Raw genomic sequence first — 144,179 nt, forward strand, 5'->3', positions numbered from 1 at the left:
GCTTTTGCAAGACACGAACAGCTGCACTTAATCTAACCACTTCATCGTCAAAGCAGGTCTGTGTTGACGATTCACACGAATCTGGCACTGATACATGGTGAGCTGAACCAGCTGCTTCTGTGTCATAGGACTGTTTTACTGCTTTAGATTGACTGTCGAATCTTTGTGGCAGTTTCCTCTTCATCGTCAGCTGAGGTGGCTTATTTGGAATGTCAAACAGGGTGGGTACTGCATTCCACACGAGTTTGTTGTTGTCTGCGTTCATGAACTGGTTTTGTTCGAAATGTAGCGAACAAAACCTAATATTACTATACAGGTACACTGGGTCTTTCTTCATGAGGTCTTCTCGCCTGCTATTAACAAGCCATTTTCTGCTCCTAAAACGAAACATTCATCATTTATACACATATAGTTTGCAAGTGAATCCTGACGATACAGTTTAGTAACATGATGGTTATACCTCTCAGGATCCTTAGGAAACCTAAAAAAAGACAGCTTTGGTGTCTTCTTTCTGTTGTTGGTGCAATTTATTGCGCTACAAACGCTCCCGCCAGTAAAAGCCATTGTAAAAATCAAAATAAACAACCACTATTCTCCTTCACGATCGCGCCGAACTCACAGTGTAACCTACCAGCCGCTTGGGGCGCTGCTGGCGCTGTAGGCAACAAAATCGAGGCGAAGTGTCGCGACTGTTATATTAGACTGTGGCTTTGCTGCGTTCAGTCTGCCAAAGAATTCTGTTGCCGACGGCAGCAAGAACCGACCAAGACTACACAGATCTCAAAATAAGAGATCACCTTAATCCCGTCCCCTACCTCGGATATCTTTTTGAGTCACACGTGCAGAAGCTTCCAGTAAATCATGATGTTAGTATTGCAGGAATAAAAAAACGGTGTATTGATTTTAACGTAAAGTTAGGAGAAGAAATCCAAAAAAGACTTCCAGCCAACTTAAAAAGCTTTAGAAAAAAATGACACTCTTGAGTGAGCAAGAAACTTTGCAACAATCAAAAGACACGTCATTAACTAATCTTGTAAAGGAAATGGGATACCCTGACGGAAAAATTGACAAAATCTTGCAGCAGTGGCAAACTATTCTCTTCGTTGATTGGAATCCGCTAAACGGGGACACTATTAGCTTTTGGGATAAAGTAGCTGAATATAAAAATGCGATTGGAATAAACTCCTTCAAGGATTTAAGTGATTTCGCTGCTGCTGTTCTATCTTTATCACATTCAAACACGGAAGTAGAAAGGGTGTTTAGCTCCATGAATATTATGAAAAATAAGCTTCGGAACAGACTTTCTGAACAAACTGTAAATTCTCTTCTTCTCATCAGAAACTAACTCAAGAGTAAAAACATGAGTTGCTCGACTTATGATCTGCCAGAAGATCTTATTAACCAAGTCGACAAAGGAAGACCAAGAGAAACTGGAGAGGCTTTAACTTCTTCTTCAGTTAACGCAATTGATGATCCTGGAGACTTCTTACATGATTTTGAAATTTAGGTAAAAGCATTCAGCTAATAATCATATTTTCTTTCATGAAAGTGCAGCGTAACATATACATCGTGACATGTTGCACCGAAAGTCGAATCGAAGTTACTCATCATTGCGAACAACTTCAGCCATGGGACCAGCCGTGAAATCGCAAAAAATTAGCTATTCCATATATTTTTTGAGTGGAACGGGTCTTTTTGGGTGAAACAGCCGATTTTTTCCGCGATTTCAGGGTTTGTCTCATAATTAAAGTTGGAGTTATGAGTAGCTACATTATTTGGGCTTTCATTGTAACACGTTTAAAATGTCACAGTGTATGTATTTTATTTTATCAATAATCTCATGTACATAGTTATAACTACAGAATTTTAATAGCTGAAAGCATACTTTTCATTTTGTCTTTTCAGATCCGAAGCTCGAGACACGAATAATTTCAATTGAGTGGAACATTTAATGGCTTCGTTTACAAATTTAATTTTTTTCATATTTTTCTAACTGTGCATATGTTTAGAATAATTTTGTTGTTGAAAATAATAAACTTTCAGTACCATTTATCAATAAATTAATGTGATTTGTAGTGTTTCATACCAAGTTTCTAAAATATCGCTGGAATAAAAGCAAAATAGGACCAGTAAAAATATGTTGTAGGCGTTGTAGTACATTATTGTCTGGCAATACCCAAGAGCCGAAAATAAATATAATAATCCCCCCCACCTCCACCCCCTGCCGACAAATCTTTGCCCTTAAGAAAGTTTAGCGACATCTAGCGGATTTTTATTGACCGTTATTTTACATATCTAGCGGATTTTTTAACTCCAGCTAGCGACTTTACATATTATGCAACGGCAACTCAGGGTCCACACACATGCGCAGAGCTGAGTAGCTTTAACAAGTATCGCCTTATGCCGCTCCTGGCTACTCCAAATCTGGCTGTTGGCTGTATGAGCAATAGCAGCAAGCAGCCAGATTGCACATTTACACATGCGTAGAGCCGTCAAAGTTGTAGTAATGGTAGGAGGGGAAGTCATCAATTGAATTCACTCATGTTTCGCAATTTTGCTGTTCTCTCTTCGTTTACAGCTCTGACGTCTAATGGAAATACAACGGATTTCTGAAGCAGGAAGCTATCAAATGAATTAAAATATATTCACACAATCATGGAAGATTAAAATAAGTCAATCGTTTCGGTTATTTCATTTTACTTCCACGTTATTAAAAATCAAGTATAAATAATCTTGCAGAACAATGACGTTATTTTTGTCGGTTTGCTAAAGAAATTTGACTTACATCAATCTTTTTTGCTGAAGCAGGCAATTTATTGGAAATGAAGCGTTTCATTGGACACTACTGGTTTTTGTTTGCCCAATTTCAAGCACATATTTTCACTTTCTGGTACATATGGCATTATGCCATAATAAGAAACCAATCATGAGATATTACAGCATTCCGAAAGTCACACTGTAAAGCCTAATATCAGGTATTTTAATGTGCATGTGGACATTAAACAGTGTACTTTAAGTTGAATTATGCAGTGCAGTAGGGTTTACGAAATTTCGAGGCTTTAGGAGTATTCTTTGAGGTCCTGTTTCTTTCATGACATAACGTAAGATATCTTAATGCTAAATATGTATAAACATATGCAGATGTTCACTTGAAGCAACTAAATAGGAAATTTGGTCATTGACACTGAATATACACTACTGGCCATTAAGATTGCTACACCACGAAAGTGACGTGCTACAGACGCGAAATTTAACCGACAGGTAGAAGATGCTGTGATATGCAAAGGATTAGCTGTTGAGAGCATTCACACAAGGTTGGCGCCGGTGGTGACACCTACAACGTGCTCACATGAGGAAAGTTTCCAATCGATTTCTCATACACAAACAGCAGTTGACCGGCGTTGCCTGGTGAAACGTTGTTGTGATGCCTCGTGTAAGGAGGAGAAATGCGTACCATCACGTTTCCGACTTTGATAAAGGTCGGATTGTAGCCTATCGCGATTGCGGTTTATCGTATCGCGACATTGCTGCTCGCGTCGGTCGAGATCCAATGACTGTTGGCACAATATGGAATCGGTGGGTTCAGGAGGGTAATACGGAACGCCGTGCTGGATCCCAAAGGCCTCGTATCACTAGCAGTCGAGATGACAGGCATCTTATGCGCACGGCTGTAACGGATCGTGCAGCCACGTCTCGATCACTGAGTCAACAGATGGTGACGTTTGCAAGACAACAACCATCTGCACGAACAGTTCGACGACGTCTGCAGCAGCATGGACTATCAGCTCGGAGACCGTGGCTGCGGTTACCCTTGACGCCGCATCACAGACAGGAGCGCTTGTGATGGTGTACTCGACGACGGACCTGGGTGCACGAATGGCAAAACGTCATTTTTGTCGGATGAATCCAGGTTCTGTTTACAGCATGACGTTCGTCGCATCCGTGTTTGGCGACATTGCGGTGAACGCACATTGGAAGCGTGTATACGTCATCGCCATACTGGCGTATCACCCGGCGTGATGGTATGGGGCGCCATTAGTTACACGTCTCAGTCACCTCTTGTTCGCATTAACGGCACTTTGAACAGTGGACGTTACATTTCAGATGTTACGACCCGTGGCTCTACCCTTCATTCGATCCCTGCGGAACCCTACATTTCAGCAGGATAATGCATGACCGCATGTTGCAGGTCCTGTACGGGCCTTTCTGGATACAGAAAATGTTCGACTGCTGCCCTGGCCAGCACATTCTCCAGATCTCTCACCAACTGAAAACGTCTGGTCAATGGTGGCCAAGCAACTGGCTCGTCACAATATGCTAGTCACTACTCTTGATGAACTGTGGTATCGTGTTGAAGTTGCATGGGCAGCTGTACCTGTACACGCCATCCAAGCTCTGTTTGACTTAATGCCCAGGCTTATCGAGACCGTTATTACGGCCAGAGGTGGTTGTTCTGGGCACTGATTTCTCAGTATCTATGCACCCAAACTGCGCGAAAATGTAATCACATATCAGTTATAGTATAATATATTTGTCCAATGAATACCTGTGTATCATCTGCATTTCTTCTTGGTGTAGCAATTGTAATGGCCAGTAGTGTAATATTTTATTTCAAATGTAGAGGCAGATTTAGCACAATTTTACAGATCTGCCTTCCGTGAAACATTACGTTTCTCGCTCACAAGACATGTTTCAGCAGTTGTCTGGAACCTCCTCTAGGCCTCATCTTGTAGTTCGCATCTAGCACAGTAGTGGCCTTACCACCTAACGTGCAAGTGGGCCCGGGTTCGATCCCCGGCAGGGAATAATTTTCATCACCATTGACACACAAGTCAACTAAGAAGACTTGCAATACGGTGGCCGAAACCCGATACGTCGTCTCTACTAAAGCTATACAAACCAGACTCCAAGGAAGAGCTGGTTGACGTCGGTGGAATACCCTATAAAATGCGCTACCTGAAACAAATAGTACTGGATAGAAGCCACGCCTCACCCACCATAGCAGTTAGAGAAATGAGGACAGCAAGAATAGTGCATTACAAGGTAAACAAAGCAGAAGCAAGATAGAGACGAATCTTCCAGGCCACGATTGGCCACAAGTCTCGGAAAGAGCTATACCACCAGAAGCTAGAGACACATGGTGCAAAGTCATCCACAAGACAATACCAACCAACAAGAGATTGGCACGCATCGGCATGCGGGAGTCGCCGAACTGCGAAGCGTGTAACCAGATAGACTCTCTGTCGGACAAACCAAGAGATATGGCAGACATGCAGAAGAATGAAACATCCTGGCAGATTAAAACTGTGTGCCCGACCGAGACTCGAACTCGGGACCTTTGCCTTTCGCGGGCAAGTGCTCTTCCAACTGAGCTACCGAAGCACGACTCACGCCCGGTACTCACAGCTTTACTTCTGCCAGTACCTCGTCTCCTACCTTCCAAACTTTACAGAAGCTCTCCTGCGAACCGTAATGTTTATCAAGCTTCTCTTTTGTCTCCTGAGGCGTATTGCCTTTCATAAAGTAATGTATAATCACCACACGAAACTCTTTTTCATCCATTTTTTTGACAATCACTCGACTTCCTTGATTCACCCGAGTGCCAAACACAAAGAAATAGACCAATATGGCTGAAACCTGGTGTCCGCACAGAACAACAAGAAAAGAGAAGCCCAATTCCCGTGTTAAAAGAGAGCAACACTGACCGATAGCAGCGCCTCTAGTGAAATGGAGATGAACTAAAAAAAGGATAAACACTGCGGGTTGCATCCCTCCTAGCTTATGTACGCTGTTTTGTTTTGTTTTCTTTTTTCTTTTAATTTTCTTATCTCAGTTTTCTTGGCATGCTATGTAATTATTTTGGCTAGCATCATAATAAAATAATTTAAACACAGTTATAGCACACTGCAATACAGCAGTGACAACCTATTATTCAGGAATATTTGTGGTCCAATTTAGCTGCAACAATTTTATTTAGCTTCAGCTATTTAAGTTATAAGCTTGTTTCGACTTAGTCAGCTTCAAGTGTTGCGTCTAGTTTTTATGACGCACAAAACATCCTGGAGCTCTTATACGTTGATAGAAATCAATGTAAGTGTGTCAGTTTTCAAGTCTATTCTTGACGTTTGCGTCTGACAGTCGCTGCTTCTATGATCTTTTCTTGAGCAGCAACTGTCAGGCGCAAACATCAAGAATAGACTTGCACACTGACACACTTATATTGATTTCTATCGACATATAAGAGCTCCAGGACGTTTTGTGCGTCACAAAAACTAGACGCAACACTTGAAGTTGACAGTAAGTCGAAACAAGCTTGTAGTCTAAATAACTGTCACAAGCTAAATAAAAATTGTTGCATATAAATTGGAGCACAAATATTCCTGAATAATGTCATACTTTGACATCTTATAAGCTGTGGGGTCAATGGAAGAGAAAAACTATTATTAAGAGAATAATCGACAGTTAAAGAGGTTCAATTAAGAAATCTTTGTCACAGTGTTAGTGAACGAAAAACTCTAAAATTTGTTACAACTATGTTTCAGGACTGTAATTTCTGAGTAATTGCCCAGGAAACGTGCACTACTGACCATTAATTTCTTAAAAAAGTTCCTACATCTTACAACTGTAAACGCTTCAACACAAAAAAAGAAGACATCAATATTAAGTACCAAAAATAGGAAAGGTGGATAAAAACAGTGAAATGAAAACAAAACTTACTTTTTATTTGTTAAGCACGAAATAAAAATTTCACTATGAGCAACAGTTTCACCTGATTCACTACTGATATTAACAATTTCACGTGGAACACCTGCCACATGTTTTGGAAACTCACCCCTGCTTAGCCTATGCCTAGTTTTATTCATAAAATCTTCCTAAAAAAAAAGATCTTCACAAACAAAATAAGTAGCACAATTCACACCAGGTCACAGTTTACAAACACTTTTCCGCCTCAGAAGCAATCCTTGAAGTAGTTTTGGAAACCTGTTGAAATGCTTGTTCCTAACTTTCCCCGTTGAACCGACGTAATATCCAGATGAACAGCCAGGGAATTTACAGGAGTATTTCTACGTCAATTTGTTGTGTTGAATATTCTGAAAAACATAAAATTCTGCATCAAATAAAACTACTACTGACATATCAAAGTTATTTAAGTAAGCAAACAGAAATCACACAGCTTCATTCACGACAGAAGAGATTATTTACTGAAAATTAAATGTCTTACCTTAGGATTAATTGCGGACATTTTTTCTGCAGGAAATCTCTTCAGTTCCACAGTGAACTTTATGAAATTTAAAGTAATAAACCTGTTTGTAATGAAGATGAGTAGTATGTAAATATGAAACATATACAAAGACGACTGTAACCGTGGACTTCAGTACACAGCAAGACGATATAATATCAATAACCGCCATTGTACAGTTCTCATTGGTCAATTGCAGCTTCGTTTGACCCATAGCACCTATAGTGGTCTGGAAGGAACTACCTAGCTTGTTGCCTCTTCTCCTATATAGCTATCACCCCCGTGTATACACTGACGCCGTCAGTACAACCGTTTCATGAAGGTCTCTACTAACACCATCTGGCGTGAGAACCCTGCACTACGTCTACGAGTGGCAGCGCCCTCTGAGTCCGGTTTCTTTTGGGTCCCCGCTCGTAAATCAGTCATTATTTTCATTTTCCGACGCAAATTTTGCCGTACTGGCCCACAGATATGGAGTACGTCATTTTTCATGTAGGCGCCATTACAGAGAAAGCCATAATTAAATTGCTTCATGCAATTACAATTAACAAACCAGTGTCCTACTAATAAATAAATATACATACACACGAATCATGAGGTTTCAACCCCTGACAACAAAAGAGATCATGACTGTATGTCATTTGTGCTCAGGTGCGCGATAACGTATCTGCACGATAACATAACTTCAGTAAATTATAATCGATTATCTAGCAAAAGTGTTCGATGTAATAAATTTGTGTTAACATTTTAACAGTTCAAAAGATTGTAAGATCTGGAACAAAAATAATTAACCGTTATCTGTTTGAAAGACAATTACACACAGTACGTTACAGATAGACTACACACAGATTATCCATTCACATTTATACACACACACACACACACACACACACACACACACACAGAATATACAGGGTGTTACAAAAAGGTAAGGCCAAACTTTCAGGAAACATTTCTCACACACAAATAAAGAAAAGCTGTTATATGGACATCTGTCCGGAAACGCTTAATTTCCATGTTAGAGCTCATTTTAGTTTCGTCAGTATGTACGGTACTTCCTCGATTCATGTGTGGGATGACGAGAATCCGCACGCAATTGTGCAATCACGTCATCAACACAGATTTTCTGTGAACGTTTGGGCAGGCATTGTTGGTGATGTCTTTATTGGGCCCCATGTTCTTCCACCTACGCTCAATGGAGCACGTTATCACGATTTCATACGGGATACTCTACCTGTGCTGCTAGAACATGTGCCTTTACGAGTACGACACAACATGTGGTTCATGCACGATGGAGCTCCTGCACATTTCAGTCCAAGTGTTCGTACGCTTCCCAACAACAGATTCGGTGACCGATGGATTGGTAGAGGGGGACCAATTCCGTGGCCTCCACGCTCTCCTGACCTCAACCCTCTTGACTTTCATTTATGGGAGCATTTGAAAGCTCTCGTCTACGCAACCCCGGTACCAAATGTAGAGACTCTTCGCGCTCGTATTGTGGACGGCTGTGATACAATACGCCATTCTCCAGGGCTGCATCAGCGCATCAGGGATTCCGTGCGACGGAGGGTGGATGCACGTATCCTCGCTAACGGAGGACATTTTGAACATTTCCTGTAACAAAGCGTTTGAAGTCACGCTGGTACGTTCTGTTGCTGTGTGTTTCCATTCCATGATTAATGTGATTTGAAGAGAAGTAATAAAATGAGCTCTAACATGGAAAGTAAGCGTTTCCGGACTCATGTCCACATAACCTTTCTGTTTTTCTTTGTGTGTGAGGAAGGTTTCCTGAAAGTTTGGCCGTACCTCTTTGTAACACCCTGTATACCGTATATTTACCCTACACTAGCCAGCCAAGCCAGAAGATTGCGCTGTATTAACCGACCACGAACGACATCTGTGCAAATAATGTCCTCAATGCGTTGCAAGTCTCAACCGCTGGTTAGAACAGTGTTTGTGTAGTTGTGAGTGCGTTACGTCGAGGCGAAGTTGTTTGTGCTTGAATGCTGCGTGTTTCCGTAACCGAAGGTACGAAAGTATTCGGCATTTCAAAGGGGCACCGTATCGAAGAAGGAAAATTGTATTGTGTGTACGTAAAAAACATTATTTAGATCTGATGTTGTGAACTTGATAACTCTACCGGTTTCGTATTTTTTATAACTTGATGTGTGCTTGTAATGTTCGGAATAAAGTTCCTGAATTTACTGCCCTCCAGGAAGCGTGTGGTGCGCAAATTATTCTCGGGACTGAGACCTGGCCGTACCCTGAGATAGGAAGTTCTGAAATATTTAGTGAGGGTTGAAACGTGTGTCGGAAAGACAGATTAGACACCGTAGGAGGTGGTGTCTTCATTGCAGTTGACAAAAATATTGTGTCTACTGAGGTCGAAGTAGAGTGTGATTCTGAAGTTATCTGGACACGTTTAACAGGGCTACGAGAAAGACAACACTAGCGGTACAAGAAAGATCGGGAGAATGAGGACAGGCAATTGTTGGGTATTATTATCGGCCACCAGGTTCCACCGTCATAGTTCTAGAATCATTCATAGGGAGTCTACATTCTGTATCGCGGAAGTACCCGGATCATGCTATATCAGTCGGAGGCGGCTTCAACCTACCTAGTATAGACTGGGATGTCTATGGATTTATTACAGGTGGTACAGACAAACCGTCGTGTAAATTACTTTTGAACACATTATCCGAAAACTGTCTTGAGCATCTAAATCGACAGCCAACGCGTAATGGAAATATTTTAGATCTGGTAGCCACGAACAGACCAGACCTCATCGACGGTGTCAGTGTTGAGACAGGCATTAATGATAACGATTTTGTCATTACGACTATGGTTACGAAAGTTAAAAAGTCGGTCAGGAAGGCTAGGAGAGTATTCTTACTAGAAAGAGCAGATAAGCAGTTGTTAGCACCCCACTTAGTAAATGAACCGACTTCATTTGCTTCCAGTACGATGGACGTGGAAGAATTATGGGCAAATTTTAAGCACATTGTAAATCACGCATTCGACAAGTATGTGTCGAAAAAGTGGGCTACAGACGGAAAAGACCCACCGTGGTTTAACAGCGCGATTCGCAGAATGCTCAGGAAGCAAAGGCAGTTGCACTCGCGGTACAAGAAAGATCGGGAGAATGAGGACAGGAAGAAGTTAGTAGAGATTCGTGTTGCTGTAAAAAGAGAGATGCGCGAAGCATTCAACCACTACCACCGTCATACCTTAGCAAAAGATGTTGCTGAAAACCCGAGCAAATTCTGGTCTAACGTAAAATCGGTAAGCGGGTCGAAGGCTTCCATCCGGTCACTCACTGATCAGTCTGGCCTGGCAACGGAAGACAGCAAAACGAAAGCTGAAATTTTAAATTTAGCATTTGAGAAATCTTTCACGCAGGAGGATCGTACAAACATACCGCCGTCTGAGTCTCGTACAGATTCCCTTGTGGAGGACATAGTGATAGACATCCCTGGGGTTGTGAAGCAGCTGAATGGGTTGAAAATAAATAAATCGCCAGGTCCTGGTGGGATTCCAATTCGGTTTTACAGAGAGTACTCTACTGCACTGGCTCCTTACTTAGCTTGCATTTACCGCGAATCTCTTGCCCAACGTAAAGTCCCGAGCGACTGGAAAAAAGCGCACGTGACGCCTGTATATAAGAAGGGTAGAAGGACGGATCTTCAAAATTACAGACCAATATCCTTAACATCGGTTTGTTGCAGGATTCTCGGACATATTCTCAGTTCAAATAGAATGAATTTCCTTGAGACAGAGAAGTTGCTGTCCATGCATCGCTCTTGCGAAACGCAACTCGCTCTTTTTTCACACGATATCTTGCGAACCGTGGATGAAGGGTATCAGACGGATGCGATATTCCTTGACTTCCGGAAAGCGTTTGACTCGGTGCCCCACTGCAGACTCCTAGCTAAGGTACGAGCATATGGGATTGGTTCCCAAGTATGTGAGTGGCTCGAAGACTTCTTAAGTAATAGAACCCAGTACGTTGTCCTCGATGGTGAGTGTTCATCGGAGGTGAGGGTATCATCTGGAGTGCCCCAGGGAAGTGTGGTAGGTCTGCTGTTGTTTTCTATCTACATAAATGATCTTTTGGATAGGGTGGATAGCAATGTGCGGCTGTTTGCTGATGATGCTGTGGTGTACGGGAAGGTGTCGTCGTTGAGTGATTGTAGGAGGATACGAGATGACTTGGACAGGATTTGTGATTGGTGTAAAGAATGGCAGCTGACTCTAAATATAGATAAATGTAAATTAATGCAGATAAATAGGAAAAAGAATCCTGTAATGTTTGAATAGTCCATTAGTAGTGTACCGCTTGACACAGTCACGTCAATTAAATATTTGGGCGTAACACTGCAGAGCGATATGAAGTGGGACAAGCATGTAATGGCAGTTGTGGGGAAGGCAGATAGTCGTCTTCGGTTGATTGGTAGAACTTTGGGAAGATGTGGTTCATCTGTAAAGGAGACCGCTTATAAAACACTAATACGACCTATTCTTGAGTACTGCTCGAGCATTTGGGATCCCTATCAGGTCGGATTGAGGGAGGACATAGAAGCAATTCAGAGACGGGCTGCTAGATTTGTTACTGGTAGGTTTGATCGTCACGCGAGTGTTACGGAAATGCGTCAGGAACTCGGGTGGGAGTCTCTAGAGGAAAGGAGGCGTTCTTTTCGTGAATCGCTACAGAAGAAATTTAGAGAACCAGCATTTGAGGCTGACTGCAGTACAATTTTACTGCCGCCAACTTACATTTCGCGGAAGGACCACAAAGATAAGATAAGTGAGATTAGGACTCGTATAGAGCCATATAGGCAGTCATTTTTCCCTCGTTCTGTTTGGGAGTGGAACAGGGAGAGAAGACGCCAGTTGTGGTGCGAGGTACCCTCCGCCACGCACCGTATGGTGGATTGCGGAGTATGTATGTAGATGTAGATGTAGTAATACTGAACAATAAGTACCCAAAACGTTTCTATAGAAATTCCCTGTAAATTTACGTGCGTAAAAGAAAATTCTAAACGTTAGGTGATACGCAAATATAACACTGCACTGCAAGAATAAGACTGTCTGCTACCGGCTTAGTCGAGCCATTACAGATGGTAAAACCAGACCTTTGTGTAAATTTTACCTGATAGTTTTGTAACTTTTAACAGCATACAGTTAACGGTTATATTCAATTATTCGTCAGGCCCTCTGAATACATCTACATGTATATCTACATATCTGCAAATCACATTTAAGTGCCTGGCAGAGGATACATCGAACCACCTTCACAATAATTCTCTATTTCTCCAATCTCGTATAGCGCGCGGAAAGAACGAACACCCATATCTTTCGGTGCGAGCTCTGGCTTCCCTTATATTATTGTGGAGATCGTTTCGCCCTATGTAGGTCGGCGTCAACAAAATATTTTCGCATTCGGAAGACAAAAGTTGGCGACTGAAATTTCGTGAGAAGATTCCGCCGCAAAGAAAAAGGGCTTTCTTTTAATTATGTCCACCACCATCCCCACTTCACGTCAGTGACATCTCTCGGCATTTCTCGACAATACAGGGCGTGCGGCTCTGCGTTAAACTTTCTCGATGTAATCCCATGTGGTAAGGATCCCACACCGCGCAGCAGTACTCCAAAACAGGACGGACAAGCGTAATGTAGGCCGTCTCCTTAGTAGACCTATCTCCTAAGTGTTCTGCCAATAAAACGTAGTCTTTGGTTCACGTTCCCCACAGAATTTTCTATGTGTTCTCTTCAGTTTCGTAATTGCAATTCCTAGATATTTACGGCCTTTAGGTTTATGAAGCCTGGAGATACTGACAGGTTTCAGATAGATTATATAATGGTAAGACAGAGATTTAGGAACCAGGTTTTAAATTGTAAGACATTTCTAGGGGCAGATGTGGACTCTGACCACGATCTATTGGTTATGAACTGTAGATTAAAACTGAAGAAACTGCAAAAAGGTGGGAATTTAAGGAGATGAGACCTGGATAAACTGAAAGCACCAGAGGTTGTACAGAGTTTCATGGAGAGCATAAGGGAACAATTGACAAGAATGGGGGAAAGAAATACAGTAGAAGAAGAATGGCTAGCTTTGGGGGATTAAGTAGTGAAGGCAGCAGAGGATCAAGTAGGTAAAGAGACGAGGGCAAGTAGAAATCCTTGGGTGACAGAAGAAATATTGAATTTAATTGATGAAAGGAGAAAATATAAAAAAATGCAGTAAATGAAGCAGGCAAAAAGGAATACAAACGTCTCAAAAATGAGATCGACAGGAACTGCAAAATGGCTAAGCAGGCATGGCTAGAGGACACATGTAAGGATGTAGAGGGTTATCTCACTAGGGGTAAGATAGATAATGCCTACAGGAAAATTAAAGAGACCTTTGGAGAAAAGAGAACCACTTGTATGAATATCAAGTGCTCAGACCGAAACCCAGTTCTAAGTAAAGAAGGGAAAGCAGAAAGATGGAAGGAGTATATAGAGGGTCTATACAAGGGCGATGTACTTCACGGCAATATTATGGAAATGGAAGAGGATATAGATGAAGATGAAATGGGAGATATGATACTGCATGAAGAGTTTGACAGAGCACTGAAAGACCTAAGTCGGAACAAGGCCCCGAGAGTAGACAACATTCCATTAGAACTACTGACAGCCTTGGGAGAGCCAGTCCTGACAAAACTCTACCATCTGGTGAGCAAGATGTATGAGACAGGCGAAATACCCTCAGACTTCAAGAAGAATATAACAATTCCAATCCCAAAGAAAGCAGGTGTTGACAGATGTGAAAATTACCGAACTATCAGTTTAATAAGTCACAGCTGGAAAATGCTAACGCCAGTTCTTTACAGACGAATGGAAAAACTGGTAGAAGCTGACCTCGGGGAAGATCAGTTTGGATTCCGTAGAAATATTGGAACACGTGAGGCAATACTGACCCTACGACTTCTTAGAAGCCAGATTAAGAAAAGGCGAACCTCCGTTTCTAGCATTAGTAGACTTAGAGAAAGCTTTTGACACTTTCTTTCAAATTCTGGAGGTATCTGGGGTAAAATACAAGGAGCGAAAGGCTGTTTCCAATGTGTTCAGGAACCAGATGGCAGTTATAAGAGTCGAGGGGCATGAAAGGGAAGCAGTGCTTGGAAAGGGAGTGAGACAGGGTTGTAGCCTCTCCCCGATGTTATTCAATCTGTATATTGAGCAAGCAGTAAAGGAAACAAAAGAAAAATTCTGAGTAGGTATTAAAATCCGTGGAGAAGAAATAAAAACTTTGAGGTACGCCGATGACATTGTAATTCTGTCAGAGACAGCAAAGGACTTGGAAGAGCAGTTGAACGGAATGGACAGTGTCTTGAAAGGAGGATATAAGATGAACATCAACAAAAGCAAAACGAGGATAATGGAATGTAGCCGGATTAAGTCGGGTGATACTGAGGGAATTAGATTAGGAAATGAGACACTTAAAGTAGTAAAGGAGTTTTGCTATTTGGGGAGTAAAATAACTGACGATGGTCGAAGTAGAGAGGACATAAAATGTAGACTGGCTATGGCAAGGAAAGCGTTTCTGAAGAAGAGAAATTTGTGAACATCGAATATAGATTTAAGCGTCAGGAAGCCGTTCTGAAAGTATTTGTATGGAGTGTAGCCATTTATGGAAGTGAAACATGGACGATAAATAGTTTGGACAAGAAGAGAATAGAAGCTTTCGAAACATGGTGCTACAGAAGAATGTTGAAGATTAGATGGGTAGATCACATAACTAATGAGGAAGTATTGAATAGAATTGGGGACAAGAGAAATTTGTGGCACAATTTGACTAGGAGAAGGGATCGGTTAGTAGGGCATGTTCTGAACCATCGAGGAATCACCAATTTAGTATTGGAAGACAGCGCAGAGGGTAAAAATCGTAGAGGTAAACCAAGAGATGAATACACTAAACAGATACAGAAGGATGTAGGTTGCAGTAGGTACTGGGAGATGAAGAAGCTTGCACAGGATAGGGTAGCATGGAGAGCTGCATCAAACCAGTCTCTGGACTGAAGATCACAACAACAGGTATTTAGTTGAATTTACGGCCTTTGGATTTGATTTATTTATCGTCTAACCTAAGTTTAACAGATTCCTATTAGTAACACTCATGTGAATGACCTCACACATTTCATTATTTCAGCTGCCAATTTTCACACCGTACAGATAGCTTTTCTAAATCTTTTTGCAGTTTGTGTTGATCTTCTGATGACTTTACTAGATGATAAACGACAGCATCATCTTCAAACAGCCTAAGACGCCTGCTCAGTTACTCCCATAAATGGTTTATACAGATAAGGATCAGTAGAGGGCCTGTAACACTACCTTAGGAACCGCTGATGTGTAACTCGATGGCTTTCCAGCAGTTACTACTTTTCTGATCGGAAATCACTAATCTAGTCGCATAGCTGACACGATATTCCATAAACATGCAACTTGACCCGCTTGTGAGGTACAGTGTCAAAAGCCTTCTGGAAATCTGCAAATACAGAATCAATTTGAAATCCCTCGTCAGTAGCACTCAACACCAAGAAACTACTTCGCTTGTAAGGGCTGAATTTGGACCGAATTGTCAACGTAATCAGTTTTTGTGCAACGTTTACAAAATTCGTTTTTCTTTCGTTACGTTTAACTTTAAAATGATTACGAAATCGCCGACTATGCTCATGGTGTAATAGCCCAATCAGTCGACACCAAGAAAAGGTCAAATATCTCGAATAGTTCGTGTAGTCGGAATTTTTGCACAGCGATAGGAGGCAGTGCTACGAACGCCTCCAGCGAAAACGTACCCCAGTACAAAGTGTAACTACGTAAGTTTCATACAGAAAGGTTGTCTTCATTCTTTTCTGTAGGACACATAGCGAGCGAGAGAATACAAGAATGTCGCGCGTCGTTTACGAAGGCCAGCTGTAACATTGCGAGTTGCGTAGAACTACACCGACAGTGGCAGTTGTCTCACCTTGTATAATTGTGCCTAAGCCAATAATTAAGGAGTATTCTGAAAATGAAAATAAATATTCAAAAGGGGGTGTAAAAGTTTTTGGCCGCAGCAAAGTGCTTTCCAAGAAGATGAAACGAATTGGAATTGGAAGAGCATATTATTACATTTGAAGATGCGTTCGGTATATTCATGCCGGAAGTAAGAAAACGTGCGTTCAAAATTGAAGAACGAAACGAACTGCCCAATAATTTCAGTGCAGAAGAAGCTTTTTTATGTGTATCTGTTGTGTATATTCAACTTATGGAAGAACGGTACGAAATTATGCACCAACCCAATGGAAAACAATTCGCTGACTTTTTTTTCCAGCTGTCCCGCATTCGTTTGTCTGCACCTTGTAATATTAGTAATTTTCGCCTCACTAACATTAATATACGCTCAATAGTAAACGCCTGATGGCCTAAAGTTAGCGAACAATTGTAAAGTAAAAGAAATGAACCATCGCATAGCGGCGACAGAATCTATTACTCTTTATCTTTGCCGTTCTTGCGCGGTACCTGTATCGATTAATGATACAAAAAAGAATTCTGTTGTTTCAAAACAAATGAAGCATTGGGCGCCTCACCTTATACTGTTTGTATTCCATGAAAGGTGAACGCGGACTTGCTGCGTAACGCATCGGTATTTTATATTTTATGTGAAAATATTCAGTAATTATGCTAAATGTTATTTTTACAATCAGAAAACATGTAGTTTCTTGTAACTGATTACGAACAGGTAGCACCAAGAGGACATTTTGACTGTTACGTATAAAGTATTTAACCACAATGGTCATCCATTGTAATTTAATATGAAAAGGTGCGTAGCATTAAAAAACGTGTGTTAAAGATAAGTGTGCTTATTTTAGTAAATTTACCTTGATGATTTCCATCTCCTCACTTACTTGAATGTTAATTATTTTGTGTTAGTTCATCACCAGAAATTACGATCACGGTGATGGGCCGAATGCAGCATGAGGCAGAAGGAACATTATCGTTTTCCTATTATTTCTGAATCAGCTTTTATTTTTAATTGTGTAGTGCTACATTTCTTTTAATGTCTATAAATCTTCTGGTCTCTTACAGTTGTTGTTCCGGGTATGACTACATCGCGACTATAAAAATGCACAGAAATGATAATGTTTCTTCCGAACGAGCTCAAATAAATCGATCTGCTGCTCTTGTTCGAAATAATCCAACCAGGTATTTAATGCTCAACATTGTTGTTGTTGTGGTCCAGAGACTGGTTTGATGCAGCTCTCCATGCTACTCTATACTGTGCAAGCTTCTTCACGTCCCAGTACCTGCTGCAACCTACATCCTTCTGAATCTGTTAGTGTATTCATCTCTTGGTCTCCCTCTACGATTTGTACCCTCCACGCTGCCCTCCAGTACTAAATTGGTGTTCCCTTGATGCCTCAGAACATGTCCTACCAACCGATTCCTTCCTCTAGTCAAGTTGTGCCACAAGCTCCTCTTCTCCCCAGTTCTATTCAATACTTCATTAGTTATGTGATCTACCCATCTAATCTTCAGCATTCTTCTGTAGCACCACATGTCGAAAGCTTCTATTCTCTTCTTGTCCAAACTATTTATCATCCACGTTTCACTTCCATACATGGCTACACTCCATGCAGATACTTTCAGAAAACACTTCCTGACATTTAAATCTATACTCGATGTCAACAATTTTTTCTTCAGAGACGCTTTCCATGCCATTGCCAGTCTACATTTTATATCCTCTCTACTTCGACCATCATTAGTTATTTTGCTCCCTAAATAGCAAAACTCATTTACTACTTTAAGTGACTCATTTCCTAATCTAATATCCTCAGCATCACCCGATTTAATTCGACTTCATTCCATTATCCTCGTTTTGCTTTTGTTGATGTTCATCTTATACCCTCCTCTCAAGACACTGTTCATTCCGTTCAACTGCTCTTCCGGGTCCATTGCTGTCTCTGACAGAAATACAATGTCATCGGCGAACCTCAAAGTTTTAATGTCTTCCCCATGGATTTTAATTCCTACTCCGAACTTTTCTTTTGTTTCCTTTACTGCTTGCTCAATATACAGATTGAATAACATCGGAGAGAGGCTACAACCCTGTCTCACTCCCTTCCCAACCACTGCTTCCCTTTCATGTCCCTCGGCTCTTATTACTGCCATCTAGTTTCTGTACAAATTGTAAATAGCTTTTCGCTCCCTGTATTTTACCCCTGCCGCCTTTAGAATTTGAAAGAGAGTATTCCAATCAACATTGTCAAAAGCTTTCTCTAAGTCTACAAATGCTAGAAACGTAGGTTTGCCTTCCCTTAATCTGTTTGCTAAGATAAGTCGTAGGGTCAGTATTGACTCAACGTATGTTATTATAATAGTGTAATCAATCCCTGATTCTGTTGCCAAGTGGCCCACCAAAATATTCACTTTTTCGACATTTTTAAAAAATATAAAAATAACAATTCTTTTGTCCCTTCGCCCCCCCCCCCCCCCCCACCCCCGAGAGCAACCCTACAACTTTGTAGATTTGCCTTTCTTCAGGCTATATTCTAGGATAACTTGCAGATTGAGACACGGTAGTACCCAGTGATGGGCAGGGGGGGGGGGGGGGGAGCGGCTACCCCTCCCTAGAAGATATTCGAACTCGTTCGCGCAGATACGGGAGTAATTTTTTCGTATTCGGCACGTTACTGTCGGCAGGGAAGTTTATAGAAATAATAAATTTAGCGATAAGCAATCTGCTTTGCTATGCGCAGGCATGATATGTCGCCAAGGAACAGCGTATTCACTTGTAGGCAGTAAAGGATCGTGACTATGTGAACTTTCTAACGAACAACATCGTTTCTCCTACCATATTTAAATGTAAAATGCTTTTCTGCTCCTAAACTATTAATTTTTTAGTCACAGCTGACGCTAACTGCAGATTAATAGTAGTTGACGTGCAGGTTATAACAAGCAGTAGATGGCGAGACATTTGGTCCAAGTGACTTGTAAAATAATTTTTAGAACGTTGCACAAAACTGGCCATCGCCGAAAAAACTACCGGGCACTTCAGTAAAAGCCCCATTAGGGCTGCCTGAAACCATTGCTCACTTGCATAATTTAATGAGTCCATTTTCTGGGTTGTTACTAACAAGGGAACATCCCCATCGCACCCCCCTCAGATTTAGTTATAAGTTGGCACAGTGGATAGGCCTTGAAAAACTGAACACAGATCAATCGAGAAAACAGGAAGAAGTTGTGTGGAACTATGAAAAAATAAGCAAAATATACAAACTGGGTCGTCCATGCCTAAGATATGCAATATTAAGGGGAATGTGAGGCGAGGAGCGCCGTGGTCCCGTGGTTAGTGTGAACAGCTGCGGAACGAGTGGTCCTTGGTTCAAATCTGCCCTCAACTGAAAATTTTGCTTTCTTTATTTTCGCAAAGTTATGATCAGTACGTTCGTTCATTGACGTCTCTGTTCACTGTAATAAGTTTAGTGTCTGTGTTTTGCGACCGCACCGCAAAACCGTGTGATTAGTTACGAAAGGACGTGCCTCTCCAATGGGAACCGAAAACATTTGATCGCAAGGTCATAGGTCAACCGATTCCTCGACAGGAAAACACGTCTGATATATTCTATACGACACTGGTGACAGCATGTGCGTCACATGACAGGGATATGTTGTCGACCCACCTAACTTGTACACTTGGCGAATGGGTAAAAAGATTCTTCTACCTCGCCCGATTTAGGTTTTCTTGTGGATGTAATAATCACTCCAAAAAAAGTGATGAAAGCATAAGAGTTTTTCACATAAACTGAAAATAAAAAGTTAAAATTCTCGGTCAAGGGAAGATTTGAACTGAAGACCGCTCGTTCCGCAGCTGTTCACGCTAACCACGGGACCACGGCTCTCCTCGCCTCACATTCCCCTTAATATTGCATATCTTAGGCATGGACGACCCAGTTTGTATATTTTGCTTATTTTTTCATAGTTCCACACAACTTCTTCCTGTTTTCTCGATCGATCTGTGTTCAGTTTTTCAAGGCCTATTCACTGTGCCAACTTATAACTAAATCTGAGGGGGGTGCGATGGGGATGTTCCCTTGTAGGTGGCGAAGAAAGATTATTTGACAAAAAATTATCGGCGGCTAGAGTGCTACTGGAACGCACGTTCGGATTTTTTACGAGCAAGTTGCATATTCTCTCAAAGAAAAAATACTCCTTTAGAACACGAAGACATTGTTATTCAGTGCATCTCCTTCTTTCACATCATATTAATCGACAAAGGTAGACCCAAAATCTCCCTTCAGTTGAGTTTTTACCAGGGCATAATCGAAAACAGCGCTTTGAAGCATGCTTCCAGAAGCAAACAGCGGAGCTTCAAGAAGGATGAGGAGCGGAGGAGAGGTGTTCAAAACCTGTCAACTGCCATTATTGCAAATTTACCTCATGAATCGTTTATTGAATTCTGTAACTACTGGGGCTATCATTTCTTTATTAAAATGATAAAATTTGTACGTAACTCAAATATGATAATATACCAAAGTTTATGCGTTTCTTGTCTGTAGTATTTTTGGTAGTTATTTATTTTAATTTTTTGTACTTACACAGTTCATTCCAAGCTTGGCATACCAGACCTCTGTCGTGGCAGTGTTTGTTTTTCTGATCCCACAACAGGTGATGTTGACGTACATATGGGACTTTCAATGTCCATCGCAAGAAATCGCGTCCAAGGATCGCACGAAACAAAACTCGGAGCTACCGTGCAGCCCTGTTCTGCATCGCTCTGCTCAGCCCACAGTCTAAACAGGCACCTCGCTATGCTACTGTTGAAACCAAGCGTCCCCCCCCCCCCACCCCACCCTCGCTCATTACACGATTTTAGCTTCCATTCCATTGTCATCGCTCGGTTCGGCTCGACATAGCATTGTGTGTCATCGGGGGAGCAGTGTAAATTTAAACTAAGCTACCAATTTTTTTTATTGTTCCATGGAGTTATTGTAACCATCAAATGGACATCAGGAATTTTTTTTTTAAAAAGGTGAGTTTACTTACATTACCTACTTCTTTGCTCTCGTTTTTTAAGAGGCAGGATGTTTAACTAAGTTTTATTTTTTGTGTGGATATTATTTTATTATACTGTAATCTGTGAAGCAATAATAGTGGTTACTAGTATTCCATGTTCTCTATACAAACTGCGATATGGTGCATAAACAAATTCATGCTATTTATGCTGGAACAGCTCTACTGACATGTTCAACTAATAATGTATAATGAAATGTGACTCGAAATATCTTGAGAGTGTTACAGCAGCAAATTACTTTCGTTCCAGACATAAATTGATTGTTGCTTGAATTACAATTCTGTCTGCTTCGTGTTGCATTTCCTGAAAATCGTAGGAGTGTAAATGATGTGTATATATTAACAAGTTCACAAATAACAATAATATCTCATGGCTCACGGCCAGGTGGAAGTAATACCTTGGCAGTTGAAACTTATTGTAGGGGAGAGTTGCCTTAGTTGGACCACATTCGTATTTCGCTATGTGCCGATAACTTAAAACCTTCAAGTTGGTTATACTGGTGAGAAATGCTGTCAAAATCAATTGACCCTACCCAGTGAAACAAGAATATCTGCCATTGTTGTATTCTCTTCGTCTTTACAAAATTGTTAAGGCTTTCGTGGCCACTTGTTGACAAGCTGTCTATTGGCTTCTGTCTCGGGTTCTTCGGCCATCTAATGATTTTTCTGACGTTTCGCCAGCACGAGTGGCTGGCATTGTCAAAGCTTCACCCTCCATTGCCGGTGGTGAACTGGAGCCGAGCTCGCGGCCGCAGACTGTATGTACCTGGCGCGCTAAGGTCCGAGGGCTTCTCTGCGGTCATTTCCGGTGCGGTTCTCCTCTTGCTACCTGCAACGGTCGTTCGCTGCAGTACGGGCAGCCAGGATCCGTTTACCTTAAGGCTTTCCTCTTTCTTGTTCAAACTGTTCGCGTGTTTTTGTATTTCTACAGCTTCTCTGAACAAGCGCGTGTGAGTGCTTCTCTACAGCCAGAACTTCCGTGTCGGCGAATTTTATTACGTGGTCGGTCTCATTCAGTGCGTGCTCTGGCACGGCCGATTTCTCCACCTGCCCCAACCTGCAATGTCGCTTATGCTCTTTGATCCTGGTGTTAATTGATCGTCCAGTCATTCCGACATAAACTTTTCCGCATGTGCACGGTATACGGTATATTCCCGACATTGCAAGTGGGTCTCTTTTCTCCTTCGCCGATCTAAGACACTCTTTGATCTTCCTTGTCGGTTTGAAAATCGTCTTTACGCCGCGTTTGCGCAATATACGACCGATTCTGTCCTTCACTCTGGGAATGTATGGCAGAAAGGCCGTACCCGACATTTCTTTTTCTGGTTCCTTACTTCGCCGAGTGTTTGGCTCTGTTACACTTCTAATGTAATTTGTGGAGTACCCATTGCTCCTCAGGACAGTTTCCAGGTGTTGCATTTCTCGTTTGAGGTGTTGCGGCTGACATATTCGTCCTGCTCTCGTTACGAGCGTACTAATCATGCCTCTTTTCTGGCTCGGGTGGTGGTTTGACAGTTTGTGCAGGTATCGGTCAGTGAGTGTCGGTTTTCGATACACGCTGTGTCCCAGGTTTTCGCCGTCCCTTGTGGGCAGCACATCTAGAAATGGCAGTTTCTTGTCCTTTTCTACTTCCATGGCAAATGTTATGTTGGCATGGAGGCTGTTCAAGTGTCTCAGGAAGTCACCGAGCTGGCTCCACACCACGAAAGTATCATCGACGTACCTGTACCACACCAATTCGAAGCACAGGCACTGGACTCGGCGACTTGCAAACCTAAGGTGTGGTACAGGTACGTCGATGATACCTTCGTGGTGTGCAGCCATGGTGAAGAACAGCTCGGTGAATTCCTGAGACACTTGAACAGCCTCCATGCCAACATAACATTTACCATGGAAGTAGGAAAGGACAACAACCTGCCATTTCTAGATGTGCTGGTCACAATGGACGGCGAAAACCTGGGACACAGCGTGTACCGAAAACCGACACACACGGACCGATACCTGCACAAACTGTCAAACCACCACCCGAGCCAGAAAAGAGGCATGATTAGTACGCTCGTAACGAGAGCAGGACGAATATGTGAGCCGCAACACCTCAAACGAGAAATGCAACGACTGGAAAGTGTTCTGAGGAGCAATGGGTACTCCACAAATTACATTAGAAGTGTAACAGAGCCAAACACTCGGCGAAGTAAGGAACCAGAAAAAGAAATGTCGGGTACGGCCTTTCTGCCATACATTCCCAGAGTGAAGGACAGAATCGGTCGTATATTGCGCAAACGCGGCGTAAAGACGATTTTCAAACCGACAAGGAAGATCAAAGAGTGTCTTAGATCGGCGAAGGAGAAAAGAGACCCACTTGCAATGTCGGGAATATACCGTATACCATGCACATGCGGAAAAGTTTATGTCGGAATGACTGGACGATCAATTAACACCAGGATCAAGGAGCATAAGCGACATTGCAGGTTGGGGCAGGTGGAGAAATCGGCCGTGGCAGAGCACGCACTGAATGAGACCGACCGCGTAATAAAATTCTCCGACACGGAAGTTCTGGCTGTAGAGAAGCACTACCACACGCGCTTATTCAGAGAAGCTGTAGAAATCCAAAAACACGCGAACAGTTTGAACAAGAAAGAGGAAAGCCTTGAGGTAAACGGATCCTGGCTTCCCGTTCTGCAGCGAACGACCGTCGCAGGTAGCAAGAGGAGAACCGCACCGGAAATGACCGCGGAGAAGCCCTCGGACGTCGGCGCGCCAGGTATATATAGTCTGCGGCCACGAGCTCGCTTCCAGTTCACCACCGGCAATGGAGGGTGAAGCTCTGACAATGCCAGCCACTCGTGCTGGCGAAACGTCAGAAAAATCATTAGATGAACGTCGGCCGAAGAACCCGAGACAGAAGCCAATAGGCAGTTTGTCTCTTCGTCTTTGTTATAAGTATTGTGTTACAAATAAAACTTCTGTATAGGCAGTATAGTTCGTAAGTGCCTTTCATTAGCCGATAACTAGACATCGCAAATTAAAATTTAATTTTGTATGTTCCCGTAGCATTACCATGTTCGTTCAAGCGGCTGCCAAAGAGCTACTTTCGAGTGCTAGAAAACGCGTCTGCTCATGCGCAGTTACGATGACGTAAAAACCCGTGCTTGGTGTTTGCTCTGCTCATACGCTTCTTATCCCAGTTCTGTTTGGAATTTCGTTCCTTGGTCACTTGTAGTGCTAGTTGTCAACCCCCAATTTGTTTCTACGGCTTGCTGCATTCCATCGTTCCAAAACTAATATAACGTGCTTGGCAGTTCTATAATATCGCCATACTAAGAAAATGCCACGCTTAAAACCCTGATTCTTCAAAGATCTGTCAAAAGGATGTAATTTTTGGTGTAACTTGCAGTTACAATTGAGAAAGGGGACGGAGGTGTATAACCATGTTACTTTCAATATATCTCTGGTAACAGTACTGAATAAAGCTACCTTTTAAACTTGTACATCATAAATCCTACGATTACATTTATATATTAGTCATAAGATACCTCCAGAAAGCACTTAAAAGTATACTGTTCTAGCCGAACGGAAAATTATTGCCTTATTTGTGTTGTATATTTGAATTCCTTGAGAAAGAAGGCTATTTTTACAGAGGCAAAGGTCCCAATTTTGAGTCTCGCTCCGTCACACAGTTTTAATCTGCCAGGATGTTTCATATCAGCACACACTCCGCTGCAGAGTGAAAATTTCATTCTGGACTACGATAGTAGTGAAAGATAACAGTTGAAAATTTGCGTCTATCTTGGAGCGTGCTAGGGTAGCTCCTGCAGCTGCGCTATCCACCCTGTCCACATGGCTTGATGCTAGTGATTAGAGTTGTGGCGATTTGTGAACGAATCGTTCATTTGAATGAATATAAATAAAGAATCGAATCGTGGTAGGGACGAATCGTCGTTCAAAAGAATCGTAAGAACGATTGCGTATTTCTGTCTCGTGAAGATTCCAAGTTTCAACGATTCATTAGAACGCTATGCATCGATGGCAACTGCCGAATCTTGCCGAATGATTACGAACGCCAGGGAGCAATCAAGAGGAAGACTCGTGTGAACAAACGAAGCGCGGTACGAATATCGTAGGCCGTTGACTAAATACACGAGGCAGAAAACAAAACAGTCTTGTTTTGTTTCCTGTCAGTTCACCACTGGTTGCTGTACCAAAATCCGCCATGAACTGGAAAAAGTTTTTTTAAATACACGACATACTGATAACAGAAACAAACTACAGCGAATACACAGCTGCCAATACACACGATTAAAATCAAGAAATCAAAGTATGATGAATAAATATGTACATCTAATTTATTCCAGATGCAATGCAACACGAACGCACGTTCTTTATACAGTTTACATATATTTAAATGGGTAATTCTTGTACATATCGTACAATATTTCGCATATCTCGGAAACAGCTCTAACGATTTGGATGAAATTTTGTATTTAGACAGGTTTTTGCTTTTTGAGTTCACTTACTTAGCTGTATGTTTCGGAAAAACGCAATTTTACAAAAAAATTATATAAAAACGCGATTTTACATGTTTTTATAACGCCATCTCGTAAATCTGTGTTATGATTGAATGTAGCGAAGATTTTGGTTTTTATGTTTATCTGTATATATGTGTCTTTCCTAAAAGAACGTGATTTTACACAAAAAACATTTTTATATAAAAACGCGAATTTCGTGTATCTCGGAAACGGCTTTAACGTGTGGATTAAATTTTGTATTTAGACACGGATTTTGATTTTTAAGTTTATCTATATAGACGTGTTTCTAACCTCCTTGACATTTTCAGACCTGTTCTGCCATTTATGAGTAAGATGTAGAACGTTTTGGCATTCTGTAATAATCGTGCCACTGCAGGCTTGAAAGAATCGTGAACGAATATTAGGAATCGATACGCATTGTGGGATTGAATTGCTGAAAAAGAATCGTGTTGGCCAACTCTAATGTAAGGAAGGCACTTCGACACTGGTGCCAGAGACAGCACGGTGGCACGGTTGAAAATGAACTAGTGCCGGTGACACAGCTGTAAAAATAAATCTGTGAAACGTTTGCAAGAATAAAAAGGTCTGTGACGTGAACATTGATCTTAAAGGGCAACTCCTTATTTGGCAAGGACAAGAATCAAACAAGCCCGCTTTTCGATGCGTATATCTAATATCATACTAAAAGGTATCAGATAGATTATATAATGGTAAGACAGAGATTTAGGAACCAGGTTTTAAATTGTAAGACATTTCCAGGGGTAGATGTGGACTCTGACCACAATCTATTGGTTATGACCTGTAGATTATAACTGAAGAAACTGCAAAAAGGTGGGAATTTAAGGAGATGGGACCAGGATAAACTGACTAAACTAGAGGTTGTACAGAGTTTCAGGGAGAGCATAAGGGAACAATTGACAAGAATGGGGGAAAGAAATACAGTAGAAGAAGAATGTGTAGCTTTGAGGGATGAAATAGTGAAGGCAGCAGAGGATCAAGTAGGTAAAGTGACGAGGGCTAGTAGAAATCCTTGGGTGACAGAAGAAATATTGAATTTAATTGATGAAAGGAGAAAATATAAAAAATGCAGTAAATGAAGCAGGCAAAAAGGAATACAAACGTCTCAAAAATGATATCGACAGGAAGTGCAAAATGGCTAAGCAGGGATGGCTAGAGTCCACATGTAAGGATGTAGAGGTTTATCTCACTAGGGGTAAGATAGATAATGCCTACAGGAAAATTAAAGAGACCTTTGGAGAAAAGTGAACCACTTGTATGAAAATCAAGAGCTCAGATGGAAACCCAGTTCTAAGCAAAGAAGGGAAAGCAGAAAGGTGGAAGGAATATATAGAGGGTCTATACAAGGGCGATGTGCTTGAGGACAATATTATGGAAATGGAAGAGGATGTAGATGAAGATGAAATGGGAGATACGATACTGCATGAAGAGTCTGACAGAGCACTGAAAGACCTGAGTCGAAACAAGGCCCCCGGAGTAGACAACATTCCATTGGACCTACTGACGGCCTTGGGAGAGCCAGTCCTGACAAAACTCTACCATCTGGTAAGCAAGATGTATGAAACAGGCGAAATACCCTCAGACATCAAGAAGAATATAATAATTCCAATCTCAAAAAACGCAGGTGTTGACAGATGTGAAAATTACCGAACTATCAGTTTAATAAGTCACAGCTGCAAAATACTAACACGAATTCTTTACAGACGAATGGAAAAACTGGTAGAAGCCGACCTCGGGGAAGATCAGTTTGGATTCCATAGAAATATTGGAACACGTGAGGCAATACTGACCTTACGACTTATCTTAGAAGAAAGATTAAGGTAAGGCAAACCTACGTTTCTAGCATTTGTAGACTTAGAGAAAGCTTTGGACATTGTTGACTGGAATACTCTCTTTCAAATTCTAAAGGTGGCAGGGGTAAAATACAGGGTGCGAAAGGCTATTTACAATTTGTACAGAAAGCAGATGGCAGCTGTAAGAGTCGAGGGACTTGAAGGGGAAGCAGTGGTTGGGAAGGGAGTAAGACAGGGTTGTAGCCTCTCCCCGATGTTGTTCAATCTGTATATTGAGCAAGCAGTAAAGGAAACAAAAGAAAAATTCGGAGTAGGTATTAAAATCCATGGAGAAGAAATAAAAACTTTGAGGTTCGCCGATGACATTGTAATTCTGTCAGAGACAGCAAAGGACTTGGAAGAGCAGTTGAATGGAATGGACAGTGTCTTGAAAGGAGGATATAAGATGAATATCAACAAAAGCAAAACGAGGATAATGGAATGTAGTCGAAGTAAGTCGGGTGATGCTGAGGGAATTAGATTAGGAAATGAGACACTTAAAGTAGTAAAGGAGTTTTGCTATTTGGGGAGCAAAATAACTGATGATGGTCGAAGTAGGGAGGATATAAAATGTAGACTGGCAATGGCAAGGAAAGCGTTCTGAAGAAGAGAAATTTGTTAACATCGAGTATAGATTAAAGTGTCAGGAAGTCATTTCTGAAAGTATTTGTATGGAGTGTAGCCATGTATGGAAGTGAAACATGGACGATAAATAGTTTGGACAAGAAGAGAATAGAAGCATTCGAAATGTGGTGCTACAGAAGAATGCTGAAGATTAGATGGGTAGATCACATAACTAATCAGGAAGTATTGAATAGGATTGGGGAGAAGAGAAGTTTGTGGCACAACTTGACCAGAAGACGGGATCGGTTGGTAGGATATGTTCTGAGGCATCAAGGGATCACCAATTTAGTGTTGGAGGGCAGCGTGGAGAGTAAAAATCGTAGAGGGAGACCAAGAGATGAATACATTAAGCAGATTCAGAAGGATGTAGGCTGCAGTAGGTACTGGGAGATGAAGAAGCTTGCACAGGATAGAGTAGCATGGAGAGCTGCATCAAACCAGTCTCAGGACTGAAGACCACAACAACAACAACAACATCTAATAATATCATTTGATGGAAGTGTATAGTTTGTACACTATTGTTCAGTATATTTTGTTTCAATTAAATACAAATTGAGGACTTGGGGTGACGAAATCTAAAGGTGGTCCAATGTAGGCAACCCTCCTCCATTTCCTATAAGTCTTCCCTTTATTTCCCTTAACCCTGTTTTCTTTCTCTGGCTAAGTAGTAGGAAAATAAATTACATTTATTTATTTTGTAGGGACTACCGGTCACGAAAGGAAAAGGAGTCGGAATAGTAGCAGTGGATGCGATGACGATCATAAGAAAAATGAAGTGTCACAATCATCACCTAAAGGTGACGCTGAGCAACAGCCAAATTCATCAGCAGCCCCTGTTCACTATTCTCACTCAACAGCCCAACCAGCTTGTGTGTCCAAAGACGATTCGGAAATTGTAATTAATAGTTACTGAAATGAAAATGATTTGGGTCGGTTTATCTCTACATCTACATCCATACTCCGCAAGCCACCTGACGGTGTGTGGCGGAGGGTACCTTGAGTACCTCTATCGGTTCTCCCTTCTATTCCAGTCTCGTATTGTTCGTGGAAAGAAGGATTGTCGGTATGTCTCTGTGTGGGCTCTAATCTCTCTGATTTTATCCTCACGGTCTCTTCGCGAGATATACGTAGGAGAGAGCAATATACTACTTGACTCTTCGGTGAAGGTATGTTCTCGAAACTTTAACAAAAGCCCGTACCGAGCTACTGAGCGTTCTCTCCTGCAGAGTCTTCCACTGGAGTTTATCTATCATCTCCGTAACTCTTTCGCGATTACTAAATGATCCTGTAACGAAGCGCGCTGCTCTCCGTTAGATCTCCTCTATCTCTTCTATCAACCCTATCTGGTACGGATCCCACACTGCTGAGCAGTATTCGAGCAGTGGGCGAACAAGCGTACTGTAACCTACTTCCTTTGTTTTCGGATTGCATTTCCTTAGGATTCTTCCAATGAATCTCAGTCTGGCATCTGCTTTACCGACGATCAACTTTATATGGTCATTCCATTTTAAATCTCTCCTAATGCGTACTCCCAGATAATTTATGGAATTCACTGCTTCCAGTTCCTGACCTGCTATTTTGTAGCTAAATGATAAGGGATCTATCTTTCTACGTATTCGCAGCACATTACACTTGTCTACATTGAGATTCAATTGCCATTCCCTGCACCATGCGTCAATTCGCTGCAGATCCTCCTGCATTTCAGTACAATTTTCCATTGTTACAACCTCTCGATACGCCACAGCATCATCTGCAAAAAGCCTCAGTGAACTTCCGATGTGATCCACTAAGTCATTTATGTATATTGTGAATAGCAACGGTCCTACGACACTCCCCTGCGGCACACCTGAAATTACTCTTACTTCGGAAGACTTCTCTCCATTAAGAATGACATGCTGCGTACTGTTATCTAGGAACTCTTCAATCCAATCACACAATTGGTCTGATAGTCCATATGCTCTTACTTTGTTCATTAAACGACTGTGGGGAACTGTATCGAACGCCTTGCGGAAGTCAAGAAACACGGCATCTACCTGTGAACCGGTGTCTATGGCCCTCTGAGTCTCGTGGACGAATAACGCGAGCTGGGTTTCACACGATCGTCTTTTTCGAAACCCGTGCTGATTCCTACAGAGTAGATTTCTAGTCTCCAGAAAAGTCATTATACTCGAACGTAATACGTGTTCCAAAATTCTACAACTGATCGACGTTAGAGATATAGGTCTATAGTTCTGCACATCTGTTCGACGTCCCTTCTTGAAAACGGGGATGACCTGTGCCCTTTTCCAATCTTTTGGAACGCTACGCTCTTCTAGACACCTGCGGTACACCGCTGCAAGAAGGGGGGCAAGTTCCTTCGCGTACTCCGTGTAAAATCGAACTGGTATCCCATCAGGTCCAGAGGCCTTTCCTCTTTTGAGCGATTTTAATTGTTTCTCCATCCCTCTGTCGTCTATTTCGATATTACCATTTTGTCATCTGTGCGACAATCTAGAGAAGGAACTGCAGTGCAGTCTTCCTCTGTGATACAGCTTTGGAAAAAGACATTTAGTATTTCGGCCTTTAGTCTGTCATCCTCTGTTTCAGTACCATTTTGGTCACAGAGTGTCTGGACATTTTGTTTTGATCCGTCTATCGCATTGACATAAGACCAAAATTTCTTAGGATTTTCTGCCAAGTCAGTACATAGAACCTTACTTTAGAATTCATTGAACGCCTCTCGCATAGCCCTCCTCACACTACATTTCGCTTCGCGTAATTTTTGTTTGTCTGCAAGGCTTTGGCTATGTTTATGTTTGCTGTGAAGTTCCCTTTGCTTCCGCAGCAGTTTTCTAACTCGGTTGTTGTACCACGGTGGCTCTTTTCCATCACTTACGATCTTGCTTGGCACATACTCATCTAACGCATATTGTACGATGGTTTATTGGGCTAACTACCCAGCTACCAGTGGACAAAAAGAAGGATCTCTTACTGAATCCTTGGATCCCTTCAAACAATTATTATTTTGAAAGTGATACAAGCCATTTGCAAAGAAAATTTAATCATGCATGGTTAGATCAATATGCACCATGGCCAGTATACTCCCAAGTTTGTGAAAGTCGCCCTATGCAAGCACTGTGTTTTGTTCCCTTCTGTCACTGCCACTGTTAGAGGCGTTTTGGGATCATTTATCATTAGGCCATTCACAAAATTCAAGAATATGCATGAAGACTCTCGGAAACATGTTAAAACCCACATTCACCTAACAGCGTCAGCTGCAGCAAAATCTTTTCTTCAAAATGTACCTGTGGACGTCCAATTGCAGAATGTGCACCAAAGAGTTATCGATGAAAACAGACAAATACTGTCATCCATTCTTTCTTGTATAGCGTTTTGCGGCACACATGATATGCCTCTTAGAGGAAAACAGACAGATGAATGTGTTTTATTAGATTTACCGAACTTAAGAATCGATTCTGGCGACGACAAGTTAAGGAGACATCTGGAAAAATGTCGCCGCAATGCTGTTTACACATCGCCAAAAATACAAAATGAATTCATAAATTCGTATGGCGATGTTATTAAGGTGAATACAATCACTGACATTAAAAAAACGACGTTTTATGCAGTCTTGGCTGATGAAACAGCTGACATAGCTGGGAAGGAACAGCTATCAATAGGCGTGCGGTTCTACGACGAAAGAAAAGTGAAAATCTGGGAAGAATTTGTAGGTTTTATAGAACTGAAGTCACAAAATGCCTCTTCAATCGCCGAAGCAATTGACAGTTTCTTGATCAGTAATAATCTTCCAGCAGAAGACTGTGTAGGATTTGGCCTCGATGGCTGTTCTACAATGGCAGGTAGAGAGAGCGGTGTACAAGCCATTTTAACCCCTTACTGCATTATTTTTTTATTTTTCTGAAAAAAATGTTACATGTTATGTTGGATGTTCTGATTTCATAAAAAATGCTTAAAAAATTCTAAATCTTACGTAGGGGCAGTTATTTTAGAATTAAGGGTTTGTGCCATATATGGGACAGCATGCAGTAACCACTAATAGCATGTGATACCAGTTTTGGGATTGATGATGCACAATGTGGAAAATATACAATAAGATACGTACATGAACTAGCAGAACTGTATTTATATAAAACAATTACACTTTCTATTCATTACAATACACATATTTTGAGAAAATGACACAAATTCTGTTTCCATTTCTCTCTGTTCATTTTATGAAACTTGATGAAGCAATTTCTCTCCTTATTCAAGCGCAATGTCGCACTGCACTTCATACACGCTATATAGGATTTTCCCTTGCATTCTGGATACTTGCAACGACCACGCTTTTCCAGCCAGATAGGCATGTGATCTATTCCATCCAGTCGCACCTGACGCTGTGGAAGATCTGCTGTAGGGCCTCTCTTCTTCTTGCAGTCAAGCTGTTTTTGTATTTCATTGCTTGGCCTACCATGTTTCTTGGATAAGGGTTTCCCAGTTTTACAGAGGGCCGCTGCAACTGCGACCTTGATATCAACAAGGGGGCATGTAGTCTGTATTTCTTCTTCTCCATAACAGCCAGCTGTTCACACAAGCCAACTAGATGAAAGAATTATATATGACGGTAGTATCTCTTCCCGAAAGAACAGTTACCGTGGATGACCATGCAGCTTGCTAGAAATGAAATGATAATTAAATAGACACCCTAGCTGCAAACAGGCGTTGGTGTACTTCATTGGGGACATGTTGAAAATGTGTGCCCCGACCGGGACTCGAACCCGGGATCTCCTGCTTACATGGCAGACGCTCTATCCATCTGAGCCACTGAGGACACAGATGAATAGCGCGACTGCAGGGACTTATCCCTTGCACGCTCCCCGTGAGAATCCACATTCCCAACATGTCCACACCACAAACATCTATTAGGCGCACTACGAACGTAGTGGTGTGGACATGTTGGGAATGTGGATCTCACGGGGAGCATGCAAGGGATAAGTCCCTGCAGTGGCACTATTCATCTGTGTCCTCGGTGGCTCAGATGGATAGAGTGTCTGCCATGTAAGCAGGAGATCCCGGGTTCGAGTCCCGGTCGGGGCACACATTTCCAACATGTCCCCAATGAAGTACACCAACGCCTGTTTGCAGCTAGGGTGTCCATTTAATTATCATTTCATTTTAAATGAAAGAATATCTTCAAGTACCATTTCTTTGATCTGATTTGAATTCTGTAATATACTAGCATAGAATCTAATAGATCGACACCCTCCATGTAGTCATTGTAGATCATCACAGAGCGTGGACAAGGTACCGTTTGGTATTCTTTTTCCTTCCTGAAAAGCCTCTTGATCTCGCCTTCTGGTTTGCATCCAACGTAAGTTGACAAAGTGTTGACTATTTTATTATCAAACCAGGAGACTACTGACAGCTGCACACCGTCTACTGTTGCTATCTTTTCCTCCATGCTGCCTCGACCATTCTTCTTCATTGCTGCCTCCTTAGGTAAAATGCAACCACGTACTCGATTCGACCAGACTGTCCCTAGTGATTGTATACCTTCCTTGTGCAAATACACTTCCAAGGGTACACTTGTGAACCAGTTATCAAAAAAAAAAAAAAAAAAAAATTGTGATTCACATGTCGTGGGACTGTTTGTGTAAGACGCACAACAACATTGATGCTAGCTCCTAGATCCATAGCACCAGGTATTATGATATTGCTCTGAGCTCCAGCAAAAATTTCATAATCATAGCTGAATCCTGACACTCCACTGAGGACAAAAGCTTTGAAGTCCCATTTATGTGGTTTACTGGGATTGTATTGCTTTAGTGAAGATCTGCATTTTGTTGGAATAATCTGTTCATCCACAGCTAAGAATTCCTCTTTTGGTACTCGCAACAATCTTTCACGCAGTTGGTCTAGCAGTGGGCGAATTTTGAAACGCTTTTCATGTTTTGGTTCACCAACGGGAACTAGATTACTGTTATCACAGAAGTGTATGAAACGCTTTATTTCTTCCCATCGATTACAACTAATTATGTCACCCACAGCAGGGTGGCCAAGATATTTGCATCAATAATGTCTTGTTGCTGGGAGTTGAATGACTGACACAAACAAGGCAGTACCAATAAATTGTTCAATTTCTCCAGCACTAACATTTACACATTTATTGGGTCGGCACTGTATCGAATACAGATTGGATTGTTCGACTATGTACTGCACTATGTCTTTAGTGAAGAAATACTGGAAATATTCCACTGGAGCGTCGAGTTCCAATACTTCCTCAGGAAGAGCAGTATTTCCGGCGAATTTCGTCTCATCATCTCCTCTAATCAAATGTCCTGGTTTCCAATGTATGGTAGGTTTCCCCACCTTAGTTGAAGGTTTTGAATCTCGTTGCATTGCTGTCATCCTGTCTGCAAGAGGAATGCTTTCAAGGTCACAATCATCAGTAGACCAAATCTCACTGTTGTCTTCTGTTTCTGACTCCGTTTCTGATATCACCATACTTTTATTTTTTGTGTTATAGCTCTTAGGCCTAATATCATCATCACTGTCTGATTCCGAACAGAAAACAAGACGTCCATTTTGCAAGTTTTTTTTTCCATGGACAATGTTTCGTCATCTGACATATCAGGATCCTCACTAACATTTCCGTCCTCTATAACTCTTATTGCGGCCAAAGAGCCATAAAACTCTCTTACGTTCATTGCACTAACAGAGCTGAAAAGAAAGAAAACGAACTGCTATATGTTAGTAGGAAAGGTTAGGTTATGTTCAGTTTTTACTCTACGCTTTCAAGGCTGCATGTTATGCCATATCCGTCACAGACCTATTTTTCAATATTATATGTATTCTAATGAACAAATATATAAACTTACCTCTTTATAACTGTCCACAGATGTCCTTTTCCCTCTGCAAATAATATAACCACTGAAATCAATCATTTACTGTACCTGATGCAACTGTTTGTGTGACCGAACTTGGATGTAAACAGCTAGCAACACAAAGCAAAGATTCATAACACGTAATTCTTTACTCTCCCATTAGATGGCATACACTACTTGCACAGCTGTTCTTGACTGTGTGCCATATCTGTCCCAACATGCAGTTTGGAAATATATTCTCAGATATGAGATTGACAAAGAGAAAAGTGGTATGTGCCATATCTGGCACAGTATGCGGTAAGGGGTTAATAAAGAAATATTATCGAGCATCATACGTTCATTGCTCAAGCCACAAACTCAACCTTGTGGTGAACGATGCAAACGTAGTGCCGGAAATTATGAATACTGTTGCCACAGTGAAAGACACTATAAACTTTTTTAGAGAGTCGAGTACACGTCGGAAATACGCTCCCAATTCAACAAGAATGTGTGAGACGAGATGGTCTGAAAAATATAAATCCATCAGACTATTTTCTCAAAATTTCCCAGAGGTTGTGAGAGCTCTAGAAAAATTGTCTACTGAAGGAAATTATGCAACGCTGAAATCTGCGTGTCAGTTGCATTCAGCCATTAGCAAATCAGTGTTCATCTTATCTTTCCAAACAACAGCCAAATACTCAGCAGTTTTGGAACCAGTAGCTAATGTCCTGCAGTCCAAGTCTGTAGATGTGATCGCGGTCAGGGAACACATCAGAGGAATCCTTGACGTGCTCATAAGGTAACCTCCCCATCGCACCCCTCTCAGATTTAGTTATAAGTTGGCACAGTGGATAGGCCTTGAAAAACTGAACACAGATCAATCGAGAAAACAGGAAGAAGTTGTGTGGAACTATGAAAAAAATAGTAAACTATACAAACTGAGTAATCCATGCGAAGATAGGAAACAACAAGGAGAGGTGGAGTCTAGGTGCGTCGTGGTCCCGTGGTTAGCGAGAGCAGCTACGGATCGAGAGGTCCTAGGTTCAAGTCTTCCTTTGATAGATAAAATTTAATTTTTTATTTTCAGTTTATGTGACGAACTCTTATGTTTTCATCACTATTTTGGGAGTGATTATCACATCTACAAGAAAACCTAAATCGGGCAAGGTAGAAGAATCTTTTTGCCCATTCGCCAAGTGTACAAGTTAGGTGGGACGACAACATATTTCTGTCATGTGACGCACATGCCGTCACCAGTGTCGTATAGAATATATCAGAGGTGTTTTCCCGTGGAGGAATCGGTTGACCTATGACCTTGCGATCAAATGTTTTCGGTTCCCATTGGAGAGGCACGTCCTTTCGTCTACTGATCGCACGGTTTTGCGGTGCGGTCGCTAAACACAGACACTAAACTTATTGCAGTGAACAGAAACGTCAATGAACGAACGGACAGATCATAACTTTACGAAAATAAGGAAAGTAAAATTTTCAGTCGAGGGAGGACTTGAACCCAGAACCTCTCCTACTGGCACTCACGCTAACCACGGGACCACGGCGCTGCTGAGCTCGCATGTCCCTTGATGTTGTTTCTCTTGCACATGGACTACTCAGTTTGTATATTTTACTAATTTTTTTCACGGTTCCACACAACTTCTTCCTGTTTTCTCGATTGATCTGTGTTCAGTTTTTCAAGGCCTATCCACTGTGCCACCTTATAACTAAATCTGAGGGGTGTGCGATGGGGAGCTTCCCTTGTCAGTAATGATCGAAAGGAAGCGGACAGAGTAACTAGCGAATTACTTGCAAAAGCACAAGTTATAGCAGAGGAACTGGAAATATGAATTACTGTTCCACGTTTTGCTTGCAAGATAAAATTCAGAAACAATCCACCATCCCAAAATGACAACGAATACTGGCGACGTTCGCTGGTAATACCATACATCGAATCATTCATGTCATCATTAAATATACGATTTTTACCAGAAAATACACCAGCTTTTGCTCTAAATAAGCTACATCCCTTGAATATGAGCAATTCTAGTGTAGCAGAATTCCTTAAAAGTACAGAATTGTTGAAAACATTTTATGGATTGGATGATATTGCCGGAGAACTGGAACTACGGTACATTTGTGGAGGAAGAAGAATATAACTGAAGCTAAATTAAAGGATGTGGAAGTTGTTGACCTGTTCAACGAGACCAATATTTTTTTTTCCGTAGCATGAAAAAATCACTAAAAATATTGAGCACTATTCCATGCACAACAGCGTCTGTGGAACGACCCTTCAGCACACTTCGAAGAGTGGAGACGTGGCTCAGAAGCACTATGTGAGTAGAAAGGCTCGCAGGATTGTGCCAGATGAGCGTACACTGCAGTTATGTAAAAGAAAACTGCGAGATGTTAGAGAAGAAATTAATTGAGAAATTTGCAGCAAATCGTAGAAGATTATTACTGAATTAAAAAGTTGTATTTTTAAAAAAGTGCATTCTTATATTTAAAATGTTTATTGAAAGCAGTTTTTCACTAGTTTGCTGTTTTATTTAATAAGAAATGCTGCATGTTTCCCCGGATTGTACAAGTGCATTCTTGTATTTAAAATGTTTATTAGAAGCAGATTTTCACTGAAACTTGCTGGCAGATTAAAACTGTGTGCCCGACCGAGACTCGAACTCGGGACCTTTGCCTTTCGCGGGCAAGTGCTCTACCATCTGAGCTACCGAAGTACGACTCACGCCCCGTCCTCATAGCTTTACTTCTGCCAGTATCTCGTCTCCTACCTTCCAAACTTTACAGAAGCTCTCCTGCGAACCTTGCGGAACTAGCACCCCTGAAAGAAAGGATACTGCGGAGACATGGCTTAGGTACCTTGGAAGGTAGGAGACGAGGTACTGGCAGAAGTAAAGCTGTGAGGACGGGGTGTGAGTCGTGCTTCGGTAGCTCAGTTGGTAGAGCACTTGCCCGCGAAAGGCAAAGGTCCCGAGTCTCGGTCGGGCACACAGTTTTAATCTGCCAGGAAGTTTCATATCAGCGCACACTCCGCTGCAGAGTGAAAATCTCATTCTAGATTTTCACTGGTGTATTGCTTTCTTTAATAAGAAGTGCTGTATGTTGTCTCGAGTCCTTGTTTCCTGAGACTAGTATGACCTGCCACCCCCCTAGTTCAGATGCTGGGTACGCCCTTGGATTGAGAGCCGCCTCTAAGTGTCGCGCGTATTCTGTAGCAGGCTGTACGTGTCTGTTTAATAGGCGAGGGGGGGATTGGCACCATTGGCTAACGCCGCAATCGGCGAGCGGTTGAGCAAGGCCTCCAACGACGAACTTCCCGTCACATCGGCCGGGGCTCCCCCTCCCTTCCTCCCACCCCTACTCCTCCTCACTCATCCCTCCCCCCTCCGCCATTCACCTAGCTCCGCGCCCGCCAGAGGGAAAATCCCACCGCCCCGTGGAGCGGCTGGTAGTCGGTCTCACGTTGCAGCAAAAACCCCGCCGGGAGGCCCGCAGCTGAAGCACTCTCCTGCCACACACCGCGGACGCATCAAGGACGCCCCGAGAGCCGGCCAGCCGTCTATCACTCTCTCGCTCACTTCCCCCCCACCCACACGACTCGGTAAGTACCACGGTGGGAAATTTGTGATGAACTAAAAAAAAATTATTGTCAGGAAACACCTGTCTTGTTGGAGATTGCATGAACTCGTTCCCCGCTCCACATTTGACGTTCGACCAGCACTGGACCTCTCATCTAATGTCAAATTGTTCAACGGTACAGATGACATGGTAACTGGGCGAAATTGAGCGAACGTTGGCAATCGTGTGTTAGAGGAAGTACGAGGCGTGTTTTTTAAGTAACAACCGTTTTGAAATTATAAAAAGACCTGCTCAGATATCTCGATAATTTAATTTTTACATGAAAGCCTCTACCTTAATCTACTTTTCTACGTAATTTCTGTCAATACTGATGCACTTGTCGTAAAGTTGTACCAGTTTTTGAATGTTGCTGTTGTGGTCTTCAGTCCTGAGACTGGTTTGATGCTGCTCTCCATGCTACTCTATCCTGTGCAAGCTTCTTCATCTCCCAGTACCTACTGCAACCTACATCCTTCTGAATCTGCTTAGTGTATTCATCTCTTGGTCTCCCTCTACGATTTTTACCCTCCACGCTGCCCTCCAATACTGAATTGGTGATCCCTCGATGCCTCAGAACATGTCCTACCAACCGATCCCTTCTTCTAGCCAAGTTGTGCCACAAATTTCTCTTCTCCCCAATTCTATTGAATACCTCCTCATTAGTTATGTGATCTACCCATCTAATCTTCAGCATTTTTTTGTACCACCACATTTCGAAAGCTTCTATTCTCTTCTTGACCAAATTATTTATCGTGCATTTTTCACTTCCATACATGGCTACACTCCATACAAATACTTTCAGAAACGACTTCCTGATACCTAAATCAATACTCGATGTTAACAAATTTCTCTTCTTCAGAAACGCTTTCCTTGCCATTGCCAGTCTACATTTAATATCATCTCTACTTCGACCATCATCAGTTATTTTGCTCCCCAAATAGCAAAACTCCTTTAATACTTTAAGTGTCTCATTTCCTAATCTAATTCCCTCAGCATCACCTGACTTAATTCGACTACATTCCATTATCCTCATTTTGCATTTGTTGACATTCATCTTAGATCCTCCTTTCAAGACAACTGTACATTCCGTTCAACTGCTCTTCCAAGTCCTTTGCTGTCTCTGACAGAATTACAATGTCATCGGCGAACCTCAAAGTTTTTATTTCTTCTCCATGGATTTTAATTCCTACTCCGAATTTTTCTTTTGTTTCCTTTACTGCTTGCTCAATATACAGATTGAATAACATAGGGTATAGGCTACAACCCTGTCTCACTCCCTTCCCAACCACTGCATCCCTTTCATGCCCCTCGACTCTTATAACTGCCGTCTGGTTTCTGTACAAATTGTAAATAGCCTTTCACTCCCTGTATTTTACCCCTGCCACCTTTAGAATTTGAAAGAGAGTATTCCAGTCAACATGGCCAAAAGCTTTCTCTAAGTCTACAAATGCTAGAAACGTTGGTTTGCCTTTCCTTAATCTATTTTCTAAGATAAGTCGTAGGGTCAGTATTGCCTCATGTTTTCCAACATTTCGACGGAATCCAAACTCATCTTCCCCGAGGTCGGCTTCTACTAGTTTTTCCATTCGTCTGTAAAAAATTCGCGTTAGTATTTTGCAGTTGTGACTTATTAAACTGATTGTTCGGTAATTTTCACATCTGTCAACACCTGCTTTCTTTGGGATTGGAATTATTATATTCTTCTTGAAGTCTGTGGGTATTTCGCCTGTCTCATACATCTTGCTCACCAGATGGTAGAGTTTTGTGAGGACTGGCTCTCCCAAGGCTGTCAGTAATTCTATTGGAATATTTTCTACTCCCGGGGCCTTGTTTCGACTCAGGTCTTTGAATACCCTCCTCATAGAAGTCTGCCGCCTGACTTGTTAACCACTGCATCACCACTGTTTTGACTTCGTCATCGTCTCGAAGACGCTGACCGCCCAGGTGTTTCTTCAAGTGCAGGAACAGACGGTAGTCACTGGGCGCAAGATCGGGGCTGTAAGGAGGATGATCTAGAGTTTCCCATCGAAAAGTTGTGATGAGATCTTTGGTCTGATTGGCCACATGCGGACGGGCATTGTCTTGTAGCGAAAGAATGCCCTTGCTCAACTGCCGTGGACTGTTGCTTTGATTCTGGTGTGGCGTAGGCCACCCATGTTTCATCGCCCGTAACAATTTGGCTTAAGAAATCATCACCGTCGTTGTGGTACCGCTCAAGGAAAGTCAATGCACTGTCTAAACGTTTGGATTTGTGCACATCCGTCAACATTTTCGGTACTCAACGCGCGCACAATTTTCGGTAGTTCAAGTGCTCCGCCACAATGCCATACAAAACACTACGAGAAACATTAGGAAAGTCATCCCGCAAGGAGGAAATCGTAAAGCGTCTGTTTTCTCTCACCTTATTGTCGACTTCCTGCACCAAATTTTCATTAACGACCGAAGGACGCCCATTCCGTCATTCATCGTGCACATTTGTGCGGCCATTTTTAAATGCTCTCACCCACTTTCTTCCATTCCATGACTCATAATGTTTTCTCCGTAAACTGCACAGATCTCACGATGAATATCGATCGCTTTTTGGCCTTTAGCTCTAAGAAATCTTATAAGAGCCCGTACTTCACAGTCGGTGGGACTCACGATTATTGGAGGCATCTTAAACACTCAGTACACAGCGTAAACAAGGAAGAATCAGACAGTAATGGCGTCAGTGCGTAGATTAAGGTACAGGCTTTCATGTGAAAGTAAAATTATTGAGATATCTTAACACGTCTTTTTTTAATTTCAAAATGGTTCAAATGGCTCTGAGCACTATGGGACTCAACTGCTGAGGTTATTAGTCCCCTAGAACTTAGAACTAGTTAAACCTAACTAACCTAAGGACATCACAAACATCCATGCCCGAGGCAGGATTCGAACCTGCGACCGTAGCGGTCTTGCGGTTCCAGACTGCAGCGCCTTTAACCGCACGGCCACTTCGGCCGGCTTTTTAATTTCATAACGGTATTTACTTAAGAACCACGCCTCCTACTATAATTAGGATTTTAAAAAAATACCACCTGGACTTCATTTCTTATTTTGTTCATTTTATTTATTTCTTCGAGTCCTCGGTCTTGTGACTGGTTTGATGTGGCCGCCATGAAATTCGCTTCTGCTCCAACCTCTTCATCTCAGAGAAGCAACTGCACTCTACAAGCTCAGTTATCTGCTGGACGAAATCCCAGTCTCTGTCTTCCTCTACAGTTTTTGCCCTCTACAGCTGTCTCTAGTACGAGAGTGGTTTGAAAAGTTCTCAGAACGTGTAATGTCTCTTGCAGCGGTCTCTCCGCGATATTTACAGAAATTTATTAAATTATATAGCTCAGTACATATTTCGAAATATCTCTTCTTATCTTACCGATTCCTAAACTTTAATATACGATGATTACCAAAGCAAAGTAGTTTCAAGCCCTATTATTCCTTGCGGCGTGCCTTTACTCCATGAACTCTTTTTGTAGGCACTTAAGTGTGACTTGCGCAGTATCCATGTACACTACGTTATCAAAGTATCCTGACACACAAAAAACATATGTTTTTCATATTAGGTGCATTGTCCTGCCATCTAGTGCCAGGTACTCCATATCAGCGACCTCAGTAATCATTAGACGTCGGGAGAGAGCAGAATGGGGCGCTCCGCGGAACCCACGGACTTCGAACGTGGTCAGGTGATTGGGTGTCACTTGTGTCATACGACTGCACGCGATATTTCCACACTCCTAAACATCCCTAGGTTCACTGTTTCCGATGTGATAGTGAAGTGGAAACGTGAAGGGACACGTACAGCACAAAAGCGTACAGGCCGACCTCGTCTGTTGACTGACAGAGACCACCGACAGTTGAAGAGGGTAGTAATGTGTAATAGGCTGACATCTATCCAGACCATGACACAGGAATTGCAGACTGCACCAGGATCCACTACAAGTACTATGACAGATAGGGCGGAGGTGAGAAAACTTGGATTTCGTGGTCGAGTGGCTGTTCATAAGCCACACATCACGCCGGTAAATGGCAAGCGACGCCTCGCTTGGTGTAGGGAGCGCAAACATTGGACACATGAACAGTGGGAAAACGTTGTGTGGAGTGAAGAATCACGGTACACAATGTGGCGATCCGATGGCAGGGTGTGGGTATGGCGAATGCACGGTGAAAGTCATCTGCCAGCGTGTGTAGTGCCAACAGTAAAATTCGGAGGCGGTGGTGTTATGGTGTGGTCGTGTTTTCCATGGAGAGGGCTTGCACCCTTTGTTGTTTTGCGTGGCACTATCACAGCACAAGCCTACATTGATGTTTTAAGCACTTTCTTGCTCCCCACTGTTGAAGAACAATTGGGGGATGGCGATTGCATCTTTGAACACGACCGAACACCTGTTCATAATTCGCGGCCTGTGGCGGAGTGGTTACACGACAGTAACATCCCTGTAATGGACTGGCCTGCACAGAGTCCTGACCTGAATCCTATAGAACACTTCTGGGATGTTTTGGAACGCCGACTTCGTGCCAGGCCTCACCGACCGACATCGATACCTCTCCTCAGTGCAACACTGCGTGAAGAATGGGCTGCCATTCCCCAAGAAACCTTCTAGCACCTGATTGAACTTATGCTTGCGAGAGTGGAAGCTGTCATCAAGGCTAAGGGTGGGCCAACACCATATTGAATTCCAGTAATACCGATGGAGGGTACCACGAACTTGTAAGTCATTTTCAGCCAGGTGTCCGGATACTTTTGACCACATAGCGTAGATGCAGATGTAGAGTGGATTCGTTCGAGACACACCTCTGGTCTTATGGTCTGGGGTGCGATAATCCGGAACTCTCGTTTACCTTTGGTTTTTCTGTAGAGGGCGCAAACGAGCGCTCGCTACGTGCAGAAAGTTGCTGGAGCTGTTCTTTTGCCATCCTTTCAAAACGGAGGTGGTTTGTTGTTCCAAAAGGATAATGCTCAAGCACACACTGCCCAAGAAAGTGAACGTGCTGTGTAGAGATGGGCAAACTCGTTCATCCTTGGGAACTAGTTCACTGCTGGTCGTTCTTTTTTGGGAACCGTTCATTTGCGCTTAGTATATGAAAAACTGAAAACTAGTAGTGTAGGTGACTGAAGGATGGAGGGCACCAAGAGGGTACATTTGCCTCCCCACTGGAGTAGAGAGGTTTTATTCATTACAGAATTCTTACACACTTTAAGAAATAATTTCTGTGATTCTGCAGAACCTCTCGCTTAGCCAACTGTAGCGTTGTGAGGCTGATCGCAGGGAAATAATATAGGGTGGCGCACGGAAAACCGGCCCCGAGTACAGACTGCTCGCCAATTACGGACGATGGGTTGCGCGTTACAAGCAGATACAACAAACAGACAAACATGTAATAATTAGGCAGTGAAGAAATAACAAGCTAATGCAAGCAACAATTGCGAAACAATCGATGATGATGTGTAGAGAGCTGGAGTAGAGAACATGAAAATCTCACGCGACGCGTATGGGTTATAGCTCAAGCAGTCTTGTAACCTGTTGGTGGCTGCTTCCGAACTTAATAGACCACAAGTGTCTTGTATAAAATTCTTCGTTTCCACATCCACTACATAGCTATGCCTCGTTGTAAATAATAATCGTTTAGACCCTATATATACTTCACGTTGTCTCAAAGTTCGTGGGCGAAGTAGAGACTTTATGGAAGCATAAAATAAAATTTGGTTTTCTCATCATACTTGCGTCACATGCTTAGTAAAAATTAGGTTTTTATGTCGCATTATTAAAGTTAATGCAGAAATAATAATAATAATGAAGTTCGCAGTAATAAAGTTTTTGTTTCAAAGCTCCTTCTGAACAAATGTTTTTGAGATAATAAGTCAATATGATTTTATGGCAATCTACGTCTTTTCAATTGGAGAGGCACCACTTTTCCTACTGAGCCAGAATGACCCACAACCCAAGTTCTTTTTTTTTTTTTTCCAAGGAAACCAAACTAGCAGGTAATGCAAATTGGAAACAACCAAACTTAAAAAATAATTAGAGCCTTCCTAAATGTAATGGTTTGTATATCAAAGAGACACGAAAATCGTTTTATATGAATTTTCTTACACTAAATCTAAGGAAATTATTGAAAGATGCTAAATCAAGTCGATGAAACCAAAAAAATTATGAATAACAAAAAAAAAGAAAACTTGCCTTGTTATGTCTTCTGCTGGTCATCGATATAATGAACTGAGTTGATATGCCCTATTGTTACCTGAAAAGACGTACCTATTACATACGACGTACTTTTTATGTAATTTACCTAACTATAAAATACTTTTTGATTACCGGTCGTGGATGCTGAATAGCCAGAACCAAGTGCAAGAACAGTTTGGAGCACATTTAAAATTGGCGAGCGCAGTGAACGAAACGAACTACTGGACACTGAACTAACTGGAAGCAGTCGGCAGTGGAACTGAGACAGGCGGTCATGCGAAGAACGACGAGTGCGGCCGAGGGAGGCCGAGACTGAGACGAGCACGCGACCGAGGCTGGAACGAGAACTGCCCAAGTGACTGCCGCGACAGAAGTGAACTACGAACCGATCGTTCCTCGTCCTTGGAACTATAAGTAGACTGCCGCGACCGAAGTGAACTATGAACCAATTGCTCCTCATTCCCAGGAACTATAAGTAGACCGCTGCGACTGAAGTGAACTATGAACCGATCGTTCCTCGTTCCCCGGGAACTATAACTAGACTGCCACAACCAAAGTGAACTATGAACTGATCGTTCCTCGTTCCCAGGAACTATAAGTAGACCGCCGCGACCAAAGTGAACTATGAACCAATCGTTCCTCGTTCCCGGGAACTATAGGTAGACTGCCGCGACCGAAGTGAACTATGAACCAATCTTTTCTCGTTCCCAGGAACTATAAGTAGACCGCCGCGACCGAAGTGAACTATGAAGTGATCGTTCCTCATTCCCAGGAACTATAAGTAGACTGCCATGACCGAAGTGAACCATGAACTGATCGTTCCTCATTCCCAGGAACTATAAGTAGACCGCCACAACCATAAGGAGACTGCCGCGACCAAAGTGAACTATGAACCAATTGTTTCTCATTCCCAGGAACTATAAGTAGACTGCCGTGACCGAACTATGGACTGATCATTCCTCGTTCCCGGGAACTATAGGTAGACTGCCGCAACCGAAGTGAACTATGAACCGATCATTTCTCGTTCTGGGAACTATAAGTAGACTGCCATGAGTGAAGTGAACTATGAACTGATCGTTCCTCATTCCCAGGAACTATAAGTAGACCGCCACAACCATAAGGAGACTGCCGCGACCGAAGTGAACTATGAACCAATTATTTCTCGTTCCCAGGAACTATAAGTAGACCGCCACGACCGAAGTGAACTATGAATCGATCGTTCCTCGTTCCCAGGAACTATAAGTAGGCTGCCATGACCGAAGTGAACTATGAACTGATCGTTCCTCATTCCCAGGAACTATAAGTAGACCGCCACAACCATCAGGACACAGCCGCGACCGAAGTGAACTATGAATCGATCGTTCCTCGTTCCTGGGAACTATAAGTAGACCGCTGCGACTGAAGTGAACTATGAACCAATCATTTCTCGTTCCCGGGAACTATAACTTGATTGCCGCAACCAAAGTGAACTATGAACTGATCATTCCTCGTTCCCAGGAACTATAAGTAGACCACTGCGACTGAAGTGAACTATGAACCGATCGTTCCTCATTCCCAGGAACTATAAGTAGACTGCCACGACTGAAGTGAACTATTCAACGATCATTCCTCGTTCCCAGGAACTATAAGTAGGCTGCCACTACTGAAGTGAACTATGAACCTATCATTCCTCGTTCCCGGGAGCTGTAAGTAGCCCCTGCGACTGAAGTGAACTATGAACCGATCGTTCCTCATTCCCGGGAACTATAAGTTGACCGTCGCGACCGAAGTGAACTATGAATTGATCGTTCCTCGTTCCTGGGAACTGTAAGTAGACCGCCGCGACCGAAGTCAACTATGAACCGTTCGTTCCTTGGGATTCGTTCCTCGGTCCTTTCGTTCAGTTTGGTGAACCGTTCCTTTGCACCAGTTCGTTCGCGAACTACCCATCTCTAGTGCTGTGCAAGATGCACAGCAGCTTCCCTGGCCAGTACGATCTCTGGACTTGTCACCTGCCAAGCACGTGTGGCATACGATGGGACGAGAAGTGTCTTGTGTCAATCGTCAAGTGACAACTCTTATAGGAGTACGCAAACACGTCGAACATGCGTGGCGTAACGTATCCCAGGACAGTATTCCCCGCCCACACGATCGACATGATGGCAGAGCCTCCATTGCCACCCACGGAGACGATACCCGAAACCTCAGAACCGCTTGTGCTATTGATCTGTAAATGTTATCATTTCACGAAATCCACATGGGCCGGCCGCAGTGACCGAGCGGTTCTAGGCGCTTCAGTCCAGAACCGCGCTGCTGCTACGGTCACATGTTCGAATCCTGCTTCGGGCATTGTTGTGTGTGATCTCCTTAGGTTAGTTAGGTTTAAGTTGTTCTAACAGGGAGCGAAAGGCTATTTACAATTTGTACAGAAACCAGATGGCAGTTATAGGAGTCGAGGGACATGAAAGGAAAGCAGTGGTTGGGAAGGGAGTGAGACAGGGTTGTAGCCTATCCCCAGTGTTATTCAATCTGTATATTGAGCAAGCAATAAAGGAAACAAAAGAAAAATTCGGAGTAGAAATTAAATTCCATGGAGAAGAAATAAAAACTTTGAGGTTCGCTGATGACATTGTAATTCTGTCAGAGACAGCAGAGGACTTGGGAGAGCAGTTGAACGGAATGGACAGTGTCTTGAAAGGAGGCTATAAGATGAACATCACAAAAGCAAAACGAGGGTAATGGAATTAAGTCGAATTAAGTCGGGTGATGCTGAGGGAATTAGATTAGGAAATGAGACACTTAAAGTAGTAAAGGACTGATGATGGTCGAAGTAGAGAGGATATAAAATGTAGACTGGCAATGGCAAAGAAAACTTTTCTGAAATAGAGAAATATGTTAACATCGAGTATTGATTTAAGTGTGAGGAAGACGTTTCTGAAAGTATTTCTATGGAGTGTAGCCATGTATGGAAGTGAAACATGGATGATAAATAGTTTGGACAAGAAGAGAATAGAAGCTTTCGAAATGTGGTGCTATAGAAGAATGCTGAAGATTAGATGGGTAGATCGCATAACTAATGAGGAGGTATTGAATAGAATTGGGGAGAAGAGGAGCTTTTGGCACAACTTGACAAGAAGAAGGGATCGGTTGGTAGGACATGTTCTGAGACATCGAGGGATCACCAGTTTAGTATTGGAGGGCAGCGTGGTGGGTAAAAATCGAAGAGGGAGACCAAGAGAAGAATACACTAAGCAGATTCAGAAGGATGTAGGTTGCAGTAGGTACTGGGAGATGAAGATCTTGTATAGGATAGAGTAGCATGGAGAGCTGCATCAAACCAGTCTCAGGACTGAAGACCACAACAACAACAACAACAAGTCTAGGGGACTGATGACCTCAGATGTTAAGTCCGATAGTGCTCAGAGCCATTTGTAATCCACAAGAACCGTTGCAACAATAAAGCTTAAGTAATCTGGCAGCCTCTAAAAGTGTGTACCAATTATTTATCCGGCAGTGTATTTTCTTTATGTGGTCATTGAACTTCGCGTCGAAACTCCGACGTATTTTACGGAAGTCACTGTTGGCAGTAGTGTAGCCGTTTGAAACGTAGCTCAACTTATTTACACGTGTTTTACTGCAAATACTAGATACGGGTGAACGGATTAGTTAGTTAGACACACACCAGAAAACTCTTAGTTTTATAAAATATCCCATGTGTAAAACAGCTCATACGTCTCATTCCTTTACAAACCTGTTAAATATTTGACGTCAACCACGTACAAAGTCTGTTTAAAAAATCTCGGAACTCTGTCCACAAAATTTTTCTACGCTAGCCTTTTACGAGGGTAAGTCAATTATTATCCGGAAAGCAGTTATAAAATTTTATTCGAATCAAATAGGAAACTTAGAAGAACATCATTTTTCGACATAGTCTCCTTGCGTTTTGACGCAGTTGGTCCATCATTGTACAGGCTTCTTGATGCCCTCATAAAGGAAGGTTCTCGGTTGAGCTGCGAGCCAGGAATGCGCCGCTTCTTTCACTGCTTCGTCCGAGGCAAATCGACGGCCCCTTAATGCCTGTTTGACTGGATCAAAGAAGTGATATTCAGAAGAGGCAAGATCGGGACTACACGGAGGATGATCCAGTACTTCAAATTTGAGTTTCTGGAGCGTTCCAGCAGTGTGGGCAGCAGTATGCGGACGGGCATTGTCGTGCAACAGCACAACTCCTTCTGACAGCAATCCTCGGCGTTTGCTTCGAACTGCAGGCTTCAGCCTGGCAGTAAGCATCTAACTGTAACGTACACTGTTTACTGTTGTGCCCCTTTCCCCATAATGGATATTGTGCGTCCCAAAAAACCGTAAGCATCAGTTTTCCAGCGGACGGTTGGGTCTTAAACTTTTTCTTACACGGCGAATTTGGATGTTTCCAGTCCATACTCTGCCGTTTACTCTCCGGCTCTTAATGATGGATCCTCGTTTCGTCACCAGTAATAACCCTGTCTAAAAAGTTGTCCCCTTCGTTACCACAGCAATCCAATTTTTTTTTTTTTTTTTGCAGATTCCCAGGGCGTTTGTTTATGCAACTGTGTGAGTTGTTTTGGGACCCATCTTGCACAAACTTTATGTAAACCACGTCCGTTGTGGGTGATTTCGTAGGCAGAACCGTGACTAATTTGCAGACGATGTGCCACTATCGCCTGTCTAAGAGAATCATTTCACGTGAACGCTCTATGGTTTCTTCATTTGTGGAGGTAAACGGTCGTGTAGGTTGCAGATTCCTGGGCTTGCGCCAATGGGTGGTTGGGCTTGGGGTTTCGTTGAATAGGTCAGGTGTCCACAATACGCATGAGGCGGCTACACGAGTAGCAGGGGCTGTGTGGCGGGGACTGCGCGGTTTTTTAGGTTAGAGGGTCTCGGGAAAATACAAGAAGGGCTTCAGTCACAAAGGGTGCAGGCTGAACACAGGAAGAACGTAGACGCAGGTACCATTGGGATAACAGTTGTAAATTGTCGTAGCTGTGTTGGGAAAGTAGCAGAGCTCCAAGCACTAATAGAAAGCACTGATGCTCAAATCGTTATGGGCACTGAAAGCTGGCTAAAGCCGGAGATAATTTCAGCCGAAATTTTTGCGAAGAACCTAGCCGTGTTACGAAAGGACAAGCTAAACAAGGTTGGCGGTGGCGTGTTTGTTGCTGTCAGAAGTAGTTTAACTTGTTGCGAAATTGAAGTAGATACTTCCTGTGAGTTAGTATGGGCAGAGACCACTGTTAGCAACCGGAATAGAATAATAATTGGATCCTTTTACCGACCTCTCAATTCAGATGATACAGTTGCTGAAAGGTTCAATGAAAACTTGAGTTTGATTTCAAACACGTACCCGACTCATACGATAATAGTTGGTGGTGTCTTTAATGTACCCTCGATATGTTGGCGAAAATACATATTCAAATCCGGAGGTACGCATAAAACATCATCCGAAATTGTGCTAAACGCATTCTCTGAAAATTATTTCGAGTAGTTAGTTCGTGAACCCACGCGAATAGTAAACGGTTGTGAAAACACACGTAACCTCGTAGCAACAAATAATCCTGAGCTATTAACGAGCATCAAAACCAATTCAGGGATTAGTGAACACAGGACTGTCGTAGCGAGATTCAATATTGCAATCCCCAAATCCTCGAAAAAATAAGCGAAAAATATACCTATTCAAAAAAGCAGATAAAAATTCACTTGACGCCTTCATGAGAGGCAATCTCCACTCATTCCAGATTAATAATATAAGTGTAGACCAGATGTGGCTTAAATTCAAAGAAATTGACAGTAGAGATTCGCGATGGATACTATTGTAGGCTTTTTTCTTTTAAATCGACAAACGTGATCACTAGTTTCTTGTCCCTGACCCTATGAGCCAGCCGGTGTGGGTGAGCGGTTCTAGGCGCTACAGTCTGTAACCGCGCGACCGCTACGGTCGCAGGTGCGAATCCTTCCTCGGGCATGGATGTGTGTGATGTTCTTACGTTAGTTAGGCTTAAGTAGTTCTAAGTCCTAGGGGACTGATGACCTCAGAAGTTAAGTCCAATAGTGCTCAGAGCCATTTGAACCATTTCATAACTGTCTATTGACACACAGTCAACATGGGTTTAGAAAACATCGTTCTTGTGAAATACAACTAGCCCTTTATTCACATGAAGTGTTGAGTGCTATTGACAAGGGATTTCAGATCGATTCCCTATTTCTGGATTTCCGGAAGGCTTTTGACGCTGTATCACACAAGCAGCTTGTTGGGAAATCGCGTGCTTGTGGAATATAGTCTCAGTTATGTGACTGGATTTGTGATTTCCTGTCAGAGAGGTCACAGTTCGTGGTAATTGACGGAAAGTCATCGAGTAAAACACAAGTGACTTCTGGCGTTTCCCAAGGTAGTGTTATAGGTCCTTAGCTGTTCCTTATCTATATAAACGATTTGGGAGACAATCTGAACAGTCGTCTTCGGTTGTTTGCAGATGACGCTGTCGTTTATCGACTAGTGAAGTCATCAGAAGATCAAAACAAACTGCAAAACGATTTAGAAGAAATATCGGAATGGTGCGAAAAGTGGCAGTTGACCTTGAATAACGAAAAGTGTGAGGTCGTCCACATTAGAGTGCTAAAAGGAACTCGTTGAACTTCGGTTACACGATAAATCAGTCTAATCTAAAAGCCTAAGTCAACCGAATACCTAGGTATTACAATTATGAACAATTTAAATTGGAAGGAAGGCATAGAAAATGTTGTGGGGAAGGCTAACCAAAGACTGAGTTTTATTGGCAGGAAACTTAGAAAATGTAACAGACCTACTAAGGAGACTGCCTACACTACACTTGTTCGTCCTCTTTTAGAATACTGCTGCGCGGTGTGGGATCCTCACCAGATAGGACTGACGGAGTACATCGAAAAAGTTCAAAGAAAGGCAGCACGTTTTGTATTATCGCGAAATATGGGAGCGAGTGTCACAGAAATTATACAGAATTTGGGCTGGAAATCATTAAAAGAAAGGCGTTTTTCGTTGCGACGGAATCTTCTCACGAAATTCCAATCACCAACTTTCTCCTCCGAATGGGAAAATATTTTGTTGACACCGACCTACGTAGGGAGAAACGATCAGCATGGTAAAATAAGCGGAATCAGAGCTCGTACGGAAAGATATAGGTGTTCATTCTTTCCGCCCGCTATACGAGATTGGAGTAATAGAGAATTGTGAAGGTGTTCGATGAACCCTCTGCCAGGGACTTTAAAATCTCATTTGCAGAGTATCCATGTAGGTGTAGATGTGGATGTACAGAGTATGGATTCAGAGTAAATCGGAGAAAGACGAAGGTAATGAGAAGTAGTAGAAATGAGAACAGCGAGAAACTTAACATCAGGATTGATGGTCACGAAGTAGATGAAGTTAAGGAATTCTGCTACCTAGGCAGTAAAAAAACCAATGACGGACGGAGCAAGGAGGACATCAAAAGCAGACTAGCGATGGCAAAAAGGGCATTCCTGGCCCAGAGAAGTCTACTAATTTCAAATATCGACCTTAAACTGAGGAAGAAATTTCTGAGAATGTACGTCCTGAATATGGCATTGTATGGTAGTGAAACATGCACTGTGACAAAACTGGAACAGAAGAGAATCGAAGCATTTGAGATGTGGTGCTACAGACGAATGTTGAATATTAGGTGGACTCATAAGGTGAGGAGTGAGGAGGTTCTGCGCAGGATCGGAAAGGAAAGAAATATGTGGAGAACAGTGGTAAAGAGAAGGGACAGGATGATAGCACATCTGATAAGACATGAGGGAATGACTTCCATGGTACTAGAGGGAGCTGTAGAGGGCAAAAACTGTAGAGGAAAACAGAGATTGGAATACGTCAAGCAAATAATTGAGGACGTAGGTTGCAAGTGCTACTCTGAGGTTAAGAGGTTGGCAGAGGAGAGGAATTCGTGGTGGGCCGCATCAAACCAGTCAGAAGACTGATGAAAAAAAAAAATATATCAGCTGAAAGCTATGAGAGAGATAAAAATTTCAGCCTTTCTTTTTTTTTTTAATGGAAGAGTTTCACTTCCTTGAGCAACTCGTTTAATTTAATTGTAGAGGTTTTTCCAAGTAGAAGAACGTCCCGAAAGTCATTGCGGACGGAAGCTCAATGTCTAAGACATTCTGTAAACCAACTGTGAACAAAATCTAAAGGAACTTGCCCCCCTTCTTGCAGCGGTGTACCGTAGGTCTGTAGAAGAGCGTAGCGTTCCAAAGGATTGGAAAAGGGCACAGGTCATGTCCGTTTTCAAGAAGGGACGTCGAACAGATGTGCAGAACTATAGACCCATATCTCTAACGTCGATGAGTCGCAGAATTTTGAAACACGTATTATGTTCTAGTGTAATGACTTTTCTGGAGACTAGAAATCTACTCTGTAGGAATCAGCATGGGTTTCGAAAAAGACGGTCGTGTGAAACCCAGCTCGCGCTATTCGTTCACGAGACTCAGAGGGCCATAGACACCGGTTCACAGGTAGATGCCGTGTTTCTTGACTTCCGCAAGGCGTTCGATACAGTTCCCCACAGTCGTTTAATGAACAAAGTAAAAACATATGGACTATTAGACCAATTGTGTGATTGGATTGAAGAGTTCCTAGGTAACAGAACGCAGCATGTCATTCTCAATGGAGAGAAGTCTTCCGCAGTAAGACTGATTTCAGGTGTGCCGCAGGGGAGTGTCGTAGGATCGTTGCTGTTCACAATATACATAAATGACCTTGTGGATGACATCGGAAGTTCACTGAGACTTTTTGCGGATGATGCTGTGGTGTATCGAGAGGTTGTAACAATGGAAAATTGTACTGAAATGAGGAGGATCTGCAGCGAATTGACGCATGGTGCAGGGAATGGCAATTGAATCTCAATGTAGACAAGTGTAATGTGCTGCGAATACATAGAAAGAAAGGTCCCTTATCATTTAGCTACAATACTGCAGGTCAGCAACTGGAAGCAGTTAATTCCATAAATTATCTGGGAGTACGCATTAGGAGTGATTTAAAATGGAATGATCATATAAAGTTGATCGTCCGTAAAGCAGATGCCAGACTGAGATTCATTGGAAGAATCCTAAGGAAATTCTAACCGAAAACAAAGGAAGTAGGTTACAGTACGCTAGTTCGCCCACTGCTTGAATATTGCTCAGCAGTGTGGGATCCGTACCAGATAGGGTTGATGGAAGAGATAAAGAAGATCCAACAGAGAGAAGCGCGCTTCGTTACAGAATCACTTAGTAATCGCGAAAGCGTTACGGAGATGATAGATAAACTCCAGCGGAAGACTCTGCAAGAGAGACGCTCAGTAGCTCGGTACGGGCTTTTGTTGAATTTTCGAGAACATACCTTCACCGAGGAGTCAAGCAGTATATTGCTTCCTCCTACGTATATCACGCGAAGAGACCATGAGGGTAAAATGAGAGAGATTAGATCCCACACAGAGGCATACCGACAATCCTTCTTTCCACGAACAATACGAGACTGGAATAGAAGGGAGAACCGATAGAGGTACTCAAGGTACCATCCGCCACACACCGTCAGGTGGCTTGCGGAGTATGGATGTAGATGTAGATAATTCGTACAGCAGATAATCTTCGCATGAGATTTCCATTTTTTTTTTCACATCATTGGTGCTTTACACACGCATTGAAAACAAAATATTGGGCCAGCTAATAAGACGACATTGTTATAACAGTAATAAAACTGTCGTGCGTATGTCTATACCGCCATCTTGCGGCATTCTGTAAAGATTTTGAATGGTGCACAAGTATTTCGAATGTGTGGCAGTATTTTAGGTTTTAGGTGCAGAGTTTTCATGGAGGTCACTGTGCTTTTGCCAGGCTGATGGCGAGCGTTTGAATGAAGGATGGACGCAGAAGTGTTTATCTCGCTCTGAGTGAAGGATAGGAGCAGGCGTTTGCGTGGGGTCTGAATGCGGTACAGAAAGAAGGGAGCGCGCTACACGAAAACCACAACACTTCCTCTCAAGTTAACCGACAGAAGGTGATGATGTTCTCGTTAGAGTCTATACTGAATAAGTTACCCCTATTGCAGTACAAGGATCGCTTACTGCAAGAAAGGCAGCTAGTCCTAAATTTGTAAATTTCCATTTTTTGACGATTGAGAATCAAGTAGGTAAAAAGACGAGGGCTAATAGAAATCCTTGGGTAACAGAAGAGAATTTAATTGATGAAAGGAGAAAATATAAAAATGCACTAAATGAAGCAGGATAAAAGGAATACAAACGTCTCAAAAATGAGATCGACAGGAAGTGCAAAATGGCTAAGCAGGGATGGCTAGAGGTCAAATGTAATCATGTAGAGGCTTATCTCACGAGGGGAATGATAGATATTGCCTACAGGAAAATTAAAGAGACCTTTGGAGAAAAGAGAGCCACTTGTATGAATATCAAGAGCTCAGATGGAAACCCAGTTCTAAGCAAAGAAGGGAACGCAGAAAGGTAGAAGGAGTACATAGAGGGTCTATACAAGGGCGATGTACTTGAGGACAATATTATGGAAATGGAAGAGGATGTAGATGAAGACGAAATGGGAGATACGATACTGCGTGAAGAGTTTGACAGAGCACTGAAAGGCCTGAGTCGAAACAAGGCCCCCGGAGTAGACAACATTCCATTGGAACTACTGACGGCCTTGGGAGAGCCAGTCCTGACAAAACTCTACCATCTGGTGAGCAAGATGTATGAGACAGGCCAAATACCCTCAGACTTCAAGAAGAGTATAATAATTCCAATCCCAATGAAACCAGGCGTTGACAGATGTGAAAATTACCGAACTATCAGATTAATATGTCACAGCTGCAAAATACTAACGAGAATTCTTTACAGACGCATGGAAAAACTGGTAGAAGCCGACCTCGGGGAAGATCAGTTTGGATTCCGTAGAAATGTTGGAACACGTGAGGTAATACTAACCCTACGACTTATCTTAGAAAAAAGATTAAGGAAAGGCAAACGTACGTTTCTAGCATTTGTAGACTTAGAGAAAGCTTTTGACAAAGTTGACTAGAATACACTTTTTCAAATTCTGAATGTCGTAGGGGTAAAATACAGGGAGCGAAAGGCTATTTACAATTTGTACAGAAACCAGATGGCAGTTATGAGAGTCGAGGGGCACTAAAGGGAAGTAGTGGTTGGGAAGGGAGTGAGACAGGGTTGTTGCCTTTCTCCGATGTTATTCCATCTGTATATTGAGCAAGCAGTAAAGGACACAAAAGAAAAATTCGGAGTAGATATTAAAATCCATGGAGAAGAAATAAAAATTTTGAGGTTCGCCGATGACATTGTAATTCTGTCAGAGACAGCAAAGGACCTGGAATAGCAGCTGAACGGAATGGACAGGGTCTTGAAGGGAGGATATAAGGTGAACATCAACAAAAGCAAAACGAGGATAATGGAATGTAGTCGAATTAAGTCGGGTGATGCTGAGGGAATTAGTTTAGGAAATGAGACACTAAAAGTAGTAAAGGAGTTTTGCTACTTGGGGAGGAAAATAACTGATGATGGTCGAGGTAGAGAAGATATAAAATGTAGACTGGTAATGGCAAGGAAAGCGTTTCTCTAGAAGAGAAATTTGTTAACATCAAGTATAGATTTAAGTGTCAGGAAGTCGTTTCTGAAAGTATTTGTATGGAGTGTAGCCATGTATGGAAGTGAAACATGGACGATAAATAGTTTGGACAAGAAGAGAATAGAAGCTTTCGAAATGTGGTGCTACAGAAGAATGCTTAAGATTAGATGGGTAGATCACATAACTAATGAGGAGATATTGAATAGAATTGGGGAGAAGAGGAATTAGTGGCACAACTTGACTAGAAGAAGGGACCGGTTGGTAGGACATGTTCTGAGACATCAGGGGATCACAAATTTAGCAATGGAGGGCAGCATCTAGGGTAAAAATCGTAGAGGGTGACGAAGAGATGAATACACTAAGCTGATTCAGAAGGATGTAGGTTGCAGTAGGTACTGCGAGATGAAGAAGCTTGCACAGGATAGAGTAGCGTGGAGAGCTGCATCAAACTGATTTGTGGACTGAGGACCACAACAACAACATGGTTCTGAGTGGATCAATGCATTGTTTATCGCAAAAAGAAAACCTGTTTGCTCACTGACGTGGATCTGCCAACGCCGTTAATATTCTGATGTCAACAACTACCGCCCAATCTCTCTTCTGACTGCCTTATCCAAAAATCTTGAGAAAGTAATGTATTGTAGGGTAGCTTCACACCTTTGTAAAAATAAAGTTTTAACAAAATGTCCGTTTGGTTTCCAGAAGGGATTTCCACGGAAAATGCTATATATACTTTCACTAATGAAATATTAAATGCTCTGAGTAACCGGAAGTCACCTGTTGGGATTTTTTGTGATCTATTAAATGCTTTTGATTGAGTAAGGCATGGAATACTTCTACATAAGCTCAAGTACCGTGGTATGAATGGTACAGCGCTCAAATGGTTTAAATCATACCAAACCGGAAGAGTTCAGAAAATTGAAATAAGCAGTTCCCATAATATGGAAAAAACTGGTGATTTCTCAAACTGGGGAACAATCAAGGATGGGATACTTTTTGCCAATGATACAAGTAGAGCTATCACACCCGACAGACAAGAATTGACTGGTGAAATTGTAAACGATGTTTCTCAGAAAATCATGAAGTGGTTCTCTGCAAATGGGCTCTCATTAAACTTTGACAAAACACAGTATATACAGTTTCACACAGTAAATGGAATGACACCATTAATAAATATAGACTTCGATCAGAAATCGGTAGCTAAGGTAGAATATTCAAAATTTCCAGGTGTATTCATTGATGAGGGGCTGAACTGAAAAAAAAAAAAACACACTGAGGATCTGCTGAAACATTTGAGTTCAGCTGCTTATGCTATTATGGTCATTGCAAATTTTGGCAATATACATCTGAGTAAATTAGCTTACCATGCCTATTTTCATTCTCTGCTTTTGTACGGCATCATATTCTGGGGTAACTCATCATTGAGTAAAAGAGTGTTCATTGCACAAAAGCGTGTAATCAGAATAATTGCTTGAGCTCATCCAAGATCATCCTGCAGACATTTATTTAAAGAGCTAGGGATCTTCACTGTAGCCTCACAATGTATATATTCACTTACGAAATTTGTTATTAACAGCCCGAACGAACTCAAAAGTAATAGCAGTGTACGTGGCTGAAACACTAGGAGAAAGGATGATCTTCACTACTCAAGTTTAAATCTAACTTTGGCTCAGAAGGGGGTAAATTATGCTGCCACAAAAGTCTTTGGTCACTTACCTAATAGCATCAAAAGTCTGACAGATAGCCATATAGCATTTAAAAGGAAATTAAAAGTATTTCTTAATAGCAACTCCTTCTACTCATTAGATGAGTTTTTGGATATAGTAAGTGGGTAATTTCCCCAACCCCCACAAAAAATATTAAGTGTCATGTAATATTTTGTGTAATGTAATATCTTGTACTGACAACTTTTATTAACCTGACACGTTCCACATCATTACGAAGTGTCATATTCATGATCTATGGAACAAGTACTAATCTAATGTAATTGCACGTAAGTAGCTAGTCTGACACAAGTCGACAGTAGCGCTGCGCGGCTAGTTTGCGAACTACACTTTGTTGGTTTTCAAAGTTGGGCTCAGCCTCCTTTTCCGTAGTCCTTTGTCGCAGGACACGTTCTAATTGTTGGTCTCCTGTGTTGTGTTACTGTAACTGAATAAAATGAGTAGCTCTTTCATCTGTTATGAAGGTGATGGAGGAGAAGGCTCAAATGCCGTGCGTACATTGTTGAACGCGTACGTTGCAAGTGAAATCGACAAGAACATGAAAATGTTACATGTGTTTGGGGACATACGTGAGGGCCAGAACAAAAGCAATAACATGGTTATGATGATAATGGTCAGACTGTTTGAGATCAAAAGATTAAATGACATCAAAGTTATTTTTCGCATTAGATGTGACTCGTTCGTCTCGAATGATAGGGATTTCGGGATAGTTAGGAGGAAACTGGAAAAAGGAGGAAAGACACTGTACAATTGGAGACGATGTTGAAGTCATAAAACATTCCTAAAAAAAAAGAGTAACAGGATTTGCATTCATCTAATGAAGGCGGATTCTTTTAAAAAAATGTTCAAATGTGTGTGAATTTCTAAGAGACCCAACTGCTGAGGTCATCGGTTCCTACACTTTCACGTTACTTAAACTGACTTATGCTAAGAACATCACACACACCCGTTCACGTTCGAAACTCCGGCGGGAGGGGCCGGGCAATCCGTGAAATGGCGCCTCAAACCAAGCAGATTATTTTATCACCTACAGTTGTGGCTGTCCTGCACTCTATAAAAGAACCTGCCTGAGCGATGATGCGTGTGTCAGACTCGTTGCTAGACATCTGAACAGGTTTTTCACTGTTTCAGAATACAATACTGGCCATTAAAATTGCTACACCAAGAAGAAATGCAGATGATAAACGGGTATTCATTGGACAAATATATTATACTATAACTAACATGTGATCACATTTTCACGCAATTTGGGTGCATAGATCCTGAGAAACCTGTACCCGGAACAACCACCTCTGGCCGTAATAACGGCCTCGATACGCCTGGGCATTGAGTCAAACAGAGCGTTTGGATGGCGTGTACAGGTACAGCTGCCCATGCAGCTTCAACACGATACCACAAGAGTAGTGACTGACGTACTGCGACCAGACGTTTTCAATTGGTGAGAGATCTGGAGAATGTGGTGGCCAGGGCAGCAGTCGAACACTTTCTGTATCCAGAAAGGCCCGTACAGGACCTGCAACATGCGGTTGTGCATTATCCTGCTGAAGTGTAGGGTTTCGCAGGGATCGAATGAAGGGTAGAGCCACGGGTCGTAACACATCTAAAATGTAACGTCCTCTCTTCAAACTGCCGTCAATGCGAACAAGAGGTGACAGAGACGTGTAACCAATGGCAGCCCACACCATCACGCCACGTGATACGCCAGTATGCCGATGACAAATATGATGTGCATTCAAGTGCTAAGGCCTCCGATTTTTTTTCTCCGGACTGGAAAGAGATAGAAACATGCACATTGTTTTAAAATGAGGCCACGTTCATTGTCAATACGTCCCAAAGATGGCAGCACCGTACGGCAGATGGAATTTTACCGCCAGCGGCGAGAATGAGAACTGTTTTAAATACTTAAAATGGCGACGTTTTCCTTACTTGAACAGCGTGCAATCATTCGTTTTCTGAATTTGCGTGGTGTGAAACCAATTGAAATTCATCGACAGTTGAAGGAGACATGTGGTGATGGAGTTATGGATGTGTCGAAAGTGCGTTCATGGGTGCGACAATTTAATGAAGGCAGAACATCGTGTGACAACAAACCAAAACAACCTCGGGCACGCACAAGCCGGTCTGACGACACGATCGAGAAAGTGGAGAGAATTGTTTTGGGGGATCGCCTAATGACTATTGAACAGATCGCCTCCAGAGTTGGCATTTCTGTGGGTTCTGTGTACACAATCCTGCAGGACGACCTGAAAATGCGAAAAGTGTCATCCAGGTGGGTGCCACGAATGCTGACGGACGACCACACGGCTGCCCGTGTGGCACGTTGCCGAGCAATGTTGACGCGCAACGACAGCACGAATGGGACTTTCTTTTCGTCAGTTGTGACAATGGATGAGACGTGGATGCCATTTTTCAATCCAGAAACAAAGCGCCAGTCAGCTCAATGGAAGCACACAGATTCACCGCGACGAAAAAAATTTCGGGTAACCGGCAGTGCTGAAAAAATGATGGTGTCCATGTTCTGGGACAGCGACGGCGTAATCCCTACCCATTGCGTTCCAAAGGGCACTACGGTAACAGGTGCAGCCTACGAAAATGTCTTGAAGAACAAATTCCTTCCTGAACTGCCACAAAAACGTCCAGGATGGGCTGCGCGTGTGCTGTTTCACCAAGACAACGCACCCGCACATCGAGCTAACGTTACGCAACAGTTTCTTCGTGATAACAACTTTGAAGTGATTCCTCATGCTCCCTACTCACCTGACCTGGCTCCTAGTGACTTTTGGCTTTTTCCAACAATGAAAGACACTCTCCGTGGCCGCACATACACCAGCCATGCTGCTATTGCCTCAGCGATTTTCCAGTGGTCAAAACAGAATCCTAAAGAAGCCTTCGCCGCTGTCATGGAATCATGGCGTCAGCGTTGTGAAAAATGTGTACGTCTGCAGGGCGATTACGTCGAGACGTAACGCCAGTTTCATCGATTTCGGGTGAGAAGTTAATTAGAAAAAAAATCGGAGGCCTTAGGACATGAATGCACCTCGTACACGCTTCCAATGTGCGTCCACGCGATGTCGCCAAATACTGACGCGACCATCGTGATGCTGTAAACGGAACCCGGATTCATCCGAAAAAATGACGCTTTGCCATTCGTGCACCCAGGTTCGTCGTCTAATACACCATCGCAGGCGCTCCTGTCTGTGATGCAGCGTCAAGGGTAACCGCAGCCACGGACTCCGGGCTGACAGTCCGTGCTGCTGCAAACGTCGTCGATCTGTTCGTGCAGATGGTTGTTGTCTTGCAAACGTCCCCATCTGCTGACTCGGGGATCGAGACGTGGCTGCACGATCCGTTACAGCCATGCGGATAAGATGCCTGTCATCTCGACTGCTAGTGATACGAGGCCGTTGGGATCCAGCACGGCGTTCCATACTACCCTCCTGAACCCACGGATTCCATATTCTGTTAACAGTCATTGGATCTCGACCAACGCGAGTAGCAATGTCGGGATACGGTAAACCGCAATCGCGATAGGCTACAATCCCACATTTGTCAAAGTCGGAAAAGTGGTGGTACGCATTTCTCCTCCTTACACGTGGCATCACAACAACGTTTCACCAGGCAACGGCGGTCAACTGCTGTTTGTGTATGAGAAATCGGTTGGAAACTTTACTCATGTCAGCACGTTGCAGGTGTCGCCACCGGCGCCAACCTTGTGTGAATGCTCTGAAAAGCTAATCATATGCATATCACAACATCTTCTTCCTGTCGGTTAAATTTCGCGTCTGTAGCATGTCGTCTTTGTGGTCCAGTTTTAATGGCGAGTAGTGTATCATGTGCTGTCCTTTTCAGCGGAAAACACACTTGTGTTACGTGCAACACGAATATTGCTAGCCTACGGTGGTCGCTAATTGTTGGCTGAGGAAAGATGTACAACCTTTGGAGCCCTTCTCAAAGAAAGCCTACGTGTATGTACATAGAGTAAATTTACTCTATGTGTATGTACCGCCTGTAAAGAACAACAAAATGGATGAGATCAACCAGTGTCTGGTGTACATCCCTGAAGAAAAAATGTAGTTTTGTTCAGTCAGAACAGCGACATCTGGTGATGTAGAGGAAGACAACGGACTAATGCTACCACGCTCGCTAAGAAACCAGAAATCAGGTCAAGAGACAAATTGCATTAAAGCGATTTTATTCACTTTTAGTCTCTACTTGTATTTAGTCTGATGATCTACTGGCTATTTTTCATTGGTGGTCGTATCAAAAGTTCGACGTACTTATGTGGCTTCTTTTTTGTTACGTTCTAGCAGTAGACTTTATGATGAAGCACACATCGATGTATCTCAGAAACGAGCAAGAAGATAAAACTATCCAGGATTCAGGTTAAATAAATTTTCCTTTTATCGTAAACCAAATGTTGATGATGTATTTGTGTGACAGAAATTAATCACAGATAAATAAATGTAGTTCATCATTTGGTTTTATAGCCTTGGATTCAGGTGTACTTTGGTTATATTGTAAAACTACTTTCTCGCAGCAAAAATGATTTCAATGCTTATTATACTTTCTACAGCGACCAGAGATGCTAGGCTGATACTCAAAATTGACTGATTATTTAACAATGGATTATCGCGTAGCGTAATGTTCGCTACGTTAAAATGTCAGGAAACGAATGTAAGCGTTATCACTTCAATGCTGTTTGCTGTTCGTATTTTTTAACTGTTAAGAATTTCAGTCACTTTAGCATCCCCAAAAATAAGGCTTTCCATTTCTTTGACTGACTTATCACACTTGGGAAAAACTCGTGATCTTTGGAATCAATATCTACCATTCGGCGAATTCAGTTTTTGGAATAAATCAGGTAAAACACTATTTTAATAATACTAACACACTGTTTCAACTTCCAATTCACAATTACATCGAAGCCATTACTGTTAACGGGCTGTTCTCACAGAACAGATCTAAACATAGTGGGAGCGAGATTTGTTTCTATCACTTATAGAGTAATACAAGCAGAACAGTTGTAATCTAGACTATTCTTACTCCTTTAAGGGGGGTAGGACGTCAAACTGACCGACTTGGAGAAGGAGAGGCAGCACAGGACATTTTAATTTCCACTGTCTATACTCTTACAAATAAATTCATAAAACTTTGTCAACACGACCAGGAAGGATTCAGGATTAAAACTCACAGCAATGTAAGTTCAAAAGTATAACAAAATAAATTTTTTTTACGTGTGAAATTTCATCATTTTTTCACTTACTATTGGCTGCATTTGCTGCTATAGGTACACTTTTCTTCACAAGTAAGAGAGATTTTTCGATGAATTTTGCACAGCATACAAACCATACGTAAGTATGTATGTATGGTGTATGAAACTCTTGAATTTATTTAATTAATGAAAAAATGAATGAGCTGTTACACTTTAAACTTCATGTTTAGAAAAAAATCAAATTTTATGGTTAATTATCTCAATTTTTAGCACAGTTTTTAATAGATTTGGAAAATTCTAGAGTAAGTATGGTTTGTATGCTGTGCAAAATTCATCGAAGAATCTCCCTTACTTATGAAGAAAAGCGTACCTACAGCAACAAATGCAGCCAATAGTAAGTGAAAAATGATGACATTTCACATGTAACAAAAAAATATATATTGTTATATTTTTGAACTTCCACTGCTCACTGCTATGAGCGTGAATATTGAATCCTTCCTGGTCATGCTGACAAACTTTTATGAATTTATTTGTAAAAGTATAGACAGAGGAAATTAAGATGTCCTGTGGTGCCTCTCCTTCTCCAAGTCGGCCCGTTTGACGCCCTACCCCCCTTAATCTCTTAAGATTACCCTGAAGCCCCAAAGAAACTGATATAGGCATGCGTATTCAAATACAGAGAGATGTAAGAAGGCAGAATATGGAGCTGCGATCGGCAACGCCTATAATAGACAACAAGTGTCTGGCGCAGTTGTTAGATCGGTTACTGATGCTACAATGGCAGCTTAGAATATTTAAGTGAGTTTGAACATGGTGTTATAGTAGGCGCACGAGCGATGGGACACAGCATCTCCGAAGTAGCGATGAAGTGGGGATTTTCCCGTACGACCACTTCACGAGTGTACCTTGAATATCAGGAATCCGACATCGTTGCGGCCGGAAAAGATCCTGGAAGACCGGAACCAACGACGACTGAAGAGAATCGTTCAACGTGCAGAAGTGCAGCCCTTCCGAAAATTGCTGCAGATTTCAATGCTGGGCCATCAACAAGTGTCAGCATGCGAATCATTCAACGAAACATCATCCATATGGGCTTTCGCAGCTGAAGGTCCACTCGTGTATCCTTGATGACTGCACGACACAAAGCTTTACAGCTCACATGGGCCCGTCAACACCGACGATGGACTGTTGATGACTGGAAACATGTTGCCTGGTGGGACGAGTGTCGTTTCAAATTGTATCGAGCCGATGGACGTGTACGGGTATGGAGACAACCTCATCAATGCATGGATCCTGCATGTCAGCAGGGGACTGTTCAAGCTGGTAGAGGCTCTGTAATGGTGTGGGGCGTGTGCAGTTGGAGTCATATGGGACCTCCGATACGTCTGGATACGACAGTGCCTACATCCATTCGTGTCCATCGTGGATTCCGACGGACTTGTGCCATTCCAGCAAGACAATGAATCTAGCATTTGCTACAGAGTGGCTCCAGGTTCACTCTTCTGAGTTTAAACTCTTCCGTCAGCCACCAGACTCCCCGACATGAACATTATTGAGCATATCTGGGATGCCTTGCAACGTGCTGTTCAGAAGAGATCTCCACCCCCTCGTACGGATCTATCAACAGCCCGGCACGATTCATGGTGTCAGTTCCCTCCAGCACTACTCCAGACATCAGTCGAGTCCATGCCACGTCGTGTTGCTGCTCTTCTGCGTTCGCGCGGGGGCGCTACATGATAATAGGCAGGTGTACCAGTATCTTTGGCTCTTCAGTGTATATTGTATTCTTTTTTTATAACTAATGCTTAAATATTTCAGTCACACTAATTAATGGTTATCTTTTATTAAATGTCGTGTGACTAGGGCCTCCCGTTGGGTAGACCGTTCGCCGGGTGCAAGTCTTTCGATTTGACGCCACTTCGGCGACTTGTGCGTCGATGGGCATGAAATTATGATGAGTAGGACAACACAATACCCAGTCCCCGAGCGGAGAAAATCTCCAACCCAACCGGGAATCGAACCCGGGCCCTTAGGACTGACAGTCTGTCGCGCTGACCACTCAGCTGCGGGGGGGGGGGGGGGCGGACTATCTTTTATTGTATTTGCGGCTTCAGGCAGTCAAAGCGTGGCTACGTACTTTAGAAATAGGAAATATGGACGTATTACCTGTCTCCAGTAAGTGATTGATCACACAGTGTTGTAAGGGTGATGTGAAGTGTTACAGATGTACAATGGTGAGCTAAAGCATTAAAGCATTATGGCCAGCTGACTAATAGCATGTTGTCCATCTGTGGAACGTCTAACAACGCTACCACAACAAAGGTCAAAATTTTAATAATGATTATGGTGTTGCTCACGCTGCTAAATACTGCATTTTCGGGCAACAACAAAGTTGTATTGTGTGGCAGGTGTCATTGGAGCACAGTTAATAAAGTCATTTCTTGAAATAATGGATAAACTAGGCACTCATCTTTTCGTGTTTCCCACGCTGGCCTCGTTGTAAAATCATGGCTCAATCGTCGAAAATCTAGGTGCTGATGATTCCAAGCTCGGATGCAAAGAGGCCTAGGTGTTATTCTGCTATATTCAAAAGTTTTATAGATGTGTTTCACAAACCATTCTTGAAGATTAAAACTTACAAAGTTAGCACAATGGTGATGTAAAAAAGTAATCAGCACTCCGAATTTCAGTTACAGTTCTTTATTATTGCTTTTGTTGCAGTATCACATAACACACAAAACATCACTTCACAATACAAAACTTACTTGAAAACATCTTGCACACTGTTAAAGCTCACATTTTATAAGCTGACTACGTTATGCGTCTTTCCAACATGACGTCCAAGACTTGACTTTTTCAAGGTCCGACCCTCTAACTCTAACAAATAATCGCTTACGCGCCCAAAAATCAAGAGTTACAAGTACGACAAAGATCATAGTGGCAAAAGAAATAATACACATAAGAATAACATCATTGCAATATAAACATATAGATGTAACAAAGTACCTCTACATTAATGAAATCAAATCTGAATGTTGTCTCAGAAATATGTCAACTACTTTTCAGAAACACAGTAGAACATTGCTGGTATCGAGAGGTTCAGGTGAGGTGCCGTAATGGTAACCTAATTCAAGTACCATTACAAACGCAGTAACCACCGATCCTGCGTGACATGGGTGTGACGAGTCCTTGCTATGTTTCTGGCACAAGGTGTCTACGAAGAGGACACGCAACTCCTGTAAATTGTTGGAGAGTGGTCTGTGGGTTCGGAGCTGGCATCCAATATCATCGCAGATGTGTCCTATTGTGTTCAGATCAGGCGAGTTTGGTGGCCAAAACATCACCGTATGTTCACGGTCACGTTCCTCAAACCACACGATTCTGGCATTCTGGCACAGACAGTTAACCTGCTGGAAGATGCTATTGTCATCGGGGAAGACATCGAGCTTGAAGGGATGCCGATGGTCTGCGATAATCCATAGCTATCGTGCAGCCTTCGATTCTACCACAGGTCACACGGAAGCCAATGTGAATGTCGCCATAGTGGAATATTCACCCTGTTCACGGCGCATTAATGTTTCTAGCTGCCGTTTGTCTGGATTTTAGCACGTCCTGGCACAACCACTGAGCTTCTCGAGATTCATTCCACTAGGTGATACATTTACACCAGTGCACGGCACAATGTCGATGCTGTAGTGCCCATTGCAGTCGTTAATGACCACGATATTGGCTAACCGCCTGATCATGCAAGCATGTAGTGGCCATCTCCAGTAGAGTCACACATTTGACGATGTGCTCCAAAACATTCATACCCGCACAAGCACTGTACCGTTCAGACAGAACACCGTGGCCGGCAGGTGCGCGATTGGTAGGACACACGTGGGGAGAGTGGTAGGGGTGGGTGTTACAGGCAGCCACTGTAGGGGAAATGCCGAGCACAGAAGGGGAAGCGTCATTCTGAACTGAAGCCTATGCTCACTTTCTTGTAAATATTAAGAGTCGAGGAGCATGAAAGGGAAGCAGTGGTTGGGAACGGAGTGAGACAGGGTTGTAGCCTATCCCCCACGTTACTAAATCTATATATTGAGCAAGCAGTAAAGGAAACAAAAGAAAAATTCAGAGTAGGAATTACAATCCATTGAGAAGAAATAAAATCTTTGACGTTCGCCAATGACATTGCAATTCTGTCAGAGACAGCAAAGGACTTGTAAGAGCAGTTGAACGGAATGGACACTGTCTTGAAAGGAGGGTGTAAGATGAACATCAACAAAAGCAAAAGGAGGATAATGGAATGTAGTCGAATTAAATCGAGTGGTGCTGAGGGAATTAGATTAGGAAATGAGACGCTTAAAGTAGTAAAGGAGTTTTGCTATTTGGCGAGCAAAATAACTGATGATGGTCGAAGTAGAGAGGATATAAAATGTAGACTGGCAATGGCAAGGAAAGCGTTTCTGGAGAAGAGAAATTTGTTAAAATCGAGTATAGATTTAAGTGTCAGGAAGTCTTTTACGAAAGTATTTGTATGGCGTGTGGCCATATATGAAAGTGAAACGTGGTGGATAAATAGTTTAGACAAGAGGAGGATAGAAGCTTTCGAAATGTGGTACTACAGAAGAACGCTCAAGATTAGATGGGTAGATCACGTAACTAATGGGGAGGTATTGAATAGAATTTGGGAGAAGATAAATTTGTGGCACAACTTGATTAGGAGAAGGGATCGCTTGGTAGGACGTACTCTGAGGCATCAAGGGATCACCAATTTGGTATTGGAGGTCAGCGTGGAGCGTAAAAATCGTAGGGGGAGACCAAGAGATGAATACACTAAGCAGATTCATAAGGATGTAGGTTGCAGTAGGTACTAGGAGATGATGAAGCTTGGACAGGATAGAGTAGCGAGGAGAGCTGCATCAAAGCAGTCGCTGGAGTGAAGATCACAACAACAAGTGGAACCCCTTCATGCTCACACATTCAGAAAAATTTACTATCACCTGTGCTTTGGTTAGTATCTAAAGCGAATAACGCTGAAAATGAAGCGATTTATTTTCCCTTGGCTTGTTAACTATTTGTAACTATCAGAGAAGCTCCATGAGTGGTGAATTTTGAGTAAAACTTACACATTCTTCCTGTTGTCGTGTTAAAATTTCTTTCTTTTCGCAAAACATAGCAGAATTTACGCATTCTCACCTCTCCAATGTGCAGACACATTGGAGAGAAGTATGAAACATTGGTTTATTTAGTTTATTAAGTGAGTAACTGACGAAAAGTAAGGTCAGTAGCTACGGTCGCAGGTTCGAATCCTGCCTCGGGCATAGATGTGTGCGATGTCCTTAGGTTAGTTAGTTTTAAGTAGTTCTAAGTTCAAGGGGACTGATGACCTCAGATGTTAAGTCCCGTAGTGCCCAGAGCCATTTGAACCATTTGATTCATGCCTATATTCGTCATGGCAAACTACCCGTAAGTTCATCAAGGCACTGTTGGTCCAGATTGTCCCACTCCTCAACGGCGATTCGGTGTAGATCCCTCAGAGTGGTTGGTGGGTCATGTCGTCCGTAAACAGCCCTTTTCAGTCTATCCCAGGCATGTCCGATAGGTTTCATGTCTGGAGAACACGCTGGCCACTCTAGTCAAGTGATGTCGTTATCCTGAAGGAAGTCGTTGACGAGATGTGCACGATGGAGACGCGAATTGCGGTCCATGAACACGAATGCTTCGCCAATATGCTGCTGATACAGTTGCAATATTGGTTGGAGGATCGCATTCACGTACCGTACAGCCGTTACACCTCCTTCCACACCACCAGCGGCGTACGTCGGCCCCACATAATGTCACCCCAAAACAGCAGGGAACCTCCACCTTGCTGCACTCGCTGGACAGTGTGTCTAAGGCGTTCAGCCTGACCGGGTTGCCTCCAAACACGTCTCCGATGATTGTCTGGTTGAAGGCAAATGTGACACTCATCGGTGAAGAGAACGTCGTGCCAGTCCTGAGCGGTCCATTCGGCATGTTGTTGGGCCCATCTGTACTGCACTGCATGGTGTCGTGGTTGCAAAGATGGACCTCGCCGTCGACGCCTGGAGTGAAGTTGCGCATCATGCAGCCCATTGCGCACGACGTCTTTTGTCTGCTCGAAAAGCATTAATCAACATGGTGGCGTTGCAGTCAGGGTTCCTCCGAGCCATAATCCGTAGGTAGCGGTCATCCACTGCAGTAGTAGCCCTCGGGCGGCCTGAGCGAGGCATGTCATCGACAGTTCCCGTCTCTCTGTATCTCCTCCATGTCCGAACAACATCCCTCCGGTTCACTCCGAGACGCCTGGACACTTCCCTTGTTGAGAGCCCTTCCTGGCACAAAGTAACAATGCGGACGCGATCGAACCGCGGTATTGACCGTCTAGGCACGGTTGAACTACAGACAACACGAGCCGTGTACCTCCTTCCTGGTGGAATGACTGGAACTGATCGGCTGTCGGACCCCCTCCGCCTAATAGGCGCTGATCTCTGAACAGTGAAAGAGACTGTGTCTGTGATACAATACCCACAGTCAACGTATATCTTCCAGAGTTCTGGGAACTGGGGTGATGCATAACTTTTTTTGATGTATGTATATATTAGTATGCGAAGAGGTTGAAGAGTTTGCAGAATACTGTCGTTTACCTGGTGTTGTCAAGCTGTACAGCTATCTGGTGTTATCATATTAGGTGGGCTCCCCCGCGGATGCCTACAGCTGCTGTATGAGTGTGTTTGACTGGACGGTAGCATTCCACACAGCTGCCCAGTGCTGTCCCGTTAATCTACCTTTTGCATTAAGGCCTGCAGCTGTTGTGTGTGCTCAGTGATTTTCAAGTTGCTATGTGGTTAAGACTAGACATACAATTGTTTGATGTTAGCAAGCTATAAAACGGCCTGGTGTTGACAGGTCTGACATTGGCAGATCATACACCTGTCTGGTATTGTCAGGTCATACAACTATCCCATGTTGGCAAATCATATAATTGTGTAATGTTGGCAGGTCATAGGACTATCTGGTGTTGGCAGGTCATACAACTTTTATTTATTTATTTATTTGTTTCATTAACAGTGCAGAGTAACCCACTGCCTTGAAATGTAATGTGGGTCAGATGCTTCTGAATCTAACAGCAAAGACTTCTCACTGTTACAGTCTTGTTGGTATACAGTTGTTAAATCTTTTTTTTTAAATAATATAAGGAACATAATATATAAAGATTTCTCTGAGCGAATTGAATGCTTAACAATTGTTAAAATGGTTAAAAAAATGTCAAATGTGTGTCAAATCTTATGGGACTAAGCTTACACACTACTTAACCTAAATCATCCTAAGGACAAACACACACACTGATGCCCGAGGGAGGACTCGAAACTCCGCCGGGACCAACTGTTTAAAATGGTTCCATATAATTTGTTACCACCTAGTTGATGGGAATATAATTTATGCAATGCAAATGTTAAAGAAAAAGAAAAAACAGGAAATGTAACACAATGAGCGTGGTTAAGAATAATGTGTAATATATAGAGGGAAGTGATATGCTGTATTTGGATGAGTAATGCAGTCTACGTAGCATGTTGGTTAGTAATGGCCTATTTCTACCTATTTCAGAGCAGAAGGTCTCGCTACAACCTCGAGCTATTCTGAATGGTTTGCGCTAATGTATGTTCACACAGATTATACAGATTAAATGTCGACTGAGCACTTCATACATGGAATACATGAATTTTAGCTTCACGTGATAAATACACTTGTGTTTGTAACTTGTTATTTGAAATAGAATATAGTTCATTGCTACTTGAATGCATTATTTCTTAAATAACTTAATTAATTTCGGATATTTGAAATTCATTGATTATAGGTTTGAATAGAGAAGAGAATATGTTTCTGTCTGCACACAATAAGAAGAGCAATACTTTACTGCTTGTGTGCGGTATACTTTAAACACTATGCAGGATACCATTATGGAGGAGGAGCCTCGGAATTAAAGTCCTTCGAGCCTTCTCCTCCCAAGAGATATAACCTCATTACTGCAGTCTCAGTATGTGGCGCCGGTGTTTATTTGTTTCGTGATTGTTGTGTTGTTTGTGACTGTGTTGTGGCACGCAGTGTCATACACTGTTGGTTTTGGTCCCTTACATGTTGATCCCTTTCAAGTCATGTTCACTTAGAGTTCCTTCCTCGGTTTCAGAGTCTGTGTTCGTCTTTGTGTCCTCCCATGTGGTTTGTTGTGTTGTTTCTGCTTCCCTACACCTCCTTCCATATGGGTTTTGGCGCATGTATTCTTCATGCAGAGTGTTCGATACAACATCAGCTACGCTATTTATTGTGTTCCAGTCATCGGGATTACGTGTTATTCTGGCGATGTCATTGTCATTCTGTATAGGTGTCACTTGTACCAGCGTGTTGCACAGCAGTGTGACATGTTCTGGTGTCCCAGTTTCTCCGCATACACATACTTCATCGATAGTTAGTCCTCTGCGGTTTAAATGTAACGGATACGGCCTGTGACCTGTCATCCCCCGGCTTGAGTCGACATGTTTCAGTTGTAGTCTTTTGTGTACTTCAGGAAAGAAAGAGTGTACTCGGCGACCCTTGTTGGATGCATCCCACTCTCTCTGCCATGTCTGAATCTGCCACTGTTTCATTTGTGTTTTGTTCATAATGTTGGTTCCCATAATTTCGGTGACTTTATCGACCTTGTCCCTCTTAAGTCAGTAAAGAGCAGCTCTGTAACGTATTGTTATGTCTATAGGGCAGGTCCCAACAACTGTCTGACATTGGCAGATCACACAACTGTGTGATGTTGGCAGGTCATAGAACTGTCTGGTGTTGGCAGGTCATACAACTGCCTGACATTGGCAGGTCATACAACTGTGTGATGTTGGCAGGTCACAGAACTATCTGGTGTTGGCAGGTCATACAACTATCCCATGTTGGCAGATCATATAACTATGTAATGTTAGCAGGTCATAGAACTATCTGGTATTGGCAGGTCATACAACTGTCTGACACTGGCAGGTCACACAAATGTGTGATGTTGGCATTTCATAGAACTATCTGGTGTTGGCAGCTCATACAACTTTCTGATACTGGCAGGTCACACAAATGTGTGATGTTGGCATTTCATAGAACTATCTGGTGTTGGCAGCTCATACAACTGTCTGACATTGGCAGGTCACACAACTGTGTGATGTTGGCAGGTCATAGAACTATCTGGTGTTGGCAGGTCATTCAACTGTCTACCATTGCCAGGTCATACAACTGTGTGATGGTGGCAGGTCATAGAACTATCTAGTGTTGGCAGGTCATACAACTGTCTGACACTGGCAGGTCATACAACTGAGTGATGTTGGCAGGTCAGCAGGGCTGCCCCATGAAGGCCTGCGGCCGCTGTGTGGGCGCGGTGGCCCTGTCGGTGGTCCTGGTGGTGGCTCTGGCGCTGGGGGCGGCGGAGGCGGCGCGCGGGGGCGGCGGCGGCCGGGGGCGAGCCGGCGGGCGCGGCGGCAGGCGCACCTACGGATCGCGCATCCTGGCCGGCATCGTGCAGACTCACAGCCCCTACTACGACCACAAAGACGTGAGTTCGCTGCGGGTTACCGCAAACCGGAGCTACCCGACCACTGGACTACTTCACCGACACTGAGCATAAGTACAGTAGTGATCACAAGTATTACAGTCTTTATAGTAGGGGAAGTTAGACCAATACCCTTAACATCGGTTTGTCGTAGGATTCTCGAACATATTCTCAGTTCGAATATAATGAATTTCCTTGAGACAGAGAAGTTGCTGTCCCTGCATCAGCACGGCTTTAGAAAGCATCGCTCCTGCGAAACGCAACTCTCCCTTTTTTCACATATCTTGCGAACCGTGGATGAAGGGTGTCAGACGGATGCCACATTCCTTGACTCGGTGCCCCACTGCAGACTCCTAAATGGTTCAAATGGCTCTGAGCACTATAGCACTTAACATCTGTGGTCATCAGTCCCCTAGAACTTAGAATTACTTAAACCTAACTAACCTAAGGACATCACACACATCCATGCCCGAGGCAGGATTCGAACCTGCGACCGTAGCGGTCACACGGTTCCAGACTGAAGCGCCTAGAACCGCACTTCCACACTGGCCGGCTGCAGACTCCTAACTAAGGTACGAGCATATGGGGTTGGTTCCCAAGTATGTGAGTGGCTCGAAGACTTCTTAAGTAATAGAACCCAGTACGTTGTCCTCGATGGTGAGTGTTCATCGGAGGTGAGGGTATCATCTGGAGTGCCCCAGGGAAGTGTGGTAGGTCCGCTCTTGTTTTTTATCTACATAAATGATCTTTTGGATAGGGTGGATAGCAATGTGCAGCTGTTTGCTGATTATGCTGTGGTGTACGGGAAGGTGTCGTCGTTGAGTAACTGTAGGAGGATACGAGATGACTTGGACAGGATTTGTGATTGGTGTAAGGAATGGCAGCTAACTCTAAATATAGATAAATGTAAATTAATGCAGATGAATAGGAAAAAGAATCCCGTAATGTTTGAATACTCCATTAGTAGTGTAGCACTTGACACAGCCACAGGTGCATATTATCCATCGTTATTGGAGCGTTTGAAAACCGAGCTGCAAGAAAAACGCCGGAGATTGGACCGCAAAAAAGTCCTTTTCCATCACGACAATGCACCAGCACACACCTCAGCAGTTGTGGTCGCAAAATTAATGGAAATAGGATTCTAACTCGTTTCACAACCCTCCTATTCTCCAGACTTGGCTCTCTCGGACTACTATTTGTTCTCCCGTTTGAAGAAATGGCTGATGGGGCAAAGATTTTACTCAAACGAAAGGGTGATTGCAGCAAGTAATAGCTATTTTGCAGACTTGGACAATTCCTATTATTCAGAAGGGATCAACAAATTAGAACAGCGTTGGACAAAGCGTATAAGTCTAAAAGGAGATTATGCCAAAAAATAAAAAAGGTTTACCCGAAACACGTAAGTAGTTTTTATTTTTGCACGGACTTTTCAAACGCCCCTCGTACATAATAAATTTTCACACACCCTGTATACAGAATGTACATTGCGTTAATTTCTTTTATTGTGGGATCTGCAGAATAAATTATGTCGTTGTAGGATATTGTGCAGAGAATTAATAAACAGTATGCTGCTTGATATTTTATTTGAATATATAAGCTCATTTCAGCTTTACTGCCTTCATCAGTACATATCTTGATGTTGTAGATGGACATTTCAACTCTGACTGAACTGTTGCTACTATACTTATTTGCTAGATGTAATATTTTTTCAGTGACGTTTTAAAGCTGTTCGATAATTTGATGTTGCATGTATATTATAATACTTTTTAATTTTTTGACAACTAGTTGTTTACATACATTGGGTAGCCCACCTCCTCTTTGAAAGCGACTGCAATATTTCGACTTTTGAAAGCAGCTACAACAATGGAGAGTTTTAGGCAATAACCGTTTCTTAGCATTCTTCTGTCAGCATTTGAGCTTATTTCATCACTGAAGTTAAACGTTTCTCTTCGTGGGTCGACAAAATGACTTTGCTGATAGAGGAAAGACGGTCTCGTAACCCGACATATGGAGAGGAGGGCAGTGAGCTGACCTCATGCCCCTCCGTATCTGCATCCGCTCACGCCTAGAGTTTGAGGATGACACGGCGGCCGGTCGGTACCTTTGGGCCTTCATCGCCTGTTCAGATGGAGTTTAGTCTTTTTATATAGAGGAAAGAACTGAAATTGTGGAAGCATATTTAGCCGATCTCTGTGGCCGAGCGGTGGTAGGCGCTTCAGTCCGGAACCGCGCAGTTGCTACGGTCCCAGGTTCGAATCCTGTCTCGGGCATGGATGTGTGTGGAGTCCTTAGGTTAGTTAGGTTTAAGTAGTTATAAGTCTAGGGAACTGATGACCTCAGATGTTAAGTCCCATAGTGCTTAGAGCCATTTGAACCATTTTTTGAAGCATATGTTAATACAAGTTCGCTTGAAGAAAGTCGAGAACTTTTGGGGTCAAGCACCCAGATAGAGAACTACCAGTAAAGAGAGCAATACAGAGTCTGTATAAAAACAGGCGCACCTACAGATCTGTGTAAAATGTAAAATGACAAAGAACTCCTTCAGTTTGCACACCAGAAGTTATAGCAGGTATCCGTTGAAGGATTATTCAGAGGCGCATGTAAATAGGAGGTGTTGCCAGCGTGTGTTGATGCCATATCATGTGACGGTTGTGCAGCAATTATGGGACGATGACACCAAAAGGTGTAGATTACTGCTTGTGGCCAATGATAGTTTGGTAAACCTTTCCATTACATCGTGAGTGATAACACATGGTTTCATCTTTCTGGTCATGTGAATTCACAGAACACAAGGTACTGGGTATCAGACCATCTCTACATTGTGTGTCAGCAACCACTCTGTTATGAAAAAATCGGCGTTTGGTGAGGTGCAACACGAACGCACAACATTGGACCGATATTCTTCGACAATACCTTCGACATGGTTCCATATATGGAAATTCTTTATACAACTCACTGACTATGAAAGACAATACTGTTTCTTATAGCAAGATGGGGCAACATGCCACACATCTACTGCATCCCTGGAACGAATCCGTATGTCTTCACTGGGGAACGAAGTATCAGGAAATACACTCCTGGAAATGGAAAAAAGAACACATTGACACCGGTGTGTCAGACCCACCATACTTGCTCCGGACACTGCGAGAGGGCTGTACAAGCAATGATCACACGCACGGCACAGCGGACACACCAGGAACCGCGGTGTTGGCCGTCGAATGGCGCTAGCTGCGCAGCATTTGTGCACCGCCGCCGTCACTGTCAGCCAGTTTGCCGTGGCATACGGAGCTCCATCGCAGTCTTTAACACTGGTAGCATGCCGCGACAGCGTGGACGTGAACCGTATGTGCAGTTGACGGACTTTGAGCAAAGGCGTATAGTGGGCATGCGGGAGGCCGGGTGGACGTACCGCCGAATTGCTCAACACGTGGGGCGTGAGGTCTCCACAGTACATCGATGTTGTCGCCAGTGGTCGGCGGAAGGTGCACGTGCCCGTCGACCTGGGACCGGACCGCAGCGACGCACGGATGCACGCCAAGACCGTAGGATCCTACGCAGTGCCGTAGGGGACCGCACCGCCACTTCCCAGCAAATTAGGGACACTGTTGCTCCTGGAGTATCGGTGAGGACCATTCGCAACCGTCTCCATGAAGCTGGGCTACGATCCCGCACACCGTTAGGCCGTCTTCCGCTCACGCCCCAACATCGTGCAGCCCGCCTCCAGTGGTGTCGCGACAGGCGTGAATGGAGGGACGAATGGAGACGTGTCGTCTTCAGCGATGAGAGTCGCTTCTGCCTTGGTGCCAATGATGGTTGTATGCGTGTTTGGCGCCGTGCAGGTGAGCGCCACAATCAGGACTGCATACGACCGAGGCACACAGGGCCAACACCCGGCATCATGGTGGAGGGAGCGATCTCCTACACTGGCCGTACACCACTGGTGATCGTCGAGGGGACACTGAACAGTGCACGGTACATCCAAACCGTCATCGAACCCATCGTTCTACCATTCCTAGACCGGCAAGGGAACTTGCTGTTCCAACAGGACAATGCACGTCCGCATGTATCCCGTGCCACCCAACGTGCTCTAGAAGGTGTAAGTCAACTACCCTGGCCAGCAAGATCCACGGATCTGTCCCCCATTGAGCGTGTTTGGGACTGGATGAAGCGTCGTCTCACGCGGTCTGCACGTCCAGCACGAACGCTGGTCCAACTGAGGCGCCAGGTGGAAATGGCATGGCAAGCCGTTCCACAGGACTACATCCAGCATCTCTACGATCGTCTCCATGGGAGAATAGCAGCCTGCATTGCTGCGAAAGGTGGATATACACTGTACTAGTGCCGACATTGTGCATGCTCTGTTGCCTGTGTCTATGTGCCTGTGGTTCTGTCAGTGTGATCATGTGATGTATCTGACCCCAGGAATGTGTCAATAAAGTTTCCCCTTCCTGGGACAATGAATTCACGGTGTTCTTATTTCAATTTCCAGGAGTGTATTTATAGCCACCACGTTCTAAGGATCTAACAACAAGTGACTTTTTTCCTATGGTGACGCTTGAAGAGCAATGTCTAGTAAACAAATGCACGCACAATACAGGAACTGAAGCGCAACATAAACAGTGAAGTTGCTGCCAATAGTATCTAAATACCCTGAGATGTGTAGAATTGTGTAATGTTGTTACAGGGGGCCACTTTCAACATCTTCTATGAATATATAATATATATGCAACTTTGACTGCTTACACACGCACATATATTATTATTATTTTCGATTATTCCCTTTTGAGAGAGCGATTGAACTTGAGTGGTCATGATTTCTTCTCCTTTCTTCGTTCTTCCCAAATTCTCTTCATACGTTCACTGTGTTCTCTCTTCCATTCTTCCGACCATCTTTTTCCGGTTCTGTTCTCCGTATGTTCTTGCTTAAGTGTGTGTTTCTGTATGATGTTTCTAAACTGTTCTCTATTGCTTATGTTGTCTTGTATGATCCCAGGTTTTTTAATGTCTTCTTCTGCTTCAGTGACCCACTTTGTCTTGTTTTTGCTCTTGCTTACTATCTTAAAGATTTGTCTTGTGAATCTGCCTTTATTAATCCTGCTGATATGCCCATAAAATTTCATTCTTCTCTTTCTAATGGTGTCTGTTATTGATTCTATATCTTTGTAAATCTCTCTCGTTGGTCTCTTCATTCAAATTCCTTCCAGAAACACTGGTCCATATGTATTCCTCACAATTTTTCTTTCTTGCTTTCCAATCTCTCTGATCTTCGTATGACTATGAATCACTGTAGTTTCTGCAGCATAAAGTGCTTCTGGTAGTACTACTGTGTTGTAATGCCTTAGTTTCGCATTGACAGAAATAGATTTCTTATTATAGTGATTCCAAGTGAGCTTATATGCTTTTTGTAATCTGGAGATTCTATCTTTATTGGCTATTGAGTTGAGACCTGATGGTTGGATTATCTCTCCCAGTTATCTGAAGTGGGCAACTTGTGCCACTTTCCCATTGTTGTTGTTGTTGTCAAAAAAAAATGGCTCTGAGCACTATGGGACTCAACTGCTGACGTCATTAGTCCCCTAGAACTTAGAACTAGTTAAACTTAACTAACCTAAGGACATCACAAACATCCATGCCCGAGGCAGGATTCGAACCTGCGACCGTAGCGGTCTTGCGGTTCCAGACTGCAGCGCCTTTAACCGCACGGCCACTTCGGCCGGCGTTGTTGTTGTGGTCTTCAGTCCTGAGACTGGTTTGATGCAGCTCTCCATGCTACTCTATCCTGTGCAAGCTTCTTCATCTCCCAGTACCTACTGCAACCTACATCCTTCTGAATCTGCTTAGTGTATTCATCTCTTGGTCTCCCTCTACGATTTTTACCCTCCACGCTGCCCTCAAAACGTGTCCTACCAACCGATCCCTTCTTCTGGTCAAGTTGTGCCACAAACTTCTCTTCTCCCCAATCCTATTCAATACCTCCTCATTAGTTACGTGATCTACCCACCTTATCTTCAGCATTCTTCTGTAGCACCACATTTCGAAAGCATCTATTCTCTTCTTGTCCAAACTGGTTATCGTCCATGTTTCACTTCCATACATGGCTACACGCCATACAAATACTTTGAGAAACGACTTCCTGACACTTAAATCTATACTCGATGTTAACAAATTTCTCTTCTTCAGAAACGATTTCCTTGCCATTGCCAGTCTACATTTTATATCCTCTCTACATCGACCATCATCAGTTATTTTACTCGCTAAATAGCAAAACTCCTTTACTACTTTAAGTGTCTCATTTCCTAATCTAATCCCCTCAGCATCACCCAATTTAATTTGACTACATTCCATTATCCTCGTTTTGCTTTTGTTGATGTTCGTCTTATATCCTCCTTTCAAGACACTGTCCATTCCGTTGAACTGCTCTTCCAAGTCCTTTGCTGTCTCTGACAGAATTACAATGTCATCGGCGAACCTCAAAGTTTTTACTTCTTCTCCATGAATTTTAATACCTACTCCAAATTTTTCTTTTGTTTCCTTTACTGCTTGCTCAATATACAGATTGAATAACATCGGCGAGAGGCTACAACCCTGTCTCACTCCTTTCCCAACCATTGCTTCCCTTTCATGCCCCTCGACTCTTATAACTGCCATCTGGTTTCTGTACAAATTGTAAACAGCCTTTCGCTCCCTGTATTTGACCCCTGCCACCTTCAGAATTTGAAACAGAGTATTCCAGTTAACGTTGTCAAAAGCTTTCTCTAAGTCTACAAATGCTAGAAACGTAGGTTTGCCTTTTCTTAATCTTTCTTCTAAGATAAGTCGTAAGGTTAGTATTGCCTCACGTGTTCCAACATTTCTACGGAATCCAAACTGATCTTCCCCGAGGTCCGCTTCTACTAGTTTTTCCATTCGTCTGTAAAGAATTCGTGTTAGTATTTTGCAGCTGTGACTTATTAAACTGATAGTTCGGTAATTTTGCCGGCCGAAGTGGCCGTGCGGTTAAAGGCGCTGCAGTCTAGAACCGAAAGACCGTTATGGTTGCAGGTTCGAATCCTGCCTCGGGCATGGATGTTTGTGATGTCCTTAGGTTAGTTAGGTTTAACTAGTTCTAAGTTCTAGGGGACTAATGACCTCAGCAGTTGAGTCCCATAGTGCTCAGAGCCATTTGAGCCATTTGAGTTCGGTAATTTTCACATCTGTCAACACCTGCTTTCTTTGGGATTGGAATTATTATATTCTTCTTGAAGTCTGTGGGTATTTTGCCTGTCTCATACATCTTGCTCACCAGATGTTAGTGTTTTGTCATGACTGGCTCTCCCAAGGCCATCAGTAGTTCTAATGGAATATTGTCTACTCCCGGGGCCTTGTTTCAACTCAGGTCTTTCAGTGCTCTGTCAGACTCTTCACGCAGTATCTTATCTCCCATTTCATCTTCATCTACATCCTCTTCCATTTCCATAATCTTGTCCTCAAGTACATCGCCCTTGTATAAACCCTCTATATCCGCCTTCCACCTTTCTGCCTTCCCTTTTTTGCTTAGAACTGGGTTTCCATCTGAGCTCTTGAAATTCATACAAGTCGTTCTCTTCTCTCCAAAGGTCTCTTTAATTTTCCTGTAGGCAGTATCTATCTTAGCCCTAGTGAGATAAGCCTCTATATCCTTACATTTGTCCTCTAGCCATTCCTGCTTAGCCATTTTGCACTTCCTGTCGATCTCATTTTTGAGACGTTTGTATTCCTTTTTGCCTGCTTCATTTACTGCATTTTTATATTTTCTCCTTTCATCAATTACATTCAATATTTCTTCTGTTACCCAAGGATTTCTACTAACCCTCTTCTTTTTACCTACTTGATCGTCTGCTGCCTTCACTACTTCATCCCTCAGAGCTACCCATTCTTCTTCTACTGTATTTCTTTCTCCCATTCCTGTCAATTGTTCCCTTATGCTCTCCCTGAAACTCTCTACAACCTCTGGTTCCTTCAGTTTATCCAGGTCCCATCTCCTTAAATTCCCACCTTTTTGCATTTTCTTCAGTTTCAATCTGCAGTTCATAACCAATATATTGTATTGAGTAGTAATGGGCAGATTATCTACAGGTTTGAAACTTCCTGGCAGATTAAAAATGTGTGCCAGACCAAGACTCGAACTCGGGACCTTTGCCTTTCGCGGGCAAGTGCTCTACCAACTGAGCTATCCAAGCATGACTCACGCCCCGTCATCACAGTTTTAGTTCCGCCAGTACCTACAGGTATATATATATATATATATATATATATATATATATATATATATATATATACAGTCAAAGTTGCATTCTTATGACTGCCAAAATGATAAAAAACATATTTTAATTCACATGCAACATCAAATTGTCGAACAAAACAAATTTAAAACATTAAGGAAAGAAATCACATCCAACAACTAAGGATAGCGGTCACGCGGTTCCAGACTGAACAGACTGAAGCGCCTAGAACCGCACGGCCACACTGGCCGGCTGCAGACTCCTAACTAAGGTACGAGCATATGGGATTGGTTACCAAGTATGTGAGTGGCTCGAAGACTTCTTAATAGAACCCAGTACGTTGTCCTCGATGGACAAGGATAGCAGTAATAGATTACTCACAGTTGACTGTGTCCATCTACCACATCAGCTTATATACTAAAATAAAATATCGAGTAGCATACTGTCCACTAACTCTCTATATACATGGTGTTAGTTCATGCTACTTTGGGCAGTTGCATTTAATTTTCATATCCAATGACGTAGCACCCTTGATGCCAACTTGATGTTTGTTGTGGGCTGCCTTGACAATGTTTAAGCTTTAGTGGTCAGTAATGTACGAGTGGTTGAAGAATGCTCAGACACACACACACACACACACACACACACACACACACAAGGCTCAAGCCATGCTGAGAGATGTTGCACGGTTGCAGGGAGCACGCATCGTGAAGGCGTCGCACTTTGAGCTGGACTACATGCTCGGCCGCAAGATCTCCTTCTTCTGCATGGCCCAGGGCTACCCCCGGCCACACATCACCTGGTTCAAGGACGGCATCGAGCTCTTCGGCCACAAGTACTTCCAGGTCAGTATGCCATTCAGCTAAACCCTAATGGTATGAATTCCGTTCTTCTTTTCATCAGCCTCCGATGGGTCACAATATTAAGTGCAAGTGCGGTGAAGGTTTGGATGTGTCTATAGTGTCACATAACACTTTTCACTTCGGAGCACATAGTGAGCACATAAATACGCAAAGAAAACTGTCTCCCCTCAAGTGTCGGGTGCCTGCTGAGGGGTTCCCCCTGATTTCCTACAGCCCCCATAACATACCTGTCATGCATTTTCTTCTCTGTGCCAATTCTCAGCCCCACACTGTGGGGGCAACGAAGATGGTTCTGCAGTGCTTTGAATGGGAACTGTTGGAACACCCATCACACAGCCCAGAGTTGACTCGCTCTGATTCTCATCTGTTGGCTCACATGAACTGCTGGATATGAGAACCGCATTTTGGCACAGAGAACGAGCTGCAGACCAGTGTATAGAACTGGCTGAAGTCACAGGTGTCTTCCTTCTATGATGATGGTATTGGACGGATGGCACCACGACAAACATCTAACTCAGACTGACTTCTTTGTAGAGTACTTCGAAGGTGCAGCTAAATGATGCAAATAAAACACTTTTTCACGCTACTGGCCATTAAAACTGCTACGCCACGAAGATGACTTACTACAGACGCGAAATTTAACCGAAAGGAAGAAGATACTGTGATATGCAAATGATTAGCTTTTCAGAGCATTCAAACAAGGTTGGCGCCAGTGGCGACACCTACAACGTGCTGACACGAGGAAAGTTTCCAACCGATTTCTCATACACAAACAGCAGTTGACCGGCGTTGCCTGGTGAAACGTTGTTGTGGTGCCTCGTGTAAGGAGGAGAAATGTGTACTTTTGTGGCAGTGTTCGTAGCGACAAACACTTGGCTGTAGAAATGGCTTACGAAGTCACCGCCACACTTTTAATAGCGGGCCGACCGGTCCGCTGGAACAGTGAACAGAAAGATGAAAGCCCAAACACTCAGATTAAATAAAAGTCGGTAGTTATCTTTATTGATGAAGATACAGAAACACAATGGTGAACTCCGTGTCTACAGAGATCTGTCTAGTTCGAGTCGGAGCGGCTAGGTCAGTGTCGGCTGACGACAAACAACAACTCTGCTGCGATGAACACACAACTGACTAGCAAGTACACAATTCGGTGGCGAGTATACAACTGAGCGGCGAATACAGAACTGTCCTAGCGCTCGCGACTCCAGCGCTTAAGAAGCCAGAAGCCAGCGGTGGCGCGCGCAGACTTGCGGCGATTTCCTCTCTCGCTGGCGCTGCTTATGCCGACGGCGTCCGAACTTTGATGCTGCCAACCTTTTGGCAGCGGGCTCGGGTGGCATAACTGGCTAGGACATAACACTCCTCCCCCCCAAATCGCCGCACCGTCGTTGAATAATGACGTGGCGAGCGTCGACGGCGGGGGAGGGGTCTGGCCGCAGGCGTAGCAGAAGAGACCGGGGCGGAGACTGTTGTCGGTGGCAGTCCCCGGTCCGCACCCCAGCATTGGCTGCGCGGGGCCTCGGGAAACACCGACTGAAAACCGAGGTCAGGGTGCACGCCTGTGACCACGGGCGCAGCTTCTGGTACTGGACGCGACGAGGCGTCGGGACCCACGGAGAGAGGCAGCGTCTCCTGACGCTGCGTCGACGGCTGCTGAGTGGGCGCCGGACAGGGCGCTGCGGTGTCAGACTCCCTGGGGGTGCCCAAGGAAAGCTGCTGCAGGACAGGCTGCACAGCCACCGCTTGGGAAGGCGGCCCGGCTGAGGGGTCGACGTCCATCAGCTCCGAAGGCGGTGGCGACTGAAGAGGGACCGCAGGCGCCGGAGCGACCACCTGGGGTGCTCCCGGATGAAGCTGCGCGGGAGGCATCAACGGGACGGGCTGTCGGCGTGGTAGCGGCGACGGCTGCTGCTGCTGCCCTGGGGGCGGCAGCGAAGTCGGAAGGCGCGGCTGGAACCCGCCGCGGACCAAATCTGTGGACAAAGAACGAGCGGCAGAATCCGGGCGGCCAGCGCGGCGCAACTGGTTCTGATGCCTCCTGTGCACCCCAGTAGCACCTTGAACAGTATAAAAACCGCGACCCTGGACACTTATCACGGTACCACGTTCCCAACGACGGCGACCGTGATAAACTCTGAAAAAAAACGGCGTCGTCGCGCTGAAAACGCGTGCGATGCTCAGAAGCGGCGGGTCGATCCGGGGGGTGCAACAACCGTAGTAGGGTGCGATGACGACGGCCGTGGAGAAGCTCCGCAGACGAAGGGCCGTCGCGTGGCGTGGTCCGGTACGACGACAGGAACGTGATGAGGGCCTGCTGACGAGAGTGCGTAGCACGAAGGCGGTCCATATGATCCTTGAATGTGCGTACAAAACGTTCCGCTGCACCATTCGATTGAGGGTGGAACGGCGGAGTAAGAACATGGCGAATGCCATTGGCAGAACAAAAACTTTCAAATTCAGCAGAGGTAAATTGTGGACCATTGTCAGACACTAAAACTTCTGGAAGACCCTCAATACAAAAAATTTAAGTCAACGCCTGTATAGTTTGTGCAGACGTTGTAGACTGCATGGGCACAACAAACGGAAAATTACTAAATGCATGTATCACGATGAGCCAACGAGAATTCCAATATGGACCAGCGAAATCAATATGTACTCGCTGCCAGGGACCGGCAGGGCGTGCCCACTCAAAATAGCGTTGAGGCGGAGCAGCTTGGTGTTCGGCACACGTCGAACAATCGGTAGACATCCGCGTAATCTGCTTATCAATGCCGATCCACGTACAATGACGGCGGGCAAGCTGCTTGGTGCGGACCACTCCCCAATGACCTTGATGCAACAAGTCGAGGACCTTGGATTGGAGCACTTGGGGAACCACTACACGAAGCTGGTCATTCTCGGTGCGTAACAGCAAAACGCCGTGCGAAACAGACAACAGATGACGTTGCGGATAATAGCGACGAACCACAGGATCCGATATGTCCTTTGCCTTGGACGGCCAACCACGTTGAACAAAACGTAATAGTAAACTCAGACGAGGATCCGTAGCTGTCTCACGTGCCACCTGACGATAATCAATCGGAAAATCCCGGAGGGATTGATGCTCATCGGCGTCAATCTGATGGCAAGAGTCGTCAGAGGAATCGAAGACATCATCCGCAGCAATCGGCAATCTAGAAAGCGCGTCAGCGTTTGCATGCTGAGCTGTAGGGCGATACAGTATCTCATACTGGTATTGTGATAACAAAAGAGCCCAACGTTGTAGTCTTTGAGCTGTCCACTGAGGAACTGGTTTAGACGGATGAAACAGTGACGTCAGGGGCTTGTGATCTGTTACTAAATACAATGGTCTACCATAGAGGTAGTGATGGAATTTTGTGACACCGAACACAATAGCCAACGCTTCCTTGTCCAATTGGCTATAATTACACTGAGCTTCGTTTAGCAATTTAGATGCGAACGCAATAGGACGTTCGGTGTTACCGACTCGGTGAGACAACACAGCACCGAGGCCGAAAGAAGAGGCATCACAAGCTAACACCAGAGGCTTGTGAGGGTCGTAATGGACCAGACAAGGATCATTCAATAAAGCCTCTTTAAGTTGCTGAAAGGCTGATTGGCAATCAGCTGACCACACAAACGGAACATTCTTACGGCGGAGACGATGCAACGGTGCAGCAATCTGTGATGCATTAGGTATAAACCTAATATAATACGTCAATTTGCCAAGAACTGCTTGCAATTCCTGCAGATTGCGAGGGGCGGGCAAATCACGAATAGCTGCTAAATGTGACTGGGAGGGATGAATGCCTTGAGCATTAATAACATGTCCCAGATACTCCATCTCCGTAAGGAAAAATGAACATTTATCGATGTTGCAACGTAGGCCTGCCTGAGACAACACTTTAAACAAACACTCCAAATTACGGAAATGTTCAGCAGGCGTCCGACCGGACACAACAATATCGTCTAAATAGTTGCAACACGATGGCACATTAGCCAGCAGTTGTGACAAAAAACGCTGAAAAACAGCTGGAGCTGACGCACAACCAAAAGGCAAACGCAGAAAACGGAACAACCCCAACGACGTGTTTATGACAAAATACTGTTGTGATTGCTCGTCGAGGGGCAATTGCAAATATGCGTCACGGAGATCAATTTTGGAAAAGAAACGAGCTGCCCCTAACTTATCCATCAGCTCGTCCGGTCTAGGCAAAGGAAAAGAATCAATGACAGTCTGAGGATTAACTGTCGACTTAAAATCAGCACACAAACGTAACTTGCCAGACGGTTTCTTTATAATAACTAAGGGAGAAGCCCACTGGCTCGCTGAAACGGGTTGAATAACACCGTTGGTTTGCCAACGACGAAGTTCATCTTCTACAGGTGCCTGGAGGGCGTGAGGCACTGGACGAGCACGAAAAAATCGAGGCCGAGCATTATCTTTTAACGTAATATGAGCGGCAAAGTTCGCAGCACAACCTAGTTCGTCTTTAAATATGTCACTGTATCGTTTACACAAATCGGTTATGCTGTCTTGAGGAACAACAACAGAATTAATTTGCAACACATTGTCTTGGATAGACAGGCCAAACAAGTCAAAACAGTCTAATCCGAAAATGTTTACACTGTCTGTAGCGCGGAGCACTGTGAATGAAACTGTTTTTGTGTTGCCACGGAATGTGGCTGGCACGCTACATATACCTAACACAAGTAGCCAAAGAATGTTTTGCCGCTGAAAGTTTAGGGCGGCCGATAGCCGCATACGTAGCACTATTTATGAGAGTCACAGACGCACCAGTGTCTAATTGAAAATTGAAGGTCTTATCCTGGATGCGTAGCTTCACAAATAGTTTATTACACTGTCTCTGGATCGGTGCAGTGGAGGCGGAAGACACAAAATCAGCGCGTTTAGCGCGTGTTCGCTGCTTACGACAACTCGTGGGTTGGGCGGGTGGAACAACAACTCCCGCTTCACTTGCAGTCTGTACATTACTGTTTACAGCGTTTGACTTACGCTTGGGGCGCATAGCAGAGGGCTGGGTGGGTGGCTTATTGCGAACAAGTTTATTACCCACACGAACCGTGGAAGTGTCTTGAAACGCGACCTTCTGGGCGGGCTGGCTTTGAAGAACATGAATATCCATGGGCTGGGCAGCACTAGAATTGTTCTTGCGTTTACGCAAACAAACAGTCTGGATGTGTCCTTTCCTTTGGCAAAAGTGACAAACCGCGTTTCTTAACGGGCAACGTTCACGAAGATGAGCAAGAACACACATAGGGCAAGACTTAACTCTATCATTTTGCACACGCGGCTGACGAATGTGTTTAACATGACGCGGCCGGCTAGTGTTTACAGTCTGACTCTGCCGGTGGGGCCGCGGGCGTGACATAACTTGCTTAGCACAGGCAATTTTAGAAATACATGGCTGATCTAACTCACACTCAGCATAGTCAAAAGTATCTTGGGCTTCAATAATGTTGATCACAGTCTCTAATGACGGGTCAGGCAACTTTAAGATAGCAGCACGAATACGAGAATCTGCGATGTTTTGCGTAATAGCGTCTCGTAACATGACATCACTGTAGGAAGCTCCACACACACAATTAAATCGGCACTGACGGGTGAGGCCCCGTAAATCTGTTAACCACTGTTTATTAGATTGATGTGGCAGTTTCTTTAATCTGAAGAACTTGAATCTGGCTGCTGCCACATGAACTCGCGACTCGAAATACTCAGCAAGCTTGTTAACAACAACGTCATAGTCTAAAGCTTCTGGCTGGGATTCCGGGAACAACTTACAAAGTAGTCGATAGATTTCCACGCCTGCAGTGGAAATTAAATAAAGCTGCCGCTCAGTACCTGTGATTTTGTAGACTGTCATGTGCGCCTGCAACTGCGCGAAATATTCTCGCCATTCTTCTCTGGAGTCATCAAAAGCACGGAACTGTGGTGCTGCCTGTGCGTGTTCCTTTTGTGTTGGAGGATTAGCCGCTTGTTTGGCGATTGCTTCCACCAGACTTTGTATTTGCTGACTCTGTAACAAGATCAACTGTTGTAATTCGGCAGACATAGTGAACACAAATTAAACCAGCCCCCAAAATTTTATCTCGACAATTAGTATAACAAGAACAAGTTGAACCAGCCCTGTACACGAGTTCGGAAGTCCTCGTCGCCAGTTTTGTGGCGGTGTTCGTAGCGACAAACACTTGGCCGTAGAAATGGCTTACGAAGCCACCGCCACACTTTTAATAGCGGGCCGACCGGTCCGCTGGAACAGTGAACAGAAAGATGAAAGCCCAAACACTCAGATTAAATAAAAGTCGGTACTTATCTTTATTGATGAAGATACAGAAACACAATAGTGAACTCCGTGTCTACAGAGATCTGTCTAGTTCGAGTCGGAGCGGCTAGGTCAGCGTCGGCTGACGACAAACAACAACTCTGCTGCGATGAACACACAACTGACTAGCAAGTACACAATTCGGTGGCGAGTATACAACTGAGCGGCGAATACAGAACTGTCCTAGCGCTCGCGACTCCAGCGCTTAAGAAACCAGAAGCCAGCGGTGGCGCGCGCAGACTTGCGGCGATTTCCTCTCTCGCTGGCGCTGTTTATGCGGACGGCGTCCGAACTTTGATGCTGCCAACCTTTTGGCAGCGGGCTCGGGTGGCATTACTGGCTAGGACATAACATGTACCATCACGTTTCCGACGTTGATAAAGGTCGGATTGTAGCCTATCGCGATTGCGGTTTAACGTATCGCGACATTGCTGCTCGTGTCAGTCGAGATGCAATGACTGTTAGCAGAATATGGAGTCGGTGGGTTCAGGAGGGCAATACGGAACGCCGTGCTGGATCCCAACGGCCTCGTATCACTAGCAGTCGAGATGACAGGCATCTTATCTGCATGGCTGTAACGGATCGGGCAGCCACGTCTCGATCCCTGAGTCAACAGATGGGGACGTTTGCAAGACAACAACCATCTGCACGGACAGTTCGACGACGTTTGCAGCAACATGGACTATCAGCTCGGAGACCGTGGTTGCTGTTACCCTTGACGCTGCATCACAGACAGGAGTGCCTGAGATGGTGTACTCGACGACGAACCTGGGTGTACGAATGGCAAAACGTCATTTTTTCGGATGAATCCAGGTTCTGTTTACAGCATCTTGATGGTCGCATCCATGTTTGGCGACATCGTGGTGAATGCACATTGGAAGCGTGTATTCGCCATCGCCATACTGGCGTATCACCTGGCGTGATGGTATGGGGTGCCATTGGTTACACGTCTCGGTCAACTCTTGTTCGCACTGAAGGGACTTTGAACAGTGGACGTTACATTTCAGATGTGTTACGGCCCGTGGCTCTTCCCTTCATTCGATCCTTGCGAAACCCTACATTTCAGCAGGATAATGCACGACCGTATGTTGCAGGTCCTGTACGGGCCTTTCGGATACAGAAAATGTTCGACTGCTGCCCTGACCAGCACATTCTCCAGATCTGTCACCAATTGACAACGTCTGGTCAATTGTGGTCGAGCAACTGGCTCGTCACAATACGCCAGTCACTACACTTGATGAACTGTGGTATCGTGTTGAAGCTGCATGGGCAGCTGTACCTGTACACGCCATCTGAGCTCTGTTTGACTCAATGCCCAGGCGTATTGAGGCCGTTATTACGGCCACAGGCGGTTGTTCTGGGTACTGATTTCTCAGGATCTATGCACCCAAACTGCGTGAAAATTAATCACATGTCAGTTCTAGTATAATATATTTGTCCAATGAATACCCGTTTATCATGTACATTCCTTCTTGGTGTAGGAATTTTAATGGCCAGTAGTGTATTCTCTCTGTTGTTTCCATCTCACAACTGACTAGAGGTTGAAAAAAATATCCCTCGTATCTATGGCTGAATCTGATTTGGAAAGGGTTTTGTCCTTCACAATGTTTTTATACATGTTGTCCCAACAGGTGTGGCATATCACAGGAACGATCGTTGAAAGCAAAAAGTCCCGTAAACACGTCGTCTTAAATGTATACCTTAAGCGCTACGAGTGCAGGACCATGTTCGTTGCCCCCACAGTGTGGGGCTGAGAATTGGCACAGAGAAGAAAATGCATGACAGGTATGTTATGGGGGCTGTAGGAAATCAGGGGGAACCCCTCAGCAGGCACCCGACACTTGACGGGAGAGTTTTCTTTATCTTCGATACTGTGAAACAAATCTCTTCTACTGCAAGCTCTTTGCTCTCCATATTTTTGGAACAAAGAGCATACACCAGAACAAAAAGAAACTGCCGAGTATACATGGCTCTCAAATGTATGCCTTAAAATCTATAAGCACTTGTTCTGTGGAAGAGATGTGTTTCATAGTAGCGATGATGAACAAGTGCTCACAGATCACGAAGCATGCATTTTAGAGGCCATGTTTGTCAGACGTTTTTTTCTTGTTTTGGTACGTGCTATCTCCTCTCCAAAACTGGAAAGCAAAGAGCTAACAGTAGAAGAAATTTGTTTCACAGTTTTGAAGATAAAGAAGTGTTTGTAGCTCTTTGGGTATCGGTTTTAGAGTTTATCTTTGGTAGAATTTTTTTCTCGGAATGATTATTCCTGTCATATTCGTGAATACTGGCCATTCCTATTGGGACACCCCATATTTAAACGCTAGCGCTCGGAGCTTTATGAATACAATAGATTTCCCCCCTTGTCTAAGATTAATTTGTTACACTTGTGTCTCTATGCTCTGTATTAACAGAGTGTTTAAAAATTCGTAATATGTACAACCAATATGGGTAGTAAATTTTTATTTTTGTATGACTGGGATACACACATCTTTTTAAAAATGTCAATGCAAATGTTGAAATATCGTTAAAATATGTGACTATACCTTTTGGGACACCCTATATTTAAACGCTAGCGCTCGGAGCTTAATGAATGCAATATATCCCCCCCCCCTTTTTGTAGCTTAATTTGTTACGCTTGTGTCTCTTTGCTCTGTATTAACCGAGTGTTTAAAAATTCGTAATATGTACATCCAATATGGGTAGTAAAATTTTATTTTTGTGTGACTTGGATACACGCATCTTTTTAAAAAATGTCAATGCAAATGTTGAAATATCGTTAAAATATGTGAAGTTGCACAAAAGAGAGATCAGTCGTTACATTCAAATTATCAAAGCATTGTTGCCATTGCTAAAGGAAAAAAGTCAATGCAAATGTTTAGATGCTTATCGTTGAAATATGTGAAGTTGCACAACAAGAGAGATCAGTCGTTACATTCAAATTATCGAAGCATTGTTGCCAGTACTAAACTTTCGTCGGTTGTTTCGTGGGGATGCTGTTCATGTATCTATCGCATTCTATGGACTATAAGACGCACTTTTTCCTACCAAAAATGGCCTCCAAAATTCAGTTACATCCTTTACTCGATTTTAGTACGGACATATGCAGTGTTTAATTTAAAATTCCCATCAGTCTTAAAAATGGCCATATAAGGTGCGACAATAAAGTAATGAAGACTGATGTGAAAAGAAATGTTGCTTACTGTTTTAGTCAAGTGTAGTGTTGCCTCCTTCGAAGTAGTTCCCTTCTGATTGCACACACTTTTTCCAGCGCTTCTGCCATTGATGGTAACATTTCTGGAACTCATCTTCTGCAATATCCTCCAAGACCCTCGTCACAGCATTTTGAACTTCTTGTGTTGTTTGAAAATGGTGTTCCTGGAGCACCGTTTTGTCTCTTGGAAATATAAAAAAGTCGCACGGAGCGATATCTGGTGAATAAGGTGGCTGTGGTAGTACTGAAATTGGTTTTGAGAAAAACTGCTGTACTGACAGAGCAGTATGGGATGGCGCATTATCGTCATGCAGAATCCAATTATCAGCAATGTTGGCACAGACATGAAGAACTCTTTTACGAAGCCTTTCTAAAATTGGTTAACTGTTTGTCCAGTAGGCACCTATTCTTTACGAACAATTCCCTTGGAATCAAAGAAGCACACAAGCATGCATTTCACTTTTGACTTTGACATGCGAGCTTTTTTTGGTCTGAGTGATCCCTTTGAGCACCACTGCGAACTTCGGCGTTTTGTCTCTGAATCATACTGAAAAAAAAAAAAAAAACACTTTCATCACCAGTGATAACACGGCTCAATAATTCTGGATTGATTTCCGTTTTCTCTAACAAATCGGCTGCCACATTTTTCCTTGTTTCTCGCTGTTGTGGTGTAAGGTTTTGGGGGACCATTTTTGCACAAATCTTTCTCATACCAAGATCTTCAGTTATTATTAGACCAACCGTTTCTCGATTGATGTTCAGTTCTTCTGCAATCATTTTCACTGATAATCTTCGATCAGATGGTACGAGTTCACCCACCCTGGTCAAGTTGACATCCATCCGTGAGGCTGATGGTCGTCCACTGCGGTCTTCGTCTTGGACATTCGTTGTGCCTTCACTAAACATTTTATGCCAACGGAAAACTTGAGCTCTTGAAATTACCTCCTCTCCAGAAGCCTTCTGAAGCTTACCGTAAGTTGTCGTCGCGTTTTCACCAAATTTAATGCAAAAAGAAATGGCATACCGTTGCGCAATATTATGCGGTTCCATTTCCGCGACGAGAGACACAAACATGTGTTAACTTATTACAGCACCACTCAAGACTGAGCAGTTGCATTGGTGTGCTGCTTGGACTAGAAGCAGCTTATAGACCCAAGGTCAATGATATTGTGCCTACCCAAGCCTGCAGGGTTGCCACATCTTGCAAAGAAAATCAGTCTAATTACTTTATTGTCACACCTTGTACACTCCTGGAAATGGAAAAAAGAACACATTGACGCCGGTGTGTCAGACCCACCATACTTGCTCCTGACACTGCGAGAGGGCTGTACAAGCAATGATCACACGCACGGCACAGCGGACACACCAGGAACCGCGGTGTTGGCCGTCGAATGGCGCTAGCTGCGCAGCATTTGTGCACCGCCGCCGTCAGTGTCAGCCAGTTTGCCGTGGCATACGGAGCTCCATCGCAGTCTTTAACACTGGTAGCATGCCGCGACAGCGTGGACGTGAACCGTATGTGCAGTTGACGGACTTTGAGCGAGGGCGTATAGTGGGCATGCGGGAGGCCGGGTGGACGTACCGCCGAATTGCTCAACACGTGGGGCGTGAGGTCTCCACAGTACATCGATGTTGTCGCCAGTGGTCGGCGGAAGGTGCGCGTGCCCGTCGACCTGGGACCGGACCGCAGCGACGCACGGATGCACGCCAAGACCGTAGGATCCTACGCAGTGCCGTAGGGGACCGCACCGCCACTTCCCAGCAAATTAGGGACACTGTTGCTCCTGGGGTATCGGCGAGGACCATTCGCAACCGTCTCCATGAAGCTGGGCTACGGTCCCGCACACCGTTAGGCCGTCTTCCGCTCACGCCCCAACATCGTGCAGCCCGCCTCCAGTGGTGTCGCGACAGGCGTGAATGGAGGGACGAATGGAGACGTGTCGTCTTCAGCGATGAGAGTCGCCTCTGCCTTGGTGCCAATGATGGTCGTATGCGTGTTTGGCGCCGTGCAGGTGAGCGCCACAATCAGGACTGCATACGACCGAGGCACACAGGGCCAACACCCAGCATCATGGTGTGGGGAGCGATCTCCTACACTGGCCGTACACCACTGGTGATCGTCGAGGGGACACTGAATAGTGCACGGTACATCCAAACCGTCATCGAACCCATCGTTCTACCATTCCTAGACCGGCAAGGGAACTTGCTGTTCCAACAGGACAATGCACGTCCGCATGTATCCCGTGCCACCCAACGTGCTCTAGAAGGTGTAAGTCAACTACCCTGGCCAGCAAGATCTCCGGATCTGTCCCCCATTGAGCATGTTTGGGACTGGATGAAGCGTCGTCTCACGCGGTCTGCACGTCCAGCACGAACGCTGGTCCAACTGAGGCGCCAGGTGGAAATGGCATGGCAAGCCGTTCCACAGGACTACATCCAGCATCTCTACGATCGTCTCCATGGGAGAATAGCAGCCTGCATTGCTGCGAAAGGTGGATATACACTGTACTAGTGCCGACATTGTGCATGCTCTGTTGCCTGTGTCTATGTGCCTGTGGTTCTGTCAGTGTGATCATGTGATGTATCTGACCCCAGGAATGTGTCAATAAAGTTTCCCCTTCCTGGGACAATGAATTCACGGTGTTCTTATTTCAATTTCCAGGGGTGTATATTCGATGCTGCGGGAAACCTATCTCAATCTGGCAACACTGGATTCAACTTTAACAGCAGCGCACCAATGCGACGAACGTGAGTTGCTGGTATTCGCAATCTCGCTAATACTATCTCGCTCTCGCCCTGCCACGACAAACCCAGATTACCGTCTAGCCTATGACGCATCATTGCAGTCTACCGTTCCAGTGAATGGAAAGTGAGTTGTGTTATTAGTAACAGTAAAATGTTTTTGTTAGTAGCTAGTTTCGTAATCGGAAAAAATAAAAGGTATTCATATGGTGCGAGCTATAAATTGAAAGTAATAGCATACGCAGAAGAACGTGGAAACAGAGCACTTGAGCGGCATTTCGGCCCTCCACCAACAGAAAAAAGCATCCACGATTGGCGGGCTAGTAAAGAACAACTGAAAAAAATGAGGAAGGCTAAATACGCAAAAAGACGACTGAATGCAAAATGGCCAATACTAGAAGATGCCGTACTGAAATGGAGTCAAGGACACCGTCAAAATGGCATTGGCATTAATACAAAAATGATCCGGAATTTGTGTTCTTTTGAATTTGGCGTGCTTTGATAAGTATCTCTGGGTGTTGTGTGATGTCCTTAGGTTAGTTAGGTTTAAGTAGTTCTAAGTTCTAGGGGACTGATGACCATAGATGTTAAGTCCCATAGTGCTCAGAGCCATTTGAACCATTTGATAAGTATCTCGATGTGTTTGGTGACTATGTGGAAAAGTAATATGTCACTCGCTCTTTCAGGTGTGTATAATAAAATGTATTTCTCGTCCTTAGTTTTTATAATGCCAAAATCGTTCCCTAGTTTCTGAATAGGCGTCGTAGTACCGGGTGATCAAAAAGTCAGTATAAATTTGAAAACTGAATAAATCACGGAATAATGTAGATAGAGGAGTACAAATTGACACACATGCTTGGAATGACATGGGTTTTATTAGAGCAAAAAAAAAATACAAAGGTTCAAAAAATGTACCACAGGTGGCACTTCATCTGATCAGAATAGCAATTACTAGCATAACAGAGTAAGACAAAGCAAAGATGATGTTCTTTACAGGAAATGCTCATTATGTCCACCATCATTCCTCAACTATAGCTGTAGTCGAGGAATAATGTTGTGAACAGCACTGTAAAGCATGTCCAGAGTTATGGTGAGGCATTGGCGTCGGATGTTGTCTTTCAGCATCCATAGAGATGTCGGTCGATCACGATACACTTGCGACTTCAGGTAACCCCAAAGCTAATAATGGCACGGACTGAGGTCTGGGAACCCGGGAGGTCAAGCATGACGAAAGTGGCGGCTGAGCACACGATCATCACCAAACGACGCGCGCAAGAGATATCTTTCGCGCGTCTAGCAATATGGGGTGGAGCGCCATCCTGCATAAACATCGTACGTTCCAGCAGGTGTTTATCAGCCAGGCTGGAGATGATGCGATTCTGTAACATGTCGGCGTACCTCTCACCCGTCACGTCTCTCTCATTACAGCTCCTTTTATACACGCTCGTCATGCGCCATCTGTCGGACTTTTGTGAATTTTTTTTTTTTTGGTTCTAGTAAAACCCCATGTCATTCCAAGCATGTGTGTCCATTTTTACCTCTCTATCTACATTATTCCGTGGTTTATTAAGTTTTCAAATTTATACTGGCTTTTTGATCACCCGGTAGTATGGACAGACACCAGCTGCCTAGCTGCTCAAAAATGTTTGCAAACCTTTTGAGCAGGGAAGTTGATGGCGACAGTGTTGTGGGATAGGCAAGGTGTGTTTCTTACTGATTTTCTCGAACGTGGAGCCGCCATAAATTCTGCCCGGTACTGTCAAACTTTGCACAGCCTTAGAAGAGCAGTTCAAAACAAACGCCGAGGAAAGGTGACGTCCAAAATTTTTTTTTTTTTTGCATGACAATGCCAGACCTCACACGGCAAACCGCACTCAAGAACTCCTTAACTCACTCACATGGGAAATTTTCCCTCATCCACCCTACAACCTCCATCTTGCACCAAGTGACTTCCACTTGTTTCCCAAGATGGTTTGCAACGAAGCGCTTTGATGACGCCGTGGAACTCAAGACGGGCGTCACTCCCTGGCTGAAGTCTCAGACGGCAGAATTTTACGACGGAGGCCTTTCAAAGCTTGTCCACCACCATGATAAGAGCCTCAATGTGTTTGGTGACTCAAAATTGTTAAGGCTTTCTTGGCCACTTGTTGACAAACTGCCTATTGGCTTCTGTCTCTGGTTCTTCGGCCGACGTTCATCTAATGATTTTTCTGACGTTTCGCCAGCACGAGTGGCTGGCATTGTCAGAGCTTCACCCTCCATTGCCGGTGGTGAACTGGAAGCGAGCTCGTGGCCGCAGACTATATATACCTGGCGCGCCGACGTCCGAGGGCTTCTCCGCGGTCATTTCCGGTGCGGTTCTCCTCTTGCTACCTGCGACGGTCGTTCGCTGCAGTACGGGAAGCCAGGATCCGTTTACCTTAAGGCTTTCCTCTTTCTTGTTCAAACTGTTCGCGTGTTTTTGTATTTCTACAGCTTCTCTGAACAAGCGCGTGTGATAGTGCTTCTCTACAGCCAGAACTTCCGTGTCGGCGAATTTTATTACGTGGTCGGTCTCATTCAGTGCATGCTCTGCCAGGGCCGATTTCTCCACCTGCCCCAACCTGCAATGTCGCTTATGCTCTTTGATCCTGGTGTTAATTGATCGTCCAGTCATTCCGACATAAACTTTTCCGCATGTGCACGGTATACGGTATATTCCCGACATTGCAAGTGGGTCTCTTTTCCCCTTCGCCGATCTAAGACAGTCTTTGATCTTCCTTGTCGGTTTGAAAATCGTCTTTACGCCGTGTTTGCGCAATATACGGCCGATTCTGACCGTCACTCTGGGAATGTATGGCAGAAAGGCCGTATCCGACATTTCTTTTTCCGGTTCCTTACTTCGCCGAGTGTTTGGCTCTGTTACACTTCTAATGTAATTTGTGGAGTACCCATTGCTCCTCAGAACAGTTTCCAGGTGTTGCATTTCTCGTTTGAGGTGTTGCGGCTGACATATTCGTCCTGCTCTCGTTACGAGCGTACTAATCATGCCTCTTTTCTGGCTCGGGTGGTGGTTTGACAGTTTGTGCAGGTATCGGTCCGTGTGTGTCGGTTTTCGGTACACGCTGTGTCCCAGGTTTTCGCCGTCCATTGTGACCAGCACATCTAGAAATGGCGGTTGTTGTCCTTTTCTACTTCCATGGTAAATGTTATGTTGGCATGGAGGCTGTTCAAGTGTCTCAGGAATTCACCGAGCTGTTCTTCACCATGGCTGCACACCACGAAGGTATCATCGACGTACCTGTACCACACCTTAGGTTTGCAAGTCGCCGAGTCCAGTGCCTGTGCTTCGAATTGGTGTGGTACAGGTACGTCGACGATACTTTCGTGCTTCGAATTGTTCCATGAAGAAGTTGGCCACCACTGGACTGAGAGGACTACCCATGGCGACGCCTTCCATCTGTTCGTAGAACTCGCCATTCCACGTGAAATAGCTCGTGGTGAGACATGCATGGAAGAGCTTTCTGATGTCCTGCGGGAACATGGAACCGATGTGCTCCACAGCGTCGCTGAGTGGTACTTTCGTAAATAACGAAACAACATCAAAGCTGACCAGGATGTCGTTTGGCGCAAGTTTCAGTTTCTTCAGCTTCTCAATGAAATGTCCTGAGTCCTTAATGTATGTGTCGGTCTTCCCCACGTGTGGCTGGAGCAGAGAGGCCAAGTGTTTTGCCAGTTCATATGTCGGTGATCCAGGAGCGCTAACGATCGGTCTCAGTGGAACGTTGTTCTTATGGATCTTGGGTAATCCATACAGCCGAGGTGGTAGGGCTTCTGTGTTGCGCAGGTTTCTCTGTATGTCCGCCGGCAGAGAAGACGCCTTGATTAATCGATTCGTATTCCGAGTGATACGCTGCGTTGGATCTGCGCTTAGTTTTCGGTACGTCGTCGGATCTAATAGGTCTCGGATCTTTTGCTCATAATCTTCGGTCTTCGTTACAACGGTCGCATTCCCCTTATCGGCAGGCAGTACCAATATACTCTTGTCGGCGTTGAGATCCTTAATGGCTTGTACCCCTTCTTTCTTCAGGTTGCAAGCTGGTGGTTTTGCTCGGCGCAGTATCCTGGCTGTTTCAGTGCGTATTTCCTCTGCCCTTTCACAGGGAAGTGTCCGAATGGCTGCTTCGATGTTGGCAATGATGTCCTCCATAGGTATAGTTCTCGGGGTGATAGCGAAATTCCCTCCTTTTTGAAGAACAGACACTTCGGTCATTTGTCGTTCAGTGAGGTTGACCACTGTGTGTGACATGTCGGGAATCGCCTTGTCGGTCTGCTTCCGGCATCTTTGAAACTTTTTCTCGAGTTTGTTCTGCATGCTCCTGTGAGTGATGCTGTCGATCTTGTCCCAGTCGTCTCAATGCATTCTGCTACTTAGTTGATAGAAAATGTCCAGAAGTTCCTGATCCGTTCTTGCCAAGTCTCTCCGTGTTGTATGTATTCGCTCACGAAGAAAAGCTCGTTCCATTCCGTCGTAGATACGATGTGCTTGGGCGGTGGTGACTGTGTAGAAAAGTGGTATGTCAGTCGCTCTTTCTGATGTATACAGGGTGGTCCATTGATACTGACTGGGCCAAATATCTCACGAAATAAGCGTCAAACCGAAAAAGTACAAAGAACGAAACTCGTCTAGCTTAAAGGGGGAAACGAGATGGCGCTATGGCTGGCCCGCTAGATGGCGCTGCCATAGGTCAAACGGATATCAACTGCGTTTTTTTAAAAATAGGAATCCCCACTTTTATTACATATTCGTGTAGTACGTACAGAAATATGAATGTTTTAGTTGGACCACTTTCTTCGCTTTGTGATAGATGGCGCTGTAATAGTCACAAACGTATCAGTACGTGGTATCACGTAACATTCCGCCAGTGCGGACGGTATTTGCTTCGTGATACATTACGCGTGTTGAAATGGACCATTTACCAATTGCGGAAAAGGTCGATATCGTGTTGATGTATGGCTATTGTGATCAAAATGCCCAACGGCAGTGTGCTATGTATTGTGATCTGGCAAGACAGCCAAGCCACTAGGAGGAAGCCGAAAGGCACGCGTTTAAGCTCACGCAGGCTGGGGGGAGGTCTGGAACAGGTCAAGTAATTATACTAGCAAAAAAAGTACGTAGCTGCTGGAATACTTAACTTTAATCAATAATTGGTGAACATCGCTCGTAACGGTACATGTTTTACAGCATCAATAGTGACTGGTAATGGCGCCTTGCTAGGTCGTAGCAAATGACGTAGCTGAAGGCTATGCTAACTATCGTCTCGGCAAATGAGAACGTATTTTGTCAGTGAACCATCGCTAGCAAAGTCGGCTGTACAACTGGGGCGAGTGCTAGGACGTCTCTCTAGACCTGCCGTGTGGCGGCGCTCGGTCTGCAATCACTGATAGTGGCGACACGCGGGTCCGACGTATACTAACGGACCGCGGCCGATTTAAAAGCTACCACCTAGCAAGTGTGGTGTCTGGCGGTGACACCACACTATGTATACTGCTCGGTATCCTGAACGACATCATCCGAGTGTCGGGACCGTTCTCCGCATAGTTATGTTATTCAAGGAAACAGGAAGTGTTCAGCCACATGTGAAACGTCAACCACGACCTGCAACAATTAATGATGCCCAAGTAGGTGTTTTAGCTGCTGTCGCGGCTAATCCGCACATCAGCAGCAGACAAATTGTGCGAGAATCGGGAATCTCAAAAACGTCGGTGTTGAGAATGCTACATCGACATCGATTGCACCCGTACCATGTTTCTATGCCACTGGCCACGGGACGATGACAGACTTTTTGCACGCGTTCTATTTAGCGACGAAGCGTCATTCACCAACAGCGGCAACGTAAACCGGCATTACACCGCCATCCATCACAAATCGAAAAAAGTGGTCCAATTAAAACATTCATATTTCTTTACGTACTACACGAATATGTAATAAAAAGTGGGGATTCCTATTTTAAAAAAACGCAGTTGATATCCGTTTGACCTATGGCAGCGCCATCTAGCGGACCAACCATAGCGCCATCTGGTTTTCCCCTTCAAGCTAGACAAGTTTCGTACTTTGTAGTTTTTTCGTTTGACACTTATTTCGTGAGATATTGCGCCCAGTGACTATCAATGGACCACCCTGTATAATAAAATGTATTTGCTGTCCTTGGTTTTTTTTAATGCCGAAACGTTCCCTACTTTCTGAATAGCCGCCGTAGTACTGCGGACAGACACGAGCTGTCTAGCTACTAAAAAAGCACGGCCAGCCTCGGAAGAACTGGGTTTCTGGGTTGAGGAATTTCCGGGCCCGGTGGCTAACACTGTTGTGGCTGGATGTGTTGTTGCAGGTGCACGAGTGGCCCACAGGGAACGACACGATGAAGTCCAAGATGGAGATCGACCCCGCGACACAGAAGGACGCCGGCTACTACGAGTGTCAGGCGGACAACCAGTACTCCGTGGACAGGAGGGGCTTCCGCACCGACTACGTCATCTACACCTACTAGTCTGCGAGGTTGGCAGCACTGGGCGCCACCCCCTGGGGGGCGTGGCCGCCGCCGTGACGTCGCGCTGTGGCGGGACCAGAGACCTGTACTGCGCAGACACGCCCCCTCGCCTGTCAGACAACCCGCTGCTGTGTACAGACGTCACTCGCGCACTAAACTACGACTCCCACTGTTTCACAGAAGTCTAAAGTCGTGTTTGCCGCACACTGGACGACCAACCTCAAACTGGAGACTCTGTCAGAAAACGAGAGACACACACACGCAGGAAATGAACAGTTATTAACTTTGAAGAGGGGCAGTTAATTACTGGTGAAGTAAATGTATATTTTTCTTATAAGTGTACAGTTGTAATTTATGTGTAAATATGACAAATAAAAACACTCACTTAAGAGGAACGTGTGTTTTAAAGAATGTCCACAAGCTTAATTCAGCGGTGTATTTCAATTCATTTTTGCAACCAGTGGGTACACTATAGCGCAATGGAGGCACAGGAAGTAAGGTTAATAAAGAGTAAACCTTTTTGGTACAAAAAACTAAATTTATTTAAAAAATTAGTTCCCACCTGTTCTTACATGTTTGGTACGGCAGGCTTTTAATTTCTGAATTCCATCATAAAGATAAGACGCAATCACCTGTTTGTGACAGTCGTAACCCGTTTCGGCCATACAATGACCATATTCAGATTCTAAAGGCGGCATACACTGAACATGGGTTCATGCGTTGTCAAAACTTTGACAACGCATGAACCTGTGTCCAATGCAGGCCGCCTTTAGAATCTGAAGGTGGAGAATATATAGCCGAAACCGGTTATGATTGTGTCATACACATGTGATTGCGTCTTAAATAAACAAAAAAAAATTAACAAATGAATCAATCATGCACTCCATAGACAAAATGTCGTTTTCTCCTAAATAATTAAGGTTTGGCCAAAGTGAAAAATATATTCATCTTCAAGTAGTTTTATACACAAACATCACTGCGTTTGATAGGAATATATATATATATATATATATATATATAGTTTTAGACAGAAACCACATCACGTGATGTGGTTTCTGTATAAAACTACTTGAAGATGAATATATTTTTCAGTTTGGCCAAACCCTATCTTAATTTTTTTTATATATTTGACATCATTCTGAGCTGCAGTTCTCTATCTATAGCGTTTTAAGACTGGGATGCCCGCATCTCGTGGTCGTGCGGTAGCGTACTTGCTTCCCACGCTCGGGTTCCCGGGTTCGATTCCCGGCGGGGTCAGGGATTTTCTCTGCCTCGTGATGGCTGGGTGTTGTGTGCTGTCCTTAGGTTAGTTAGGTTTAAGTAGTTCTAAGTTCTAGGGGACTGATGACCATAGATGTTAAGTCCCATAGTGCTCAGAGCCATTAAGACTGGGATTTTAATAAACACACACACACACACATATATATATATATATATATATATATATATATATATATATATATATACGAGGGTCATTCAGTAAAGACACAAATTGGTCTGGAGAAAAAAGCGTTTATTTTTACAAAATACTGTTTCTACTTTTCAGTTAATCCCCTTGAACATTTATGCACTTGTTCCCATGGGATACAAGCTTTTTTCATTCGGGCTACAAAGAAGTCTTTATCTCGATGTTTGAACCAATTTCCCGCAAACTTTTTCGCGTCCCCGTTGTCTTGGAACCTCTTCCCACGTAATGCCTCCTTCAGGGCAGCATACAAATGGAAAACGCTAGGCCCTAAAGTAGGACTGTAAGGGGGATGAGGCAGTACTTCCCTGCTCATTTTGGCCTCGGTTTCAGGGGTTAGTTGAGCAATATGAGGACGTGCGTTATCTTGCTGGAGAATCACACCTCTACTCTGAGATCCAAGACGTCTCTCTCTCATAGCTGGCTCAACTTTGTTTAAAAGCAAATCCGAGTAGTATTGACTGTTCATTGGACGCTGCTCTTCGAGATAATCACAGAAAACTGGACCTTCAGCATGCCGAAACAGCGTCTACATGACTTTTCCTGCTGACGCTCGGGTTTTGAATTTTTTCTTGACAGGTGAGTTGGTGTTCTTCCACTCTGTACTTTGTCTTTTTGATTCTGGCTCATAATAGTGAACTCAAGTTTCATGACAAGTTAAAATTTTGTTGAGGAAGGGCTCACTGTCTCTTTCGTAACGTTCCTTTAGCTCTATGCACATTCTCAACCTTGTTTTCTTGTGTAGCTGCGTCATCTCTTTTGGGACCCTACTTGCACATGTTTTGCGGCACTTCAGCTTGTTACAGATAATGTTATGAACTGTACCAGTACTAACTTGAACCTTTTCAATTATTATTTCCATAGTCACTAGCGGTCGGCACAAATAATGACATCAATTCGACTTTCAAGTGAGGGAGTTGAAACTGCAACTGGTCGGCCAGAACGGTGTTCGTCAGTCATTGAACTGCTCCACCCACTTGTAAAAATTTGCACGATTCATACTACCTCCACCATGAACTTTAGACATTCTACAGTATATATTCGCTGGTTTCTCGCCTTCGGCAAGAAAAAAACGAACAAGAGAACGTTGTTCAACTAACGTGGACGTTTCAAGCGGACTCGCCATCTTGAAATGTATTTTTGAGGTTATAAACAAAACAATATCGACACATCAGGTGATTAGGGCTCATCCCAGTGATGCCAACTTAAAGCCATAAAAGTATCAAACTTGCTCTACAAACAGTTTTTACCCCCAGAGCAATTTCTCTCTTTAATTACTGAATGACCCTCGTACAAATGTACATGGTCCAACTTCTTCTCTTGGCTGGCTGCATCGTAACTGCTGTGATCGGGACGGGCGTGGCTCTAAATACCCGCTAGGTGGCGGTAGACTCCTCCTGAACGGCTGCGCGCCACAGTGGTGGATATAGCAAAAGGTTTGCGGCAGGAGCGACTTCTCTTGCCGATTTACACGCCCTCGGTACTTTTGTCCAGGGCACGTGAAGGCCCTTTGCAGGTCGTGCTGCGAAGTGCGGAGCCGTTACGTCATGTAGTCGCAGGGGCTGAGCAGGCAACCAGCCGGACGGCTGTGTGTTGCAGTGTAGCGTCGGCGCCGGAAGGTTTTTGCGACGCGCCGCAAGTCACGATGAAACATACGGGGTGATCAAAAAGTCAGTATAAATTTGAAAACTGAATAAATCACGGCATAATGTAGATAGAGAGGTACAAATTGACACACATGCTTGGAATGACATGGGGTTTTATTAGAACAAAAAAAAAATACAAAAGTTTAAATTGTTAATTCTGGTTCAGTGCGACGATATAACGAAAACTTCTCATGGCTGGGATTCACAGTCATGAAATATTTCTTAAAAGACTACATAGTCGCCGTTGAGTGTATAAAATATTTATTGTTACTGTTGCAATTTCGGCCTTATGGCCATTTTCAAGTAACACTGCAAAGTTACATTCTGTCAGAATATAAAACTACCTGACATGAGTACATGTCGTCGTCAAAATGCAGCCATCGTTCTAACAATCTATCACACATACTCCAAGAGTATGTTTGATAGATTATTAGAACGAAGGTAACATCGACAGTTCAGTATATACTGGGTGATCAAAAAGTCAGTATAAATTTCAAAGCTGAATAAATCACGGAATAACGTAGATAGAGAGGTACAAATTGACACACATACTTGGAATGACATGGGGTTTTATTAGAACCAAAAAAATTCAAAAGTTCAAAAAATGTCCGACAGATGGACCTTCATCTGATCAGAATAGCAATAATTAGCGTAACAAAGTAAGACAAAGCAAAGATGACGTTCTTTACAGGAAATGCTCAATTGTCCACCATCATTCCTCAACAATAGCTGTAGTCGAGGAATAATGTTGTGAACAGCACTGTAAAGCATGTCCGGACTTATGGTGAGGCATTGGCGACGGATGTTGTCTTTCAGCATTCCTAGAGATGTTGGTCGATCACGATACACTTGCGACTTCAGGTAACCGCAAAGCCAATAATCGCACGGACTGAGGTCTGGGGACCTGGGAGGCCAAGCATGACGAAAGTGGCGGCTGAGCACACGATCATCACCAAACGACGGGCGCAAGAGATCTTTCACGCGTCTAGCAATACTTTTTTTTTTTTTTTGTTCTAATAAAACCCCATGTCATTCCAAGAATGTGTGTCAATTTTTACCTCTCTATCTACATTATTCCGCGGTTTATTAAGCTTTCAAGTTTATACTGAGTTTTTGATCATCCGGTATTTAACAACATATTACGATGTAATAAGTGTCGTACTCATCGGATCTTGTGGGACTCTCCCAGTCAAAAGGCTGCATTTGTGACGACGACATGTACTCATGTCAGGTAGTTTTATATTCTGACAGAATGTACCTTTGCAGTGTTACTTGAAAATGGCCGTAAGGCCGAAATTGCAATAGTAACAATAAATATTTTATACAGCCAACGGCGTGCGGTGTCGTCTGAAGAACGAGGTCCCTTGTCAAATTGGTACCTCACGACAGCAGTGTGCGTACAGCGGAAGTAAAAAGAATACGTTGCATCATTCCTGTGGGCATGGATTGTTTTCAAGTTGAGTATTTCAGATTGTTCAAGGTTTAATAAAGTCATCTGATATTTTCTGTATGTTACAGTATCTCCTCAACTTCCTCCACAATTAAATCAAGGCTTTCAGGGATTCACACAAGTGCCAATGAGAATATCTCACGTATTTTTTCGGTCTAACAGAGTTTGATTTTTATGTACTGTCATTTTTACCCTAATTTTCGTGAGACACATTCTATAAACAGTTAGTTCTAAAAGACAATGTTCTACTAAATCACAGTAATTATTTCAGTTACTAACATTTACACGTGTCTTCGCTCAAAAACAAATTTTTTTTTTTTTAGTTCAAGAAGTTACTTTCTACATTATGGCTATACTGCTAAACAGTGAACATAGTGCATAATCCAATTAGCAGCTTGACCGATTGCCTATCTAACAGCATCGAGGAGAAGAAAAATTGATTCAATATTTCACATAAAGATTGACCGAATTTAAAAATTGAAAATATTGTTATAACCTACTCAAATAAGCGTTATGTCGTGCGACTGCTACGGTCGCAGGTTCGAATCCTGCCTCGGGCATGGATGTGTGTGATGTCCCTAGGTTAGTTAGGGTTAAGTAGTTCTGAGTTCTAGGGGACTGATGACCTCAGCTTTTAAGTCGCCTAGTGCTCAGAGCCATTTGAACCATTTTAAGCGTTATGTTCAAGGTTTAACGCAATAAGGTAAGTAAACAATGAGACACAATGTGTGTGTGTGTGTGTGTGTGTGTGTGTGTGTGTGTGTGTGTCTGGAGGTAGCATACCTAATGACGCACGAATTACCCGGAATTTCCATCCTGTATTTACTAAAGAGAGTTGACACACACAGTGGTTACGGTTACTACAAGCCACACCACAAGTTGGGAAACGGGGCCAAATTTCTAGTAGTGTACTGTCGAGTTGAGATTTTCACAAATGTTTTATTCGTATCTTACAGAAACTAGCAGTACGGCAATAAACAGCCTTTTAAACACGCCGCTAACGGCAATCAAGTAATTTATAGCAATACAACAATGTAAAAAAAATTAAAGAACATTAGTAAACAGGCTACTAAAGTATATACAGAACTTTGTTAATAAAGTACGTTGAGGTAGTGAAGCTACCAACACCGCCATTAAAAAAATTAAACAGGTCTCAGCAAACACACGATTAATGCCAATAAAAGAATTTACGAACTTGGAGGAATTTTTTTTAAAAAAAAAGTGTCCTGGAATATCATTAGAACATCACAGGTATGACTGACCCGTGTAAGGCGGCCACGAATCACCCACTCAGGCTGGGCAGAATACTGACCAATTTAAATACGCCCGTAAACACAATGGCCACTCTCAGGCTGGTCACTGCACCGACTTTTAGCCAGCGACAACTTGTAATAAGATGGCTTAACTTGCTGACAGAATTAGAGCTAACCTCGTGCAAGGAAACATTACACCACACAGTCCTGAATGAGCGTCCACATGATCGACCAACAAGAAGCACGAATTTACTCATAACCCACGACAGAATAGCGAAACAATTAAACTGCCGTCGGATAGTAACGAGAGGAGGAGGAAAGATCACTGTCTTCAATTACACCGGTGCCGGGGACAGGAAACCCGGTCGGCGGAGGCCACAAAATAGAAGAGGCGCTGGTTACGCAAACTTATTACCTAATGATTAAACCTTCGACGAACTTAACTTGCAATTATGCTCGAACAGGCAGTACTCGACCTCCGATGGCCAGCATCCACACATCCGCCCACGCACGCGTCGCCGGCGTACCCGACACGCCACGGTCACGCGACAACACGCTCTGTCACCGGAGTTCACGTCTTCTCTGCAACGTTGACGGGTAGTGACCGCTCCTTCATGTTAGGTGTCTCCTTTTAAACTCCAGCGTTGAAACGGAGGACTTAAAGAAGCTTGTTAACGTCCCACCGAGGCGAAATGAACAGCAACTACACGTGGGGCGATTCTGTATACAACCACCACGCCGGGAGCTCTTCCGCCAACTCGACCCGCTCGTTACACACAGCCGACATACGAGGGCAGTTCAATAAGTAATGCAACACATTTTTTTTATCGGCCAATTTTGGTTGAAAAAACCGGAAATTTCTTGTGGAATATTTTCAAACATTCCCGCTTCGTCTCGTATAGTTTCATTGACTTCCGACAGGTGGCAGCGCTGTACGGAGCTGTTAAAATGGCGTCTGTAACGGATGTGCGTTGCAAACAACGGGCAGTGATCGAGTTTCTTTTGGCGGAAAACCAGGGCATCTCAGATATTCATAGGCGCTTGCAGAATGCCTACGGTGATCTGGCAGTGGACAAAAGCACGGTGAGTCGTTGGGCAAAGCGTGTGTCATCATCGCCGCAAGGTCAAGCAAGACTGTCTGATCTCCCGCGTGCGGGCCGGCCGTGCACAGCTGTGACTCCTGCAATGGCGGAGCGTGCGAACACACTCGTTCGAGATGATCGACGGATCACCATCAAGCAACTCAGTGCTCAACTTGACATCTCTGTTGGTAGTGCTGTCACAATTGTTCACCAGTTGGGATATTCAAAGGTTTGTTCCCGCTGGGTCCCTCGTTGTCTAACCGAACACCATAAAGAGCAAAGGAGAACCGTCTGTGCGGAATTGCTTGCTCGTCATGTGGCTGAGGGTGTCAATTTCTTGTCAAAGATTGTTACAGGCGATGAAACATGGGTTCATCACTTCGAACCTGAAACAAAACGGCAATCAATGGAGTGGCGCCACACCCACTCCCCTACCGAGAAAAAGTTTAAAGCCATACGCTCAGCCGGCAAAGTCATGGTTACAGTCTTCTGGGACGCTGAAGAGGTTATTCTGTTCGATGTCCTTCCCCATGGTCAAACGATCAACTCTGAAGTGTATTGTGCTACTCTTCAGAAATTGAAGAAACGACTTCAGCATGTTCGTAGGCACAAAAATCTGAACGAACTTCTCCTTCTTCATGGCAACGCAAGACCTCACACAAGTCTTCGCACCCGAGAGAAGCTCACAAAACTTCAGTGGACTGTTCTTCCTCACGCACCCTACAGCCCCGATCTCGCACCGTCGGATTTCCATATTTTTGGCCCAATGAAGGACGAAATCCGTGGGAGGCACTACGCGGATGATGAAGAAGTTATTGATGCAGTACGAAATTGGCTCCGACATCGACCAGTGGAATGGTACCGTGCAGGCAAACAGGCCCTCATTTCAAGGTGGCGTAAGGCCGTAGCATTGAATGGAGATTACATTGAAAAATAGTGTTGTGTAGCTAAAAGATTGGGGAATAACCTGGTGTATTTCAATGCTGAATAAAACAACCCCTTTTTCAGAAAAAAAATGTGTTGCATTACTTATTGAACTGCCCTCGTACATCACGTGGCGACTCGGTACAGCCGACCACGCCTGCTTCTCGCTGGAGAGCCACACTGCCCTCCCGTGTCCACCACACTCTCTCTGCGCGCAACGCCCCTACTTCCGCGCAACCACACGAGGCTACCACCGGTCAAAGACCTCACTTCCTCCATATCAGTTTCCCAGAAGCAAAAACGCAGATATCGATAGCAGAGGGAAAAGACAACCAAGCAGCCACTTAATGGCAGACAACATATCAAACAAACATGCCAGGGTAAGAAAGGAAAAACCAATGCAATCTAAACACAAGGTGTAGCACGAGCCGATACACGGCTCAAAAGTAGTTAGCCACTTAGAACAAACTTTATACGTAATTTGAGCCCTTTTCCAGAGTTTTTATCGCTCATACACTTGAGGTCAAATATTTAACATGTGAACTAATTTGTAATGCTATCAGAGGCCTGAAGCTGCTTAATATACGGTACTTCGATTCTGTGAAGAATCAGTGGTGTAGATTAATTTCTGGTACTTTACTAAAGAATCTTGTCATTTTCATGCCAATATGCTGAAACTTTCAAAAAGATTATTTCTACACTAAAAATAAGTCCATTGAATAACTGATACATATCCCATCTTTGAATATTGTAATTAATGCTGAATAAGAGATGTGAAAGTCAAGGACAGTCTACTAGAAGAGGTCAGTGAATATGTCCACCTTGGCCAGATTATAAATATGAAGGGAGACATAAGGCCAGCAATCTATCGACGCATCAAGCTTGGCTGGCAAGCATTTGGGAAGAATTCGACAGTATTCAGATCAAAAATGCCAGTAAATCTGAAGAAAGCAGTATTTGACCAATGCACTCTTCCTGTGATGACGTATGGATGCGAGACATGGACACTGAACTCATTCACAAAAGGGACACTTAGGACAGCACAGAGAGCCGTGGAGAGATCAATGCTGGGCTCTACAAGAAAGGACAGGAAAAGGGCAGATGACATCCGGTCTGTGACGAAGGTTAACGACATCTTAGTAGGTTACTCGAAATGGCAGTGGGCTGGCCACGTCGCAAGAAAAAAGACAAGAGATGGACGAAGCTAGTACTGGAGTGGAGTCCGAGGGAGCACCGGGGGCCTAGAGGAAGACCACCAGACAGATGGGACACATCATTTAATGATTGAATTGGCTGATGATGATGATGAGGAGGAGGAGGAGGAGGAGGAGGAGGAGAACGTTAAGTCACAGTTCCAAACTAATAACTCGAATCCCTTACAGAAGGGTGGAAAAACTGGTAGAAACCACCCTCAGGGAAGATCAGTTTGGATTCCACAGAAATGTAACAAGGCGCAAGGCAGTACTGATTCTATGACTTATCTTAGAGTCCACAGCTCGTGGTCGTGCGGTAGCGTTCTCGCTTCCCGCGCCCGCGTTCCCGGGTTCGATCCCCGGCGGGGTCAGGGATTTTCTCCGCCTCGTGATGGCTGGGTGTTGTGTGTGATGTCCTTAGGTTAGTTAGGTTTAAGTAGTTCTGAGTTCTAGTGGACTGATGACCATAGCTGTTAAGTCCCATAGCGCTCAGAGCCATTTGAACCATTTGAACTTATCTTAGAAGATAGGTTAAGGAAAGGCAAACCTACGCTTATATCATTTGTAGACATAAAGAAAGATTTTGACAATGTTGTCTGGAACACTTTTAAAATGACTGGGCTAGCAGACCAGAGCGGGTTAGGTTGCGGAAAGGGGCCAAAACGAGGTTGCTGTCAGTTGCACTCAACATAAATACTTTATTTGTCCACACACAATATTACACAAGAAAGTAAAACACTCAAGGTTGTAATGGATCTCCTTTGATTAACTTTAGATTGGCTGAAGCTCACACTCAATATGCAAGAAGCAAGGCCTAAGCAAGAAATTAAAATACAAGGTTCTGGGCTCTGAGCACTATGGGACTTAACATCTGAGGTCATCAGTTCCCTAGAACTTAGAAGTACTTAAACCTAACTAACCTAAGGACATCACACACATCCATGCCCGAGGCAGGATTCGAACCTGCGACCGTAGCGGTCGTGCGGTTCCAGACTGAAGCGCCTAGAATCGCTCGGCCACACCGCCTGGCATACAAGGTTCTTCTGGAGGTTTCACCCAAGAATATATTCTAAATCTTCAATCTAAACAGGCTAAGGGCTTTAGCACTTAAATTTTAATTGAACTCGCCTGGAGGCCGTATATTAAGCAATAAGAAGTGTTTCAGTCCAACGGCAGAAGGCCCAATCTTAAAACAACTGAAGCAAATTCGGCTGAAGGCCGATGCAAAATATCGCAAGGGCAAGACGAGAGCATTAATTCAAGAGATATTAAAACTTGGCTGAAGGCCACACATCAACACAATAATTTAATGGCTTAAGGCCTTAAAAGGTTTGATGTAAAATTCGGGTGAAGGCCCCTATAGGAACAACAATCTCATGCCCTAACGGCAACATAAGAACATGAATTCAGGATATATAAAATTCGTCTGAAGGCCACACATCAAAAACTGAAACTCAAACAGGGAAGTTACTATGTAACATACACGCAACGGCGCTCAGAAGTTTCCAAGGGTCGACCTGGAATTGTAACACTAACACCCGCTTAAGCGAGACAGGCAGCCTGAAGAACAATCTCTTAATCGGAAGGCAACCCAATCGACAGACAGACAGCCGACTGGCCAATCAACCAAATCAATTCCGCTCGGTGCAACCAGCAAAACGAACACAAGATGTCAATACAACGACTCACAGAATATCGGCGCCCACGGCGACCAACACCACCTCAGCCGTCGAACTACACGCCGCGCTGGACAGCAACAACACGACGAGGAAAGTACACCGCTGAAAATTACGTCAACGACCAGGGCAGATACCCGGAATGTCAACGGCCACAAGGCAGAAGATACCGCTGGTGAACTTCCATAGTAGGAAATAAATTTAATTAAATTTCACAGCAAGACGACTGGATCTTAGCCAATACAGCCGGCCGCAGTGGTCGAGCGGCTCTAGCCACTACAGCGCGACCGGTACGGTCGCAGGTTCGAATCCTACCTCGACCATGGATGTGTGTGATGTCCTTAGGTTAGTTAGGTTTAAGTACACTACTGGCCATTAAAATTCCTACACCACAAAGATCACGTGCTACAGACGCGAAATTCAACCGACAGGCAGAATATGCTGTGATATTCAAATGATTACCTTTTCCGAGCATTCAGACAAGGTTGGCGCAGATGGCGACACCTACAACGCGCTGACATGAGGAAAGTTTCCAACCGATTTCTCATACGCAAACAGCAGTTTACCGGCGTTGCCTGGTGAAACGTTGTTGTGATGCCTCGTGTAAGGAGGAGAAATGCCTACCATCACGTTTCCGACTTTGATAAAGATCGGATTGTAGCCTATCGCGGTTGCGGTTTATCGTATCGCGACATTGCTGCTCGCGTTGGTCGAGATCCAATACTGTTAGCAGAATATGGAATCTGTGGGTTCAGGAGGGTAATACGGAACGCCGTGCTGGATCCCAACGGCCTCGTATCACTAGCAGTCGAGATGACAGGCATCTTATCCGCACGGCTGTAACGGATCGTGCAGCCACGTCTCGATCCCTGAGTCAACAGATGCGGACGTTTGCAAGACAACAACCATCTGCACCAACAGTTCGACGACGTTTGCAGCAGCACAGACTATCAGCTCGGAGACCATGGCTACGGTTACCCTTGACGCTGCATCACAGACAGTAGCGCCTCCGATGGTGTACTAAACGACGAACCTGGGTGCAGAATGACAAAACGTCATTTTTTCGGGTGAATCCAAGTTCTGTTTAGAGCATCATGATGGTCGCATCCGTGTTTGGCGACATCGTGGTGAACGCACATTGGAAGCGTCTATTCATCATCGCGATACTGGCGTATCACCCGGTGTGATGGTATGGGGTGCCATTGGTTAGACATCTCGGTCATCCCTAGTTCGCATTGAAGGTACCATGAACAGTGGACGTTACATTTCAGATGTGTTACGACCCGTGGCTCTACCCTTCATTCGATCTCTGCGAAATCCTACATTTCAGCAGGATAATGCACGACCGCATGATGGAGGTACTGTACGGGCCTTTCTGGACACAGAAAATGTTCGACTGCTGCCCTGGCCAGCACATTGTCCAGATCTCTCAGCAATTGAAAACGTCTGGTCAATGGTGGCCGAGCAACTGGTTCGTCACAATACGCCAGTCACTACTCTCGATGAACTGTGGTATCGTGTTGAAACTGCACGGGCAGCTGTACCTGTACACGCCATCCGAGCTGTGTTTGATTCAATGCCCAGGCGTATCGAGGCCGTTATTACGGCCAGAGGTGGTTGTTCTGCGTACTGATTTCTCAGGATCTATGCACCCAAATTGCGTGAAAATGTAATCACATGTCAGTTCTATTACAATATATTTGCCTAATGAATACCCGTTTATCATCTGCGTTTCTTCTTGGTGTACGAATTTTAATGGCCAGTAGTGTAGTAATTGGGGGGAGGGGAGGGGTCTTCCACACCCACACTTGCATGGTGACCATTCAAAATGATCTGTCACTTCTGCTTTGGTCAGTATCTGAAAATGCAGCGATTTATTTTCGGCTGACCTGTTAACCATTCACAACTTTCAGAGAAGCGTCAAGAGCAACGAATTTTGAGTAAAACCTACAAATTTCTCTTGTTGCCATGTTAAAATTTGTTTCTTCTTCCATAACAAAGTGAAGACTGAGTAGTGTCACCTTTCTACCATGTTGTACAAACGCAATTGCCAGAGAATTGTGAAACAGTGGTTTATTATATCCATTATGAAAAAGCACACCCTCACTACAAATTAAACATATAAATCTACACTTACGTTGTTCCAGAACCTGTAGCATTTCTCGGTTCACCACCAACCAATGGCCCAAAAAAGTCTGTATTTGGTGGGGTAACACTGTGGATAACTAACTTTTGCGTAGTAACCATATGGCAAAATACTCTCGTCTTTGCGAGTATATCATTTGCCACACCATTAATGAAATAAAGGAATGTTTTGGATATTTAACTCCGGCTTTATCGTTGGCGCGGCGCGACCCAAACGTGTGTGTACCTACGCGGGCAACTCAATTGCTATCCCCAAAGTAATTATAAAATTTTATTGTAATCAAATAGAAAACTTACAAGAACATCATTTTTCGTCATAGTCCCATTGCGTTTCAACGCACTTGGTCCATCGTTGTACAAGCTTCCTGATGCCCTCATAAAGGAAGGTTTTCGGTTGAGCTGCGAGCCAGGAATTCACTGCTTCTTTCACTGCTTCAAAATGGCAGTATGGGATTTAACATCTGAGGTCATCAGTCCCCTAGACTTGGAGTTACCTAAACGTAACTAACCTAAGGATATCAGACACATCCATGCCCGAGGAAGGATTCGAACCTGCGACCGTAGCAGCAGCGCGGTTCCGGACTGAAGCGCCTAGAACCGCTCGGTCACAGCGGCCGGGTTTCACTGCTTCGTCCGAGGCGAATCGACGGCCCCTTAATGCCTGTTTGAGTGGACCAAACAAGTGATAGTCAGAAGGGACAAGATCGGGACTACACGGAGGATGATCCAGTACTTCAAATGTGAGTTTCTGGAGCGTTTCAGCAGCGTGGGCAGCAGTATGCGGACGGGCATTGTCGTGCAACAACACAACACCTTCTGACAGCAGTCCTCGGCGTTTGCTTCGAATTGCAGGCTTTAGCCCGGCAGTAAGCATCTCACTGTAACGTACACTGTTTACTGTTGTGCCCCTTTCCCCAGAATGTTCCAGTACTGGAACTCGTGCGTCCCAAAAGAACCGTAAACAGTTTTCCTGTGGACGGTTGGGTCTTGAACTTTTTCTTGCACGGCGGATTTGGATGTTTCCATTCCATACTCTGCCGTTTACTCTCCGGCTCGTAATGATGGATCCGTGGCCGGCCGAAGTGGCCGTGCGGTTAAAGGCGCTGCAGTCTGGAACCGCAAGACCGCTACGGTCGCAGGTTCGAATCCTGCCTCGGGCATGGATGTTTGTGATGTCCTTAGGTTAGTGAGGTTTAACTAGTTCTAAGTTCTAGGGGACTAATGACCTCAGCAGTTGAGTCCCATAGTGCTCAGAGCCATTTGAACCATTAGCCATGGATCCGTGTTTCGTCACCAGTAATCATCCTGTCTAAGAAGTTGTCCCCTTCGTTACCATAGCGATGCAAATGTTCTTTTGGAGATATCCAAGTGTGTATGTTTACGCAAGTGTCTGAATTGTTTCGGGACCGATCTTGCAGAAACTTTATGAAACCCAAGTCTGTTGTGGATGATTTCGTAGGCAGAACCGTGACTAATTTGCAACGATGTGCCACTACGTCTGTCTAAGAGAATCATTTCACGTGAACGCTCAATGGTTTCTTCATTTGTGGCGGTAAACGGTCGTGCGGCTCCTTCATCGTGCGTAACACTTATGCGGCCATTTCGGAATTCTCCGTTGTGGCAAAACACTGTTCCTGTACTGTACCGAAAGTCTTCGATGAATTTCGGCCCCTGATACGACTTCCGACCACAAAAAACGGACCACTGGACGTTGCTCTTCTTTGGTGCAAATAGACAGCGGAGCAGCCCTGATTAACAGCACTGGAGCGGTAATGAAACTAACCTAGCAGCTTGAAAATTGCAAAGATACAACAACAAATAAACAAAGCATGCGTCATCAACGTAAAACGACAGAACTACCAAAATAAACAAAAATGTAACTAAATGGCGGATAATAATTGACTTACCCTCGTAGTTACAAACTACAGTGTGCACACACTTTATTCAACATGTAAACGTCACTAAAGATATTCGGACTGGCGATGATGTGGTGGAGACGAATAGTGATGTTTTGCATGACCCGTTGATGTATCGGACGTCGATGCTGTGTATGTCCTCCTGAATGGCTGTTTTCAGCTCAGCTATAGTTTTGGGGTTATTGCTTTACACATTGGCTTTAATACAGTCCCACAAAAAGGATTCGTATGTGTTCAGATCCGGAGAATGTGGCGGCCAATCGAGGCCCATGCCATGGCCTCTGGGTACCCCAGAGCCAGAATGCGGTCCCCAAAGTGCTCCTCCAGGACATCAGACACTCTCCTGCTTCGACGGCGTCGAGCTCCGTCTTGTATGAACATCTTGTCGAAACCAGGGTTACTTTGGATAATGGGGATGAAATCATCTTCCGAAACCTTCACGTACCGTTCGGTAGCCACCGTGTTGTTGTTGTTGTGGTCTTCAGTCCTGAGACTGGTTTGATGCAGCTCTCCATGCTACTCTATCCTGTGCAAGCTTTTTCATCTCCCAGTACCTACTGCAACCTACATCCTTCTGAATCTGCTTAGTGTATTCATCTCTTGGTCTCCCTCTACGATTTTTACCCTCCACGCTGCCCTCCAATACTAAATTGGTGATCCCTTGATGCCTCAGAACATGTCCTACCAACCGATCCCTTCTTCTGGTCAAGTTGTGCCACAAACTTCTCTTCTCCCCAATCCTATTCAATACTTCCTCATTAGTTATGTGATCTACCCATCTAATCTTTAGCATTCTTCTGTAGCACCACATTTCGAAAGCTTCTATTCTCTTCTTGTCCAAACTATTTATCGTCCATGTTTCACTTCCATACATGGCTACACTCCATACAAATACTTTCAGAAATGACTTCCTGACACTTAAATCAATACTGGATGTTAACAAATTTCTCTTCCTCAGAAACGCTTTCCTTGCCATTGCCAGCCTACATTTTATATCCTCTCTACTTCGACCATCATCAGTTATTTTGCTCCCCAAATAGCAAAACTCCTTTACTACTTTAAGTGCCTCATTTCCTAATCTAATTCCCTCAGCATCACCCGACTTAATTAGACTACATTCCATTATCCTTGTTTTGCTTTTGTTGATGTTCATCTTATATCCTCCTTTCAAGACACTGTCCATTCCATTCAACTGCTCTTCCAAGTCCTTTGCTGTCTCTGACAGAATTACAATGTCATCAGCGAACCTCAAAGTTTTTATTTCTTCTCCATGAATTTTAATACCTACTCCGAATTTTTCTTTTGTTTCCTCTACTGCTTGCTCAATATACAGATTGAACAACATCGGGGAGAGGCTACAACCCTGTCTTACTCCCTTCCCAACCACTGCTTCCCTTTCATGCCCCTCGACTCTTATAACTGCCATCTGGTTTCTGTACAAGTTGTAAATAGCCTTTCGCTCCCTGTATTTTACCCCTGCCACCTTTAGAATTTGAAAGAGAGTATTCCAGTCAACATTGTCAAAAGCTTTCTCTAAGTCTACAAATGCTAGAAATGTAGGTTTGCCTTTCCTTAATCTTTCTTCTAAGATAAGTCGTAAGGTCAGTATTGCCTCACGTGTTCCAGTGTTTCTACGGAATCCAAACTGATCTTCCCCGAGGTTGGCTTCTACTAGTTTTTCCATTCGTCTGTAAAGAATTCGTGTTAGTATTTTGCAGCTGTGACTTATTAAGCTGATAGTTCGGTAATTTTCACATCTCTCAACACCTGCTTTCTTTGGGATTGGAATTATTATATTCTTCTTGAAGTCTGAGGGTATTTCGCCTGTTTCATACATCTTGCTCATCAGATGGTAGAGTTTTGTCAGGACTGGCTCTCCCACGGCCGTCAGTAGTTCCAATGGAATATTGTCTACTCCGGGGGCCTTGTTTCGACTCAGGTCTTTCAGTGCTCTGTCAAACTCTTCACGCAGTATCGTATTTCCCATTTCATCTTCATCTACATCCTCTTCCATTTCCATAATATTGTCCTCAAGTACATCGCCCTTGTATAGACCCTCTATATACTCCTTCCACCTTTCTGCTTTCCCTTCTTTGCTTAGAACTGGGTTTCCATCTGAGCTCTTGATATTCATACAAGTCGTTCTCTTATCTCCAAAGGTCTCTTTAATTTTCCTGTAGGCGGTATCTATCTTACCCCTAGTGAGATAGGCCTCTACATCCTTACATTTGTCCTCTAGCCATCCCTGCTTAGCCATTTTGCACTTCCTGTCGATCTCATTTTTGAGACGTTTGTATTCCTTTTTGCCTGTTTCACTTACTGCATTTTTATATTTTCTCCTTTCATCAATTAAATTCAATATTTCTTCTGTTACCCAAGGATTTCTACTAGCCCTCGTCTTTTTACCTACTTGATCCTCTGCTGCTGTCAGTACTTCATCCCTCAAAGCTACCCATTCTTCTTCTACTGTATTTAATTCCCCCATTCCTGTCAATTGCTCCCTTATGCTCTCCCTGAATCTCTGTACAACCTCTGGTTCTTTTAGTTTATCCAGGTCCCATCTCCTTAAATTCCCACCTTTTTGCAGTTTCTTCAGTTTTAATCTACAGGTCATAACCAATAGATTGTGGTCAGAGTCCACATCTGCCCCTGGAAATGTCTTACAATTTAAAACCTGGTTCCTAAATCTCTGTCTTACCATTATATAATCTATCTGATACCTTTTAGTATCTCCAGGGTTCTTCCATGTATACAACCTTCTTTCATGATTCTTAAACCAAGTGTTAGCTATGATTATGTTGTGCTCTGTGCAAAATTCTACCAGGCGGCTTCCTCTTTCATTTCTGTCCCCCAATCCATATTCACCTACTATGTTTCCTTCTCTCCCTTTTCCTACACTCGAATTCCAGTCACCCATGACTATTAAATTTTCGTCTCCCTTCACAATCTGAATAATTTCTTTTATTTCATCATACATTTCTTCAATTTCTTCGTCATCTGCAGAGCTAGTTGGCATATAAACTTGTACTACTGTAGTAGGTGTGGGCTTCGTATCTATCTTGGCCACAATAATGCGTTCACTATGCTGTTTGTAGTAGCTTACCCGCATTCCTATTTTCCTATTCATTATTAAACCTAATCCTGCATTACCCCTATTTGATTTTGTGTTTATAACCCTGTAGTCACCTGACCAGAAGTCTTGTTCCTCCTGCCACCGAACTTCACTAATTCCCACTATATCTAACTTCAACCTATCCATTTCCCTTTTTAAATTTTCTAACCTACCTGCCCGATTAAGGGATCTGACATTCCACGCTCCGATCCGTAGAACGCCAGTTTTCTTTCTCCTGATAACGACATCCTCTTGAGTAGTCCCCGCCCGGAGATCCGAATGGGGGACTATTTTACCTCCGGAATATTTTACCCAAGAGGACGCCATCATCATGTAATCATACAGTAAAGCTGCATGCCCTCGGGAAAAATTACGACTGTAGTTTCCCCTTGCTTTCAGCCGTTCGCAGTACCAGCACAGCAAGGCCGTTTTGGTTATTGTTACAAGGCCAGATCAGTCAATCATCCAGACTGTTGCCCTTGCAACTACTGAAAAGGCTGCTGCCCCTCTTCAGGAACCACACGTTTGTCTGGCCTCTCAACAGATACCCCTCCGTTGTGGTTGCACCTACGGTACGGCTATCTGTATCGCTGAGGCACGCAAGCCTCCCCACCAACGGCAAGGTGCCACCGTGCCATCGAGGAATTTCACACCGATTATTCCTTGACATTGTAATTCTGTCAGAGACAGCAAAGGACTTGGAAGAGCAGTTGAACGAAATTGACGGTGTCTTGAAAGGAGGATATAAGATGAACATCAGCAAAAGCAAAACGAGGATAATGGAATGTAGTCGAATTAAATCGGGTGATGCTGAGGGAATCAGATTAGGAAATGAGACACTTAAAGTAGTAAAGGAGTTTTGCTATTTGGGGAGCAAAATAACTGGTGATGGTTGAAATAGAGAGGGTACAAAATGTAGACTGGCAATGGGAAGGAAAGCATTTCTCATCATCATCTTCATCATCATTTGAGACTGATTATGCCTTTCGGCGTTCAGTCTGGAGCATAGGCCCCCTTATACAGTTCCTCCATGATCTCCTATTCAGTGCTAACATTGATGCCTCTTCTGATGTTAAGCCTGTTACTTCAAAATCATTCCTAACCGAATCCAGGTACCTTCTCCTTGGTCTGCCCCGACTCCTCCTACCCTCTACTGCTGAACTCACGAGTCTCTTGGCTAACCTTGCTTCTCCCATGCGTGTAACATGACCCCACCATCTAAGCCTGTTCGCCCTGACTGCTACATCTATAGAGTTCATTCCCAGTTTTTCTTTGATTTCCTCATTGTGGACACCCTCCTGCCATTGTTCCCATCTACTAGTACCTGCAATCATCATAGCTACTTTCATATCCGTAACCTCAACCTTGTTGATAAGGTAACCTGAATCCACCCAGCTTTCGCTCCCATACAACAAAGTTGGTCGAAAGATTGAACGGTGCACAGATAACTTAGTCTTGGTACTGACTTCCTTCTTGCAGAAGAGAGTAGATCGTAGCTGAGCAATCACTGCATTAGCTTTGCTACACCTCGCTTCCAGTCATTTCTGAAGAAGAAAAATTTGTTAACATCGAGTATAGATTTAAATGTCAGGAAGTCGTTTCTGAAAGTATTTGTATGGAGTGTAGCCATGTATGGAAGTGAAACGTGGACGATAAATAGTTTGGACAAGAAGAGAATAGAAGCTTTCGAAATGTGGTGCTACAGAAGAATGCTGAAGATTAGATGGGTAGATCACATAACTAATGAGGAAGTATTGAATAGAATTGGGGAGAAGAGAAATCTGTAGCACAACTTGACTAGAAGAAGGGATCGGTTGGTAGGACATGTTCTGAGGCATCAAGGGGTCACAAATTTAGCATTGGAGGGCAGCGTGGAGGGTAAAAATCGTAGAGGGAGACCAAGCGATGAATACACTAAGCAGATTCAGAAGGATGTAGGCTGCAGTAGGTACTGGGAGATGAAGAAGCTTGCACAGGATAGAGTAGTACGGACAGCTTCATCAGACCAGTCTCTGGACTGAAGACCACAACAACGACAACATTCGGTGACTGGACACTGCACACCTCACAGTCACCCATTGAGGGTGAAGAGACTTTTCCATCGGGAAATGGTCATTCCCCAAATGCGCCGATTTTGCTTGTTGACGAACCCAGCCAAGTGGCTTCGTCCCTAAACCAAACCGCATCGCGCCCCACAGCCACCCCTGCAGCTTGAACGTCCTAACGCAAACCGTTCAGAAGTTATGACGATTTTGTTTCATATGGTTCAATAATTTTCACCCCGTAAATCCTCCAGTGCAGAAAACTGCCTCATCAGCTCGCAGAATGTTCTCAAAGAGTTCAGGCCAACCATCATACCGACCTGAGCAAATTTCTCTGAACTCTATTCTTCTGCCTTGGTCATCAGGAAGTTACTGCTGCAAATTATGTGGCTTCCACGGCGTTAAAAGTGTGAACTTCCTTAAGAACGGTTGCAACTACGTAACGTGAAAGACAACTTTCTCGATATCCTTGATGCAGAAATTTCTTACGGCTCCTCGTGAACGTTTTACGAACTCTGTCAACATTCTCTGCTGTCCTCGAAGCTGATCTTCTCGCATCAGAGACACTCCATGTTGTCAGTGATTTGGAGTGGCAATTTCTAACTGTTTTTAGATCCAGTGTTTGTAGCCCCACCAGTGGTGAATTCCAGAACATACCAAAAGGCTTGGAATGGTCCACCATGTTCCGGAACAATCCACAACATTCCAGAATGTTATGGAATATTCCACACTCATGTGGAATGTTCTGTAATGTTTGGGAGTAGTCTGGACCATTCGGGAAGATTCCTGAATGTTCGGGAACGTCCCAGAACATCCCAGATCACTGTGAAATATTCCAGAACACTACTCTCGAATCCTGTGGAATGTTTTGGTACATGGTGGACCATTCGAAGGCTTTTTCGTACGTTCTGGAATTCGCCACTGGTGGGGCTGCAAACTGGTAAGGGTTTATAAAGCAAGACTCGTTGTGGGTACGAACGTCAGTTTCTTATCAGTGACGAATAGAGGAACCGAAAAAGTAGTGTGGTGAGTGAATAAAACAAACAATTATTTATATATAATATCTAGCTTCACTGCTATGTAAGTTGTTTATATTTTATCTCATTAACGATGAGCCCATTTCGGCAAATTGCCATCGTCAGCTGTACCTTTTTTTCCGAAACGGGCTCATCGTTAATGAGATAATATATAAACAACTTACATAGCAGTGAAGCTAGATATTATTCATAAACAATCATGTCATTAAAAGACATATTTTGCACTGCGGGCCCCAAAGAACAAGTCATATAGCGACTGAAATTAAATCGTAAATAAAGTATGGAATGTTAACTTAAATCTAGGCACTTCAGTCGGGAACCGCGTGACTGCTACTGTCGCAGGTTCGAATCCTGCCTCGGGCATGGATGTGTGTGATGTCCTTAGGTTAGTTAGGTTTAAGCAGTTCTAAGTTCTGGGGGACTGATGACCTCAGATGTTAAGTCCCATAGTGCTCAGAGCCATTTGAACCATTTTTTGTTAACTTAACGTATTTGTTAACGTAAAGTTGATTTGATTTACATTTCAGACAATACCCAAACGTAAAAGAGGAGGAGATCTTGCCAGTTCTGAAGCCAATCCGGCGAAAACAAATAGGACAACGAAAAAACGAAACAGACGAAGCGCGTTTAAGTTCACGAACGAGAATGAGAAAATTTATCAACTGTTGTTCACAACTATACCAATGCGGACACGCTATTTGAGAGAGCAATTTTGGCAACTAAAACTAATATTGTCGACGATATCAGCTTTAACAATCAAAACAAAATTCCCGGTGAAGAGAAAATATGCAGATCGATCGACACGATGGTAAATGTGAATGTCGTGTGACCACGGCCCCCCCATCGGGTAGACCGTTGTCCGTGTGCAGGTCTTTCGATTTGTCGCCATTTTGGCGACTTGTGTGTCGATGGGGATGAAATGATCATGATATGGAAAACACAACATCCTCTCCCTGTGCAGGGAGAATCTGTGACCCAACCGGGAATCGAACCCGGGCCCTTAGGATTGACATTCCTTTTTTTTCATTTTGTTCATTGTTTATCGTTGTGTTTGGTAGTTGCGGACGTCGCATGACATCCGTTCAAGTTCTTTTGTCAGTCCTTCCACTCAGTTTTTTTATTACAGAAGCCAACCAGCTCTCTGACCGAAAACAATGTTACTGGTGAGATTTGAACCAGCAAACAGAATAACTATATTCAGTTCACACCGATTAACCTAACAACTGCACTACATGTTCGATACTGACATAAAACTGGATCTCTGAACATACTATTCGGGTATCTCAATTTACCAGAACTATCAGGTGATCAAAAAGTCGGTATACATTTGAAAACTTAATAAACCACGGAATAATGTAGATAGAGAGGTAAAAATTGACACACACGCTTGGAATGGCATGGGGTTTTATTAGAACCAAAAAAAAAACAAAGTTCACAACATGTCCGACAGATGGCGCGTGAAAGATCTCTTGCTCGCGTCGTTCGGTGATGATCGTGTGCTCAGCCGCCACTTTCGTCATGCTCGGCCTCCCAGGTCCCCAGACCTCAGTCCGTGCGATTATTGGCTTTGGGGTTACCTGAAGACCCAAGCGTATCGTGATCGACCGACATCTCTAGGGATGCTGAAAGACAACATCCGACGCCAATGCCTCACCATAACTCCGGACATGCTTTACAGTGCTGTTCACAGCATTATTCCTCGACTACAGCTATTGTTGAGGAATGATGGTGGACATATTGAGCATTGCCTGTAAAGAACGCCATCTTTGCTTTGTCTTACTTTGTTATGCTAATTATTGCTTTTCTGATCAGATGAAGAGCCATCTGTCGGACATTTTTTGAACTTTTGTATTTTTTTCGTTCCAATAAAATCCCATGTCATTCCAAACATGTGTGTCAATTTGTACCTCTCTATCTACATTACTCTGTGATTTATTCAGTTTTCAAATTTATACTGACTTTTTGATCACCTGGTATGTAATGCGACAAGGATGATCGTCAAACACCTACCGAATAACATAATCGAAGCCGAACTTATGACTGGAAAGTACAAAGAACACACACTATTTATCCCCAGAATAGCACTGATCGCTTGAACTGCCTTTCCTGTTTAAAAAGACTGCAGTTTACAATCGAATTAGCGTATAGTTTTACAATTAAGAAAGAGCAAGGACAACCTTTAAAATATTGCCGCATCAACCTCAAAGAGTCCCGCTTCTCTAGCAGCCAACTACACGTAGCTTTCTCTCGAGCAGGAAATTCGAAAAATTTCTACGTAGATACCCCGGATAACAAAATGTAAAAAGTTGTTAATAAACAAGTATTGTAAACAGAATATGTTTTCAATTATTTTTTTACCTCTAATACTTTATCCTTTTACTCCAACCACCACACACTCTCATATCAACTCCCTGAATGAAGCTGGGTACCCAAACTAGTAGTAAAATAACAGATTTGAACGTCTAGATGTGAAGGAGACCAACGTATTTTCGATGAATGCAAACTGAGGTTGTAAAAGTTCCTTTTCCCTGTTTGGTAATAATAAAGCAGGAGTCTCCTTCTTATTGTGGTGCAAAAGGCCAGCAATTCTAAGATTGTATTTTTCATACTCTTCGTCCGCCAGTGAGATCGAAGTAAAATAATTATCCATTGCCTTAGTTTCTGTTTGTTCCGCAAACTGAAGCAGATAATTTTTTTTAACAATGTGATTAGCTATACATTCACTGCTCGGAGCGTCTTGCACTTATCATACAGAACGTTCTACAATTTCACACAGTATTAATTTTAATCCTGTACTGAACGTGCTTCGATGGTACGTAAACCCTAAAAGGATAGTGTCCTCTGAAACCTAATATCTGCTCATCACTTCTGCAGCGAGCATGAGGAATACACACTATGTGATCAAAAGTATCCGGACACCTGGCGGAAACTGACTTAAAACTTAGTGGCGCCCTCCATAGGTAATGCTGGAATTCAATACGGTGTTGGCCGACCCTTAGCCTTGATGACAGCTTCCACTCTCGCAGGCATACGTTCAGTCAGGTGCTGGAAGGTTTCTCGGGGAACGGCAGCCCATTCTTCACGGAGTGCTGCACTGAGGAGAGGTATCGATGTCGGTCGGTGAGGCCTGGCGCGAAGTGGACGTTCCAAAATATCCCAAAGGTGTTCTGTAGGATTCAGGTCAGGCCTCTGTGCAGGCCAGTCCATTACAGTGATGTTATTGTCGTGTAACCACTCCGCCACAGGCCGTGGATTACGAACAGGTGCTCGATCATGTTGAAAGATGCACTCGCCATCGCCCAATTGCTCTTCAACAGTGTGAAGCAAGAAGGTGCTTAAAACATCAATGTAGGCCTGTGCTGTGATAGTGCCACGCAAAACAACAAGGGGTGCAAGCCCCCTACATGAAAAACACAACCACATCATAACACCACAACCTCCGAATTTTACTGTCGGCACTACACACGCTGGCAGATGACGTTCACCGGACATTCGCCATAGCCACACCCTGCCATCAGATTACCACATTGTGTACCGTGATTCGTCACTCCGCACAACGTTTTTCAACTGTTCAATGGTCCAATGTTTACGCTCCTTACACCAAGCGAGGCGTCGTTTGCCATTTACCAGCGTGACGTATGTCTTATGAGCAGCCGATCGACCGTGAAATGCAAGTTTTCTCACCTCCCGCCTAACTGTCATAGTACTTGCAGTGGATCCTGATGGAGTCTGGAATTCCTGTGTAATGGTCTTTATACAGGGTGAGTCACCTAACGTTACCGCTGGATATATTTCGTAAACCGCATCAAATACTGACGAACCGATTCCACAGACCGAACGTGAGGAGAGGGGCTAGTGTAATTGGCTAATACAAACCATAAAAAATGCACGGAAGTATGTTTTTTAACACAAACCTAGGTTTTTTTAAATGGAACCACGTTAGTTTTGTTAGCACTTCTGAACATATAAACAAATACGTAATCAGTGCCGTTTGTTGCATTGTAAAATGTTAATTACATCCGGAGATATTGTAACCTAAAGTTGAAGCTTGAAACCTACGACGGGCGTTTCATAGGACGTAGAGGACGCATAAATTGGCCAGCCCGTTCTCCTGATCTTACACCTCTGGACTTCTTTCTGTGGGGTACGTTAAAGGAGAATGTGTACCGTGATGTGCCTACAACCCCAGAGGATATGAAACAACGTATTGTGGCAGCCTGCGGCGACATTACACCAGATGTACCGCGGCGTGTACGACATTCATTACGCCAGAGATTGCAATTGTGTGCAGCAAATGATGGCCACCACATTGAACGTCTATTGGCCTGACATGTCGGGACGCACTCTATTCCACTCTGTAATTGAAAACGGAAACCACGTGTGTACGTGTACCTCACCCCTCATGGTAATGTACATGTGCGTCAGTGAAAAAGACCAATAAAAAGGTGTTAGCATGTGGACGTAATGTGCTGTTCCAGTCTCTTCTGTACCTAAAGTCCCATCACCGCTCCCTTTGGATCCCTACGTAAATCGGTGCTCTCCGATACACACGATCGAACAGCGGAGGAGTGGTACTCAAGCGTCAACTTTAGGTTACAATATCTCCGGATGTAATTAACATTTTACAATGCAACAAACGGCACTGATTACGTATTTCTTTAGAGGATCACATGTGCTAACAAAACTAACGTGGTTCCATTTTAAAAAAAGTAGGTTTGTGTTAAAAAACATATTTCCGTGCAATTTTTTATGGTTTGTATTAACCAATTACACTAGCCCCTCTCCTCACGTTTGGTCTGTGGAATCGGTTCGTCAGTATTTGATGTGGTTCACGAAATATACCCAGCGGTAACGTTAGCTGACTCACCCTGTAGATGTCTGCCTATTACACATTACGACCGAGCGAGGTGGCGCAGTGGTTAGCACACTGGACTCGCATTCGGGAGGACGACGGTTCAATCCCGTCTCCGGCCATCCTGATTTAGGTTTTCCGTGATTTCCCTAAATCGCTTCAGGCAAATGCCGGGATGGTTCCTTTGAAAGGGCACGGCCGATTTCCTTCCCCATCCTTCCCTCACCCGAGCTTGCGTTTCGTCTCTAATGACCTCGTTGTCGACGCGACGTTAAACACTAATCTCCTACTCCTATTACACATTACGACCCTCTTCAACTGCCGGCGGTCTCTGTCAGTCAACAGACGAGGTCGGCCTGTACGCTTTTGGGCTGTACGTGTCCCTTCACGTTTCCACTTCACTATCACATCGGAAACAGTGCACCTAGGGATGTTTAGGAGTGTGGAAATCTCGCATACAGACGTATGACACAAGTGACACCCAATCACTTGACCACGTTCGAAGTCAATGAGTTCCGCGGAGCGCCCCATTCTGCTCTCTCACGCTGTCTAATGACTACTGAGGTCGCTGATGGGGAGTACCTGGGAGTAGGTGGCAGCACAATACACTTAATATGAAAAACGTATGTTTTTGGGGCTGTCCGGATACTTTTGATCACATAGTGTAACTCCTTGTACAGTTATCTATAAATGCTAACCAAACTCGAAAAATTGGAGCAAAAGCTTTTCTTATTTATGTCATAAAATTTTGTCGTCGAAACGAAGGCATGAAAGTGAAAATTTAAACCTTGGTCCGCTCATAATGGAGCTATATAGTCTTGGTCCTTCTTTAGAAAACATGTCGTTCACGGAAAAGTAAAAATCGTCTCTAACTGCAGAGATACACAGGTGGCCAATTAGGGCCAGTATCTCAGTAAGATCCGCAACATCTACATACCGTGCTTCTTGTCCATAACTCACTTCTTGTCTTCCGATTTTGTTGATTTTGTATAAAAGACAAGCTGTTTAAGAATTTTTGACATTGTGCACCCCTTCAGCAACAGTGATAATTCAACATGTAACACGCCAGCCTCAGTTGCAAATATAAACCAGTCTCTACCCAGGTTTCAACCAAAATAATTTGGCCTTCTTCAGAAGCCAGTGACACTAAATTACTGCATGCCAAAGTTTGGCCATGTCAAGTATGTAGCTTCTGAAGAAGGCCAAATTATTTTGGTTGAAACCTGGGTAAAGACTGGTTTCTATTTGCAACCGAGGCTGGCGTGTTACGTGTTTGACTTGCTTTTTCTACTATTTGTTCCGCAATTTCTCCTGATTTCAGCTTCTTGGTCGGAAACGTGCTCCAAACATTCTCAAAACTATGTTAAGACAGTTTCGGTTGGAAGAGGTTCTAACGTGCATTTATAAGCATGTCTACCAATAATAACGGTATTCTGTAAGTGGCTTACTTCTTCATGAATTATCGCCAGATAATTCGTCATACTGTTCTGATAAAACTTCATCGATACCTTCAACTTCACTCACAGTTTCATCTTCCCCTGATTCAGATTCGACTATCCATCGGTGAATAGTATTTTCGAGGTCAGGATGTACTGGCTCTACTGTTCTTTCATTCGCCGTACCTGCAAAAAAGAAAAAGAACGTACTGTGGTTATTTTACAAACATACATGTATCCAGGGGATATTTGGTTGCACCAACGTACGTTTTTCACACATTCAAACTGGAACAATGAGGCTTATGACCTCATGGAAAAATAGCCCACGGCCGGCCGCAGTGGCCGAGCGGTTCTAGGCGCTACAGTCTGGAGCCGCGCGACCGCTCTGGTCGTAGGTTCGAATCCTGCCTCGGGCATGGATGTGTGTGATGTCCTTAGGTTAGTTAGGTTTAATTAGTTCTAAGTTCTAGGCGACTGATGACCTCAGAAGTTAAGTCGCATAGTGCTCAGAGCCATTTTTGAAAAATAGCCCGCCAAGCACTATCAAGCTTGCGAAATGCAACTAGCTCTGCGTGCTGCAGACAAGGGGTTTCAAATTGATTTCGTATTTCTAAATTTCCAAAAGGCTTCTTACACTACACCTCACAAGCGGCTTGTAGTCAAGTTGTGTGCTTATGCAATACCGTCTCAGCTGTGTGACTGGATTCGCGATTTCCTGTAAGAGAGGTCACAGTTCGTAGTAACTGACGGATTGTCGTCGAGTGAAACAGAAGTGATTTCTGGCGTTCCCCAAGGTAGTGTTATAGACCCTCTGCTGTTCCTTGTCTATATAAACGATTTAGGATACAATGTCAGCAGCTGTCTTAGGTTGTTTGCAGATGACGCTGTCGTTTATCGTCTAGTAAAGTCATCAGAAGACCAAAACAAATTGCAAAACGATTTAGGAAATATATCTGTACGGTGAAAAAAATGGTAATGGGCACAAAATAATGAAAAGTGTGAGGTCATACACATGAGTACTAAAAGGAATCCGTTAAACTTCGGTTACACGGCAAAACAGTCAAATCTAAAGGTCGTAAATTCAACTATATACCTAGGAATTACATTTACGAAGAACTTAAATTGGAGAGAACACATAGAAACTGTGGTGGGTGTAATGGTTCTTTATTTACGTGACCATTACGACACTCCAAACCCAGTTCTCGATACCAGTAATATCGTACTACTTTTCTGCGAAGTAACAGACATATTTTTGTGACTTACTTGTAAACGTTTTGGCACGAATGCGCACAGAGCAGTATTTATTTCACTTTGCAGAAGTTAAGTTGCTATTTCGCTTTCTAAAAGAACAGTCAAGTCTTGTGTTTGGTTTAAGCGGAAATTAAATATATGAAGATTGATACGAAACTGTTTTCTTGATTATGTGACAATTAAGAAGAAGTATATGTGAATCATAAAACGAGGTTGGATACATGGAAGAAGCCTGGAGATACTCACAGGTCTCAGATAGATTATATAATGGTAAGAAAGAGATTTAGGAACCAGGTTTTAAATTGTAAGACATTTCCAGGGGCAGTTGTGCACTCTGACCACAATCTATTGGTTATGAGCTGTAGATTAAAACTGAAGAAACTGCAAACAGGTGGGAATTTAAGGAAATGGGACCTGGATGAACTGACTAAACTAGAGGTTGTACAGAGTTTCAGGGAGAGCGTAAGGGAACAATTGACAAGAATGGGGGAAAGAAATACAGTAGAAGAAGAATGGGTAGCTTTGAGGGATGAAGTAGTGAAGGCAGCAGAGGATCACGTAGGTAAAAAGACGAGGGCTAGTAGAAATCCTTAGCTGACAGATGAAATACTGAATTTAATTGATGAAAGGAGAAAATATAAAAATGCAGTAAATGAAGCAGGCAAAAAGGAATACAAACGTCTCAAAAATCAGATCGACAGGAAGTGCAAAATGGGTAAGCAGGGATGGCTAGAGGACAAATGTAACGATTTAGAGGCTTATCTCACTAGGGGTAAGATAGATACTGCCTACAGAAAAATTAAAGAGACCTTTGGAGAAAACAGAACCACTTGTATATATATCAAGAGCTCAGATGGAAACCCAGTTCTAAGCAAAGAAGGGAAAGCAGAAAGGTGGAAGGAGTATATAGAGGGACTCTACAAGGGCGATGTACTTGAGGGCAATGTTATAGAAAGGGAAGAGGATGTAGATGAAGATGAAATGGGAGATATGATACTGGGTGAAGAATTTGATAGAGCACTGAAATACCTAAGTCGAAACAAGGCCCCAGGAGTAGACAACATTCCATTACAATTACTGACAGCCTTGGGGAGCCAGTCCTGACAAATCTCTACCATCTGGTGAGCAAAATGTATGAGACAGGCGAAATAGCCGCAGACTTGAAGAAGAATATAATAATTCCAATCGCAAAGAAAGCTGGTGTTGACAGATGTGAAAATTACCGAACTATCAGTTTAATAAGTCACGGCTGCAAAATACTAACGCGAATTCGTTACAGACGAATGTAAAAACTGGTAGAAGCCGACCTCGGGGAAGATCAGTTTGAATTCCGTAGAAATATTGGAACACGTGAGGCAATACTGACCCTACGACTTATATTAGAAGCTAGATTAAGGAAAAGGCAAACCTACGTTTCTAGCATTTGTAGACTTGGAGAAAGCTTTTGACAATGTTGACTGGAATACTCTCTTTCAAATTCTGAAGTTGGCAGGGGTAAACTACAGGGAGCGAAAGGCTATTTACAATTTGTACAGAAACCAGATGGCAGTAATAACAGCGGAGGGACATGAAAGGGAAGCAGTGGTTGGGAAGGGAGTGAGACAGGGTTGTAGCCTCTCCCCGATGTTATTCAATCTGTATATTGAGCAAGCAGTAAAGGAAACAAAAGAAAAATTTGGAGTAGGTATTAAAACCCATGGAGAAGAAATAAAAACTTTAAGGCTCGGCGATGACATTGTAATTCTGTCAGAGACAGCAAGGGACTTGGAAGAGCAGTTGAACGGAATGGATAGTATCTTGAAAGGAGGATATAAGATGAACATCGACAAAAGCAAAACGAAGATAATGGAATGTAGTCGAATTAAGTCGGGTGATGCTGAGGGAATTTGATTAGGAAATGAGACAGTTAAAGTAGTAAAGGAATTTTGCTATCTGGTGAGCAAAATAACTGATGATGGTCGAAGTAGAGAGGCTATAAAGTGTAGACTGGCAATGGCAAGGAAAGCGTTTCTGAAGAAGAAAAATATGTTAACATCGAGTATAGATTTAAGTGTCAGGAAGTCGTTTCTGAGAGTATTTGTATGGAGTGTAGCCATGTATGGAAGTAAAACGTGGACGATATATAGTTTGGACAAGAAGAGAATAGAAGCTTTTGAGATGTGGTGCTACAGAAGAATGCTGAAGATTAAATGGGTAGATCACATAACTAATGAGGAGGTATTGAATATGACTGGGGAGAAGAGGAGTTTGTGGCACAACTTGACAAGAAGAAGGGACCGGTTGGTAGGACATGTTCTGAGGCATCAAGGGATCACCAATTTAGTATTGGAGGGCAGCGTGGAGTGTAAAAATCGTAGAAGGAGACCAAGAGATGAATACACTAAACAGATACAGAAGGATGTAGGCTGCAGTATGTATTGGGAGATGAAGAAGCTTGCACAGGATAGAGTAGCATGGAGAGCTGCATCAAACCAGTCTCAGGGCTGAAGACCACAACAACATATGTGAATTTACAAGAAGTTTAATAAAAATGTGGATTGTCAACACCAAGTCAAAAATAATTTCTGCCATACCATTGTTCTGATCTGGGACTGTTTGAACATTAAGAATTTCCTGAAAAACGCATTTGTTAGGTCTTCAAATATTGTTAAAATACAGATCTGGACCTTGTAGTAGTCTAAGTGGAATCACCCTAGAATCAACATGATGAGCCATAATAACTTCGACGAAATCTACGTGGGAATCCATTCAAGATAAGTGCCAAAATTATAAATTTTTAACAGTACCTTCATTATTTCCATTCTGACGATACCATTCACAGTCAATAACTTTGTTGTTGCCCGATAAAGCGAACATATGCTGCGTGAGCAATATTATTAATCTGATTTCTAACCTACTTTGCAAGTGGTGGTATTGTTAGATGAAGGAGAACCAAAGAATGCGATTTATGTAGAACAATTAGAAGATGCAACAGATCTACTAAAGAGATTACCTACACTACGTTTGTCCGTCCATTTTTGGAATACTGCTGCGCGATGTGGGATCCTTACCGGATAGGATTGATGGAGTACAGCGAGAGAGTTCATATAAGGGCAGCAGGTTTTGCATTATCGAGAAACTGGGGAGGGAGTGTCACGGACATGATATAGAGTTTGTGGTTTATATCGTTAAAACAAAGGCGTTTCTAGGGTGTAGAAAAGTATCCGCTACCAGTCACAGTGAAAGGTTATTTATTTGTCACACGACCGGTTTCGGGCTTGCGCCCATCCTCAGGTATTTATACATTCATGTACATGTTTATACTGCTGGAGATCACTGTATAAACACGAGAAAAATTATTTGCTTGTGACTAAAAAGAGATACAAGTGGGACAGTTGTAAGTGGCAAAGCAGCATTTGACGAAAATATATCTGAAGCACCATTATTATAGTTACACTGTGGTGACAGTTTTGCCACTTAGTTACACACTTATTATCATTTTCACGTCCATATTTCAGTTTTACCAAGTTTAGCTGCGTATTTCTCTATTACGATGTGCACTCGTGAAATACACTATGTTTACATACGAACATGTTGGCAGTGCTCAAAGAACTTAGACGTAGGAGATGTAAAGATGTTGCTCATACATTTGCTACATTTAAGTTCTTTGGCCACAGCCCACATGTTGTAACCTCCCCACACGAAATAATTTAAATATTATTTGGTTAATGATTCTAATTTCTGTGTAACCTCACAAAAAAACTTAATTAATAATAATAATAATAATAATATGATTCTATTTTTTGTGTAACCTCTGAACAAAATTGGTTCCCATTTAATGTACCCACAAAATTCTTTTCTCATTTAATATAAGCTCGAAACAGAAAATTTCCTAAACCTCGTAATAAAAAGTAAATTCAGTAACCTGGTAAAATTTGGACGACAGCAGTGCTGCGTCATGGCCCTGTAAGATCATTCTGAATAAAAAGCAAAAGTTCTCACGCCGATAAAGTCGGCAACTATCTGCTCTTACAATAGCTCTTTTCCAGCACAGCTCTTTGCAATGCTGGCCTATACATTTGTTATTTATGAAAGGAAGCAAATGATTTTTCTTTTGCAACAATCGGAATGATCATGCATTAAAAAAAATATTAAATTCCTTAAATTGAAATGAATGCTTGTTAGAAATTAGACAAAGATTATTATTAGGATATTTTTAAAAGATTTACATGTGTGTTTACATAATATTACTAGATATGTGCGAGGCTGCTTTTTTACCTTATACAATAATACTCAGGCTCCAGCATCGCTGCACCGCGACCGAGCCAGCCAACACGATACACCAGACCAGACCAGACCAGAGCAGACTCCAGACTGGCAACAACTTACTGCAACTGCTACACAGTTCGTACTGCAGTCAACACTGCTCTCTGGTCTCAGATTCTCTTATAGCTTACATATCGCAGACAGCACATACCTCTTACAATGTTGGTATATAAACATAGTGTATTTCACGAGTTCACATCGTAATAGTGAAATATGCAACTACACTTGGTAATGGCCATACCGTTCTAGGCGCTTCAGTCTGGAACCGCGCGACCGCTACGGTCGCAGGTTCGAATCCCGCCTCGGGCATGGATGTGTGTGATGTCCTTAGGTTAGTTACGTTTAAGTAGTTCTAAGTTCTAGGGGACTTATGACCTCAGCAGTTGAGTCCCATAGTGCTCAGAGCCATTTGAACCATTTTTTTTTTACACTTGGTAAAATTGAAACATGGACGTGAAAATGAAAATAAATGTGTAACTAATTGTGGCAAAACTGCGTAACTGTAATAATGGTGCTTCATCTTTATGTAAGTACAGATATATTTTTGTCAAATGCTGCCTTGCCACTTACAATTGTCCCACTTGTATGTGTTTAGTCACAAGCAAATATATATATATATTTTTTTGTGGTTCTACAGTGATCTCCAGTAGTATAAACATGTACATGAATGTATAAACACCTGAGGATGGGCGCAAGCCCGAAACCTGTCGTGTGACAAATAAATAACCTTTTATTGTGACTGGTAGCGGATACTTTTCTACACCCTATAAAGGAACAGTCTCGGAGTTCGACAGCATCCGCTATGGATAAAATTCATTTAAAGGCGTTTCTCATTGCGGCCGGTTTTTCCGCGAAATTTCAGTCGACAACTTTGTCTTCCGAATGCGAAAACCTCCGTAGGGAGAAACGATCATCAAAATGAAACAGGGAAAATCAGAGCTCGCACGGAAAGGTACAGACGTTAGCTTTTTCCGCGCGCTGCACGATATTACGAGATTGGAATAACAGCGAATTATTGTGAAGGTGATTCGATGAACCCACTGCCGTGCACTTAAGTGTGATTTGCAGAGAATCCACGTAGGTGTAGGTGTAGATGAAGCTAACAACAAGAACTTTCTGTGGAAGTAATGTCGTCTTGGGTAACAGGTTACGCCCTAACCATCTGAGCGTTGGTTACGAATCACTGTAAAAAGATGTGCTCGTGAAGGCAGTTATTTCACTTTGCCGTAACTGCACACGGTAAGTACAAAACTGCAAGGTCTCTTCTCGTTGCGTAGATCCTCCGCACAGCACAAATCGCGGCTTGATTGGGTGAGCGTAGGGCGGGAAGCGAACTGTTAACAGCCAATTGGAGGACCGTCCCCACCTCTTACCGTGACAGGGGAATCCCCGGCAGGATCTACGCAGCAGACCAGTATATGCGCACCGTCGCTGCTCCATGGGCTGAAGCGCGTATGGATACAGCTGTCTGCATTCTATATCTTCATCTGTGCTCTGCAAGCCGCCGTGAGGTGCATGGCAGAGGGTTCGTCCAATTGTACTACAGTTGAATTCTTTTATCTTGGCGGCTCGCGCATGCCCGCCCAGACGCGGGAGATTGCTGCGTTGCCAGTTGTACGCGCCAAGACAAGCAGCGCCATAGTATAGTATAGTTCGCACACTTAACGTTTAGGGGGGAGCGCGCAGTTTATGAAGTAAAGCCACCACGGCCGCATTAACCCTTTCGCTGCTACAGAGACGTGCCCCCCGCATTCCGCGCTGTGCGCCATTTTGTCATCACTGCACTGCTCGCCTGTGCAGACACATGGTGTTCCCACAGCTTTGACACACTTACCATTCGATTTCACTAAAACTATTTGGCCCAAAAATTCGATTTTTACACATCTTCTTGACTGATACCTTCTCCCCATAAATGACTTAATTCTGTTTCGATGTTCAACGCAGTTATTGTGCAGCATTAAAAGTAGTAAACCATTGCACGAAATTTTGAAGAGTTTGCAGAGGTAAAAGTCCATACCGTATACTTTCCGTATGGTCGATTTTAGTTGCCACAATGTTTAGAATGAAATGTGGACAATCTACCTAAATTTCGTATAAAATTTACTGTATAACAATATCTCATTTAATTTAAGTACCAGATAGGTGTCGTATATAATATTGAGAAATATTCCATCTTTCACGACTGTAATAAAAGTTTTATTTATACCAGAGTCATTTCGCTTTTTTCTGAAAAGTTCTGTTTAAAATTGGCGAAGTACACAAAACTGAATTGTCGACGTAATAAAACACAGAAACTAAAATTGTCAGTGAGGCGCAATGCGCATAAAATTTGTGTTTGTAACCATGGACAGCATATACTTGCCAAAACATAGATCAGTTGATGAAAACATTGAATATGATGATGTTCCCAAAGCAGCGAAGCAAAGAATTGCGTCAGTCAATCAAGTAGCTTGGCAACGTACGAGCCGAAATTCTGCTCTAAATAATACTTTTAATACTGTCGCAAATAATATATTTCAATATGAATAGTAAAACAGCGACTGTGGAAGAGAAGATATACAAACAAAACAGATGACACGAATATTGTTTGTGTGCCTTTTCATTGTTTTTATTTGCTGTGAAAAGAAATATTGGAGGACAAAATTAGAAAAACCGAAAACTTATTATGATTATAATGAGGAGACAAAGAACTAGAAATTTCTAAAAATTACATTCAAACGAATAAAATTCATGAAGTAAGACACTTCGATATTTTTTTTAAATAAACAAAATATTAAACACCGAACAAAGTTTGAACTCAAAACCTTTCACTTTGTAGTCAAACATCTTAACCGTTATGCTAACACAGCTGGTCTTTCAAATTTATACCTGAAAAACATCACGCAAAATACCGACAAACACTGTTGGTATGACTATGAATTATTCACATTTCGTCGAATAGGAAATAAACAATTACCGCTGTTCTTTATTGCGAAAAAGCGGTTCGTGAGAATGATACAAACACCTTTCCTTGGTATGGTCTGAATTAGGAAGCTTATTGATTGTTTGGTATAATTAATTAATAGAATATGAAGCAATTGGTATAAAGAATGCTTTTTCCAAACTTTCTTTTATAGAAAGTCTGCTATCAAGACACTGCTTTTGTTCAATTACTTTATTTATGACTGAACGTTTCTAAAACTGAAGCCACTCGTCCGTGCTCTGCTCTGCAGTCGAGCTCTGGCAACGTCGCTCTCTGTTCATTGGCTGACTGTGTTTTGTGACGTCAGATGCGCAGAATGAACCTAAACTCGGCCGCTGTCGTAAATGACGCGCACTTCAGCTATTAGGATTTCTTCTCGAATGGAGGGCGGGAACAATAACTGTTTGAACGCCTCTGTGCGTGCAGTAATTGTTCTGCTCTTATCCTCATAATCCCTATGTGAGCGATACGCAGCGGGTAGTACATCCCTCGAGTATCATTTAAAACCTGGTTCTTGAAACTTTGTTAATAGACTACCTCGGGATGGTTTACGTCTGTCTTCAAGGGTCTCCTTTGGTATCTCTGTGACACTCTCCCACGGATTAAACAAATCTGTGAACATTTGTGCTGCCCTTCTCTGTACACGTTTAATATCCACCGTACAGGTCCCACACACATGAGCGATATTCTAGAACTGGTCTCACGACTGATTTGTAAGCAATCTCCTATGTAGACTGATCACACTTTCCCAATATTCTACCAATAAACCGATCTACCACCTGCTTTAGCCCCGACAGAAACCTATGTGATCATTCCATTTTATATCACTACGATGTGTATCAGCTGACCGACTGCAGCTCATTGATATTGTAGTCATAGGATGTTACGTTTTTTCGTTTTGTGAACAGCAAAATTTTACATTTCTGAAGATTTAGAGCAAGTTGCCAATTTCTGCACCACACTGAAATTTTATTAAGATCTGACTGAATATTTATGCAGCTGCTTTCAGACAGCACTTGATTATAAATAACTGCATCATCTGCAACCCTATTAATATCTTCTGCAAGGTCGTTAGTGTACAAAATGAACAGCAATGGTACCAACACACTTACATGGTGTACGCCCGAAGTAACTTCTACACTGTGTGATCAAAAGTATCCGGACGCCTGAATGAAAATGACTTACAATTTCGTGGCGCCCTCCATTGGTAATGCCGGAATTCAATGTTGGCCCACCCATAGCCTTGATGACAGCTTCCACTCCAGCAGGCATACGTTTAATCATGAGCTGGAAAGTTTCTTGGGGAATGGCAGCCCATTCTTCACGGAGTGCTGCACTGAGGAGAGGTATCGATGTCGGTCGGTGAGGCCTGGCACGAAGTCGGCGTTCCAAAACATCCCAAAGGTGTTCTGCAGGATTCAGGTCAGGACTCTGCGCAGGCCAGTCCATTACAGGGATGTTACTGTCGTGTAACCACTCCACCACAGGTCGTGCATTATGAACAGGTGCTCGATCGTGTTGAAAGATGCAATCGCCATCCCCGAATTGCTCTTCAACAGTGTGAAGCAAGAAGGTGCTTAAAACATCAATGTAGGCATGTGCTGTGATAGCACCACGGAAAATGAAGGGTGCAAGCCCCCTCCATGAAAAACACGACCACACCATTGAACCACCGAATTTTACTGTTGGCACTACACACGCTAGCAGATGACGTTCACCGGACATTCGCCGGCCGCGGTGGCCGTGCGGTTCTGGCGCTGCAGTCCGGAACCGCGGGACTGCTACGGTCGCAGGTTCGAATCCTGCCTCGGGCATGGGTGTGTGTGATGTCCTTAGGTTAGTTAGGTTTAAGTAGTTCCAAGTTCTAGGGGACTGATGACCTCAGATGTTAAGTCCCATAGTGCTCAGAGCCATTTGAACCATTTTCACCGGACATTCACCATACCTACACCCTGCCAGTCGGATCGCCACGTTCTGAACCGTGAATCGTCACTCCACACAACGTTTTTCAACTGTTCAATCGTCCAGTGTTTACGCTCCTTACACCGAGCGAGGCGTCGTTTGGCATTTACTGGCGTGATGTGTGGCTTATGAGCAGCCACTCAACCGTGAAATCCAAGTTTTCTCACCTCCCGCCTAACTGTCGTAGTACTTGCAGTGAATCGTGATGCAGTCTGGAATTCCTGTTTAATGGATTTACACATTACGACCCTCTTTAACTGTCGGCGGTCTCTGTCAGTCAACAGACGACGTAGGCCTGTACGCTTTTGTGCTGTACGTGTCCCTTCACGTTTCCACTTCACTATCACATCGGAAACAGTGGACCTAGGAATGTTTAGTAGTGTGGAAATCTGGCGTTCAGACTGACACCCAATCACCTGAGCCCGTTCGAAGTCCGTGAGTTCCACAGAGCGCCCCATTCTGCTCTCTCACGATGTCTAATGACTACTGAGGTCCCTGATATGGAGTACCTGGCACCTAATATGAAAAACGTATGTTATAAGGGGGGGGGGGGGTGCGGGTACTTTTGATCACATTGTGTGTATCTGACGATGACTTTGCATCCAAGCTAACGTGTTTGCGTCCTTCCTGGCCAATAGCCCTCAGTCCAGTCACAAATCTCACTTGTGACCCATATGATCGTACTTTTGACAATAAGCTTTGGTACGGTACCGAGTCAAATGCTTTTCAGAAATCAAGAACCACTGCATCTGCCTGGTTGCCTTGATCCAAAGCTTTCAGTGTGTCACGTGAGACAAATGCGGGTTTGGTTTCACTTTATCCAGTTTTAGAAATCGCAGCTTACCAGGAAGCATTGGTAGAGGGCAAACAGGTTGATTCAGTCAGCACGAAAGCATCACAGAGATCATCATCCAGTTCCAGGACCAGACGGTTATACTCTATTGGTCTCTTTTTTTACTACTGTCTGGATAATGAATTGGAGCTTTTGAATTGGCAATGTTTTCCGACTTTTAACTGTGAGGTCGCAACTGGAAGTTAATGAAATGCTTATACGGCCGGCTACTAAACAGACCGCATCAAATATATCTGAAATAAAGTTTCTAGGAAATTTAACAAATGGTTCAAATGGCTCTGAGCACTATGGGACTTAACTTCTGAGGTCATCAGTTCCCTAGAACTTAGAGCTACTTAAACCTAACTAACCTAGGGACAACACACACACCCATGCCCGAGGCAGGATTCGAACCTGCGACCCTAGCGGTCGCGCGGTTCCAGACTGTAGCGCCTAGAACCGCTCGGCCACTTCAGCCGGCGGAAATTTAATAGCAAATCTTCTTAACTGCATTTTCATCTCAGCGAGAAACTTTACCTCTCCTTTCCGCTTCCGTGGTCGTCTAGAATAGAGCTGCCATAGAAGCTGCTAATTGTTGACGGTGTCACGTAATGCAACGAAATCATATTGCGATACGGTGAGACTGATGAATCATGCTTAGTCGTCAAAGATGGGGTGATTAGAAAGCCTGCTGTCTCGGATCGCTAGACAATAAGTCAAGCAAATCGTATTAGTGAGTTTTCTTACAAAAAGGAAATGACAATACTTAACTACTGGCCATTAAAATTGCTACACCACGAAGATGACGTGCTACAGACGCGAAATTTAACCGACAGGAAGAAGATGCTGTGATATGCAAATGAATAGCTTTTCAGAGCATTCACACAAGGTGGGCGCCGGTAGCGACACCTACAACGTGCTGACAGGAGGAAAGTTTCCAACCGATTTCTCATACACAAACAGCAGTTGATCGGCGTTGTCTAGTCAAATGTTGTTGTGATGCCTTGTGTAAGGGGGAGAAATGCGTACAATCACATTTCCGCCTTTGATAAAGGTCGGATTGTAGCCTATCGCGATTGCGATTTATCGAATCGCGACATTGCTGCTCGCGTTGGTCGAGATCCAATGACTGCTATCAGAATATGGAACCGGTTGGTTCAGGAGAGTAATACGGAACGCCGTGCTGGATCCCGACGGCCTCGTATCACTAGCAGTCGAGATGACAGGCATCTTATCCGCGCGGCTGTAACAGATTGTACAGCCACGTCTCGATCCGTGAGTCAACAGATGGGGACGTTTGCAAGACAACAACCATCTGCACGAACAGTTCCACCACGTCTGCAGCAGCACGGACTGTCAGCTCGGAGACTGTGGCTGCGGTTACCCTTGACGCTGCATCACAGACAGGAGCGCCTGCGATGGTGTACTCGACAACGAACCTGGGTGCACGAATGGCAAAACGTCATTTTTTCGGATGAATCCACGTTCTGTTCACAGCATCACGATGGTTGCATCCGTGTTTGGCCACATCGCGGTGAACGCACATTGGAAGCGTGTTTTCGTCATCGCCATACTGGCGTATCACCCGGCGTGATGGTATGGGGTGCCACTGGTTACACGTCTCTGTCATCTCTTGTTCGCATAGACGCCACTTTGAACAGTGGACGTTACATTTCAGGTGTGTTACGACCAGTGGCTCTACCCTTCATTCGATCCATGCAAAACCCTACATTTCAGCATGATAATGCACGACCGCATGTTGCAAGTCCTGTACGGGCCTTTCTGGATACAGAAAATGTTCGACTGCTGCCCTGGCCAGCACATTCTCCAGATCTCTCACCAATTGAAAACGTCTCGTCAATGGTGGCCGAACAACTGGCCCGTCACAATACGCCAGTCACTACTCTCGATGAACTGTGGTATCGTGTTGAAGCTGCATGGGCAGCTGTACCTGTAGACGCCATCCGAGCTCTGTTTGACTCAATGCCCAGCCGTATCGAGGCCGTTATTACGGCCAGAGGTGGTTGTTCTGGGCACTGATTTCTCAGGATCAATGCACCCAAATTGCTTGAAAATGTAATCACATGTCAGTTCTAGTATAATACATTTGTCCAGTGAATACCCGTTTATCATCTGCATTTCTTCTTGGTGTAGCAATTTTAATGGCCAGTAGCGTATTCGTTCGATGCCCCCCAGTGTGAATCATTTCGTAAAATGACGGAATGTGGCTACTTCTCACCTATAATTAAGAGTGATCTGAAAATGACACGAAATAGAGGTGTTACAAAATGTGTTTGGCACGATCGAGTAAATATAGCTTCACAGCCTACTACGGACCATGTATACGTTTATATTCGTGAGGGCGCTTTTGGTCCGTCGTTGCAACTACAAAAAATGCGTGGTTTTTTCACCAGACGTGTTTCGTTTTATTAAGGTAAAGCATCATCAGTGGTCTGTAATTAAGTTTGTTTTCATTTTGATTTGCTTTTTAGATCACAAACACCGTCGTCAATTATAAAGCAACCAAGGATACTATGGCCACACAAATGAAGAATTCAGTAGTGTTGCTCTTTCAGAATCCGACGACACTGCTACGGTTCTGCAAGGGGAGGACCTCCGCATAACAGGCTGGTGGAATTCCTATGCGGCGGCTCACTAAATCAGCTCAAGGACGGACTGGTTTAATTATCGCAAAACTCGGCTGGGAAAGCTTCGACAGTAATACTGAACGCTCCTTACACCTCCATCCACGGACTCACTGGCTAAACTGTGACATTACTGTACGCTTAGTACTAGGGGGGCGTTCTCACAATATCATTCCACTCTCAATTTTAACCCTACTCTTGAACCACTCCTTTATTTCCCTCATTACTTCTTGGATAGCACAGACAAAAGCCCACGTGTACCCTTTCCAATCTACATCTACATCTACATTTATACTCCGCAAGCCACCCAACGGTGTGTGGCGGAGGGCACTTTACGTGCCACTGTCATTACCTCCCTCTTCTGTTCTAGTCGCGTATCGTTCGCGGGAAGAACGACTGTCTGAAAGCCTCCGTGCGCGCTCGAATCTCTCTAATTTTACACTCGTGATCTCCTAGGGAGGTATAAGTAGGGGGAAGCAATATATTCGATACCTCATCCAGGAACGCACCCTCTCGAAACCTGGGCAGCTAGCTACACCGCGATGCAGAGCACCTGTCTTGCACACCTCTCTTGCAGAGTCTGCCACTTGAGTTTGCTGAACATCTCCGTAACACTATCACGGTTACCAAATAACCCTGTGACGAAACGCGCCGCTCTTCTTTGGATCTTCTCTATCTCCTCTGTAAACCAGATCTGGTACGGATCCCACACTGATGAGCAATACTCGAGTATAGGTCGAACGAGTGTTTTGTAAGCCATCTCCTTTGTTGATGGACTACATTTTCTAAGGACTCTCCCAATGACTTTCGACCTGGCACCCGCCTTACCAACAATTAATTTTATATGATCATTCCACTTCAAATCGTTCCGCACGCATACTCCCAGATATTTTACAGAAGTAACTGCTACCAGTGTTTGTTCCGCTATCATGTAATCACACAATAATGGATCCTCCTTTCTATGTATTCGCAATACATTACATATGTCTATGTTAAGGGTCAGTTGCCACTCCCTGCACCAAGTGCCTATCCGCTGCAGATCTTCCTGCATTTTGCTACAATTTTCTAATGCTGCTACTTCTCTGTATACTACAGCATCATCCGCATGGAACTTCCGACACTATCTACTAGGTCATTTATATACATTGTGAAAAGAAATGGTCCCATAACACTCCCCTGTGGCACCCCAGAGGTTACTTTAACGTCTGTAGACGTCTCTCCATTGATAACAACATGCTGTGTTCTGTTTGCTAAAAATTCTTCAATCCAGCCACACACCTGGTCTGATATTCCGTAGGCTCTTACTTTGTTTATCAGGCGACAGTGCGGAACTGTATCGAATGCCTTCCGGAAGTCAAGGAAAATGGCATCTACCTGGGAGCCTGTATCTAATATTTTCTGGGTCTCATGAACAAATAAAGCGAGTTGGGTCTCACACGATCGCTGTTACCGGAATCCGTCTTGATTCCTACAGAGTAGATTCTGGGTTTCCAAAATCGACATGATACTCGAGAAAAAACATGTTCTAAAATTCTACAACAGATCGACGTCAGAGATATAGGTCTATAGTTTTGCGCATCTGCTCGACGACCCTTCTTGAAGACTGGGACTACCTGTGCTCTTTTCCAATCATTTGGAACCTTCCGTTCCTCCAGAGACTTGCGGTACACGGCTGTTAGAAGGGGGGCAAGTTCTTTCGCGTACTCTGTGTAGAATCGAATTGGTATCCCGTCAGGTCCAGAGGACTTTCCTCTGTTGAATGATTCCAGTTGCTTTTCTATTCCTTGGACACTTATTTCGATGTCAGCCATTTTTTCGTTTGTGCGAGGATTTAGAGAAGGAACTGCATTGCGATCTTCCTCTGTGAAACAGCTTTGGAAAAAGGTGTTTAGTATTTCAGCTTTACGCGTGTCATCCTC

At 43.7% G+C, this 144,179-nt stretch overlaps 1 protein-coding gene and 1 non-coding gene across 2 annotated transcripts; both read left to right on the forward strand.

Moving 5' to 3' along the window:
• Positions 1-33,336: 33,336 nt before the first annotated feature.
• Trnat-ugu (transfer RNA threonine (anticodon UGU)) lies at positions 33,337-33,410 on the forward strand. The gene has a single exon. It is a non-coding gene; the product is annotated as a tRNA-Thr (tRNA).
• Positions 33,411-38,613: 5,203 nt separating this feature from the next.
• On the forward strand, positions 38,614-101,469 carry LOC126426873 (immunoglobulin domain-containing protein oig-4-like). The gene is made up of 4 exons (XM_050088916.1): positions 38,614-38,783; positions 72,927-73,147; positions 82,080-82,229; positions 100,916-101,469. The coding sequence occupies exons 2-4, from the start codon at positions 72,944-72,946 to the stop codon at positions 101,072-101,074; spliced, it is 513 nt and encodes a 170-aa protein (XP_049944873.1). The 5' UTR covers positions 38,614-38,783; positions 72,927-72,943; the 3' UTR covers positions 101,075-101,469.
• The last annotated feature ends 42,710 nt before the right edge of the window (positions 101,470-144,179 follow it).

This window comes from Schistocerca serialis, chromosome 11 (assembly GCF_023864345.2).
Source record: "Schistocerca serialis cubense isolate TAMUIC-IGC-003099 chromosome 11, iqSchSeri2.2, whole genome shotgun sequence".
In the NCBI taxonomy this organism is placed as follows: domain Eukaryota; kingdom Metazoa; phylum Arthropoda; class Insecta; order Orthoptera; family Acrididae; genus Schistocerca; species Schistocerca serialis.

What these genes read in the sequence shown, in the direction of transcription:
- LOC126426873 (XM_050088916.1), top strand. Translation starts at nt 72,944, where the DNA reads ATGAAGGCCTGCGGCCGCTGTGTGGGCGCGGTGGCCCTGTCGGTGGTC. An exon ending in CCTACTACGACCACAAAGAC is followed by an intron (nt 73,148 to 82,079) that starts GTGAGTTCGCTG and finishes GCACGGTTGCAG; the next exon opens with GGAGCACGCATCGTGAAGGC. An exon ending in TCGGCCACAAGTACTTCCAG is followed by an intron (nt 82,230 to 100,915) that starts GTCAGTATGCCA and finishes GTGTTGTTGCAG; the next exon opens with GTGCACGAGTGGCCCACAGG.